The 144,179-nt window shown below is 37.7% G+C and overlaps 5 protein-coding genes and 1 long non-coding RNA gene across 11 annotated transcripts; 4 read left to right on the top strand and 2 right to left on the bottom strand.

Moving 5' to 3' along the window:
* Positions 1 to 2,530: 2,530 nt before the first annotated feature.
* sf3b4 (splicing factor 3b, subunit 4) lies at positions 2,531 to 12,066 on the top strand. The gene is made up of 6 exons (XM_030147216.1): positions 2,531 to 2,620; positions 4,147 to 4,275; positions 4,387 to 4,929; positions 9,718 to 9,888; positions 9,978 to 10,136; positions 11,827 to 12,066. Exons 1-6 carry the CDS (start codon positions 2,587 to 2,589, stop codon positions 11,997 to 11,999), a joined length of 1,209 nt encoding a protein of 402 aa, XP_030003076.1. The 5' UTR covers positions 2,531 to 2,586; the 3' UTR covers positions 12,000 to 12,066.
* Positions 12,067 to 14,926: 2,860 nt separating this feature from the next.
* LOC115428393 (synaptic vesicle glycoprotein 2A-like) lies at positions 14,927 to 55,735 on the top strand. Its single transcript, XM_030147422.1, has 13 exons — positions 14,927 to 14,992; positions 28,220 to 28,959; positions 31,056 to 31,236; positions 32,567 to 32,718; positions 37,015 to 37,148; positions 37,264 to 37,353; positions 40,900 to 41,007; positions 44,028 to 44,116; positions 44,214 to 44,378; positions 44,483 to 44,616; positions 51,302 to 51,508; positions 51,599 to 51,758; positions 54,360 to 55,735. Exons 2-13 carry the CDS (start codon positions 28,350 to 28,352, stop codon positions 54,541 to 54,543), a joined length of 2,214 nt encoding a protein of 737 aa, XP_030003282.1. The 5' UTR covers positions 14,927 to 14,992; positions 28,220 to 28,349; the 3' UTR covers positions 54,544 to 55,735.
* Positions 55,736 to 64,123: 8,388 nt separating this feature from the next.
* ctss1 (cathepsin S, ortholog 1) lies at positions 64,124 to 98,340 on the bottom strand. Of its 2 annotated transcripts, none has more exons than XM_030147923.1 (8): positions 98,257 to 98,340; positions 77,351 to 77,474; positions 77,118 to 77,240; positions 70,395 to 70,547; positions 70,081 to 70,305; positions 66,366 to 66,531; positions 65,185 to 65,290; positions 64,124 to 65,061 (listed from the first exon to the last, which is right to left on the bottom strand). In XM_030147923.1, exons 1-8 carry the CDS (start codon positions 98,319 to 98,321, stop codon positions 64,962 to 64,964), a joined length of 1,062 nt encoding a protein of 353 aa, XP_030003783.1. In that variant the 5' UTR covers positions 98,322 to 98,340; the 3' UTR covers positions 64,124 to 64,961. The 2 variants fall into 2 exon arrangements, with proteins under 2 accessions (XP_030003783.1, XP_030003784.1); XM_030147924.1 differs by lacking the exon at positions 98,257 to 98,340 and adding an exon at positions 80,534 to 80,670.
* Positions 87,095 to 100,645, top strand: LOC115428729 (leucine-rich repeat and immunoglobulin-like domain-containing nogo receptor-interacting protein 1). 5 transcript variants are annotated; one of them, XM_030147920.1, is made up of 4 exons: positions 87,095 to 87,371; positions 87,618 to 87,677; positions 96,346 to 96,423; positions 98,303 to 100,645. In XM_030147920.1, the coding sequence occupies exon 4, from the start codon at positions 98,320 to 98,322 to the stop codon at positions 100,153 to 100,155; it is 1,836 nt and encodes a 611-aa protein (XP_030003780.1). In that variant the 5' UTR covers positions 87,095 to 87,371; positions 87,618 to 87,677; positions 96,346 to 96,423; positions 98,303 to 98,319; the 3' UTR covers positions 100,156 to 100,645. The 5 variants fall into 5 exon arrangements, with proteins under 5 accessions (XP_030003780.1, XP_030003778.1, XP_030003779.1 ...); XM_030147918.1 differs by having other exon boundaries at positions 87,516 to 87,677; XM_030147919.1 differs by having other exon boundaries at positions 87,502 to 87,677.
* A 7,663-nt stretch (positions 100,646 to 108,308) lies between these two features.
* On the bottom strand, positions 108,309 to 110,229 carry LOC115428533 (uncharacterized). Its single transcript, XR_003936636.1, has 2 exons — positions 110,161 to 110,229; positions 108,309 to 109,248 (listed from the first exon to the last, which is right to left on the bottom strand). It is a non-coding gene; the product is annotated as an uncharacterized LOC115428533 (long non-coding RNA).
* Positions 110,230 to 111,320: 1,091 nt separating this feature from the next.
* On the top strand, positions 111,321 to 116,871 carry vps72a (vacuolar protein sorting 72 homolog a). The gene is made up of 6 exons (XM_030148067.1): positions 111,321 to 111,717; positions 113,654 to 113,806; positions 114,991 to 115,111; positions 115,199 to 115,375; positions 115,620 to 115,764; positions 115,993 to 116,871. Exons 1-6 carry the CDS (start codon positions 111,601 to 111,603, stop codon positions 116,381 to 116,383), a joined length of 1,104 nt encoding a protein of 367 aa, XP_030003927.1. The 5' UTR covers positions 111,321 to 111,600; the 3' UTR covers positions 116,384 to 116,871.
* Positions 116,872 to 144,179: the final 27,308 nt, after the last annotated feature.

Raw genomic sequence — 144,179 nt, 5'->3', positions numbered from 1 at the left:
AAGCACTTGAAACTAAATGTCTGTGAAAAATTTAATATAGGTTGTAATAAGAATGTTGCTTTTTTTTTTTTTTTTTTTTTTTTTTTTTACGTATTATTGTTAATTTATTTATTTACTTATTTAAAAATTCTTTTTTCTCTTTCTGTATTTTTGTAGATTGTTATAATTGTTTGTAAATGGTCTTATTATTTGCTATCTGTATGGCTTTATTACGGTGGCCCAGAGGTGCAACAGGCCAAAAAATTATCCACTAGACGAAAAAAATTATCTACTACAAGAAAAAAAAGAGAACAGCCTAAAAAAATTATCCACTAGATGAAAAAAAATTATCTACTACAAGAAAAAAAAGAGAACAGCCTGAAAAAATTATCCACGAGATGAAAAAAATTATCTACTACAAGAAAAAAAAGAAGAGAGAAAAGCCCAAAAAAAATTATCCACTATAAGAAAAAAAAAGAGAGAACAGCCTAAAAAAATTATCCACTAGATGAAAAAAAAAAATCCCCTATAAGAAAGAAAAGAGACCAGCCAAAAAAGTTATCCACTAAAAGAAAAAAAAAAGAGAACAGGCAAAAAAAATTATCTACTAGCCCAAAAAATTAGTCGATGTAAGAAAAAAAAAGAACAGGTGAAAAAAATTATCTACTATGAGAAAAAAAAAGAGAGCAGCCCAAAAAAAATATCCACTATAAGAAAAAAAAAAACATCATCCACCTTTTCAATTACGGGGGCGCTGTTTACCCAAAAGGTGCCTTGCTTTAAAATTAAGGCCACCACAAAAAATAAAAGGATAGGCTGAAAAATTTTAAGGCTTTCGGCTAATGTGGCTAATGCTAAGGAAGTACCCCACCGGAAGTGGAGGTCGTGGCTTAAAAAATAAAGTTATTTTAAAATATAGATATTTACATTAATATAGTTTGCAAAGCAGTTAAATGATTAAATACGGTTCCAGTGTCTGCTCAAGGTTAGGCATGGGCGTTAAATGGTTAAGGTTAGGGTTAGGGTATGGTTGGGGTTAGTTTTCAGTGGTAAATGGCCCTTGTGTGCACTGTGTGAAGGTTCGTTGCTAAGCTAATGCTAACGCGAAAAGTTGACGGCAACTTTGTGAACTACCAGTGCGAGTAAACAATTGTGTGATCTACCAACACCAAATGGGCGATGCCATGATAGTGGAGCTCCACAGGAAGCTCCTCTTCTCCTCCTCTCAAAATAAAATAACACAAAGTTGCCGTCAACTTTTCGCGTTAGCATTAGCTTAGCAACGAACCTTCACACAGTGCACACAAGGGCCATTTACCACTGAAAACTAACCCCAACCATACCCTAACCCTAACCTTAACCATTTAACGCCCATGCCTAACCTTGAGCAGACACTGGAACCGTATTTAATCATTTAACTGCTTTGCAAACTATATTAATGTAAATATCTATATTTTAAAATAACTTTATTTTTTAGCGCACGACCTCCACTTCCGGTGGGGTACTTCCTTAGCATTAGCCACATTAGCCGAAAGCCTTAAAATTTTTCAGCCTATCCTTTTATTTTTTGTGGTGGCCTTAATTTTAAAGCAAGGCACCTTTTGGGTAAACAGCGCCCCCGTAATTGAAAAGGTGGATGATGTTTTTTTTTTCTTATAGTGGATATTTTTTTGGGCTGCTCTCTTTTTTTTTCTCATAGTAGATAATTTTTTTCACCTGTTCTTTTTTTTTTCTTATAGTGAATAATTTTTTGGGCTAGTAGATAATTTTTTTGCCTGTTCTCTTTTTTTTTCTTTTAGTGGATAATTTTTTTGGCTGGTCTCTTTTCTTTCTTATAGGGGATTTTTTTTTTTCATCTAGTGAATAATTTTTTTTAGGCTGTTCTATTTTTTTTCTTACAGTGGATAATTTTTTTTTGGGCTGTTCTCTTTTTTTCTTGTAGTAGATAATTTTTTTCATCTAGTGGATAATTTTTTTAGGCTGTTCTCTTTTTTTCTTTTAGTAGATAATTTTTTTCATGTAGTGGATCATTTTTTTAGGCTGTTCTCTTTTTTTTTCTTATAGTGGATAATTTTTTTTGGGCTGTTCTCTTTTTTTCTTGTAGTAGATAATTTTTTTCATCTAGTGGATAATTTTTTTAGGCTGTTCTCTTTTTTTTCTTGTAGTAGATAATTTTTTTCATCTAGTGGATAATTTTTTTTAGGCTGTTCTCTTTTTTTTTTTTTTTTTTTTTTTCTTATAGTGGATAATTTTTTTTGGGATGTTCTCTTTTTTTTCTTGTAGTAGATAATTTTTTTCATCTAGTGGATAATTTTTTTAGGCTGTTCTCTTTTTTTTTTCTTATAGTGGATAATTTTTTTGGGCTGTTCTCTTTTTTTCTTGTAGTAGATAATTTTTTTCATCTAGTGGATAATTTTTTTTAGGCTGTTCTCTTTTTTTTTCTTGTAGTAGATAATTTTTTTCGTCTAGTGGATAATTTTTAGGCCTGTTGCACCTCTGGGCCACCGTACTTACTGTATTTCAAGTCTTTTTAACTTCCGTGTCCGGTAGCCACAGGAAGAGGCGGGGCCTCAGATCAGGACGCTCGTTCTCCGTTGGTCATTCAACATGGCAGCGGGACCAATTTCAGAAAGAAACCAAGGTAAACACATCAATGAAATATCTTTTAAGCTTCAGTTAGTAATGGAATTTATTTTTGTGCTTGTGGTTCGTACACCACTCTCTTTGTTTTGGTGTAATTCGGATTGTTTAGCTCGTTTTGGGTAAATAGCCGGAGTATCACATGGAAGTTGAGGTGGTCTTTACCGCTATCCTTTAGCTTTATTTCACCATTTGTGCAGATTTTTTTTCTGTACCCCTTTTCTTTATTTTTTTTTTTTTGCCATATTTTATTTGAAGAATAGTTCGAAGTTCCGGTGTAACTTCACTGAGTGCGGGAGCTCTGGTTTGGATATGAGGTTGTGGTTAGCAGCTAAAGTTAGCTTAGCAAAGAACGCTAACGTTTTGTAATTTTCGGGATCTGAGTGAAGTCTGTAAAAGCTAATGCATCATGAAGGGAAACAGTCAGTAGTGACATTTGAAATAATTTCAGTCTGGCTGTTATGTATGTGTGTGTGTGTGTGTGTGTGTGTGTGTGTGTGCCAGGTCTCCAAATAGCTAGTTAAATTATTTTCTTTGGCCTTACTTATCTCGTTATTTAATGGACAAAACGTGTGCCACAACTTTACCAGGGCTCAAAGCCATTTCTAACCTCGGCATATATGTGTCAGAAATCTGGATCATTGTAATCTGCTAAGGGTTTTAGATATTTATTTACTACCTGACATGTACTTTAACCCTTTCATGCATACTGGTCACTACAGTGGACAGTTATTCTCCAGCTGTTTTCTTTATATTCATGGATTTTGTTGTTTTAGTTCCATATCAGCCAACACAGTGGACGCTTATGCATCATCCTATACACTGTAATTCATACCATTACTGTAACTGTGCTGTTCTTGATAAACTTAATCTGCAGTAAAATGTTTGAGTGTAAGTCAATTGCTTGTTATTGTTATTAGGCTGTACTTACCAGTTTTTTGTTTTTTAACAAAAGGTTTTTTTTTTTTTTTTTTTTGCATCATGTCTCCATGAAGTGAGTAATGACTAGTATTAAAGTGCGTTAAATTGTGAGAAAACATCAGATTAGCAGCATTAAAAATGTTTTTATTTCATAGGTTTCACACAGTATATCAGTAAACACATGTTTCTTTGCTTCTAAAATTAAATGCATGGTGTCCAACTGGGTAGACATTTTTGCAACTCCATGAAAAATAGGTTCATAAAAAATGTTTCAATTGCATTGTTTTTTAATGCCTAAAGAGGAATAGAAACACTCAGGAAAAAAATCTTGATTAGGGCTTTCATAATTCATGCATGAAAGGGTTAAATTGAAGTTTATGTATACAGCATATTTCATTTGAAAATTGTATCACATATATTATTTAAAACATAGACGTTAGGATTGAGGTGTGTAAGAGCCAGGTTTTGTAGTTTAAAGGAAGCATAAGAAAGTTTTATAACTAAAAATAGGTCAGTGGTAGTTATGCTGATTCTAAGATCATTTTTCCCTTGGTAACCATACTCAAATTTTGCTAAACTGTGTATGTTGATTGTATGCTCCTCCAGATGCCACTGTATATGTCGGTGGCTTGGATGAGAAGGTGTCAGAACCTTTGCTATGGGAGCTTTTCTTGCAGGCTGGTCCTGTGGTCAACACACACATGCCCAAAGACAGGGTCACAGGCCAACATCAAGGTAAGTATCAGCTTTGATCACTTCAGGGTTTTGAAATGAGAGAATTATCCTATAGTGTAAGTTGGAGCTGCAAGTATCAAACCCTATCTTGTTTTCCCCCCACCTCCTCAGGATATGGGTTTGTGGAGTTCCTCAGTGAAGAGGATGCTGACTATGCCATAAAAATTATGAATATGATAAAGCTCTATGGCAAACCTATTAGAGTCAATAAGGCTTCAGCACACAATAAAAACCTGGATGTGGGAGCAAATATCTTCATTGGTAACCTGGACCCGGAGATTGATGAGAAACTGCTCTATGATACGTTCAGTGCCTTTGGTGTGATCCTCCAAACTCCAAAAATTATGCGTGACCCAGACACTGGCAACTCCAAGGGTTATGCTTTCATCAACTTCGCCAGCTTCGATGCATCAGATGCTGCCATTGAAGCTATGAACGGCCAGTACCTCTGCAACAGGCCCATCACAGTGTCATATGCATTCAAGAAGGATTCAAAGGGAGAGCGCCATGGATCGGCCGCAGAAAGACTCTTGGCTGCACAGAACCCTCTGTCTCAAGCAGACAGGCCTCACCAGCTGTTTGCAGATGCTCCACCTCCACCTACTGCTCCAACACCAGTCCTCACCACTCTGGGAGCTGGAATGCCTATGCCTGGTAAGATGGAAAGAACTATTTAAAGAGTCTTGTTGTCTAGGATCCCCACTAGCTGTACCCAGTGATGCAGCTTGCCATTAGGCAAGGCAGGCAGCTGCTTGGGGCCCCTAAGCCAGCAGGGGCCCCCAAAGGACCAACAGACTTGACACAAACTGTCTAAAGAATAAGTTCACTACACAGCAGCAGTGAGAAGTTGCAGTAAACCTAGCTGTCTCAAATTCTCTGAAGGGGCCCCCTGAGTCCAAATTGCCCCTCCCTCACCTGTCTGTCTCTGTCAGAGTGAGATAATGCATGCAGGTTGTGTGCTATGCATATATATATATATATATATATATATATATATATATATATATATATACATACATACATACATTGCTTGGGGCCCCAGGGAACCCTTTCTGCGCCACTGGCTGTACCCTTAATCACAGCTAGTCTTTCAGGGGTCCACCTTGAAAAACAAATGACACTCATTAATACACTTCAGTTTGATAGGCATTATAGTCCACTCAGATCAACACATTTGAATTCATTAGATTTTATGATCCTCACAAATCAACATATTTCCAATACTTTATCAGATCTTCCATCTGGTGCATAGAGACAGATGTTAACCATTACAATATGCAGGAGAGTAAGTGAATATATTAGTTGGGCCAGATCAGGTGAAAGTAAACATCAGTGCTAAAAATGAAAGTTTCCCTATCATTTCTCAAATAGGCTCAATTTTTTTTAGCATAAGAACTCTATTTTATGGAACTGTTTACAAAATGTCAGTGTCACTTGTAGAAAAAAAGATATAACTGATTATGTAAAGCTATACTTCTGACATATATGTAAATGCACTTTTAACTTTAATAATATTTTTTCTTGCTTGTATAACTGATATTTTAAGTCTGTAAATGTGTAGGAACTAATTATTCAACAGTACAAGAATATAGAGAGGTTATGTACAATCCAGCTATTTGCAAAATGTGCTCTTCTATTTGCTATATATATATCACCTCAGTTGCAATATGTACAGTTGTCCTCAAAATTATTAATTCCCCTTTCTATTTTTCGTGATGATTTGTTTTTGTGATGAAATGAATGAGTTTCATCAAGTTAGTTTGTGACTTATATGTGGTACTCAAGTGAGGGAATAACAACAAATGATACTTAAAGAAGTACTTTATTTCAGGAGTATTTTATTAGTGGATTTCCAAAAAACGCCGTGTCCTAAATTGTTCCTACCCTAGGTTTACTCAGTCCAATGTCTGTTGTTAATAGTCAGTAGAGTAGCCTTTGTTCTTGATGTTGGTTCCAGTTAGTGTCCACAGACTCTCCCATGTCTCCTGTGGTCCACTCTTCCTGAGCCAAAGCATCCAGCTGGGTCCGGTTGGATGGTCTCCTGCCCACCACTCTGGTCTTCAGCTCCCTCTACAGATTCTCTATCGTTTGTTGTTATTCCCTCACTTGTGTATCACGTATAAGTAGGTATGTCATGAAAACCGATACTCACGATACTGTTTGATACGATGATGAAAAGAAAAATGTCGATACTCATTTTTTTAAAGAATCTATACCATCGGTAGGTTACTACTCTTCTTGAATTGATGGGGGCAGTACGCGCCGACAGTACATATGCAACAGGTACAGGAACTCATGAAAGAATGGACACAGCTGCAGCTAATGCTCTGGCTCGTCTATTGGACAAAAAAGGACCATAAGTCATGTGTGGAAGTATTTCAGGTTGACGACCCTGACGTGGTTATTGACATGCATAAGCCACTGTGTAAACGTCGCCACCGCGAAATTCAAATGAAGGGGGGGGATATCACAAACCTAGTGAATCACCTTGGAGACAGGCACCCAGATCTGTTTAAAGAATTCAAGGTGAGTTCCGTTATTCAGCATTTAACATTTGACATGTTACCATCAGGGCTCCACATTGGCACTGGTCCGATAGCTTGATGCAGTTTTTACAGCCTGGTCTGTTCAGGCCACCGCCAATACGAAATGTTGACAACAAGAAACTCTACCAGCGGTCACTAACAGGTGGACCATGGTCCGGGTCTGGACCCAGAAGCCGTCCCATACGGACCCGGACCTACAGCCGGTGGTGGAGCGCTTCTATTGTGACCAGTGCAACTTACAGTAGAGTAGATGAGGAAACACACAGACCAGTTATATGTAGGTAGAGTCATCCCATGTGATACCACGCAGCCAATCCTGTCTGTGCATTCAAAGCAGTAAACTGTGACTGACAGATGACAGAGTTAGAGGCAATAGCAATATTCATTTATATGCAAACAGTTAAAGTATTTCTTGTCTAAGTTTATGGTTATTCTGATTTTTTTTTTTTTTTTTTTTACCGTGGTATCGATTTGATATCAAGAATTGTGTACTTTTAGTGTCATCTGTATCAATCCCTGAATTTTTGGTATTGTGACATCCCTACACGTAAGTCACAAACCAACTAGACAAAACTCATCTGTTTCACCACAAAAACAAAAAAATCACAAAAAATGGCAGGGGTATGAATAATTTTGAGGACGACTGTATGTTAAATAAAAGTAAATTAGCATATTTGTCGTGTTTCAGTTCCAGCAAAGTCTTTTATTCTGACTACTGAACAAAGTGACAAACTCCTGCCCAGTGTTACAACATATTTGTGTTCATAAAAACTGCTAATTTAAACATTTTTATCCAGTATTGATCACAATTGTACTTTAACATCATAGCTAAAATCCTATGTTTCATTTAGTATTAATTTCTTATGACAACAGCATGTTTTGTACATTTGCGTAAAGTGAAAAAAATTATGTTCATTTTGACTCACCGTGTCACGCAGCAGTAATTTAAAGGTGGGGTATGAGATCTTAGAAAAACAGTTTGAGCAAGCTACATTTTGAAAATACTCAATTCAAAAGTCCAAACCCCCTTCTTCAGACGTCCCCCCTGAAGCCACGCCTCCAGACTACTGGCACGCACAATGCTTTTTCCTGAGGGTTCACGAGCGCTGCACAGCAGCAGCTAGCCCAGCTCTGGCTCCAGCCCCGATCCATGCATACCTCATTCAGTCTCCTCCAATTAAATGTTAGAGCATTTAATTAATAGGTTGTAATCGAGGTGTGAAGGGGATTTTAAGCAACATAGTAAAAAAATGCTTCAGGAAAATCTCTCGCACCTTACCTTTAAGTATTTTTGCCCCAAAATTGTATTTCTATAAATTGTAATGTGTCATGTGAAAGTACTTGCTGAGACCTGTTCATATATGTATTAAACATGGAGAGAAGTTATTTAGCTTTCAACACAGAGCTTATTACCTCCACCAAGGAACGGCAGAGGTTATGCTTTCATCAGGGTTTGTTTGTCTGTTAGCAAGATAACTCAAAAAGTTCTAGATGGACTTGGATGAAATTGTCAGGAAATGTTGATACTGGCACAAGGAACAAACAATTACATTTTAGTGGTGATCGGGGGGGGGACTGATCTGCCTTGGTGGAGGTCTGCGCTCTCCGAGTGCTTTTCTAGTTTAACATGAAATGTGTCCCAGTGTCACCACTTGATCTGGCCCAGTAGGTTCTGGGAAGTGGTTTGACCAGCAATTTGTCTCACAGTATTAATGATAGTTGAGTCACTCAATAGTAGCACACATTTTTTTCTTATCCTGCTGGAGGTCATTCTGGAATAGAAGTAAGCACTCTCTGGCTTGTTTGTCATTCTTTAACCTCCTGAGACCCAGCAATGAATTTTTGTCGTCTGTAAGTGGACAAGAGTTTCACAGCTTTACTTAAAACAAAAAAAAGTCCACCGCAAAGGACATTCCATAAATAGATAATGTGTCTGAGAAAACTGTTGCATTATGCTATTTCCAAACAATTTGATTAATTAAAAACAGCCTAACTTTTACTTACTGGGTCTCAGGAGGTGAAATAAAGCCATGTTGTCTTGGAGGTGCTGAACACAGTCTGCTGTGACAGCAGTATTAGGTGAACTTGTTTTGGGGGAGGATTTACATAGGGGGAAATGAGCTGGAGTATTAAAAAGAATAAATCTACAAGAAGACGTGTGTTTCTGTCAAAACATGCCATTTTCAGCATGTAGTTGCAACTTGGAGGTTATAGGAGGGAGAGTCAAAAACTTCTCAGACAAATTTTATAATTTCAAAATTTGCAGTAAACAGCCCCAGCAATTCTACAAAGAAGGAATTAAGTGGTGGAATTGGAAACAAGTATTAATTTTCTCATGGAGCTTATGTAGAAAAATAGTGTTGTTTTGATAAATAAACTTTTTATTACGTTTGTCTGAGAATGTTTTGACTCTGTTGTATACAGAGAGGTCATCTCTGTAGAAGTTGTGGTCTGATCTCCATACCACCGTGCACTGCTCTAGGGGTCTTTTTTTTTTTTTTTCAGAAGAGAAGCTTTGTGAATGTAAATATTTTGTTTGTTCTTGCAATTGTACCTTTTCTTTGTTTTTCAGCTGCCACTTATTAATAGTATTATCTGGACTAGATAAATGTGAAGAGTTCTCTTAGAGCACTGAACACATACTGGTGTGAAGATTAGATAGAATCCTGTAGGAAATGCTCTGGCTAATGGGCCTTTTATCAGTAAGTGATGATAAGATTGGCTTAATTTAATTTTGGACAGTGTGAACAGAACTCTGGTCTCTGTTGTGGCTGACTGATTTATGAGATATTTAAAAGTAAGACAGTGGTTGTGTTAACAGAATTCTTCATGGAGTGTTTGATGTGTTTTGTGCTGAGCATGTGTCCCAGACTGAATAAAGCTTGTGTCCGTGCAGGTATGCCTCCTCCGGGTGCCTTCCCTCCTGTTCCTCCACCAGGATCATTGCCTCCAGCCATGCCCCCTTCGATGCCCATGCCTCCCACTGCAGGGACTCCAGGCCCACAGGCTGCTGCTGGGGGGCCTCCACCTGGACCACCACCATTTCCCCCTGCAAACATGCATCCAGGTACAGGCTTTTCCAGGTTTATGATGTGTTTCCTCCACAGTGGGTAAAAGTGTCATGCACCATGTGCTTAACATGTGTGTGTACCGCAGGTATGCCTCAGATGCCCATGCCCCCTCCTGCTCCTCCTGGTATGGTGCCACCACCTCCTGCTCCTCCAGGATCCACTCAGCCACGTGCCCCACCACCACCTGGCATGCCCCCTCCCCCACCAATGGGCATGCCACCCAGAGCATATGGACCTCCTATGGGTAAGTGCTGGGGTGTGTCATAGGCAACAGTGGAAAGAAATCACATTTCATTACCTCTGCCAGGAGGAATTGTGATCACTTTGCTTTGTGTGTTTGTTTGTTTGTTCGCAACTTTAGGGAAAAACTATTCCAACTATCTTTCCCAAATCTTCCCCACAGATAGGCCTAGGCCCTGGGACCAACCCGTTCAATTTTGGGCCAAGTAGGCCAAAGGTCACAAAATCTACAATTTTCCATCTGTCATCATTGAGCAATTTTCCAAAATTCATCAAAAATTCAAAACGACTCCAATTAGCCTCCAATTGGATCCACCTGTAGCTTAGAACAATCTCTTGTATCTGGCACAAAATTGTCCACAACCACTGTGGAATGTGGACTCTGTGGACATTTACATTTAACACTGAAAATCCCATTTACCACACATTTAAAATTAGAACTCAACAAATATTGGTTGGAATTTAATATAATTTGACAGACACATGAGTGGTACCAAGCTTCAGCTGTTTCTGCTGAATGGAACAACCTGGAAACTGTTGAATTTTTTACAAAGAAATAGTCGATCCACACATGCACACTGTTCGGGGTGCTTGGTGGAGGTTTGCGTTCTCTGAACACTTGTTTTTATTAAAATTATCCAAAAGTATTTAAAATTTCTGTAACTCTGCAGTCTGCAGCAGACCTATAACAATGACAGTAGTAGGGAATGATCGTGTTTGACCACATTTAGAGCGATTCGACAATAGAACAATAGAAACACCGACCACTAGACAAAATATAAACATAGGAATTTACAGTCTCACATTGTTCAACTTGTCACTTTAGGGCTGCATGCCTCAGATTTTTATAGGTTTAAGTACCAGGAATTCCATCTGTCTTTTTGTCTGTCCAGCCCAAGATTTCTGTCCAACCGATTTCTCATTCATTATTCACCCAATTCTTTTCAAATTCAACAAACATTTTCTTTACCTCTAGAGGAAGGTGCAGTGCACAGTTTAATGACTGAATTAAATTTTGGGATTTTTTTTTACACATTTTTGACCATTTGTTGAGACTACTGGTTCTTTTCAAATTTCACACATGTTCTTTACATGTGCCTTACTTTCAATTTTTGAGAATAATGTTTGTGTTGGTTTGATTGAGGTACCCAGAAACTACAGTAATTTAGTTTAATTTACGTTATAATTCTCATTAATTTTAAAATTCAACGTTAATCCCTGACTAGGGAGGGTATCAGTGAGCAGGAGGGGTGGGGGTATTAGTAAGCCCCACCTACTTTTTCACTTGCTGGATTTATATATATTTTTTTAAGTAATAAGAAGAATCAGAAAATATGTAAGCCATGCGATTGCCATGTGGTGTGTGCTGAGCAGTTATCAAGCAGTTCACTGTAGTCAGCTTTAGTGAAGGCAGTTTTCTGGCCATTTGGCCTTTGTTGATTTTATAATATTTTTTTAAGCTTTGTGGATAAAAGGTAAGAAACATGTTGACTTAAAAGTTGTATCAGTTTTTAGAATTCATTTCAGGATATTGGAGCACAGTCTGTATTTGTACTGCTGTTTACAGAATGTAGTTCATTCAGAGTTCAGACAGTTTGTGGTGTGCTTGTTCCTTTAGCCTTCATCTTTGGCCTGTGAATTAATTAGAAGGTACAGATGTTTTAACTCTTCTGGGTTGTCCTCGCGTCCCTCAGGCCCCCCGGTGCCTCCAGGTATGAGAGGACCCCCACCACCGATGCCCCCTCCTGGTTATGGTGCCGGTCCTCCTCGTCCACCTCCATTTGGCTTCCAGAGAGGACCTCCGATGCCACCCAGACCTCCCGGTGCCCCACCTCGGGTCCCTATGAGAGCACCAATGCCACCATAATCCATCTTAAAACTCAAAAATGTGCTCTGATTTGGCTTTTTGCTTCTTCTTGCTTTTTATTTTTTTTTATTTTTTTTTTATTTTTATTTTTTTTTACAAATTTAGATTGAGTCAAGTTTCTAATTGTGAAATAATTTAAATGTCTGTTTGTATTTTTAGGTCACTTTACGGATAATATGTGCTTGGAAAATAAAATTTTTAGGAAATGTCTGGGTTGTCCTTTTGTAGTTATTGAAGGAGCTACAAAGTCTAGTATGTCAGTTTCATTATGATAGAAATATCAGAACTCCACTGATTTGTTCAGAATATAATTCTACAGTCGGTTACATTGTGACAGCCCAAGACGACTGTTTAAACAGAAGATGAAATAGGTCAAGTGACACTGCAATGGAACTCATGTATATAACGATGCATATGGGTTTATTCAACAGTGGGTCTTTTTGACTTTCAAGATATCGATATGAATTATGAGCTTATTCCAGCAATCACTGGTAAGGTCTAATAATAGATTAATAGGTTAAACCACAGGTGTCAAACATGTGGCCTGGGGGCCAAATGTGGCCCGCCAAAGGGTCCAGTCTGGCCCCTGGGATCAATTTGTGAAATGCAAAAATGACACTGAAGATATGAATCATTTTAGTTCAGGTTCCACATACAGACCAATTTAATCTCCAGTGGGTCAGATCAGTCAAATACTATCATAAGGACATATAAATACTCATAACTTCAACTTTTTCTCATTGTAAATGTTAAAATTTTCCTGTTTTACTGTATTTACACTAAAACAAACTAACATTTCACAAAAACACTAATAACCTCAACAAATATAAACATTCTGAAATATCTGAAGTGTACTTTTAAGAATATTCTGCCAGTTATTAAATGCTTTGTGTATTTGCTGATCCACTGTGATCTGTACATTGTAATTTATATGTATAAATGATAAACTGACACATAATATTGTTAAAATTGCACTTAGTTTTCTTCAGAAATTTCAGTTCGTTCATGTTATTCACATTGTTTTAAAGGATAGTTGGTAGATGTGAACATTGTCATCACGTAATTTTACTTTTTATGCTCTAAGACATAGAAGAAAGTTTGAAGTTGACATTATTTATTATTATGTTTATTATTTCATTGGTGTGGCCCACTTCAGATCAAATTTGGCTTAATGTGGCTTCTGAACTAAAATGAGTTTGACAGCCCTGGGTTAAACCATTCTTTTAAACAGTTTTAGTCAGTGGTTGCAGATCTACTCATGTTTGCAGTATTCCTTAAAACAGTTATGTTTTGAATGTGTAAAAAGTTTTTAACATGAACATAAATCCTCTGAAACACATTTACAAATAACTTAAATAACAGTATGTTAAGTTGTATTTTCAGTCATCAGTCACCTGATGCATCAGCATGTGTTTTCGTGAATGAAAACATGTCCACCTTTAACCATTTCATTTTCATTTTATTTACTTACTTAGACAGGGACAATGCACAATACACATTAACCTTAAAAAGGACAGATGTCGTGTACCAGGTTCTAGCACTAGTGCTAATTTCCACCTGTAGTCCCTGTTCAGGCTGATGTTATCATTAAAAAAACAGACATTAATTAAAACTAAAACATTAAAAAACAGTAAAAAATGCATATTTATAACTCCATCTGTATAAAATATTCATTCCCATCCAACTGTTCACTCTTATTCATCCCAGTGCGGTCTGTCACACACACTCTAAACATGTTTACATTACATTATATTATATCTACAGGTTTGGTTTGACAGTAGCTGTTTTTTCACCACATGGGAGAATGTGTGATAGTTTATAAGTGTTAGTAGTTCTGTTGGTCATGTGTTCCACTGTCAAACGGCCACACATGAGAATGCTGAATTTGCAAATGTTATTTTGTGTCTCTGAATCCTGCACTCGCTGCGTGCTGTTGATCGAGTAATTTGAGATGTTTTTCTAGAACTCAAAGAAATAAACCGATGTTGATAAGCCACAGACTGGTGTATAAAAATGCACCAGAATATGATTGACTGACTTAGAGTAAACCCCAACACCAGGTTAGCTTAACCCCTGCCTCCCATCATCAAAGCCCACATGAACAATCCAGGCATGGACCTGTGTCCTGGTTTCTGGTCCATTTGAACACTGACAGTGGCTGACAGTGAATCCAAAGGCTTCACTTTCAGCACATGGCTCTGTCACTCATCCTCATTGTCTCTTCTGTTGTTCTCAAGGCAACACAAACGTCTACAATTATTATTATTATTAGTAGTAGTATTATTATTTTTACTATTATTGTCCATATCATAAATAGCCCACATTTGAATGTTATATTGATGACGTCATGACGCCAGCCAAGAAAGCTGCCGTTTCTTCATGGCACTTCTCACGATGCAGTGAAAGTGATGGAGGATGGCAAGGGGTTGGCATGGCAACAGGAGTCAGGTGTGCTCGCACGTGCGCACAATTTCAGTTTCATGTATACACTAGAGTGAATTTGTAAAACCAGATGGATGACAAATGAGATAAGATGCTGTTGCGCGCATGCGCGTGAAGATAGTTTCCATTGAGTGTAATTAAAGGCTTTCTTAATTTTTGACACATAAACCTGTCATTAGCTTAATTGCCTCTGAGTAAGTGCGAGGCAAATACATGTTATGAGCTTAAAGGTACAACAGCCTTTTGGAAAGCTCGAGGAAAAGCTTGGGTTATGCGCCAGCCCCTCCAGACGTGAATGCGCTCGTGCATGGGGGGAGGGGACCCCTGCGCATCACCAAGTGTGAGTGGATGGCGTGGGTTTCTCTCTCTCTCTCTCTCTCTCTCTCTCTCTCTCCTCCATCCCGCACAGCATCATCATCATCATCAGTCGGTTGACAGTCCCTCCGTCGTACGCATCCTCCTCCTCCTCCTCCTCCTCCTCCTCATCCTCATCCTCATCATCATCATCTCCGGCTCGGGCTCCCACTCCGGACCACATCCACGGATTTCAGGTAACGATGGATTTATTTGAACGGTTGGTCTTTTGTGATGTTTGCATTTTTGGTTTCTTGTTGCTGGTGCCGTTAAGACATGAAAAGGAGGAAGAGGCGATGGGCGTGTTCTGCAACCTTTTGCTTCAACACAGCAATTAGGATCGATTTAGTGAATCGAGACGCGCGGCCTTAGAATAGAATCCAAGTCGTGACGAGCTGCAGTCAGGCTGATTTCCAACAAATGCACAGATGTCAGGATGCAGCTCCACAGTATTTGTGTCAGATTTGTGTTTGAATCCAGTTGTATTTGCGGGTTGTGTGTAAATTGGCCTCTTAGCAACAAGGCCTTTCCCCTCTAATACCACTAAAGACACTTAGGAGTGCACTGAATGCTCCCATCTGAACACATTCAATAAGATTATGAAAATCACATTCATGTAATTACACAAGAAACACAGTAGCACCCACAGCCTGGTGCAAATAGGGTTATTTACAGTCAGATGGGGGCATTTGATCAAGCTCACTGGGCCATTTTAGATATTTCTTTTGCTGATGTGATGTTATCTTCCAGTGCCCACATTAGTCATCGTGACATTTGAGACTGACTGATAGAAATGTCCCATAATAATAAAAATAATAATAATAATTATAATGTGATGATTTTTGAAAAGTGTGCGTTTGTGTGTGTGTATGTGTGTGAAAGGGCTACTCAGTATAAGGCAGTGGAAATCTCCATCCATCCATTCATTTTCTGTCATCTAGAGGCCTTGCACATACACTGACGGTGCTGTGGTGGAGGGAAGGGAAGGAAGGATGCATGGGGCTGAAGAGGCTGTCAGCTGGACAACATGCAGGGAGCAAATGAGCAAAGGGGATCTCTATCTATCTATCTATCTATCTATCTATCTATCTATCTATCTATCTATCTATCTATCTATCTATCTATCTATCTATCTATCTATCTATCACAAAAAGAGAAGTGAATAGGATGTTAATCGCTGTGCCATAGATTATTTTCTTGATCAATTAAATAGTTTTTCATCTTCATACAATCAGAAAGTGGTAAAAAAATAGGTATCAATGTTTCCCTTAGCTCCAGATGACACTGAAGAAGCTTTTTATTTAAGAAACTGAAATCACAGTAGGGATGTAATGATATGAAAATTTCATGTCACGGTTATTGTGACCAAAATTATCACAGTTATCATTATTTCATGGTATTGTTGAAATTGTGCTCAAAATGTTCAGAAAGTACTGATACACACACTGAAATAATTAAACCAATTTGTATTAAAAAAACAACAACAACAAAAAAAAGCTAATAAAATAATAGACACTATGTCCCTTCTGTTGCAGAAACATTCAAATATTAACCCTTAGTGGTCTGAGTCTATTCTGTCTGTTTTTCAGTCCTTTTGATTTGGCCTTTATATACTATAGAAACAAATGTTTACTATACCCATGTTTGGGATCTGTTTTTTCTGCACAACTTCATCTATATCATCTGTCTATTATTTTTTTCACTTTAACCTACTATAAAAACATAAAAGGACAAAAAACAAAAAAATATATAAATTCCGATTTGAAAAATGTATATAATTTATTGCATAAATAACACACAGATGCTTAACAAACCTTTTCAAAGACTTTAAAAGTCAATACTGGTTCCAAATATTAGGTATAGAAAATTAAAATTGTAATCAATTAAAACTGTACTCAAATATTTGACATAAAAGCAGATCTTTACATAAGGTTTTTTCCCCTAAAAGTGCGATAATCAAACACAGTTATCATGATAATTAGAATTTAAATGGTAATACTAACCATCTGCAATTTTACCACAGTTTATCATCATACTGGTAATCGTTACGTCCCTAAATCACAGAATTAAAAAATACTACTACTACTACTACTACTACTACTACTAATAATAATAATAATAATACCTCCCTGTCCTGGGTCATATTCACAGTCAGGTTCATATTATTCTGTAATTTGCGATGACAGGATGTCTCTCCATGGTAATGTGTGTAGATCTCATTGAAATACTTGTGACCATTCCAGACCAATTAAGGGATGATGATGGTGATGATGATGATGATGATGATGATTATGAGTAGAAAATTAAAGCTGCTCTGTTCTAAACATTATTAAAATTCTTATCATAGCTGAAAATAATAAGAACAGTGTGAATTTGTAATATTTTTGGGCTAGCAGTGTTTGTTTTGCATATTTTGAAGTGAGTGAATGAGTTTGGCATAAAATTCTCTAACCCTCATTAATATACAGTATTTACCTTGTTTTTTGAACTTTAATACCAGAGTTATTTTCAAATAATCCCCCCAAATCAATGGACAAGTGGTAGCACTCAAAGGTGGAGACATTTCCTCAAACACTGGTTTGTCTTGTTTTCAGTCCTTTCTGCATTGTAGATTCATACTGAGGACACCCAGACTGTGAAAGACATGAAGACATTAAGGAATCATGGTGATTTCAAATACTGATATCACTGACAGTAGTAGTCAAACTAGAATATTCGCATTTGAAAAGCTAAGTGGCAGCCCACAAGTAATGTTTCTGTTGTCATTGTTTGTTTTGGTCTGAGGCTCCGCCCATCACCTGTCTGCCAATCAGAGTCAGTACCTTTGTTCATCCAGGTTGGCAGTTCCACTGAGCTGCAGCTGGAACATGTCTGATCATAAATGTCTGACATTACTAAACCTAAAAGGACTCTGAGTATTCCAAATACGTCGTGATGAAGCGAGTAACAAAACAAGGAGATGTATGTTTGAAACATGGAGACGGATGAAAGCGGAGAAGAATTTGAAGACTTGTGCCGGCTCTCCAGTGGTCTGTTGGAGCCTGGGCCTGCGGTCCCACCACCCGGCATGAGCCACTGAGAGCCGGGACCGGGCCACGGTCTGTTTACCCGGGCCACGATCTCTTCTCCTGGACCGTGGTCTCTTCTCCCGGCCAAGTCCGAAGAGACCGGGCCCGGTATAAATACTGGTGTAGGACCTGTTGCTTGCCATGGTAGCTCCTTGTAGTAGACAATCATGCTGGATTTGGGAACCCTTAGTTTTTTTTTTTTGGGGGGGGGGGGGTACCACGCTCTACAGTAGGGCTGCATGATTAACCGATTTTAAATGGAAATTGGATTTTTTAAATAGGACGATTTTAAAAAAAGGGAAATCACCAAATCAGTTTCACCTCTCTCGCACCTCTGAGCCACATGTCTCCGGGCTACTGTAGGCTCCTCCTCTGGGCTACCGTAGGCTCCTCCTCTGGGCTACCGTAGGCTCCTCCTCCTATCTGTGAGAGCAGTCTTTCATAGAAGTTTGTATAATGACCATGGACGTTCAATCTCGGATGTGACCGCAGCAAGGTTCTAATAGTTTTGGATTTTTCATTATAGTTTAGTTTTATTTAGTTTTGACTTTTTCCTCTAATTCAGTTAGTTTTAATTTGTTTTTAGAGCAGGTTTGCTAGTTTTTATTAGTTTTCATTTTTTTCTAAATGCTTAGTTTTAGTTTAGTTTTAGTATTAATTTTAGTTTTGTCGTATCTTTTCTCTTCTTCTCTGTTGTCATATTCAAATAAATCCCAGACAGGACTCTGCTGCTTTCTCCCAACTTTAGTCTCCATGTTTCCAGGTAGAGTGGGGACCAGAAGACGACTGGAAACCACAAGTGAACACAAGTGACGGACCGTCAAGTGTCATATGGTGCCGCTAGCTAAAATTGCTAGAGCGAAATAATTTGCTTTCATATCAATCCAACATTGACTAAGACGAAAACGAAGGGAATTTTATCCATAATTTTTATACGCTTTAGTTAGTTTTGTAAACACACAATACAGTCTCAGTTTTTTCTTTTTCTTTTAATCCTAGTTTATATTTATTTCAGTTTACGAAAATGTTTTTTCAATTGTAGTTTTGGTCATTTCGTTAGTTTTCGTTAACGATAATAACCTTGGACCGCAGTAGTGATACTGATGTAAGCTGTGGTCCAAACACAGATCCCCCAGTTCAAATAGAACTGCATGGGGATCACTCATATTCTGTTGTCCTGCGTGGATCCACCTACCCCCTACCGTACTGTCTTCTTCCGATCCGGGTCGTGGGGTCAGCAGCCTCAGCAGAGGAGCCCACACAGCCCCTCTGCCCGGCCACATCCACCAACTCCTGGAGAATTTCGCGGCGTTCCAAGGCCATCCCAGAGACATAATCCCTCCAGTGTGTCCAGGGTCGGTCTCCATGCATGGACCCCCCCAGTTTAAGTTTAACCACATGGGGATCCTTCATATTACATGGTCCACTCATGCACGCATGCACAACTGATGCGTGTCACTGTCTTGCATGGGTGTGACTACTGTGGGCCCATCACATGATACCATCACAGATTTGAGGTGGGGAACAGTGCGAGCTGCTCACAAAAATGACATGCTGACCTCTTGTCTTTTGTCTTTTATCCAAAAATTGAAATAAAAAATCAAGCTTTTAGAGGAAAAAAATCGGGATTTTATTTTAGGCCAAAATCGTGTAGCCCTGCTCTACAGTATTTTGAATGTGATTGCAGTACCAGTTTTGGCCACAATCCTACATATGACTCCTTTAATAATCAATTATTTTCCCCTTTTGCAGATTAAATGTTTAGTCAGAAAATGGTGAGAAAATGCTTCCTAAAACCATGACATCATGTTCAAATGTCTTATTTTATTCATGGCACAAAAATATTCTGTTTACTGTCAAAGAGGAAGAAATAAACCAAAATATATTTACACTTTAGAAGCTGGAATTAGAGAATTTAGACTTTGTTTTTAGTAGTGGGTGATTCATTCAATAGTTGACAACCTCACTTCACTTTAGGTTTTCAGCATCAAGATTATTTTCAACAACAGTTAATTTGTTGGTTATTTTCTTCACTAATCCATCAATTGTTTGGTCGAGAAAATGTCACAAAATGGTCCTGAAGAGTTCTGAAGAGTCTTGTATTCAGTTTCATCCCACAGGGAAGTGAGGAAAGCAGAATATATTTACATTTAAGAAGCCTGAATCAGAGAATTTGGAAGTCCTAAAAAATTACTAAAACCAATGATCTATCTATCAAAATAGTTGCTGATTAATTTAATAGTTAATGCACCATTTAATTGCTGTAGTTTTAGTTCAGTTCACTTTTATTTATCTAGCCTAAAATTGCAAAATACAGACTGACCTCAAAGGCAGCACAATAGGTTATATGAGACTGGATTAAACTTAATTGTCACTACATAGGTACAAAACTTTAAGTTTAGCATTAAGTCGTAATAGTTGAGGAAATGGGAATGTAACAACATTTTGGTGATTACACAGATACAGATATGTCAAATTTAAAATAGTCATGTTTATGAGATTAACTAAATAAAATAAAATAAATAATTTCTAGGCGCAGCCAGGGGCCGGAGGGGGTCTGGAGACCATAGGATTTCATCTCTGCTTTTTGCAGATGATGTTGTCCTGTTGGCCTCATCGAACCTGGACCTTCAGCGAGTCCTGGGGTGGTTTGCAGCCGAGTGTGAAGCGAGTGGGATGAGGATCAGCACCTCCAAATCTGAGGCCATGGTTGTTGAAAAAGGTGGTCTGCCCTCTCTGGGCCAGTGGTGAGGTCTTGCCCCAAGTGGAGGAGTTCAAATATCTTTGGGTCTTGTTCACGACTGAGGGAAGGATGGAGTGTGAGATTGACAGACAGATCGGTGCAGCGTCTGCAGTAATGCGGTCGTTGTGTCGGTCTGTTGTGGTGAAGAAGGAGCTGAGCTGAAAGGAGAAGCTCTCCATTTACCGGTCAGTCTACCCTCACCTACGGTCATGAGGTTTGGGTCATGACTGAAAGGACAAGATCCCGGATACAAGCGGTCCAAATGAGTTTCCTCCGTAGGGTGGCTGGGCGCACCCTTAGGGATAGGGGGAGGAGCTCAGAGTAGAGCCGCTGCTCCTCCACACTGAGAGGGGCCAGCTGAGGTGGATCGGGCATCTGTTTCAGATCCTCCTGGACGCCTCCCTGGGGAGGTGTTCTGGGTATGTCCCGCTGGGGAAGACCCAGGACACACTGAAGAGACTATGTCTGTGGTCTGGCCTGGGAACGCCTCGGGGTCCCCCTGGAAGAGCTGGAGGAGGAGTCTGAGGAGAGGGAAGTCTGGGCATCCCTGCTTAGACTGTTACCCCTGTGACCCAGCCCCGGATAAGAGGAAGATAATGGATGGATGGATGGATGTTTATGAAATAGCTGCATGTGAAAATGAACACGTTATGTAGAGTAAATGAGTATGGATGGCCTCAATGCTGCAGGTCTGTGTGCACCAGGTCCTCAGGACTCCTCAGGTGGACTCCTCAGGTGGACTCCTCAGGTGGACTCCTCAGGTGGACTCCTGGACGAGGTGTGCTGTTGTTGTGTCAGGCCTGGATAGTGATCAAAGGTCTGTAAGTGCTTCAGCCTGAGATATTATTAGGTTTGAATTCTACAGTTTAGCCTGGCCTGACCTGCCTGCTGCTGGGGGGGGGGGGGGGGTCCTTGATCTGTGCCAGGAAGTCCACTCAGCCCGCTGACAGTGAAGGGCCTGCTGCTTCATCACTGAACATGAGTCCAGGCCAAATGTAACAGAACACACAAGACACTTATCAAAAACAGAAAGGTTCACCTGCCTTTCACTGTGTCCGTCATCTGATGGGAACCTGTAGACGTGTCCACTGTGGACATGACCAAATGTCTTTAAATAAATCTCCTTTAGTGAAAAATTAAATGAACAATAACAACTCAATTTTCAATTTTTGTGCATTTATTTTTCATAAAGAAGGTTAACCGGTTAACCACTGTCCTCTACAGTTAATTCCATACACATGTGAGTCATTGTAAACAGAGTACATGAACTAATTTTAAGTTGTATTCTAGATTTTTACAATTCTTTGCACCAGTGACACAAACTAAAAGCTTGGTATGACATCATGGGATAAATGAAAAAACACAGTTGTCTGTATCATCATGTGTCTTTCATCAGGAAAAAGTGTGACAAAAAAAGTCTGATTTTCATTTCAAAGTAAAAGATTTTCCTACACTTATAGTAATACCTATAATTAGTAATACTTGTTTGGCATCATTGACATGCTGGAGATGCATGTTATGGCTAATCTTGATTTTTTATTTCAATATTATGAATGATTTACAATTTTAATGGGTTGTTTTCTGGTTGTAAGAAGTGACAACAAAATATCATTCAAAAATATAGTTTCCATACAAAACCATTTTGCAAAACCTCCATTAATCAGGATTAATCAGATTTTCTGCCCAGCCCATTCCATGTTTGATGTGTACATTATTGTAGCTTAAACTGCAGAACAACACTTTTCAGATGTCAGAATGTGACAGCTAAAATGACCTGCTACATGTGAGGACGCTGGAATTCTGTGAACTAGATTAAAAAACAAGTATTAGCAACACGTGGTGCCAGGCACAACAAACCCCACCCATCGCACATATTGTATCTTATCAGGATATTTTGGCATCGATCCAGCTGATGTCATCATGTCTGTGCGTGCGCTGATGTCAGCATGAACATAGACAGCAAAGACACATTTTAAGTGAATGGAAAAAAAAAAAGATTCTAAAAATTCAGAAAAAAATTTGAACTTTGACCTACTTTTCCCAAAATGTAATCACATCTGTTTTGGGTCACTGGCAATCTATGAACTGGATTAGGTATGAATTCAATCAATAGTTTTGCTGCTAAAGTGTTAACAAACAAATAAAAAACCAAACCAAAAACCGTACCCCTTGCCTCCCCTTCGGTGAACACATTTACAGCTCAAGAACATGTAATTGTTGAAATAATACTACGTCCTGATCGAACTGTCACTCCTAGAGTTGCTTTCGTGTGTGATGTTACTGTAAAGCCCAGAGACAGAACAATGATTCCGTGCTTTCTGAATGACAAAACCTCCTCAAATTAGAAAAGAAGACAAAAAACAAAAAAACAATACTCCTTGCCTCTGTGGGGGACAAGGTAAAATGCATTTAATCTAATTCTGCTGTAAAAGAATACTGAGAGATTTAAAAAAAAAAAAAAAAAAGTTTCTGGTTTCTGATCACACCTTGAACATGGATTGTGATGTACTTCTTTGTGTTACAGTGATTCAAGTTGTACATTTTAGGCCAAATAAAGGTAACAAATAGTTTTGGCATTCATTTATCAGATGTTCGTTGATAGTTTAAAGCAGGGGTGTCAAACTCATTTGAGTTCAGGGGCCACATACAGACTAATATGTTATAAAGTGGGTCAAACCAGTAAAATAATATAAATACTAGGATAAGAACTGATAAATAATGTCGACACCAAAGTTTTCTCTATGTTTTTGAGTGAAAAAGTCAAATTCCATAATGAAAATGTTTACCTCTACAAACTCTACTTGAACATAACATGAACAAATATGAACAACCTGAAAATTCTTAAGAAAAATGAGTGCAATTTTAACTATATTACACTTTAGTTTATCATTTATACATGTGCATCAGAACTTACAGATCACAGTGGATCTACAAACACACAAAACATGTAGTAACTTCTACAGACTTCTCTGAAGACATTTCAGGTTATTGAAAATTTTTTGTAAAAGGCTAGTCTGTAAATGTAAACATTTTTGTGTAATTTTACCTTTTTTACACTAAGACAAAGAGAGAAATTTGTGGTTTTCTTTATTTATAGGTTATTATGATAGTATTCCACTGGCCTGACCCATTTTAGGTTGAATTGACCTAAAATGATTTTAACACCAGTGATTGTTCATATCTTCAGTGTAATTTCTGCATTTCACAAATTCATCCCAGAGGCCAGATTAGACCCCTTGGTGGGCCGGTTTTGGCCCCCTGGCCACATGTTTGACACCTGTGGTTTAAAGAATACTTTGATAGAATGAGATCTATTAGAAGCAAGAAATTCCAAAACCAGCTCTTGACCCCTACAAAATTTACAAGATGTCAAACCATAAATTCTACATTTTCTCAGTTTGTTTTCTGATTTTCTCTTGACTTGTGAAAAGACAGAGTGATAAGGTTGTGCTTGTCATCTGAGTTAAACAGATCAGTGTAGGAAAATGAATCTATTATTTGTGTAATGGAATAAAGCCATGGACAGGCAGGTGTCTCCTGTCTGGATTATTTCACCTTTGGGTTCAGATGTGTCACGTATCTGGTGTACAACAGTGTCTTTCTTGGCCTGTTATTCCCATCAGAGCTTGTTTTTTAGCTATTGGTCAAAGTGAGTGTCACCCCCAGTGTTTCTAATGCTGCGTTCCAGGTCGTTTTTTGAGCCCATAAGTCACGACTTCAAACCACGACTCACGACTTTGTAACGTTCCAGGCAAGTCACACCAAACTGTCTGAGCGCAAGGAATTGTGGGAGTTAGATGTAAACAAACCAGCATGGTGGACCGTACGTTATGTTCATTTACAGTCATTTCTATCACCAAAAGTGTTTGTTCTTTGCTAATTTGAGGGAAACAGAGGAGGAAAAATGGTGCATAAGGCGAGAGAAGCTGTTCTACCTTTGATGTTCTTTGTATATTTGGATTCGTATTTGGTTTTAATTTATTCTGTCACTCATTGGACTGAAAACTAGCTAACACTAGAACAGCTGCTGATTCTGCAGAACATTTACAGATGAAGAACGTCAGAGCAATACCTTGTTTTAATAAACAATCTGCACAAACACCACATCCATGGGGGGGCGCCATTGGTATGTGAAGTCAGAACTCAGAACTGGGAGAACATGGGTCTAGTATGAGTTCACGGGTGGAAGTCACAGGTTTGACTGAACATTCCAGTGCATTTTCACTGGCAGAAGGTCAGAAAAACACCAGTTACAGGTGGACTGGGACGCAGCATAATTCTCGGTCGTACTCTGCAACACAAAGTGACATGTTATTTCACTGACCTGACCTGACTGTCTCCTTATTCATATGGATCATTGTGTGCCCAATGAGCCGCCGCCTTGTAAATGTTTAGAAAGGTTTCCGATGGACATACATTGTAGTAAATAGTCAATTGTTTACAGAACATTAATTTTCTGCAGTCTTTTTTCCTAATTCCATGCCTCATTTGAAATAGAACAGTCTTTTAAGTCTTTCAAAGATTTTTTTTTTTAAAATTACACTAGTCTACAATTAAAACGCTTCTAAAATAAAAGGAGTAACATTTTTACCATGTGTGAGTCATTGATAAAGAAAAATCAAGTCAAAAATACTGGTTGGTTGAAGTTTCCAAGATATACAGTAGGTCCGATCCTAATTCACCCCGTAGCCCCTCCCCCTTACCCCTACCCCTTGGCCCTTGCACCTGGCACTACCCCAGTGGTTTCCAACCTTTTTTGGCTCCTGACCCCATTTTAACATCACACATTTCTGGCAACCCCAGACATTCAAAATGGAGATTTATTTTTTTGCTAAAATTAATTTGTTTTTGATCATGTAATAGTTTTCTAGACTATGTTGCAAATAAACGTTAATTTTAGAGGACATTTAGTCTATATAACATTTAGTCTATATAATGTATATTATTGTGGACAGAGGCAGTAAATCCAGGTGTAGATTACTGCACAAAGGGAGAATGTGATTTTCCTTGGTCAGGATCTGTCCAGTCAGTCCAGCTGTGATTCACAAGGAGGACAATTAATACTGAACAAACAAGAACTGAAACTATGAATTATGAAAGAGCTGCAGCATCTGAAACTGACCACAATGAACATTTGACACAGAAACAGAACCACAGCGCTGCAGTTTCACACTCAGAATTTGCCAGGTCTTTTATGGATTGATTGTCTCTCTCAACTCACCATATGCTTTTTATTAGTAAGTTTTTATTTTTATTTTGATCAATTAATAGAAATTTCAGGCACCCCCATTTGAATTCCAGGTGACCCTATGTGAGGTCCTGACCCCATGGTTGAAAAACACTGTCCTAGGGTCAGGCTGACCATTTCTGGGGCTTCTAAAATATATTTTACAGGAAAAAAGTCAATGGGAATGGAAATCTTAAAAAGTGGACTGGGATGGAACTGGAGCATAAACCCACTGGCCAGTGCCCTAGTCGGCCCCGGGTCCCTTTCTCTGGGGTACCGTTTGGCAAATTACATAAGAATGCTGTGCATGCAGGAATTAAATACAGCCATTTTAGATGGAAAACTCAGACAGGATGCTTTATTTCTTCTACAGTTTCTTAGACATGTAATCCAGCCTACAGTGCCCCCTTCTGTCCACTCAGACTAGTTTATCTCCCCCAAACCAGTCGAAGCAAACACAATTCACATTTTGGTTTTTGCAGATTTTTAAAACATGGTTTCAAATTCACTTGTCATTTTATGGAAATGTGGCTTATATTAGTGCTGATCATGTCATCATAAAAACAAAAAAGTAGATGTTATAGGGACATCATGGTATATTTGTGTAAGTGTGAGTCTTGGGGAGACACTGACTTTCACTTTTGAGTCTTGAGTTGAATAAGTCTATGAGGCACGGCTCTGATCCTTTGGAGAATTTCAGTATCTCTCACATTCCATTTGAGTCACGATCATGTATCATGTACAGATGTAGTTTCTACGTCTCTGCATCAAGAAGCCTCTTTGAAAAGTCATCCCTCCTGTTGACAGCTTCATGTCTAGTCCCTTTAATTAGCTCATTGTTGAAACCATCTGTGGCCCAACACAGGCCTCATATGCAAATGCAACAGGTGCAGGCTTCAAATACACCAGTCAAGGCCAATATTGTGGTTGGATTTACTTGATAAAAAGAGAAATAAGCACAAGGGAAAAGACTTGGATGCATTGTACTAAGTCAGTGTTTTTCAACTTTGGGATCGGGACCCCACGTTGGGTCGCCTAGAATTCAAATGGGGTCGCCTGAAATTTCGAGTAATTGATAAAAACAAAAGAAAAATTTTCTAATAAAATATATAGTGAGTTGAGAGACAATCCCAATCCATAACAGACAAACCTTGGTTGTGAAACTGCAGCACTGTGGTTCTGTTTCTGTGTCAGATGTTCACTGTGGTCAGTTTCAGATGCTGCAGCTCTTTCATAATTCATAGTTTCAGTTCTTGTTTGTTCAGTATTAATTGTCCTCCTTGTAAATCACAGCTGGACTGACTGGACAGATCCTGACCAAGGAAAATCCAAGTCTCCCTTTGTGCAGTAATCTACACCTGGATTTACTGCCTCTGTCCACAATAATATACATTATATAGACTAAATGTCCTCTAAAATTAATGTTTATTTGCAACATAGTATAGAAAATTATTACAGGATCCAATGTTCTAATAGTTTTTGATTTTTCATTATAGTTTAGTTTTATTTAGTTTTGACTTTTTTTCTCTAATTCAGTTAGTTTTAATTAGTTTTAAGAGCAGGTTTTCTAGTTTTTATTAATTGTCATTTTTTCTGAATGCTTAGTTTTAGTTTAGTTTAGTTTTAACATTAGTTTTAGTTTTTTTCATATATTTTATCTTCCATCCTATTCACAGAAATAAGTGAGGTTACCCCGGACACTTTATTTTGGGGTCAGGTTAGGGCGGCTCTGACTGAGCACAGACACAAACATATGGACAGTACCATGGATACAATCCCTATAGCAGGTTGGGGGGTAATGTAGGTGGGGGTGCCATCCATACACAATGTCACTTACGTGGAAACAAAACTGAAACTTTCCATACTTTCCCTGTTGGCCTCCAGGCTTCTATACCTCTGTTATACCGCTGATCTGAGACCAAATTTTCACATGTTCTATCCTATATCAACACTGACAAAGACAAAAATGAAGGGAATTTTATCCATGATTTTTATGCATTTTAGTTAGTTTTGTAAGCACATAATACAGTTTCAGTTAGTTATCGTTTTTTTCTTTTAATTATAGTTTTTATTTATTTCAGTTAATGAAAATGTTTTTTCAATTTTAGTTTTTGTCATTTCGTTCATTTTCATTAACAATAATAACCTTGACATCCATTTTGAATGTCTGGGGTTGCCAGAAATTTGTGATGTTAAAATGGGGTCATGAGTAAAAAAAAAAAAAAAAAGGTTGGGAACCACTGGACTAAGTTAACAAAAGTATGTTGCCTCTGAAGCTGCCCTTGAAAACTTATTTTACTTTTAAAGCACATTTTAGTGTTTCTCTACTCATGTGACTGAATGCTAACTAAGGCTGCCTCATTTGAAATTCCCTGTTTTTCCTCAGACATAAGAAGATCCTGCTCCAGAGTGAACCACAGTCTCAGATCTGTGAGGTACAACCTGAAAAAGCTGAAGCTCAGGCGCCTCTCTGCTAAGCACGCCACCGACTTTCGCAGCTTCTGCCCCTCTTCAAAATGGAGGACGGCTATCAGAACCGGACTGCCTTCATAAAAGGTGCCAAAGACATTGCCAAAGAAGTTAAGCGGCAAGCGGCGAAGAAGGTGGGCCGCTCAGTGGACCGGATGAGCGACGAGTACAGCAAACGCTCCTACAGCCGCTTTGAAGAAGACGACGACGACGACTACCCGATGCAGGGGAGCCAGGACGGAGGCTACTACCGCAGCGACAGCCAGGCCGCTAACGATGACGAGGGGGGCCACAGCGACTCTACGGAGGGCCACGACGAGGACGACGAGATCTACGAGGGAGAGTACCAAGGGATCCCCAGGGCAGACTCTGGGAAAGGCAGCCTGGCCGGAGGTCCGGGCTCCATGAGGGCCGGAGCCCAGCAGTTCACAGATGTGGGCGTGTCCGAGGCCGAGAGGAGGAAGGACCAGGAGGAACTGGCCCAACAGTACGAGACCATTTTACAGGAATGTGGGCATGGGAAGTTCCAGTGGAGCCTGTACTTTGTGCTGGGGCTGGCTCTCATGGCGGACGGCGTGGAGATCTTTGTGGTTGGGTTTGTCCTCCCCAGTGCAGAGAAGGACATGTGCCTGTCTGAACCCAACAAAAGCATGTTAGGTAGGACTTCCACACTGGCCTCTGATGACCGACAGTCAGTCAGAAATGTAATAATGAAAACAGCAAATATAGCAAACAACATCACAAAAAAATACACAAACACACAAATAGAAAGGCTATCAGCCAGAGGTTACACACACACACACACACACACACACACACAAGTAAATGTCAGCACAGTGTGAGTCTACAAAACCCAAATTAGAAGCCCAGAATATCAGAAAAAAAAACAAAAAAAACACAGACATCTTTGGGATGTGTAACACAAGAAAAATTGTCTGAAAATTTAGATTTGATTTATTTATTTATTTCGAACATGCAAAGAAACAAAATAAAACAAAACAAAGCAAATTAAGACAAAACAAAATAACATTTAAATGGACAGAATCTCTCTTCAAGCACATACAAGTTTGAATTTTGCAAAAGGAGTAGGAAGAAGTCTAAACTTATTTAGTCCTACCCCTCAGTGCTTTTACATCTTTATCACTAACTTAATACAACAATCAAACTATACAATTTTCCTAGTTTTAGCATCGAATCACAACAAATCCATAATGCAGTAACTGAATTATACACAACAGTCTGTTCATGTCAGTACAGTCATACAAACAGACTCAACAATTCAACAACTGACTTCAAACCACGACTCACGACTTTGTAGCGTTCCAGGTACATCACACCAAACTGCCTGAGCGCAAAGAATTGTGGGAGTTAGATGTAAACAAACCAGCATGGTGGACCGTACGTTATGTTCATTTATAGTCATTTCTATCCCAAAGGTATTTGTTCTTTGCTTATTTGAGGGAAACAGAGGAGGAAAAACGGTGCATAAGGCAAGAGAAGCTGTTCTACCTTTGATGTTCTTTGTATATTTGGATTCATATTTGGTTTTAATTTATTCTGGCACTCATTGGACTAAAACTAGCTAACACTAGAGCAGCTGCTGATTATGCAGAACATTTACAGATAAATAACGTCAGAGCAATACTTTGTTTTAATAAACAATCTGCATAAACACCACATCCATGGGGGGGCGCCATTGCTATGTAACATCAGAACTCGGAAATGGGAGAACATGGATCCAGTACCAGGGTTCTAATAGTTTTGGATTTTTCATTCTAGTTTAGTTTTATTTAGTTTTGACTTTTTTTTTTCTCTAATTCAGTTAGTTTTAATTCATTAGGGTTAAATGATAGTGACTTTGCTGGGCTCAGACATCTCCTGTAGACTGTAGGGGAACATACGGTCATGGGCTTTAGACATTATGATCAGAGTATTAAGGTCGACAAGATCATGTAGTTTTAGGGCATTTAATTTTATAAATAGTGGATTTGTTGGAGCTCAGTACGGTGCTTGATTGACAAGTCGAGTTGCCTTTTTTTGAAGTAGGAATATGAAATTAATATTTGATTAATAATTATTACCCCATATCACCACACAATAATGTGGAAGAAAAATATGGAAGAACAAAAGAATTTTACAATATATGGAGAGATTTCTGATTGAAAAGGTTTTTGGTTTTATGCATTATAGTAATACTTTTAGCTATTTTAGAACGAAGTAAGTTCACATGCTTTTTCCAGTTTATCTGGTCATCAGTTCTAATGCCTAAAAATGTAGTTGTAAATACACTTTCAATTTCAGTTTCCTTAATTCTAATTTAAACTTTTTTGTTACTTTTTCTTTTACCAAAAATAATATATTTGGTTTTACCAAGATTCAATGATAATTTATTGATATCGAACCAACCCTTTAGTATGGCAAGCTCCTTTTCATCTGTATCTAAAACTGGATTTAAATCTTTGCCAGAGCAGTAGAGGCTGGTATCATCAGCAAATAAGATGCATTTAAGGCTTTTTAGGACCTGACAAACATCATTTATGTACATAATGAATAAACTTGGCCCTAATTCACAATATATAACAACACAATATATAATTTGTGTTATATGTAGTCATATCTAAATATATCTGAATTAACCTCAACTAAGCCAAAAGACTAAATATAATAATAAGTATCATGTGACAAGTCTCATGCAGGATTTGTAAAATTAAATGTGCACCAGTCATTTGCTCTTCTCTTCTCTTTTCTCTCAGGTCTGATTGTATACTTTGGGATGATGGTGGGGGCGTTCCTCTGGGGGGCTCTGGCAGACCGGATAGGCCGTCGACAGTCTCTGCTCATCTCTCTGTCCATCAACAGTATCTTCTCCTTCTTCTCCTCCTTCGTCCAGGGATACAGCACCTTCCTGTTCTGCCGGCTTCTTTCTGGTGTTGGGTAAATGCAAAGATAAGATAAGACGAGATAAGATGAAATAAGGCAAGATAAGATGAGATGAGATAAGATAAGATAAAATAAGATAAAATAAGACAAGATAAGATGAGATAAGATAAGATGAGATGAGATAAGATACGATAAGATGAAATAAGATAAAATGAGATGAGATAAGATGAGATGAGATAAAAAGGATAAAGGTTTAAACATGACAAATTCATGGGGCCCAGCATTCCCAGGGGCCCACAGAGCAGTGGAGGGGGTCCAGTGGATACAGGTTAGAAGGTGGGCAAATTCTGTGCCTTACAAGAGAAGCTCTCAGCCAGGCTCTCATTGGCTAGCTGTTAGCCAATCAGAATCAAGCAGATTAGCATGTTGAATATTCATGAAAACTGGTGCAAATCGAGCTGAGTCTTCCAGCAGGCTTTCATTACCACGGTAGAATTGATGGAAACTTGGTAACCAAGTCATTTTTTCCACAAAAAATGTTACAGACTCCATGGCAGAAGTTCAGACATTACCATAAAAGTAATGAAGTATGTGTGGTAGGGCACCTTTAACCTCCTGAGACCCAGGAAATATCAGCAAAGTACCAGCTTTTTTTGTTTTTTAGTAAATAAGTGTCTATATTGGAAACATCATGATACAACAGTTTTTTCAGGTACAGTTTTTTAAATTTTTATGGAATGTCCTTTGTGGTGGACAGTTTTCTTTTCTTTTTTTTGTATAAAGTTGTAAAACTCTTGTCCACAAAGGTGGACAGAAAACCCATAGGAGGAGGTTAAATATTTGGTTTATAGGATGAGTTTTCCTGCTTAATCAACATATTCACTGAAAGGAAAAAGAATGAGTAAATTGTAAAATATCATTTTGCAGGACAGCACACCTTTAAGGCGTCCTTTTCTGAGAGCATAAATCCAACTCCACATTAATTATTCCCTTCATAGTTCAACAGAAGATTAACCTCATCTTAAGTACAGATATATTTTGCTGGCATCCATTCATTTTCATTTACATCACGCACCATGCTACTTACCATTTCTACTCTGGTGACCTTTGCAGAACCAGCTTTATCTCTGGTTTAGTGAAATGGCTAATTGTGTAGCTGAAATCATTTTTGAAGATCCATTATACACTCATTACAATTTAACAGGTGATTGACCACCCTAATCACAATCGGTAGACACAGTACTGATTCCAGCCCGTTTAATAAAATGAAATGCATTCCTTGTTTTTGGAGCACAGAATATTGTCAGTTATCATGGCTACTTGACCTTGTAGGGTTTACACAGACGCTTCATGTCAAGGCTCAGCTTCTTTCTGATCTCTGCAGGATCGGTGGCTCCATTCCCATTGTGTTTTCCTACTATTCGGAATTTCTGGCCCAAGAGAAACGCGGTGAGCACCTGAGCTGGCTCTGCATGTTCTGGATGATCGGGGGAATCTACGCCTCTGCCATGGCCTGGGCTATTATTCCACACTATGGTGAGTCCACTGACCTTTGTCTTTTTCTCTGGAATTTTAAATGTTATTGATTGTTTCAGCTTCTGCATTACAATTACAGCCAAGAGAACACCCTTTATTTCAATTTCCCTAAGCAGTTTATATAACAGATACTTACTCAACATTAAATAATTGTTTATTTACAAACACAGTATATTATTAACATATTGGCCGTTTATTTTGCTATGTTTAAATGATTTTTGTTGACAGTGAAGGTTGTAAATGCAGTTATTTGTTCTCCTCTAATGGAAAATACTGGGGCTGAGACTTCAAGTGTCTGCTGAGTCAGAACTGGATGTGAAACACAAAGATCTGCTTTCTGTTGATTTCGTTTTGCTTAGCTGCCTAAAGGCAAGGCAAGGGACGTTTATTCATATAATACATTTAAAAGGCAATTCTTTGTGCTTTATTTAAAGAAAAGGAGCATCCGGAGGAAAATAAAAATCAAGTACTTAAAAAAGAATAGATCAAAATATTGTTTGTGTGTATGTGTTAGGCCTGGGATGTTAGCTGAGATAGGGTCTAGCACCTGTGACCCTCACAAGTTTTAAGTGGAATGAGGAATAAATGAGCAATTAATACATTAGAAGAAGTTGTATTGAATTTTTCAGTGGCATATATGTTTGACTGTTCCACAACTACTTCCAGAATATCTTCAGAAAAAAATAACATCTTGAAGTATTCACAGGGGGACATATTATCTGATTTTGGAAGGCTGGCCTGGCATTCTGGGTAATCAGTGATGTTGGCGCTGTGAGGTGTTCACCACTGGGGTCAGCGTGGAACACCTTCCTTTGATACATCATCATTATCATCATCATCATCATCATCATCATCATTATCATCATCATCATCATCATCATCATCATCATCATCATCATCATCATCACCATCATTTCCCTCTTCATCCACATCCTGTTTTCAAAAGAAACCTTTAAACCATTATAATTCAAATAGGTCATACTCCTGTCTTTACCCACTGATTCATGTGCACACACATACATACACACACACACACACACACATACATACATACACACACACACACACACACACACACACACACACACACACACACACATATGTTCATTACAGACAGTGTATTAATCTACTGCAGTGTTTTTCAACCTTGGGGTGGCGACCCCACGTGGGGTCGCCTGGAATTCAAATGGGATCGCCTGAAATTTCTAGTAAGTGATAAAAAAACAAACAAAAAATACGTACTAATTAAAAATATATAGTATAGTAAAGTAAGTAAGTAAATTTTATTTATAGACCACTGTTCACAGACAGTTACAAAGTGCTTTACAGTGTGAAATATAAATAAAATACAATTAAAATACCATTAAAATACAATAAAATACAATTAGAATATGATAAATGCATAAAGTGCAATCAATTTGTAGCAGTACTGGGAGAGTTGAGAGAGACAATCACAATATACTGTATAACACACATGACAAACTGTGGTTGTGAAACTGCAGCACTGTGGTTCTGTTTATCTGTCACATGTTCACTGTGGTCAGTTTCAGATGCTGCAGCTCTTTCATAATTCATAGTTTCAGTTCTTGTTTGTTCAGTATTAATTGTCCTCCTTGTAAATCACAGCTGGACTGACTGGACAGATCCTGACCAAGGAAAATCACATTCTCCCTTTGTGCAGTAATCTACACCTGGATTTACTGCCTCTGTCCACAATAATAGACATTATATAGACTAAATGTCACCTAAAATTAATGCTTATTTATGTATAATTAATCTTAGCAAAAAAAACAAAAAAAAAAGTCTCAGTTTTGAATGTCTGGGGTTCCCAGAAATTTGTGATGTTAAAATGGGGTCATGAGCCAAAAAAGGTTGGAACCACTGGACTACTGACTGAACCCTGATCTGCTGTCACATACGTAAGTGATAATCAGTCTGACAGCTCCATGTTCACACATTCAAACCCACAACCAGTCCAAATGAAATCCACCCAGGAGCCGTCCAAGTCCACTGCAAAACATAATTCCACCTCGAAAAAACAATCCACAGTCCATCCATTTCCTCTGAGTCACTGTAGATAGTTCAGCAAAAAAATGTATTATGGCGATAACTCTGCATCCCTGCATGTCCTGATCCATGAGCATAGTAATGTTCAAACAAAAGTGGTCCAACTGCACAATGTTGCCTTGAGGCAATGAATGAAAATCTACTATTTTAGTATATAAATAAAAAACAAAAAGGGATGCACATCACAGATATTATTTATACAAAGTTATTTAAATATAAACATGTTATAAAGTGAAATGTATCTTACTTTCTTGTAGCAGTGTGTTCAAACAGCAGTGTGTTCAAACAGCAGTGTGTTCCACCTCCAGATGAAAGGTCAAACCCATGGCAACTTCAAATTTCATTGGTCACAAACTTATAATCAGACTTTTCATATGAGGTTTTACTTTAATTCAATGTAAAGGGTCAGTGTGTGGGTCAAAATAGTAGTTTGTTGCCTGAGGGCAGTGCCGTGCCATAGAGGATTAACCTCCTCAGACCCAGAAATGTCGGCCAAGTACCAGCTTTTTTGATTTTTATTAAATATTGGAAACATCATGATCCAACAGTTTTTTCAGATGCAGTTTTTACAATTTTTATTGCATGTCCTTTGTGGTGGACAGTTTTTTTTCTTTTTTTTTGTATAAAGTTGTGAAGGTCTTGTCCATAAATGTGGACAGAAAGCCCATAGCTGGGTCTGAGGAGGTGAAGTGGTTCAGAAAAATGAAAAAATGAACTAGAGGAGAACAACAACAACAATAATAATTATTAATATTAAAGTATGATCTACTACTGCCAGGCTGCTTTTCCCTCAATAACTTCCTAATTCCTACTTATTACTCATAAGTAGTGAGGTCATTGCATATATGAATATTAGCTATCTTGTATGAGAAACATCTGACTTTAGAATGGGAGACATGCTCTGACTTAGAAATAATAAGAGTTATAGAGACAATATTGATATTTGTAGTTTTGCATTTTGCTCCATAAGAAATAGACAACAGTCATTAGTTTCCATTAAGGTGTAACGTCTAGTGTTAATACCAGCTTATTGTATTTCAGTCATGTACAATGAATGAATGAATGAATGAATGAATGAATGAATGAAATCTTTATTTCGAACATGTCGACAGTGAAAGCAAAACAAAAATCAACCAACAAAATATAAGCACTGGTATATAAATGATTGATAAGCAAACAAACAACAAAATAAATAAATAAATAATAAGAGTAATAGTAAATAAATAAACACATTAATAATAATAATAATAATAATAATAATAATAATAATAATAATAAAACAAATGAAATGAAATTATACATGCTCGAAAAGGAGGAGGAAGAAGTAAAAACGTATGTATTCCTATCCCCAATTTCTATTCCTTATGATCATTATGTGGTAATTATTATTTTGCATGAATATAATAATAATAATAATAATAATAATAATAATAATAATAATAATAATAATAATAATAATAATAGTATAGCAATATCACACATCCTTTTTCCTATATACACTAATATGATAATACACATTTATGACTTATTCTACCAGATATTAATACCAGATATTAATAAAAACTAAAAACTAAACAAAACAAACAAAAACACATATACATATATAATATTAATACATATAATATTCTATATTGTCCTATATAGTAATATAGTAATAATGTATTCATATATCCATATTTAAACTAGTTATTATCAGCACATATGTGGCAAAGGCCCACTATGAAAAACAACGGGATTCCCCCTGTCAAGCCCTTTCCTCTCTGTATTTTGTAAAAATCATTTGTTTGTATTTGTTTTTACATATTTGTATTTATAACTTGCGTATTCACCAGTAGTTGCAGACTACAGTCATGCAGAATAAAGGATTGATCAGTTCTTTAAGGGGACAGGAGCAGTTCTACCTGTGGGCCTCTAACAAACTACTGGAATCTCTCATCTTATTCATATGTGAATCAGCCATGTCAGTCATTTGTAAAGTAAAAAATCTTATTTCATTTCATTCCTATTCCAATAAGCCAAGGAAACCCACTTTGAAGTTTTCTCACAGACACGCTGCAGTGTAGTTGACCTCTGACCTCTGACCATGTCTCAGCAGAAACACAGTTCACTTTGTGTCACAGAAGATTCAAAATACTGAACTGATTCTTTGACATTATTCATGTATGTCCTAATGTTTGCGGTGTCAGCTGATGCTAACAGGGTGTGGGCTCCTGTCTTTGTTCTTTGCAGGATGGAGTTTCCAGATGGGCTCTGCATATCAGTTCCACAGCTGGAGAGTGTTTGTGTTAGTGTGTGCGTTTCCTTCTGTCGCTGCCATCGCTGCCCTCAACGCCATGCCAGAGAGCCCACGCTTCTACTTAGAGGTCAGCACTTTAGTTCACAGGGGGGACGCATTCTGATCGATTCTGACAACTGTTTTTTTTTTTTTCTTACAACAGAACACATGACATTTACAGTTCTTTTGTTTTTTTCATACAGAACGGCAAACATGATGAAGGCTGGATGATTCTGAAGCAGGTCCATGACACTAACATGAGGGCGAAGGGATATCCAGAGAGGGTTTTCTCAGTGAGTATAAATACATACATAGGTTTACTTTATTAATCCCCTAGGGCACAGGTGTCAAACATGCGGCCCCGGGGCCAAATCCGGCCCCTCCAAAGGGTCCAATCCAGCCCACGGGATGAATTTATGAAATGCAAAAATTACACTGAAGATATTAACGATCAGTGGTGTCAGAATCATTTTATTTCAGGTTCTACATACAGACACATACAGTCCAATTAGATTTCAAGTGGGTCAGAACCAGTAAAATATTATAATAACCTGTAAATAATGACAACCACAAATTTTGTGTTTTTTTTTTGGTGTAAAAAAGTAAAATTACATGAAAATGTTTACATTACCAAACTATACTTTTACAAAAAATGTGAATAACCTGAACAAATATGAACAAACAGAAATGTCTTAAGAAAAGTAAATGCAATTTGACCAATATTCTGCCTGTTCCTAAATGTTTTGTGTGATTGTAATGCACATGTGTAAATGATAAACTGATAAACCGAGGCAGAATATTGTTCAAATTGTAATAGACTGAGTACAGAGGCAGAACCCAAAAGCAAGACCACAAATACCGAATAAGATTTAGTGTTTTTATTAAACACTTTTACAGAAGAAAAAACTCTACACAGAGAATATTTGTCTTCTGAGAGGCCTCCGGTTCCGGGGGTAAACGTCTGGGCTGCGGGTGGGATAGACAGACGGCCGACTCGGCCGAGTCGGGAAAACCCCCACGGAATCCCCACTAGGGACAGACAGAGGGTGGTCAATAGACAAGCCAGGTCATACACGGGAAAACAATCAATCGAGCAACGGTACATAGGGGACGAGCAAACTCACGGTAGTAATCCAGGCGGAGGTCGAAGCACAGGTTAACGTTGGAGGCTGAGGTAATAAAGGGAGCAGGCAGAGACGAAGTCGGGTACGAACCAGGTCGGGAACAGGCAGGCAGGAAGAGGTCAGGCTGAATCGAAGGTCGAGGGACGAAAACAGGTCAAACACGGCAGACGAACAAACAGGATCCAAGAAACGCTGGTAAGTGAATACAACGAGTTGCAGAGCACAAACTGGCAAAGGAACAGGGGAAGACACAGGGTTTAAATACACAAGAGGGCGGGAAGACAATGAGACACAGGTGGAGATAATCAGGGAGGAGCAAGGTAATCAGGTGAAAGGTGAACACAAAAGGAAGTAAAGACAACAGACAAGACACATGAGGGAAACTTAACAAAATAAAACAGGAAATGACAAACAAAACAGAAAAGACAGACAAAGTCTAGAAGCCGACATGACACAAATGTTAAAATTGCACGCATTTTTCTAACAACAGTTTAAGTTGCTGATGTTATTCACATTTTTTAAGGAAACTTTGTAGATGTAAACCTGATCATAATAGAATTTTACTTTTTCTCACTGTTATTATTTGACTGGTTCGGCCCACTGCAGATTAAACTGGGCTGAATGTGGAACTGAACTAAAATGAGTTTGACAGCCCTGCTCTAGGGGAAATTCAGAATACAAAATGCAGTCACCGCTCCACAAACACAGCCATACCACATCAACAATCAGTTAATAAATAAATGCAGAGTATAAGTAGCTGTGAATAAGTTAGATTAAAAAGAAGTAGACTTAAAAGACAAGATGTGTTTTCCACCTATCACATAAAAACATAAAAGCATAGAAACCCACCCGAGGACAGAAGTGTTCCTGAGCGTCTACCTCCTGTACACCCCCACCCAGCTGCTCCTCCTCCCGTCTCCTCCCACTTACAGACTTACACAGTCTTATTAGACGAGGGACAAACAACTTCTTATATCTTGTGGTGGAGCAGCTCAGTGAGCACAGTCCATAAGAGGAGGAAGTTCAGGACGCTGCAGTAGATACAAACCAGACCGATCAACAAAGCTGGGAATATTTCCTGGGTGTCTGGGTTGAACATAATGCTCCAGCTCCTGCTGTTTGGATCAGCTGTGTGCTGTTTGATGTAGTGAAACCAGGAGTCATCTTTAATCTTAGACTTCTCTCAGTACTTGTTAGTAAAAACACCTCAAGTGTTGAATGGATACCAGTTACAAAAAAGTGGACATTTTGGCAATTTAATGTAAAAATGAAAATCAAAAGAACATATATAACATAACATGGAAAATACCTTAAAAACATACAGGTAATAATATTTTTGGTACATTTACAAAGGAGATGAGGAGAGAAAAAAATACAGAGGAAAAAATATTAAAATATTGGCCTTATTTATAGGAAAAAAAATACCATAAAATACCATAAAATAAATGAACCAAAAGTGTATAAACTTGGATACAAGGAATTAAAGTGTTTTGAGGACATGTGGATCCAGTTGAGTACAGCACGAATGTCTGTCCCTAGTATTATCCCTTCAATAGCACAAAGACTCCAAACATCCTCCAAACATTCAGGTTCCACACTGAGCGCAATTTGATCTGCAGTAAAACCAGTAACCAGTAAAATAATAACAGAAGAACCTAGAAATAATGACAACTGACAATTTATGTCTGTGTGTCAGTGCAAAAAACACCCATCAAATTATGAAAATACTTACTTTAATAAACTATCCAAACAAAAAAGATGTGAAAACTGAAATTTCTTAAGAAAAATCAGTGTAATTTTAACAATATTCTGCCTCAACTTCTCATTAGTCCATGTGCATTCTGGATCAGATCTACAAAGACACTAAACACTGAGGAACAGACAGAAAAGAGTTCAAACTGGACTGAATTTAATACAGACATTTCAGGTTGTTCATATTTGTTCAGACTTTTCACATTTTATTGTTAAAGGATAGTTTGTAAATGTAAATATTTTCATAATTTAATGTTATCTCTTTGCACTAAAATCTGAAGTTGTCATTTTTTATAGGCATAATGTTAGATGGTTTTTGGGGTCATTTTTGAGTGATTTTTAGGTGGTTTATGAGTAATTTTTAGGTGGTTTTTGGAGTCATTTTTGGGTGAATTTGGGTGATTTTTGAGTAGTAACTTCTCATTAGTTCATGTGCATTCTGGATCAGATCTACAAAGACACTAAACACTGAGGAACAGGAAGAAAAGAGTTCAAACTGAGCTGAATTTTCTTTAGACATTTCAGGTTGTTCATATTTGTTCAGGTTATTCACATTTTATTGTTACAGGATAGTTTGTAAATGTAAATATTTTCATAATTTAAAGTTATTTTTTGCAGTAAAACAAAGAAAAACAATTAAGTTGTCATTATTTATAGGCATAATGTAATACTATTTTTTCCACATCAAACCGTGAAGAAAATCTGCAGTCATTCTTTTTTGTGGGTTCTCCTGCTGTTATTATTTGACTGTAGATCAGATTGGTCTGGATGTGGAACCGACACTAAAATGAGTTCCACAGCCTGGACTGTGGAATTTATACACTTTGTGAATTCATCCAAGGGGCCGGATTGGAACCTTTGGTGGGACACATTTGGGCCCCGGGCCACATGTTTGACACCCCTGGTCTAACGTCTGACTGTAATTTGAGCCTCTGAATGACTTTTCTCTCACTTTCCTCCAAGGTCACCACTATCAAGACGGTGAAACAGATGGATGAGTTAGTGGACACAGGCACCGACACACCAGTCTGGCAACGGTACAGAATGAAGATCATGAGCCTCTCCCAGCAGGTGAGTGAAGCTGAGATGAGATGAAAAAAATGCTTTGGTTAAAAAAAGGTTGCACACATTTGTACAGGTTGGAAAGCTGAACATGGCCTGGGTCTGCACCACATCTGTCCACATCAAGTGTATTTTATGCATATGTGCAACTATTTCTACTGATAGATTTAGTACTGTTTGTCAGCATGTCTTCATACTGTTGCACATTTGTTAGTGCACAGCTCCTCTAAGCAAACATTTTACCAGTGCATTCAGCCTACTCTGTACATGTACACACCTACATGCTTTTCTCAATCTGCTGCTGTACTTTTTGCCTATTTAATGGCCACTGTGAAGTTTTCAGTTTAGAGCAGGGCTGTCAAACTCTTTTTCTTTCAAGGGCCACATTCAGCCCAGTTTGATCTGCAGTGGGCCGAACCAGTAAAATAATAACAGTGAAAAAAGTACAATTATATTATGATCAGGTTCACATCTACAAAGTTCCTTAAAAATCTGAATAACATGAACAACTGGAATTGTCTTAAGAAAAACAAGTGCAATTTTAACAGTATTCTGCCTCGGTTTATCAGTTTATCATTTACACATGTGCGTTACAATCACACAAAACATTTAGGAACAGGTAGAATATTGGTCAAATTACATTTACTTTTCTTAAGACATTTCTGTTTGTTCAGGTTATTCACATTTTTTGTAAAAGTATAGTTTGGTAATGTAAACATTTTCATGTAATTTTACTTTTTTACACCAAAAAACAAAGAGAAAATTTGGGGTTGTCATTATTTCTAAGTTATTAGGATAATATTTTACTGGTTCTGACCCACTTCAAATCTAATTGGACTGTATGTGTCTGTATGTGGAACCTGAAATAAAAGGATTTTGTCACCATTGATTGTTAATATCTTCAGTGTAATTTTTGCATTCCACAAATTCATCCTGCGGGCCGGATTGGACCCTTTGGCGGGCTGGATTTGGCCCCCGGGATGCATGTTTGACACCTGTGGTTTAGAGTAAAAAAAAAAAGATTCCCCACTCAAAAAACTATACTGAAATGTGATGAGATTAAAAGTATGAGTGTTTGCAGTTGAGTCTGTGGTAGACAGGAAGTGCCTCTATTTGGTGTCATGGAAGGTGAAGTTCAGCTACCTACAGAAAAACAACACACTTTATCTTTTGCTGGCCTTCTGGCTCAACGAGCAGTCCTGTTTAGGTGGAGGGAGGCTTTCCCTCCCACTCATGCACAGTGGTTAGAAGACATTCTGTCCTGCTTAAGACTGGAGAAAGTTACATACTCACTTCAGCAGTCAAATGGGAAATTCCAGAAAGTGTGGGGTCCCTCCCTAAAAACATTCCAGACCCTGTAAATGCTCGACTTTTAGGTGCAGTTTAACAATGCTGCTTACTCCGTACTTACTCCTAGCGCAGGTTTCTGTCGTGATTAGGGATGGGAATTGTCTTCAAATTTAACGATTCCGATTCCATTATCGATTTTGCTTATCGATCCGATTCCTTATCGATTCTCTTATCGATTCCGTATCGATTCTCTTATCGATTCTCATTGGGTGAGGCAATAAAAGAGTACAAACAGGTGTGTTTGCATTAACTGTCTTTTATATTTCCATCTCTGCACAGAAAATAAAACATATACAGTATGAACAAATAATAAGAACAGATGATGCTGGCCCAGTTCGGGGGTGGGGGTGGGGGTGCAGCATGCAGCAAAAGTGTAACTTCAGACTCTTTACTAATTCCTCTCTTGCCGCATTTCTACTACATGGAACCGGTGTGACTCGGCTTGTCTCCCGCTGTTGTGCACCTCATTTCCTTTCCCCTACCTTTGGAAACTTGTATTTGAGGGGGTACGACGTTTGTTGCCCGCACCGGAACCGGAACTGGGCCCGGCGTTCACTCTGCCGCTACATTTACAAGCGCCGCTAAGAAGCGTATCAAATATGTGACATTCCTGTAAATGAATCACATGCTGTGGACGAATGTTTGAGCAGATTGGAGGGATTCCACTTTTAGAAGAAATGGAAGCTTTAACAGTGTTCCCGTGGACCTGGTGTGGTCTGTTTGGACCTGGTGTGGTCTGTTTGGACCTGGTGTGGTCTGTTTGGACCTGGTGTGGTCTGATTAGACCTGGTGTGGTCCGTTTGGACCTGGTGTGGTCTGTTTGGACCTGGTGTGGTCTGTTTGGACCTGGTGTGGTCTGTTTAGACCTGGTGTGGTCTGTTTGGACCTGGTGTGGTCTGTTTAGACCTGGTGTGGTCTGTTTGGACCTGGTGTGGTCTGTTTAGACCTGGTGTGGTCCGTTTAGACCTGGTGTGGTCCGTTTAGACCTGGTGTGGTCCGTTTAGACCTGGTGGGGTCCGTTTGGACCTGGTGTGGTCTGTTTAGACCTGGTGTGGTCCGTTTGGACCTGGTGTGGTCTGTTTAGACCTGGTGTGGTCCGTTTGGACCTGGTGTGGTCTGTTTGGACCTGGTGTGGTCTGTTTAGACCTGGTGTGGTCTGTTTGGACCTGGTGTGGTCTGTTTGGACCGTTTCTGCCTCAGCACCATGTTGTCTACGTTCTGACCAAAACAATGCAGTGTACGTGTGACATCATCGCGTATGCACAATGAAGGTGGAATCAATAAGCAGAATCGATAAGCAGGCAAACGATTCCAAGGAATCGAGCTACTGGGATCCATTCTCAAAAAGAACCGGTTCTCGATTCCCATCCCTAGTCATGATAGTGATCCTTTATTATTTCTAGTGCACTGGCAATGACTGAGGAGGGATTATTTCATGCACAGTTTGTTGTCTGCTCTGTTTTTTTTTTTTTCCTATGGTGCTAGCTGTGTTTAATTTACACCCATGCTTACTTAAGATTTCTTTAATGACCATTCAGCACTGCACTTGTATTATTTTGAAAAAAACTTCAATAAAAAGATCTTGATAAAAAAAAAAAGAAAAGAAGTGTATGGTTTAAGACTTATCTCAAATACGGTCTTCATCAAAACTCTTGTTTGTTTTTAATCACATGTTGCAGATTCGGAATAATATTCTGGCCTGCTTCAGCCCTGAATACAAACGGACGACTTTCATGCTGATGGCGGTTTGGTTTTCCATGTCCTTCAGGTACTGTCTGAGTCCTCCTCCAGTGTTACAGCTGTGTGTTTCTGCATCATGACTCTTCTTCTACTTTTTCTCATTTGACTCTAATCCAACTCTGCAGCTACTACGGTCTGACTGTTTGGTTCCCGGACATGATCAAGTACATCCAGAAGCAGGAATATGAATCACGAACAATTACCTTCACCAAAGAACGAGTGGAGCATGTGACTTTCAATTTCACTCTGGAAAACCAAGTGCATCGTGAAGGACACTACTTTAATGACAAGTATGTGATTTGGGAGCGTGAGGAATTTTTTTTGTGGAAAAAAATGACAGAACAGAACATTTAAACTTCCATAGTACAATAAATATCTTTGTGTTTTTCACCAGGTTCCTCAACCTGAAGATGAAGTCCATGGTGTTTGAAGACTCTATCTTTGAGGAGTGCTACTTCGAGGACATCACCTCAACCCACACCTCTTTCAGAAACTGCACCTTCATTGCCAGTTTGTTCTATAACACAGGTAACTTTCATCCAGAGTCACTCTGTCATTTGTTCTTTACTCTGGGGAAGATACAGCAGGGGGTCAGTTTATTTTCAATTTGTTGATCATTTAGCTTAAAATGTTTGTTTAAAAAGCTAAGGATGATCCTGGAATCAATTCTTAAATGTGTTTGCATGCTTCAACAAGAGGCAATGTTAAAGAGATACTGAGATATTTTAAAAACTGACGAATATTCCAATTAATCAATATTGATATTAAATAAAAAAAATGATATAACACTGGGAAAACAGAACTTTTTGAGTGGAGAAAAGTAACAGACATACATTTGACATTTATGCATTAAAAGAAAATGTATGTTTACCATAGGGTTAGGGTTGTGATGTCATGTCAGTATGTTTTACATGCACTGACTGACTGTCCCAGCACAGGTGTGTCTTAACAGTGGGCTTTTTTTTAAAATTTAGTTTTATTTATTTTTTTCGAACATGCAAAGAAACAAAATAAAACAAACAAAATAAAACAAAATAAAACATTTAAATGGACAGAATCTATCTTCAAGCACATACAAGTCTGAATTTTGCATGGTCGAAAAGGAGTAGGAAGAAGTCTAAACTTATTTAATCCAACCCCTCAGTGCTTTTACACATTTATCATTAACTTAAAACAAGAATCAAACAATGCTATTTTCCTAATTTTAGCATCGAACCACAACAAATACATAATGCAGAAACTGAATTATACACAACAGTATGTTCATGTCAGTCCAGTCATACAAACAGACTCAACAATTCAACCCTTTTCTTCAATAATTCCAGCAGATTTATCAACATGACATCATCCATAAACAAACAGGCCTCATTGTCATTATTAAATACTGGACCTCTCAAGAATCAATTCTTTATATCTTTTTTTAAACTGAATTATGTTTGATATTTGTTTTATCTCCACACACAATTTGCTCCACAATTTTACTCCACAGATGGTGATACAGAAACTTTTTAACCTAGTGCGTACTTTATGAATAACAGTGAGCTTAAAACTCACGTAGCAAATGAAAGTTTTGCTGGCTTACTTATGTCTTGAATCATCCATGCTTGCAACAAAAAAAAATGCACTTTTAAAAATATTTATTATTATTATTATTATTAATAATAATAATAATAATAATAATAATAATAATAATAATAATAATAATAATAATAATAATATGGGAATGATTTCAAATGCACGTTTGTCGTGTACAGCATATGTCCATTTCAAAAGTCCAAAATTACACATTACCTTATGACAGGTAGTAAGACACAGCTGCTGTAATCTGTTCAGAATCTTTTTATCATTGAGTCCAATTGTTTCCAAATGTTTATGCCAAATCTGAGGGCATTTTGTCAAGACTTTATTTTAGAGATGTTTGGATGCAGCTATTCAACTTCACATCACAGCAGTCTCACAGTCTTAGATCATGATTGTCTTAATGTGTTGAATGACCTACTTTCATAGGAATCGCACAGGTTTTGTTATCATTAAAATAAATAAAAGCGCTGTCAAAATTCCCACTCAGCTGACACTGGTTTGAAATTGTCTGTTAATTAGTGTAATTACAATGTTTTACAGAGAGCATTTCACATCCCTGTGGGTTTACATTTGCATTAATGCCACTAGTACAGGTCACGGAGGCAGTGAGTTTGGCTCAGTGTGTTTGTAGTGATAGAGTGTTTCTCTTCAAATCTGTCTCCATTAACTTGCAGACTTGTTTGTGTAATGTGTTGTTTTGCTACTTGCTGAGAAATTAAATCCATTGGCTGCAGGTCTCCTTTCTGAGCTCTGATGTGTAGTGAGTCTGATTTAGAAGGAACAGGCTTTTATTTCATTATTAAACTACAGTGGGACACATGAGGCTGCTGCAGTCTAGTCTAATATTATGGAAACACTGCAGTATCACAGATGAATGGACAGGAAAATATGGACTAGTGTTTTCTTCGTAAAAGAGGAACTATTTTTCGGATTAAACACATCTTTATTTGATGCACGCATACAAAAATCTGCATGTAACATGGTAAAAATGACACAAAAGTTACGCGCTACTATTTTTTCAAATATCTTTTTATTCTCTCATTGGTACATTTTGAGAATCGAAGTAAATATGAGAGGCAGAGTGTTTCACAAAAATGATCGCTGTTGCAAAAGCACTCGCTATTTATTTGTTTTTAGCTAGGCAGGTTCTGCATGTAACGTGAGTGGACACGATGGGTTGCGCACAAAACCTGGAATGAGACTGAGATTCATGAAAAACCTCCATGTCTGGATTAGGAAAAGCACTAGGATCATCAAATTTAACAGTGTCTTGTTTGTTTTCAGATCAAAATGCACTGACATCTAGGTAGTTTTTCATGTCCAAATTTGGGTCCTGTTTTTGGCCCCAGTATTTGATTAAAAATCCATTAATTTTGGGATGGTTCAAACCAAGAGTATCATTTTTTTGCATTTATCTGAGGTCATCATTAGGTACATCCTGGGAGGAAATATGTTTAAATTTCTCTTTTATTTTTTGGTCTAAAAAGCAGGAAAAGTGCCATATACCAAAATAAACCCAGTTTCATGGACAGGCCCATACTCCTTCACTACTGCTCTGTAATAAAAGCAGTGTTCCACAATACACACCTCTGTGTGTTTAAGGATGGATGTCAAATGTCATCCTCCATAAATTCCTTCTAGAACAGAAAAAAATACTTTTATCAGAATCAGAATACTTCATTAATCTCAGGGGAAATTGTTGTGTGTTATAGTTGCTCTGTGCAAGTAATGAAAAGTGGCAGTACGGAAATTATTATTATTATTATTATTATTATTATTATTATTATTATTATTATTATTATTATTATTATTATTATACTGGTATATTATTCTTGTTAAAATGCTGGTGTTGCTTAACTTATCATTTCAGCTTTAAAATAATATGAAGGAACCATTTTAAACAATCACTGAGCTCAGCAAACACATGAATAATTTGAAACACAATGTGAATTCATTTTTTGTAGTTGCACCTTAAAGTCAGAATAAAAAACAAAGATTAAACAGCAGTTCGGGAGGATTGCAACCATAGTAACATCTGTTAGCAGTATCCCTGGGTAACAGCAGAAGAATGGTTACCATGGCAACATAAACAAGTGTTGCAGAGGTGACACACTGCTCTGTGATTGAGGAAACGCAGCTGTGTGAATGTGTCTAATCAGACACAGAGCTTCTTCTGAGTGTGAGAACATGTGTGTGTGTGTTCAGACAGAATCATGTGAAGGACATCCGGTATAACTGGATCACATGTTGTGTCTGCTTTGTTTTGGGTGTGGAGAGGATTTGGAAACTCTGATTTCTGCTTGTGCTTTAAACCAACATGAAAGATTGTTCAGTTCAGAGAAAAGAAAAGAAAACAGGTGCTTCTGTGACTGAACAGCTACCTGATGCTGAGCTGAGATGGAGAGCTTCATCTCTCCATCTTCACTTTCACAGTCACCAAGTACACCATATTTTATGTGTTAGTCATTTGAGCATTATGCATTATTTTTTGTTCTAACTCCGTTTAATTAAATTAGTCTTGGTTACTGATACATGGGCCGCTGAAAATAAAGGAACTCTGGGATGCAATCCTTTCTGAACTGAAAGATAAAAAAAGTTCCTTGAGCAGTTTCATTGTTTAACTGCTGGTTATTGAATGTGTCCACGCTTCGTACTGATGTCCACAGCAAGTTTATTCTTCACAGAAGTGTGGTGGTACACCGTGAAAACTAAGTTCAAACAGTAAATTAGACGAGGTTTTACTGAAACATTACTCTTACACAACAATAGTTTTCTATTAACATAAATTAAAAGTCATTATTACCGTGTTCGCCTGGATACCAACAGAAAATGGGACGGGGGTGTAATGTTCTCTGTTTGGACTCACCAGATCTGTCCTTTCCTCCTGCGTTGTCCTCCTCTTCCGTGTTGAGGGTCACATGACAGTACATGAACTTTGACCAGGATGAACTTACTTGATGCAAAATACTTATTTGACTTAACAAAACAACTTAAGTTACAACAAATCAGATATTTCAATAAGGATGGGCAAAATAAAATTAACCCAAAAAATCTGAAATATAATAATCAGATTCATAAATTACTGTGTTGCCATAGCAACTTGATGACCTGAAGCTCTATCCGTTACACATTGTTTGAACACATCTTACATACATGGATGAACCAACTCTTTCTTTGTGAACTTCGAACAGTAAAGTATTTAGTAGACATGCACTGTGGTCACTACAGTGAACAGTTCTTCTCCAGCTGTTCTCTTGTATATTCATAGGTTTTGTTGTTTTAGTTCCATATGAGCCAACACAGTGGACACTTATGCAGCATCCCATAATACACTGCAATTCATACCATTACTGTAACTTTGCTATTCTTGATAAACCTGATCTGCAGTAACATGTTTAAGTGTAAATCAGTTGTTATTTGTTAGACAAAAAGAGTTGTTTTTTGCATATTATATGAGGTAATAACTAGCATTAGAGTATGTTAAAATGTAAGAAAATATCAAATTAGCAGCCTTAAAAATGTTTTTATTTCATTGTTTTCATTTTACCTTCTGATATTGGGTTTCAAATACATATTTCTTTACTTAAAAAATTACATGCATGGACATTTTTGTGACTCCATGAAAAAAAAAACTCAATCGTAACTTTTTTTTTTTTTTTTTTATCCCTAAGGAGGTATAAAAACACTCCAGAAAAAAAAAATCTTGACTAAGGTTCTCATAATCCATGCATGAAAGGGTTAAACATGCCTGCCTAGTTAACTCTGCAGTACTGTGCAAAGGCTGTAGGCAGAGCCTTCAGCTTTGTTCCATTCTGACCACACGTGCCTTTCTCAGTCTTTGTATTAATATGTGTACAACTGGAATATTTAGCAAATATGGAAACAGTAGAAAAAAGAATGCACATAAGAAAATAATCTGAATATTGTAGAGGGTATAATTCTTTGAATGTGTGTTGCCTATGCTCAGTGAATCAGAAACAAAAACTGGATCTGTTTTATAAGATGGAAAAGACAGTTAGAAATTAGAAGGGAGGGAACAGTCCAAAGGAGATCACAGACAGCCATAAACTAAATACTGAGCATTCGTGTCCGTATGTGTTGAAAGAATCACATCATGTGAATTTTTGAGAGACAGTGCAGTAAACGTCTTTTGGCCTTTTTGTTCATGGCAATGAACCAAGGAACTTCCATGAACTACATTTTATATTTTTTTTCTTGTTTGTATTTCCACAGCATCTGTCTATAAAAACATAGATACAACATTTTCATCACAAGAAACCATGGCTTTTGATGTACAAATTTCATACACAAGGAACAAGTCAACCTTGTATTGTTTTATTGTGTGATTTTGAAGGTACCAAATGTATGGAAGTAAATCTGTCTCATCAGATTTTGAATTATAAAAGCCATTGAATTTCTAGCACTGAATTTTTTTTGCATTGAAATTAAGTATCTGAATTTTTTGTCTCTCAATTTAACTATGTTCAAAGATTTAGAATGAAAAAATATCAGATGCAAAAAGTTCAGACGCAAGGATAAGGATAAGCAATCAATTCTATCTCAAGTCGAACTGACAGCCAACAAATCAAGTTACGTTAGGCTGGTCATGTGACGCCGATGCAGGAAGAGGGTCAGCGTGGATGTGTGATCTGAATGTTTTGCATTTGAATTTTTTTTATTCTAAATTTATGAACATAGTTGAATTCAGAGACAAAAAATTCAGATACTTAACCCTTTCATGCATGAATTATGAGAACCTAAATGAGTGTTTTTATTCCTCTTTAGACATGAAAAAAGCAATGTGACTGAATTTTTTTTTTTTTTTTTAATGAACTTATTTTTCATGGTGTTACAGAAATGTCCAGTCAGCTGGACACCATGCATTTACTGGCAAACTGTTTGGAAACTATGACATACATTTTTTAAATGCTGCTAATCTCTTCTCACATTTGAACATACTAGAACCTCCTGAGACCCAGCAATGCATTTGTGTCCTCTGTAGGGCATAAGAGTTTTACAGCTTTATTATTAAAAAAACTAAAAAACAAAATGCTGTCCACTGCAAAGGACATTCCATAAATTAAAAAAAAAATCTATCTGAAAAAAGTGTTGCATGCTGTTTCCAATCAAGACAATTATTCAATGTAAAAAAAGCCAAAACTTTTCCTTTCCTGGGTCTCAGGAGGATAACACTAGTTATTACTCACTCAGATATCCCAAAACAAAACAAAACCAAAAAAAAGTTTAAAAAATCCCTGTTAATTTCAGTCTAATAACAATTAACAATTTACACTCAAATATCTTACAGCAGATCAGGTTTATCAAGAACAGGAAAGTTACAGTAATGGTCTGAATGTCAGTGTATGGGATGATGCATAAACATCCACTGTGTTGGCTGATATGGAACAAAAAAAAAAAAAAAAATCCATGAATATACAAGAGAACAGCTGTAGAATAACTGTCCACTGGAGTGACCACTATGCATGAAAGGGTTAATTTCAGTGCAAAAAAAAAATTCAGAGCTAGAAATTCGATGGCTTTTATAATTCAAAATCTGATGAGACAGATTTAGTTCCATACAAATGAGACAAAAAAGTAAAAACGTGTTCCTCGTTTTTCTTTCTCTTTTCAGACTTATTCAAATACAGGTTTGTCAACTGTAAACTGATCAACAGCACGTTCCTCCACAACAAGGAGGGCTGCATGCTGGACTTCAGCGATGATTTCAACAATGCCTACATGATTTACTTTGTCAACTTCCTCGGCACACTGGCGGTGTTGCCAGGCAACATTGTTTCAGCTCTATTAATGGACAAAATAGGTCGTTTAAGGATGCTGGGTGGGTAAATCTAATCAGTGCACATAATTCACTTCCAGTGTTTGAGGAGATTTGACTTCATGCTTTGTTTTCCTTCCTCTCTCCAAACAGCTGGGTCCAGCGTCATCTCCTGTGTCAGCTGTTTCTTCCTGATGTTCGGTAACAGTGAGTCAGGAATGATCGCTCTGTTGTGTCTGTTTGGGGGCATCAGCATTGCCTCTTGGAATGCCCTGGATGTCATAACGGTGGAGCTCTACCCCTCAGATAAAAGGTGAGCCACAACAGCTCTGTGGATTTATGTTCTGACTGATCCTTCCAACATGGCAAGGTTCTAAGGGGTTTGGATTTTTCATTCTAGTTTAGTTTTATTTAGTTTTGACTTTTTTTTCTCTAATTCAGTTCATTTTAATTCGTTTTTAGAGCAGGTTTGATAGTTTTTATTAGTTTTCATTTTTTCTCTAAATGCTTAGTTTTAGTTTAGTTTTAGTTTTTTTTTTTTTTTATATCTTTTCTCTTCTTCTCTGTCGTCGTATTCAAATAAATCCCAGACAGGACTCTGCTGCTTTCTCCCAACTTTAGTCTCCATATTTCCAGGTAGAGTGGGGACCAGAAGACGACTGGAAACCACAAGTGAACACAAGTGACGGACCAAAAAGTGTCGTATGGAGACAGCAGAGAAAATTGCTGGAGCGAAATAAATTGATTTCATATCAATCCGACATTGACAAAGATGAAAACGAAGGGAATTTTATCCATAATTTTTATCTGTTTTAGTTAGTTTTGTAAACACACAATACAGTTTCAGTTAGTTATGGTTTTTTTCTTGTAATTATAGTTTTTATTTATTTCAGTTAACGAAAATGTTTTTTCATCTCTAGTTTTCATCATTTCGTTAGTTTCCGTTAACGATAATAACCTTGCAACATGGAGGACCCTTGCAAGAGAAAGCCTGTTCTTAAATCTCCCACTGCAGATGATGAACATTAATATTTACAACACAGTCCATTTGGCAAAGTACACTAATCAGCTATAACATTATGAACACTGATATAAGAAATGATAAAAATATTGATTATTTACAATGATACCTTTTACTGTGTTGGATATAGTAAGCAGCAAGGGAACATTTAGTTTTTGAAGCCAATGTGTTGGAAACAGCCAAGGTTATTATCGTTAACGAAAACCAATGAAATGATGAAAACTAGAATTGAAAAAACATTTTCGTTAACTGAAATAAATAAAAACTACAATTAAAAGAAAAAAAACATAACTAACTGAAACTGTATTGTGTTTACAAAACGAACTAAAACGGATAAAAATTATGGATAAAATTCCCTTCGTTTTTGTCTTTGTCGATGTTGGATTGATACGAAAGTGATTTATTTCCCTCAAGCAATTTTCTCTGTTGTCACCATACGACACTTGACAGTCCGTCACTTGTGTTCACTTGTGGTTTCCAGTCGTCTTCTGGTCCCCACTCTACCTGGAAACATGGAGACTAAAGCAGCAGAGTCCTGTCTGGGATTGATTTGAATACAACAACAGAGAAGAAGAGAGAAGATATAAAAAAACCCTAAAATTAGTACCAAAACTAAACTAAAACTAAGCATTTAGAAAAAATGAAAACTAATAAAAACTATCAAACCTGCTCTAAAACTGAATTAAAACTAACTGAATTAGAGAAAAAAAAGTCAAAACTAAATAAAACTAAACTAGAATGAAAAATCCCAAACTATTAGAACCTTGGAAACAGTAAAGTGAGAGACATAAAGAACTGAGAGACTTTGACAAAGGCCATACTTACAGGTTACATACAGGTTAATTCTCCTGTCCGTGCCTTTGACCATGGTGTTGATGAAGCTCTGGAGTCGGTCCCTCAACAGCTTAAATGGCAGCTCTCTGCTACTAATGTGTGCTAATGCTAACACTAATAATAAGGTACTGAGTGAATGTATTAGGATGGGTAAAATGTAGAGACCAAATTTCCCTATTTATTTATTTATTTTACAAATTTACAAACTTTAATAAGCAATGTTTTATTATTATTATTATTATTATTATTATTATTATTATTATTATTATTATTATTATTAATTTCTCAAAATAAAAACTATGTGTGTGCACTTGCATAATCAACTAAAACTAAACTGAAAGTATTAGGAAGAATACATTTGAACAGTTCCTCTGGAAGAAAGTAATAGAGTAAATTTGCACTTAACCCTTTCATGCATAGTGGTCATTCCAGTGGACAGTTCTTCTCCAGCTGTTCTCTGGTATATTCATGGGTTTTGTTGTTTTAGTTCCACATCAGCCGACACAGTGGACACTTATGCACCATCTCAAACACTGCAGTTCACACCCGTACTTTAACTGGATAGACCTGATCTGCAGTAACACGTTTGAGTGTAAATCAATTGCTAATTGTTATTAGACTGTATTTAACAGTTTTCTTAAACAAAAAGTTGTGTTTTTTTGGTATATTATCTCCATGAAGTGAGTAATAACTAGTATTAGAGTATGACAAAATGTGAGAAAACATCAGATTAGCAGCATTAAAAATGTTGGGTTAGTTTTCATGCAGTATATCACTTTCTGATGTTGCGTTTTAAATACATGTTTCTTTGCTTCAAAAATTAAACACATGGTGTCCAGCTGAGTGGACATTTTTGTAACTCCGTGAAAAATAGGTTCATTAAAAAAAGAAATCAATTGCATTGGTTTTTTTTCACGCCTAAAGAGGAACAAAAACACTCAGGGGAAAAAATCTTGACTATGGTTCTCATAATTCATGTATGAAAGGATTAAGCAGAGCACATGAGTGACTGTTCAGCGCTCAGTTTAACAGTGTGTTGTTTTCTCTTCTTGTGTCCAGAACCACAGCGTTCGGCTTCTTGAACGCTCTCTGTAAGTTGGCGGCGGTCTTAGGAATCAGCATCTTCCAGTCGTTTGTGGGCATCACCAAAGCTGTACCCATCTTGTTTGCTGCTGGTGCGCTCGCCGCGGGTAGTTTCCTCGCAACAAAGTTGCCTGAAACACGAGGCCAAGTGCTGCAGTAAAAGGAAAAATGTCACCAGCAGATGGCAGCAGCAGAGTACAGCGTGGAGCGACGAGAGCTTGGACCCCCCTTCAGAGAACTAAAGCACTGCTCTGTCACACATCTACAGAGCAGACGGCCATCCCTATTGTAAGCCCAGAATCCTTTGAAATATGGTTTACATCAGTCAAAGTCTAAACAGACCCACAGAGATTTACAGAAGAGCACCAGAATGGTAACCCTTTATTTCAGCTGCACCGTCAGGTCCAACAGAAATGAGCTCATGTTTGACTATGGCAGAATGGTGTGATGTGCAGTTAGGATAAAATGTTTATTTCTGGGAGCACATTTACAACTTGGAAAAGACAGATTTGGTCAAATGTAAAGATGAGACTGTTGAAAGCCATTTGTGGGGGTATAGTCTGTCTAAACATTGAGTCCGTGTTTGTGAAGTTTTTCAGTTATGATTGCATCTGACTTCCCTGTCGTTCGGCTTTCAGTGCTGCTTTTGAATTTGCTGTAAAGTTTCTGTCACTTCCTCCCATTTTTCATTGATGTCACTTCACTTAAAACAGATCTCATATTTTCAGGGTGAATATTCTGTATTTCCCTGACCTTTGACCACTGCCTCTTGAAGTCAGATCTTCTGAGAGCTGCTACTGTCGACCAAAAAAGTCAAAGCATTTAAACATTCCAGAGAGGCTGGATTTATACAGAAACGGAGTGTTGGGTTCTCCTGGACCCTGTGTATGTCCAGCCTCTGTTTCACAGCCTCAAACACAGACAGGAGGAACTGCATTTCACAGGATTCTCTGTTGTAAATGGGAATAGTCTGATCCAGTTCCAGTGTTTTTGTGTTCATCTGTTTACTGTCTGTCCCTCCTGCTGTTAAAACCTTACACATGTGGCAGTAGTGCCACACAGAACTTCTGTAGGATGGATTTTGGTCAAGTGCTAACAATGAGAGCAGATACTGTGGTGTAATAGTTGTCCACGTTAGTGGTGTGAGTGTGTTTGCATGCATACGTGTGTTGTCATGTGTGGCAGAAGAAAGGGGTTGGATTAGTCCTTCAAAACTAACAAACTACTCAATATTTTTAGCCGCTTTGGTGAAAACGTTACATAATCAATTTTTCAGCAGTTAAGTATAATAAAAGTAACAAAACATCAAACTCTGGCCACAAAAACTATCAGCTAATATTGCACTTTTTATTTATTATATATTTATTTTATTATCTGTATTACCTGCTACAATTTTTTATTTTATTACAATTGATATGTCATGTATTATTATTATTACTATTATTATTATTATTATTATTATTATTATTATTATTATTATTATTATTATTATTATTATTATTATTTCAGTAGTTAAGTACAAATTTATCTATAAGGTGTCAAGGTTTCCTTCTAAACCATTAAAATACAGAATACAACCAGAAATCATTTGTTCCTTGTGCCAGTAACAACATTTCCTGAAAATTTCATGAAAATCCATCCATAACTTTTTGAGTTATCTTGCCAACCAACCAACCAACCAACCAACCAACCAACCAACAAATAAACAAACCCTGGCAAAAACATAACCTCCTTGGCGGTAACGAGATATAAACATATATAAACCAGCCAACCACCAGTAAACCACATAGAATATAAACCAGATAGAAACAGATGTAAATGAAAACTGTGTGGTAAATGGGATTTGCAGTGTTAAATGTAAATGTCCACAGAGTCCACATTCCACAGTGGATGTGGACAATTTAGTTCCAGATACAAGATATTGTTCTAAGCTACAGGTGGATCCAATTGGAGGCTAATTGGAGTCGTTTTGAATTTTTTATGAATTTTCAAAAATGTTCAATGATGACAGATGGAAAATTGTAGATGTTGTGACCTTGCTGTGACCTTGAACTTTGGCCTGCTGGGACCAAAATGGACTGGGTTGGTCCCAGGGCCTAGGCCTATCTGTGGGGAAGATCTGGGAAAGATGGGTGGAAGAGTTTTTCCCTAAAGTTGCTAACAAACAAACAAACAAACAAACAAACAAACAAACAAACAAACAAACAAACAAACAAAGCAAAACGATCACAGTACCTCCTGGCGGAGGTAATAAATACATGGACACATAATCAAATACATACACAAGCACACACACACACACACACACACATCCATCCATCGTCTGCCCTGGTTTTCTCTCCTGTACCTGTTCATCCCCCACCAGTTGCTCATTAATGGGCATCATGGACATGGGGGTAAGGCCACTGGTCGTGCATAATGGAACTCCACATTTCCTCCCTGACTTCAGTAGGACATACTGGGAAAGCAGTACATGATTTGTGTGGTCCAGTAAATACACTTTACAGCTACATGACAGATCTAGGATGTGTGTTTCTACATAACCACACGGCTCTTTCCAGTTTCAGATGTGTTTGGTTTGTGTCTTCCCAGTATTCCAGGTGAACACTGACAATATGGCGACACATATCTCCTATTTCAGACATAGTTCTGCTCACTAGCTTTTTGAGCTTTTAACACATCAGATGAAGTTTGCTCATGGAGAATGTAAATTCTACTGAAAATTAATTTTAAAAAGTGGATAAATAAGTTACTTTGTAGGTAAGTATGGCTTGGTGGTTCACCTTTACTTGCATTTTGTCCTGCTACATTCTACAATTTGGGTTGCTAGCCCTTAATGTCATAATTACATTCCTTGTTTTCATAAGCACAAATCAGCCATGGACCAAAAGAAGCAGCAGTAAAAAGAGTCATATTGATTCAATTGTGTGGCACAAAACAGAGATTACAATATCTATTTTATTTAAGGGCCCTTTATGGGATCCATTTAGTGCCATAAAAAAACATTCACCATAATCCCAGACTGTGCTCTGGTATAATACTACTGAGCTGTCTATATGAGGAGCACAGGATGGTTTAGATCTTTATGAATGACCTAGTGGGATTTGGATCTAAATTGGCTGAAGTCATTCCAAGATCTCCTTAGGTACTATCATTTATACATATCACTACTTGGATATGATTTCTCCAAAGGTGTACATCAAATATGTGTGCTGACAATCACTGAGTGAGCTGACGGGCACTGCTGCTGCTGCCCACTAGATCACATGCTGGATGAGTGTGGTGTTTGACCTAAACACGTCCTATTGATTGTGTATTTGGAGGATGTTCGAGGGCTTCCACATTCAGCCAAGGCTTCGGCCTCGTCTGCGTGTGCCAGTCTCACCTCTTACAGACAGTAATTTCCAGACACAAAACCACACCATTCAGATAGATATTGGAGATTAATTTAGCTAGAGGAGCTCGTTTAACCTCTTTAACACTGTGTTTGTCTGTGTGTGTGTGTGTGTGTGTGTGTGTGTGTGTGTGTGTGTGTGTGTGTGTGTGTGTGACTGAGTCTTCAATTTTGTCAACTGCATTTGGGGGGAATCAAACCTCTTATTTGCCATTGTTGTCTAAGTCTTGTGACTTAGTAAACAAACGAGTGTGTCCAGTCTCGTTCAAGTCTGAGTGTGTGTGTGTGTGTTTGTGTAGGTGTGTGTGTGTGTGTGTGTGTGTGAGCTGACTTAAAAGGGTCATATTTTTCTACTCGTTTCTGTTGCGGTATTTTCATCTCTGTGATGAATACAGCTCAGTTGGGGACCACGGATTATATTTACACTATGAGAAGAAAAAAAAAACCTGAGGCAATATATGCAGTGTAGAATTTAATGTGCTGTTCTTCATAATAGACTTGGGTGCTCTTTTGCTGATAATGACAGCCTTTCAAAATTCCCTTTTAAAGAAAGCAGATCTCAGAGATTGTTCATAACATGCGGCCTGTTCCTCTGTTCAGAAAAATGGAAAAAGATGATGACATCTTCAAACTCACCCTTGATCCTTCTGTATTCAACTGATCGTGACGCATGTTTGTATCGTATCGTCTGACTTCTTGAACGTCCTGTATGCCAGCTGTTTTTGTCTCAAAGCAAGAACTAGTGTTTTCATTGTTGTATGATGACATAGATTTGTTGCTTGCAGTGATTGTTCTTAATCAAAGTGGGGTTAAAGTGGTGAAAGTATGTGTCCTGAAAGTTAGTGGTGACTGTGCTCCTTGTTAACCTTGGACCCAGGTAACTTGTTGAAATATATATATACATATATATATGACTGAATTCCTGAAGGGGGGAGACATGTAAATGTGCAATTCATCTTGTTATAGAAGTACAAGATATGGCTGGGAAAGGGCAATAGATGTACAAAGTGTGTGTAACTGATGCACAAACAAGTACAGTTGGACAAATGAACTGAGTCCATGTGAGTCTGATAAAAAAGGGGGAAGTGTTAGCAATAAAGTGGAGCCTTTCCTCTTTATGGTTCTCAGCATTTTTGAGGAATAAGGAAGTCAGTGTTAGCCCTTTTCCACCAAATTAGTCGTGGTTCATGAAATGGTTCTGTTCAGGATTCTAGGAACCTTTCTGTTTCTAATGAGCCGCAGCCTGTGCTTGGACAGGCTTTGAGTGGAACTCTTATACTTCAGGAGGTGTCATCAAGAGAGTGTGTGGACACTGCCATATGGACCTGATGTGGGAATATATGAGCACATTCAGCTTCACATTTTTCAGTCTCTGTAATCTTTAATTTTTTATCTGTATTTGTTCTTGCATTCAAACAAAACCACCCTTCCTACTATTTCCTTATGCTTCACTTCAGCGTCCTAAACACTGGATTTAGAGTGAGTGCATATTCTTTTTCAGTTTCTCTTCTTTTACATTGTTGTTGTCATCTCCATCAAATCAAATCAAATTTATTTACATATATAGTGTCACATCATAACAAAACTTTTGTCATGACACTTTACATTTAGAGCAGGTCTAAACCAGAGTATGTCACGTCCACTACAGTTCATGGACAAATGTCCTTTTTTTTGGGTTACAGCTGCAAACCAATGTTCCAAGCAAAGTTCCAGAGAAATTTATTTTTGCTCCAAATGGTTTAAAATCAGATGTGTGAACCAGAGGTGAGCTACAGCCACACTGGTGGAAAAGGGCTTTGTTAAATTCAAAAGGGCCACAGTTTAAGAAGTCATCAAAAGAGCGCCCTCTGTCAAATTGAAGCTCCTGTCCAAAATGTAAAAGTTTACTATTTAATGTTACTATGTGTAGAATTTTCATTCTATATATGTATATATATATATGTATAAACTATCAACTGGTAAATTGTTTGAGTTTTATCTGTAATGACAACAGTGATATGGAATATGGTCAAAATAAAGTGAACACCAGCCTGAAGACTTTCCAGTCACACGACGGGATGGAGGACTTTTTAACGGCATCGTTTCTGTCTCAACTCTTGAGGAGCACACAACTGATGATCAGTCAGTCCTGAACGGAAACTAAAGGACTGACTCATGCCAGAATACAAGTCCTTCACTGTAAGTTGGACTGAAGGACTTTCTGTTTGCGTTTCCTTTAGTTTGACTAATCTGTTTATTAAATGCTAAAAATTCAACTCTAAATGTGAGTTCAATTCAAAATCAGTGTACTTTGTGTAGAAACTGTAGATGTTTGTACGTGCAAGTATGGAATTTGTGGAACAAAAGATCAAGGAAAACCTTTCCAAAAAACTCAATATGACACAAAATGTATTGTGTGTTGTCTTTGTGTTTTGTAAATGAAGACTGAAAATCTTGGTAAATTCAGTATTTATTACTTCTGGATATTGAAATTATTTTAGTGATGCTGAAAAGGTGCTGTATTTATTTTATGTGAGAGTTGTTAATTTTGCTGGAATTTGCACTTTTGTGCCATTTATCCAGTTCTATGAAAAAAATTATAAACCATATGAAAATAAAACTTATAGAAAGAAAACCTGTTATGGAGGACTATTTCTGAAACCTTAACCCAGGTGATCTGTGCGCTATTAAACTTATTGAAAAACAACCCAAATAAGGTTATTTCTTTAACCTTTAACCTTGTGCTGGGGCAATAATGGACAAATGAGTTGTGTTCAACAAGTATATGGGACTGTGTCCAAGGTTCTAATAGTTTTGGATTTTTCATTCTAGTTTAGTTTTATTTAGTTTTGACTTTTTTTTCTCTCATTCAGATAGTTTAAATTCATTTTTAGAGCAGGTTTGATAGTTTTTATTAGTTTTCATTTTTTTTCTAAATGCTTAGTTTTAGTTTAGTTTTAGTATTAATTTTAGTTTTGTCGTCTCTTTTCTCTTCTTCTCTGTCGTCATATTCAAATAAATCCCAGACAGGACTCTGCTGCTTTCTCCCAACTTTAGTCTCCATGTTTCCAGGTAGAGTGGGGACCAGAAGACGACTGGAAACCACAAGTGATGGACCGTCAAGTGTCGTACGGTGCCGCTAGCTAAAACTGCTCAAGTGAAATAAATCGATTTCATATCAATCTGACGCTGACAAAGACGAAAATGAAGGGAATTTTATCCTTCATTTTTATCAGTTTTAGTTAGTTTTGTAAACACACAATACAGTTTCAGTTAGTTATCATTTTTTTCCTTTTAATTATAGTTTTTATTTATTTTAGTAAAGGAAAATGTTTATTCAATTCTAGTTTTCATCATTTCATTAGTTTTCTTTAACAATAATAATCTTGATCACGTGTTGTACCCAAAGCACTGGAAAAAAAAAAAAAAACAGATGACGGCTTACCATTACCCCCTACTCACTAGCATCTTTTTCCACCAAAACTGTAGAAAGTTAACAAGTCGATCTGATTAAAATGCTTTGAAAGAACAATGCTGATACACACTAATGTGCAATGTAGGCTGACGTTGTCCCACACAAATATTACGGAACAGCTGGCAGTAGGTAACTGATGTTAACAGGCTAACATCAGCTGACGTGAGCTAGCTGAGCTGATGAAAAGGGATTTTTCTGGTAAAATTGGATGGGCACCATGTTCATTCTATTTTTACTATTTTTACCATCAGTATTATTTTAATTTCAAGTTTTAATTGAAGGATTTGACAATTAAGTTAACTTTACATGAATTCTTTTTTCCAGTTTAGAACTCCAGCTGTTTCAGATCTAGCTGACCTCTCCTGTTCTACCGTCTGCCTAAATTTAATAAGGACTTTTCAGTCCTTCTATCGGAGCTTGTTCTTGTATTCCATTGACTTTTATTAATCATAGGGGATTTTAACATTCATATCTGTTGTGATTTTAATCCGTTAACGTGACTCAGTGGGTCTCTGGACTGACCCATGTGAAGGGGCACACTCTGGACTTGGTGCTAACACATGGCTTAAATGTGTCTGTAAATTAAATCTGTGACCATTTCCTGCTTTATTCATGCACTCTCTCTCCTCCACCGTGGGTGAGCCAGGCACCCTGGTGCACATCCGGCACCGCCTATACCTGTCAGTGGCGTCACATTTTTTCTTGGCTTTTAATTCTACGTATCAGACTCAAAGTGAATGTGTCCTGAGTGTTGAGGGTCTGACTGGGTTTTTTAATGCCACTTGCACTGAGATCCTGGACTGGATCACTCCTACTAGAGCCAGACGAGCTAAACAAGCATCTGAATCATCAGACAGGAGGAAGGACGCCTTTGACTATAGGGCCTTTTATTCTAAATGTTATTCCTGTCTCCCTTTCTTCACGTTGTGTTCCTTCTGCTTTTAAACAGGCCATTGTACAGCCTCTAATTAAAAAACACAACGCTTATCCAAACATCCAGGAGAGGTGGTCAGGGACGGAAGGCAGCTGTGTAAACCAGGAGGCAGGCAGAGACACGTGGTCAGACAAAGGCAGGTGGGTTACCGGGGAGCAGACAGGCAGATGTGCTCAGACAGACAGGCAGGCAGATATCCAGGCGGCAGGCAGAGCAGGTCACAAACGGTCGGGATCAGGATCAAGGTTCAGACAGGTATAACGCTGGAGAGTCTCACACAAGGTACAGGAACAATCTGGCAAAGAACAGACAGCAGAGCCGTGCTGTGATCCACCCAGCCTGATGAGCCCCAGCTGTGCTCACAGGTGAGTGCAGTTAGCTGATGAGGGGGTGTGGTAGAGTTAGAGAGAGAGGAGCAGAACAGGCAGAGATGTGACAACTGATGGATTTTTGGGTCAACTAAATATGCCTGATTTTAACAGTATATATGCAGAGTCAAGTACGTCCGACTCCCGGGCTTTATCTCCATCCTTCATTTACCGGACTGACTGCTGCAGTGGAGTTTTTCTGTTTGTTCCCCTTGGTTGTTTCTGTTAATAAATCCGTTTTTTCCCTTCAGCTCCTCAGTGCATTTGAGTTCTATCCATTCACAGCCCCAGACAGGAGGAGCAGCGCCAGTGAAACGTCAGGTTCAGAGGGACCGGTATGTGATGCAGGACTGGGTAACTCATGATAGACGTTAGGCCAGGGGTTCACAACCTTTTTTGGCTCGTGACCCCATTTTAACATCACAAATTTATGGCGACCCCAGACATGCATAAACAGAGGCATTTTTATCAATAAAATTAATTTGTTTTTGATCATGTAATAGTTTACTATACTATGTTCCAAATAAACGTTAATTTTAGAGGACATTTAGTCTATATAATGTATATTATTATGGACAGAGGCAGTAAATCCAGGTGTAGATTACTGCACAAAGGGAGAACATGATTTTCCTTGGTCAGGATCTGTCCAGTCAGTCCAGCTGTGATTTACAAGGAGGACAATTAATACTGAACAAACAAGAACTGAAACTATGAATTATGAAAGAGCTGCAGCATCTGAAACTGACCACAGTGAACATTTGACACAGAAACAGAACCACAGTGCTGCAGTTTCACAACCACAGTTTGTCATGTCTGTTATGGATTGGGATTGTCTCTGTTAACTCATCATATATTTTTTATTTGTAAGTTTGGTTTTTTTTTATCAATTACTAAAAATTTCAGGCGACCCCATTCGAATTCCAGGCGACCCCACATGGGGTCCCAACCCCAAGGTTGAAAAACACTGCATTAGGCTCGGCCAGGCTCAGCTGATTATTTTATTCAAACTGAATAAAATGATTGGTCAAACTTTTATCAGAAATATATGAGAATTAAACATTTTTGAGTTTCAAAACCAGGTGGATTTCTTTTACATTTTAGTTTGACACACTCTTATTAGGAGCATTTGAAGATTACACAAGCAAAATGTAAAAATGCCACATTGTACAGTATAGCTTTAAGAGTCAAATTGTCAAACTTGTTTTAGTTTAGAAGCCACTATACAGACCAACTGTGATCTCAAGTAAAATAGTAGCATAATCACCCAGAAATAATGACTCCAAATATTCTTCTTGGTTTATTGTGGAAAAAACACAAAAAATACAATACTTCTAAATAACGAAAAAAAAAAACAATCCATTAAATTCTGAAAATATTTACATTAAACAAACTATCCTTTAACAATTTAATGTGGAAAAACCTGAACAAATATGAACAACCTGAAATTTCTAAAGAAAATGAAGTGCAATTTAGTAATATTCTGTCTGTAACTAAATGTTTTGTGCCTTTGTAAATGTGATCTGTAATCCACATGTATAAATGATAAATTGCTTTATTCAGTAAAAACCTATAAAACTTAAATTGTTTTTTTTTTTTCTATTTTTACACACTGTTATGACACCTAAAACACAGTAACACAAAACCTGATCTTGCCAGATCTTGAAAGTAGAAGTAGTCCTGAATAAAAGGACACAAGCACATGCACAGCAGCTTCTATGACACTTCCACAGCTAGAATAATAAAATCATTTCAAGCAGCCTGTCTCACTGAAATATTTTCACCAAGGTTATAGGCACGAATACTACGGTGCTTACATGGAGTATGATCAAGTATCTGAAGGTGGAGCCGAGTGTTCTCTTTTTTTGAAATTTAAGATATGGTCACCCTATTATTAGCTCAAGGTACAAACACACGGTCAAAGGTCCCAATCCACAAGAAAACGTGTGAAGTTTCCACAAGATAAGTTGTGCAAACAAGACGTAAATATATCTTTTGGGACTTGTGGGGCTTGGTGATATGGTGTGATTTAAAGAACATGGCTGCATCTAAAACCTAATCAAATCCCCAGATTTCGAAAAATGTTCCCAACTGACCATCTGTGATTGACTTTGTATGTTCAGACTCTTCTTAAGTTAGGTCTAATTGAACAAGTGAACAACTTATATTTATTTACAGTGTTTTAACACAAAATACTAACTCCAGCACATAAATTATATTTCATATGTCTCTATGAACCTTTAACTATGAACACACATAAACACTAATATCAAATCTAGTATATGACCCTTAAAGTTTGAGTGACAGAAACATGTCTAAAGGTACAAAGCTGGAAAAGTGTTGTTCCCATAGTAACAGTGAAAATGAACAAAGGTACTTCTGTCGGAGGTGACAGTGACATTCACATGCATCAGGTGACTGTAGGATGTTTTTACAGTGTAGGATAAACAGCAAAGGTGGCAATGCCACAAAGGTTATTCTTGTTCCTGGCAATTCGAATGAAACCTTCCTCTCCCCATGTTGTCCCCCAGCTGAAAAAAACAAAATACACACAGTCCAAGCCTTGGATACTTTTTCACCCATGTTGTGAATTGAAAGTTGTTGTTTTTTTTATAACTCCTGTTGAACGTTCTGACAAAATGAACAAAATGTACCTGTTTTTTACGAGCCAGAAGTCCTGTCCTTTGTAGGTGCCATAGCCCACAACAAGAACAGCATGATTTATTAAGCTTGGGTTACAGTTGGGGACGTTGTACAGACCTAAAAGACACAGGAGAGGAATTAATATTAGTGCAAAGAGCCCGCCAATAATCTTGTGGGCATAAATATCGACAACTGTCTATGCAAATGAACAAAAGCTTCATTCGGTTTACAGCAGTGTTTTTCAACCTTGGGGTCGGGACCCCACGTGGGGTCGCCTGGAATTCAAATGGGGTCGCCTGAAATTTCTAGTAATTGATAAAAATAAAAACTTACAAATAAAAAAAAATATGAGTTGACAGAGACAATCACAACACTTAAAAGACAAACTGTGAAGCTGAAACTGAAGCACTGTGGTTCTGTTTACCTTTAATTCTATCTTTAATTCATAGTTTCAGTTCTTGTTTGTTCAGTATTAAATTGTCCTCCTTGTAAATCACAGCTGGACTGACTGGACAGATCCTGACCAAGGAAAATCACATTCTCCCTTTGTGCAGTAATCTACACCTGGATTTACTGCCTCCGTCCACAATAATATACATTATATAGACTAAATGTCCTCTAAAATTAACGTTTATTTGCAGCATAGTATAGCAAACTATTACATGATCAAAAACAAATTAATTTTAGCAAAAAAAAAAAAAAAAAAAATCACTGTTTTGAATATCTGGGGTCACCAGAAATTTGTGATGTTAAAATGGGGTCACAAGCCAAAGAAGGTTGGTACCGCTGAACTAAAGTGTACCTGTAGTTAATTAATTTAAGTAATTAATCGTAGAAATTAATTTTAGCAAAAAAATAATAATAATAAAAAAAATCTCTGTTTTGAATGTCTGGGGTCACCAGAAATTTGTGATGTCAAAATGGGGTCAGGAGACAAAAAAGGTTGGAACCACTGGTTTAGAGTAAACATTCATTTGGGAATTGACACAAAAGAGGCCATAAAAAATAAAATATGACCCCTGAGTTTCTGGGGTCATATATTGGGGTCATACTGATGTGATTGTCAAACGTTTTTGAGAATCACTTTTTAGAGTTCCCATGCATAAAGACTTGAAAACCATATATTTATCTCAGAATGCCTGGTGTAAACCATAGCCTGTAACCTGTGATCCCTCTAAGCCGTCAGCCTCACCTCCTCTGTACAGATGAAAAGATGGCAGCATGGCGTTGACCGCCACAGCTACAGGACCGACTGTGGCCACCACTTCCTGCAGAGTCTTCTCAACACCACGGGGGAGGATACGGAAATTCAAGCAGTATCCAGCCTTTCCTTTGACAGAGTAGCGACATTTCCCATTCTAAAAAAGTAACATTTAACAAACTGGTAAATGATGCAGTAGAAATGCTCTCTGAGGTTTGTTCCTGAACTTGGAGGTGTCATTCCTGTCACAGTACATATGCATGCAACAAATACTGCATATATGCAGTGCAATGCTTTTATGCAAATTAAACGTTATATCGTCACAGCTAAAAACACATCTGTTTCATGGGTTGGATCAAGCAAAAGTCAACATCAACATGAAAAAGTTAATGTGCCAACATCATTTAACAAGAGGGCTCATTTTTAACTAACGATGTCTATTTTATGGAACTGTTCTCCTTTTAAAATACCACTTAACCTCCTCAGACCCAGGACATGTCAGCAAAGTACACGCTTTTTTGTTTTTTATTAAATTAGTGCCTATATTGGAAACATCATGATGCAACAGTTTTTTCAGATGCAGTTTTTAAATTTTTTTATGGAATGTCCTTTGTGGTGGACAGTTTTCTTTTTTTTTGTATGAAGTTGTAAAACTCTTGTCCACAAATTTAAAAAGAGGGTCTGAGGAGGTTAAACAGTACAGGAGAAGTTCTGAACCTTCTGTTAGGCTGCATTAAATTAATAAAAATACATGTAAAAGACTGTCTATTACTTTGAGAAATTTAGATTCTGAATGAGGAAGTTTGTGAATTCATACACTAGTCACATTTAAAAAGACTATCTGTGAACTGTTACCGAGACATGACACTTTATTTGTAATTTACCTATATCAGTATGGACCGCCACAAGTTGTAAATAACAGTGTTACTATTAAATACATTAAATGTGATGTGATGTGGCGACAGTGGTGCAGTGGTTAGCACTCGTGCCTCACAACAACACGGTCCTGGGTTCGATTCCAACCCCAGTCCATGGGGGTGGGACCTTTCTGTGTGCAGTTTACATGTTCTCCCCGTGTCTGTGTGGGTTCTCTCTGGTTCTCTGGCTCCTCCCACCATCCAAACACATGCACTGATAGGTTAATGGGTTCATCTAAATCCCCTATAGGTGTGAATGTGACAGTGATTGTGTGTCTCTGTATGTTCAGTCTGTGGTGAACTGGCTGTTGTGCTGAATTCTACTTCCTGTTGAAAACTGCTCCCCCTTCCTAAATCAGCCATGAAGAGGACAATGTGCACCAAATTCACCCTGTCACAACATTTTCTCCTTTCTGACTGTAGGCTATGAAATTATTTGTGAATTATTCAACCTCTTAACACCATCACAGCTGTGTAGCAATTAAGTAATTAATAATATTGTAAGATATTACAGTTATGTTTTTTTTAATCTGTTTAATATTAAAGAATGTACAAACTGTAAGGTATATAAAACTTTCTAAAGTTAAATCTTGGATACAGAACACACAAAATAAATAACAATAAAAGCAGATTCTGTTGAAAACTACATCACCCGTGGCTGGGGATGCAGTTTTCGGCAGGGAGCAGAATTCGACAGCAGATATTGCCGAAAACTGCATCCCCCATTACAATAAGCTTGTGAAGCTACAGGAGTGAAATGACTTTAGCAGCTCACATTTGGAGCTATTCTGGTGACAGGGTGAATTTGGTGCACTTTGTCCTATTCATGGCTGACTTAGGAAGGGGGAGCTGTTTTCGGCAGCTGCTGTGTGATGCAGTTTTCGGCTGAGAGTAGAATTCAGCACAACACTGGTCACATGTCCAGGGTGAACCCCGCCTTCACCCATAAGTAGCTGGGATAGGCTCCAAGCGACCCCCGTGACCCTAGTGAGGATAAAGCAGGTTCAGAAAATGAATGAATGAATGAAAATATTGTGATCATATCTGGCTTGTTTTCAAAAATAGGTCAACATTTTGGGTGATGCATACAACGGTAAAGAGTCGTCCACATGTTACTGTGGCAGCCTGTTCACATGTTACCACGTTCTCATGTCAATAAAACAGAGACTTTTCAATATTTTACTCCAAAATGTATTTTAAGCATAGTTGAACATAATATCTAAAAGGTTTCATCCTACTTGATGTCAGTTTCTGTTGAGAACCAGATGTTTTGAATGTTTGCGTAAAGCGTAAAAAATTGATGTCCATATCAAGTCGACATTTTACCAAGCAGTGATCTGACATTTTTCACCTAAAAATTTTATCTCCCCAAATTTTGTTACACATAATGTTAACGTGCTTATAAATACCTACTCAAATATGTATAATACATGCATATAAGTTACTCTGCTTACATGACAGACACTGTTGAAAACTAAATGTGTCCATGTGTTACCGCTGGATCGGACCCTCACACATCTGTTACAGCACAAGAGATTTAGGTAGCAAAACGACTCTCTATGTTTCAGAGTTACTTAAAATGGGCATCATAGTTACTTGACAATGTGCTTTTGTCATGATGTGTTGACAGAAATCCTTTTGGGTGATCCAAAAAAAATACTTTAATTCTTTAAAATGACATTGTTGAAATTTAATCAATAAATGATTTTAATATGTTTAACACAATTTCATAGATGTTAACACTACACTGTAAAAAAAACAAAAACAAAAAAAAAACATAAAAAAACAGTATTATTCTGGCAGCAGGAGTGCCGAAAAAATATTGTAAAATAACGGAAAATATCTATCTCATAAAAATATGGTAATTTTCCATAATTAAAATACAGTTTTTTGCACTTCTGCTTTTTTTTTTTTGACTTTTTAATGTTTAATAAAGAATATTTACATGTATTTAAACAATGAAATTATCTATCTATCTATCTATCTATCTATCTATCTATCTATCTATCTATCTATCTATATATATCTATATATATACATATATATATATATATATATATATATATATATATATATATATATATATATATATATATATATATATATATATATATATACAAATAATTTTCAGTGAGACTCAGTTGTCCAATCCACTGATAAAAACTGTATTTGGACAGTTTATCAGTGCTTATACATGTTATACATTCACAAAAATACATTTATGCAACATTTTTGTTGGGAAACCTCCTGTAATTACACAAGATATTTGTCAATTAAAAAAACAAGTCTTGTTAAACTTACAGAACAAATACTTCTTTAATGGTTAATTGTCAGTAATTTATCTGGTTTTGTTTTGTTTTGTTTTGTTTTACAGAATTAAACTTAAAATTAACAGTTTAATCTCATAAATAGAAAAGAAATATTTGTGAAATTATGATGCATTTGCAAATGTATTTTAACTGTATTTTTCAGTATTTTTCTTTTAAAAAATGGAAATTTTATGGTTATTCACAGTTACAGTTTTTCATGTTGTTTTACATTTGACATGTAAAATCACAGTCTATTTTTGTCATTTCATTGATTTTTTCCTGTATCTTAAAAATACAGGAAAAATCTGTAAAATAAACAGTGAAAATTCTGTTAAACTACAGATTTTTTTTACAGTGTAGACCGAGTTCTTATGTAACTGTTGCTTTATTTATGAAGTGGTAATGTACTGTAGTTTTGCCTTTCCCAGTGCAGTTGGACCGTACTGTCTGACAGTTGTGTGTTGAAGGTGTGTAGGTAACCTGATGTTCGTAGGGATAGAAGCTCTCTGAGTCAACGCCTCTGTTGCGGATGATGTAGTTGTAGGACTTTGTGATGTATCCGCCTCTGCAGCCATGGTTTCCATCACTTGTGCTACAGTCCACCAGATTCTGAGGACTCAAAGGAATAAGGACGCCTGTTCGTCTGCTCATCTGGCCCTCAAGAGCCCCCAGAGAGCTGAAGGCCCAGCAGGACCCACACATGCCCTTTATGAGAAGAAACACACAGGTCTGCATTCAATGCCACATTCACTCTGTAGTCTGCACTGATCAAACAGCATAAGCTGAGAACTGACTTGGTTTTGGACTGGACTGACCAGGCCTTTCTCCCTCCAGTCAACGCTCAGAGGCATTTGTATGCCGCTGGTTTCCTTAAAAGTGTCATTTCTGAACTGATCCAGCTCCTCCTTCTCCAAGCCACTCAGCTTCTCGTTAACTTCATCTGCCGTCTTAATAGAAACAAACAGACACACAATGTGAGAACACAGTGGTGTTGGATGGTTTAACATAATCCACAGCAAATACCTCCAAATCAGAAGTTATACTTTTCAATTTACCAACCCACTGACGCCAACTCAGCACTTTTGTTGCTAGATTTAGAAACTTTTTAGACTACCCTAGCAACCTTCTCCCTCAAAAAGCACCTAACAGCAAATCTAGCTACTTTAAGAATTTATTTGGAAACTTTTAGTAACTTTTGAAAGGTGACTCAAATGCTAAAAGCACATTTTCCCTTTTAATGACACCAAGCAATTTTCTCTGTCAGTCTGAAAAACACATGGTCTAACTGCAAAAATGCAGTCATGCTAATCTGGTGACTTTGTTGCTATACTTAATGTTTTTATAGACTCCCTCTGGTGACTCTGAAAAAAGTATGTTTCTTTTACTTCATCACCTTTAGATGAAAAAAACCCAAACATTATTATTACTATAAGTGTAACTAAATATGCATCAGTCAGATCTAAGTCCACTTCAGTTTCAGTTAAACACCCGGCTGTAGACACTTGCTCTAAGGCTGCTCTATCTTGAATTACTACATTCTGATTTCGTTCCTGTAGCGGCAAACTTATCTGTCACTTATGTACCTGTCAAACCCAGGTCATTTAGGTCGCTCATATCTGACATTTGTGTGATTCTTATCTGACTGGGTCTATTCATATCATTATAGAACTTGTGTGCCTCTTACTTTAAACCTTTTCTGTTCTCCCTGTGACCACGCTGACTCGTGGTTCAGAGCATCCTGCTCTATCCAGATCTAACGTCACAGTTCATTCAGGACATGGAGTGTTTGGTCTCTCGCTGATGCACATGCTCATTAGAGGTGCTCTGAGTGTTTCCTGTCTGTCATGATGGCTCCATGGTGTTTTGACCACTTGTCAGCTGACTTTCACTTTGCCCTCATTTCTGTAAGAATCATGTCTGTCATGCCATATCTAATGTGTATAAAAACTCACTGCCTGTGCTCCTCCTTACCCCCCTTTTCCTTTAACACTTTAGCTTCATGCTTTTGTTAGAGAGGGGTGAATAAGACTCCCACATCAGACCAGCTTAGACTGTTGTGTTCTCTATTGACAGATTTTTCCACCACAACTCCCCATCTTCTTTTCCTCTCTTGCTGTCTGTGATACAGAAAACTGCAAGTTCCTCTGATTCTTATCAGCCCTGAATGTTTTATTATTATTGTTATTTTATTTTTGTTCAGGGCATTTCGGTGCATTTAGAATACAATATCCTTTATTGTCATTGTGTGCACAATGAAATTAGGAATTTTATTTACTGGTCAGGGGAATGGTAAAGAAGAGATTAAAAAAAAAAACTTTGAGGAGAAAGAGAATGTCTGAAACACAACTTAGATAATGCAGTGAATCTAGTTTATAACAGTGCTTCATGTTAGTGTGAAAACATTTTGGATTAATTATGAAGCACAAAATAGACAACAAAAAGTGAATGAGTTTCTAGTTAGATACAAAAACAAAAAAATCTTCACACAGCCTAAGCCTCCAGAAACTAAAAAAAAAAAAGAGGAAACCTTCCATTGTTTATAAATTACCTGTATTTTAACTGGGGTGAGAAATTTTTACATTCAGATGTAAAGATGTAAAGTAGCTTAAAGAGATGTAAAAAGTTGTAAGGGGAATGTAAAGCAGTGGCGGCTGCTCGTCTTTCAGACAGGGGAAGCTCATTGTCGGCTTACATCAAAAAAAATTGTCAAGTTATTTAAACATATATTCATCCCTCCGTTCCTTTTTCAGAAAATGCTCAGTGTCCTTATCGTACCAGTAGGCGTCTTTTCCAGGACTGGACCAGTGTCCTCTGAATGTCCAGCAGAGCTAGCTCTGCGCTGGGCTGCTCAGACGGCCTTGGCCCAGTGCATTGTGGGTGTCAGACTTCAGCCTTTTTAAACTACAGATGCTCCTTTCACTGCGACCTAGCCGACAGTTTGATTGATTTAACTATCTACAAAACAATATTAAACTCGAACAAGAAATGATTAAATTATGGAACTGAAAAAAGAAAACAGTGAAATTATGTTACATTGAAACAAGGAAGTCCAATGAGTGTGTTTTATTTACAGTGCAAGAAATGAACGAGTCATTTCGTAGTGGTTTCTGTGATTTCTCAGCAGAATGTGTGTCGGTATTAAACTGAACTGTGTCAGTGAAGGAGCAGATCTGAAAACAGCTGTCAATCAAACGGGGTTCAGCCTTTCGACTGATCCTCCAATCAGCACGTGGGATTCTGGCGTCCAGCCTGGCCGAGCTCCGCCCACAGCTCCATTCACCCCCAGAGACGCCCGGCGTCCGGGGGCGGGACAACATCGTGGCATTTATCCAATTACCGTCCAGTTTTGAAGCAATGAAAAAAACAGTTCCACTCAGTCCCATTGAAGCCCATAGACGGACACAGTCTACGGACAAATGCACTGAGCAGAGATGGAGGAGAAAACACAGACACGGGAATGGAGGAGAAGTGAACAACATCCAGTCTGTTGGTTTGTGATAAAGCTGATTTGAACAAACTCGTCTGTGAGATGAATGTGTTCGAACACATTTGTAGTCAATGAAATGACAACACAACCGAACAGATTTAACCATTTAATTTTTGTAATTTTAGGGGAAGCCGGGCTTCCACTGCAGTCTGTGAGAAATCGCCACTGGTGTAAAGGGTGTACATAGTAATCTTTACATAAGTACAGGAGCTAATTTTAAATTTATCCACAAACTCTACCTAACTCCAATAAAAATCCACAAAATATGAAAGGATATGTCATCAGTGGGCCATTGATGCAGAAAGAGGGAAGGGACATTCATGCACATGTTCTGGGACCTTTTAAAAAGTTATTGGAGCTCAGTTCACTCTCTCACTCAGTCAGTCTTGGACTTACAATTTGATTTAAGCAGTAGTTTATATTTACTAAATGACACCTATAATTTACAGTTAGATCATAAAAAATGCAGGATACTAATTTTGATCACTTATATGGCAAAGAAATGCATACTTTTATTTTCTAAGAATGATTCCCCTCCATCTTTTAAGATTTTCCATGATCAGTTGTCTTCTTTCTTACCTTTAGAAAAACTGACTTTGGATAAATATAATGGTGGCCATCTCTTTAATGAATTTTAGTTGCCTTTACTCTCTGGTATGGAGAAAGTTTGAGTTTGTATGCCATGAATACTGCCCTATTACTGCTATTTATGTCGCAGCATGCATCACTATGCTCATGCTTATGTTGTTACCCTTATTACTGTTATTATTGTGTTGATGATGGTGATGATGATGATTTTATTTTATTTTATCTTGTTATTATTATTATTATTATTATTATTATTATTATTATTTTATTTATTTATTTATTTTAAAAAATATATTTAGACTTTTAACTACAAAAAAAATAAAAAGAGGAAACCTTCCATTGTTTATAAACTACCTGTATTTTAACTGGGGTGAGAAATTTTTACATTCAGATGTAAAGATGTAAAGTAGCTTAAAAAGATGTAAAAAGTTGTAAGGGGAATGTAAAGGGTGTACATAGTAATCTTGATATAATTATGGGACTGTGCATTTCTTACTTAAAAGGTTAAAACATTTAACATGTGTGAGTTCCTTGCACAGGGGTCATGTGTTGTGGTTTTTCATTTGTTTGGGAGTTAGGATGTGGTTAAGAAGGTGGGGGGGGCTCTGGCTGACACATCTCAGCTGTCCAGTTCAACTCTTAGCTCACTTTTATTGATCAAAAAGCTTGTGAAATCCTTGCCCTAATGCAGTGGTTCCCAACCTTTTTTAACTCCTGACCCCATTTTAACATCACAAATTTCTGGCGACCCCAGACATTCAAAATGGAGCCTTGTTTTTTTTTTTTTTGTTTTTTTTTGCTGAAATTAATTTATTTTTGATCATGTAATTGTTTGCTATACTATGATGCAAATAAACGTTAATTTTAATTGACATTTAGTCTATATAATGTATATTATTGTGGACGGAGGCAGTAAATCCAGGTGTAGATTACTGCACACAGTGAGAATTTTATTTTCCTTGGTCAGGATCTGTCCAGTCAGTCCAGCTGTGATTTACAAGGAGGACAATTAATACTGAACAAACAAGAACTGAAACTATGAATTATGAAAGAGCTGCAGCATCTGAAACTGACCACAATGAACATTTGACACAGAAACAGAACCACAGTTTGTCATGTCTTCTATGGATTGTGATTGTCTCTCTCAACTCACCATATATTTTTGATTAGTAAGTTTTTATTTTTTTATCAATTACTAGAAATTTCAGGCGACCCCATTTGAATTCCAGGCGACCCCACATGGGGTCCCGACCCCAAGGTTGAAAAACACTGCCCTGATGTGTGCTGCATATCCCCTGGTATCTCTGTGTGACCATCAGAGTTTCCTGTCATTATCAGTGTAAAAACAAAAAGAAAAAAGATATTCCTCCTCCTTTTAATCACATATTTACACCTAAAAAAATATTGTATGCTGTATATTTTCCACCTGTACGTATACATATAATTTTGTGTAATTTGATTAGCCTAAAAGCCTAAATGCAGTCCCAGTTATCAGATTAGCCCAGTCTATAGCGGATTAAATTAATCAGATTGTATAAAAGCAGATTAGAGCTTTTCTGCAGGAGTTTTCTTCAGGAGTTTAAATTAAGCAGGTTTAAGTGCAGATTAACAGTGCTGGTTATTGACTGTCATCTTGTTCCAACAGAGGTCAGAGAGTGTCAAGGCACTTTCCATTATACTGTCCTGTGAAGGTCTAAGACTGGGCTGTCAAACTCAAGTTAGTTCAGTGCCACATGCAGCTAAATTTGATCTGAAATAGGCCGGACCAGTAAAATAATAACATAATAATATATAAATAATGTCAATTCCAAACTTTTCTCCATGTTTTAAAGTGAAAAAAGTACAATTACATTGTGGAAATGTTTGCATCTACAAAATATCCTTTCAAACAATGTGAATAACATGAACAAACTGAAAAAATAAGTGAAATTTTAACAATATTAAGCCTCAGTTTATCATTTACACATGTGCATTATAACTTACAGATCACAGTGGATCTACAAACACACAAAACGTTTAATAACAGACAGAATATTAGTAAAATTGTACTTACTTCTCTTACGACATTTCAGGTTGTTCATATTTGTTCAGGTTATTCAGATATTTTTATAATATTATACTTTGTTTTAGTGTAAATACATGAAAATAGTTACATTTACAAAGAGAAAAATGTGGAGTTGTGGGTATTTATAAGTTATTATGACCCACTTTAGTCTGAATTGGTCTGAATGTGGAACCTGAACTAAAGGATTGTTAATATCTTCAGTGTAATTTTTGCATTTCTTAAATTCATCCCAGGGCCGGACTGGACCCTTTGGAGGGCCGGATTTGGCCCCTGGGCCACATGTTTGACACCTGTGGTCTAAGAAAAGGAGAGGGGAAGCACTGTGAAGAAGTTCAATCTAAATAGTGTCATGCCATGATTGTCCACCAGAGGTCTCACAGGTATGAACACAGTGCAGTTCACGACAACACTGTCTGCACTGGGTTGTGTTCAAACTGTGAGCCAGCTTGATGATGTAGGAAATCTGAAACACATAACTATTCAACAATTTCTGTAAAGATCTGTGAGGTGACTTTGTTGTGATATTGGGCTCTATAAATAAAACCGAATTGAAGTGAATAAAACTGAACTGAATTGAAAGATGGCAGTGCAACCTGGGGGACTCAGACCAGTGAGCAGTTCCCTCAGTATGCATAAACAGCTCATTCTATGGGAACAAAATTATTTGTTTGAATAGAAACCATAATTCTGAATGTTGTATTCCATTTCTACAGTCTGATGTGCCTAAATCCCCCTAAATGTTACACACTAAACTTTTAATTGGATTAAATTTGACTAGATAGATTCTTTATTCATCCCATTCACAACTGCAGATGTATCCACAAACTTAGGAGAATAAGGCATGCAGTAAATACTACCAAAACACACAGGAAAATCATGTAAAGCCCAGGAATAAAAAAAAATATTGCAGCGCAAAGCAGAATGTACGGCTGAAGTGCATAATGTTTTATATCTGATGACAGATGCTGCAGTTTTAATGACCTCCTCTTCTGTTTTTGCCGGTGTTGGTTTGTCGGTCTGTCTGTGAGCAAGGTAACTCAAAAAGTTATGGATGGATTTGGATGAAAATTTCAGGAAATGTTGATACTGGCAAAAGGAACAAATGATGAAATTTTGGTGGTGATTGGGGGTGGGGGGTGGGGGGGGGCTGATCTGCCTTGGCAGAGGTCTGCGCTCTCCGAGTGCTTTTCTAGTTTATTTATTTTTTTACACAAAAGGAAATGATCTATAAATGGTTAGTTTATGACTGATAAACCTTTAATTAAGCCTCTTATGGTGTCTTACAAACCCCTCGAGCTTCTGTTACTCAAAGACTTCCTAAAAACCTTCATTAAAATGTTTTAAAAATTAGAATCTTACCAGGAGACCAGAACCTACCATATCAGCCAGGTGGTTCAGTTCCAGGGTGAAGCTGTGTTTTCCTGCTGATGCTTCCTGGTTATGTGTCGACACCAGCTGCAGGTTCTTCTCCCAGACTTCTCTTCTGAACGTGATCTCAGTCTGAAAAAGGGGGGAATTTAAAAAAAAAACGAACTGGCTTTGACAGTTCCATAGTGTCATGTATGTGTCATGTATAAGAGCACAAAAGCAGATGAGCTCCACAGTCCTACCTGGTTTTTGTAATCCTTGCCCTGTTTGATGGTCCACTCCTCCCAGACTTTATCTAAGGCAGGTGAAGACCAGCCAGAACAGAGAAGAAAGGCTGGAAGGAAAACTGCACACAGAAGAGCCATCCTACAACAACAAAAGAAAATGTGAGTATATAACACGCAATAATCTGTGTAATATGATAAATATGATCATTTTAAGGCCAATTGCCCAACGCTCTGTGTTCATATGTGATTATTTTCTGCTTTTGTACATCTGATGTAACAGTAAACGCTCTAGGATTTTAAGTTGATTTAATGTAACAAGGGATTTAAAGACATAATGTAAACCTCATTAATGATACACTATTCAAACAAGTTTCTTAAAAAATTTTTTAGCCTTGAGTGTAAGTGAATAAATAAAGAAACTGAACACTGCAAATTGTTGAACAAGTGTTCAGAAAACGCAAACCTCCACCAAGCACTCCGAACGGTATTTCTGTTTAAATTCAACAGTTTCCAGGTTGTTCCATACAGCAGAAAAAGTTGAAGCTTGGTACTAGTCATATGTCTGTCCAATTAGATTCAATTCCCATCAATATTAGTTGAGTTCTAATTTTAAATGTGTGGTAAATGGGATTTTCAATGTTCAATGTAAATGTCCACAGAGTCCACATTCCACAGTGGATGTGGACAATTTAGGTCCAGATACAAGAGATTGTTCTAAGCTACAGGTGGATCCAATTGGAGGCTAATCGGAGTTGTTTTGAATTTTGTATGAATTTTTGAAAATTGTTCAATGATGACAAATGGAAAATTGTAGATGTTGTGACCTTGCTGTGACCTTGAACTTTGTCCTACTGGGACCAAAATGGACTGGGTTGGTCCCAGGGCCTAGGCCTATCTGTGGGGAAGATTTGGGAAAGATGGGTGGAAGAGATTTTCCCTAAAGTTGCTAACAAACAAACAAACAAATGCACAAACAAACAAACAAACACACAAACAAACACACAAAGCAAAGTGATCACAATACTAATAATAATGGCCATGGGAATAACAGCCATGTGTAAAGAAGACACACACATTACTTGAGCACTCTGTACTTTTAGAAAGATGTGAGAACTTAATGTAGTCTTTGTCACCATGCTTAAATTCAATGAACCTGTTGTAACTCTAATAATACAAGTCACCTTAACTTAGAATAATCTGTTTCTCTGTCACATGCAGCCAAAGGTCTGAAGCTGGTGTCAAACCCAGTCCAGTGTACGATGTAAATGCTGTCAAATGAGTTCATTCTCATTTGGTTTAGGCCTATTTTGCTCATTGTTCTGGCTTGAAGTCAAATGACAGGAGTGAGGATTTAAAATGCTATTATGTTCAGTTATTTGATGATGAAAATGGGGGTGGTATTAAATAAGTTTTTCTTCTTTCCACTCCTTTTCGAGTGTAGATGAACGATTTTTTTAATTTTGAATTTGCAGGTAATTATTGTTACTTTCTTTAAGATAAAATGCATTTCATATTCATGTGTCTAGGAAAATGTTAATGTAAATGTTAATGTAAATCTCATGAAATGTGAGTATGAAAAAGCTTAGTTTGTCTTTAAGCATATTTGTAGACAGCAGGTTAAAATGTATTCTCTTGATGTAAAATGCATGAGAATGCTTCCTTCTCTGATGGTAGTAATGGTGGATACCAGTGGGGATTTCTCTCAGACTGCAGTGGAAGCTCGGCTTCCCCTAAAATGACTCAAATTAAATGGTTAAATCTGTTCGGTTGTGTTGACATTTCATTGACTCCAAATGTGTTAGAACACGTTCATCTCACAGATGAGTTCGTTCAGAATCAGCTTTATCACAAATCAGTGGACTGGATGTTGTTCACTTCTCCTCCATTCCCGTGTCTGTGTTTTCTCCTCCATCTCTGCTCAGTGCATTTGTCCGTAGACGCTCAGCGTCCATGCACTTCAATGGGACTGAGTGGAACTGCTTTAAACTGACTCTAAAGTGTAACTGGACCCTAATTGGATAAATGCCACCATGTTGTCCCGCCCCCAGATGCTCGGCGTCTCTGGGGGTGAATGGAGCTGTGGGCGGAGCTCGGCCAGGCTGGACGCCAGAATCCCACGTGCTGATTGGATGATCAGTCAAAAGGCTGAATCCTGTTTGATTGACAGCTGTTTTCAGATCTGCTCCTTCACTGACACAGTTCAGTTTAATACCGTCACACATTCTGCTGGGAAAGAGAGAGAGAAACTGCTACGAAATGACTTGTTCATTTCTTGCACTGTAAATAAAACACACTCATTGTACTTCCTTGTTTCAATTTAACATAATTTCAACGTTTTCTTGTTTACTTGAAACGATAAGGTCACTGACCATTTTCTTAAAAAGGAACGGAGGATGAATTTATGTTTAAATAACTTGACTTTTTTTTTTTTTTTTGATGTAAGCCGACAATGAGCTTCCCCTGTCTGAAAGACGAGCAGCCGCCACTGATGTGTAGCTCAGGCGTCCTCACACCTCATGTTTGATCATATTAACCACTGGACAATACTAAGACTTTGCCCCATTTTATAAAAAAACAACGACTAACAAACACATTATTCAATTAAACAAGTACGTGAGCAAAATGTACTGATTAAAAAACTTGTATTGGTGATTTTATGTACACAACTTAATTTTGTTTAGGTAATTATATGCATTTACAGTGTAGTAACTATGTACAATGCAAAAATCAACCTAAATACTTTTGATCTCCAATCCAAATAGTGTCCAGTTCCTACAAAAACTGTATCAAACATCACCAAGAAAAAGTTTGTAAAGTCCAAAAATAACACAAAATGACCTCTGAGCTCTTAGAGGTAGTCCAAACTGAACTGAAAAGAAACTGTCCTGGACAGCTGAGGACGCATGTCTGACAGAAACAGATAAAGGTGAAAGAAAGAAAGAAAGAAAGAAAGAAAGAAAGAAAGAAAGAAAGAAAGAAAGAAAGAAAGAAAGAAAGAAAGAAAGAAAGAAAGAAAGAAAGAAAGCACACAAACACCAAACAGAGTTAATAAATAAAACTCCTCTCCTCCTTCAGACCTCGTACATGCATCCACACCTATGGTCAGAGTCTGGAACAACAAACCTAAGACCTGGACTCACATACAAAGCCCCCCCCCCCAATTCCTGAATATTAAAAAAATTAAACTGTCCGTTTTACCTTTTTGTTGAAATACTTGCGCCCTGGGGAACACAGCCTACTGGTCTGAACAGCCTTCAGTCCAGCAGAGGAAGCGTGGTTTCCTCACACACACTGTGGCCGTTGGACTGTTTTTGACAGTATGTGCTCGCTGCTCTGTCATGTGAGTCTAATTGACATCCAGCTGCAATCAACTACAATACCCTTCCAGTGCAATAGGTTGGACTAACACAGACATTTAGAGTCAAACAGCCTGAAGCTGATGGAGGTACGTCACATGTAACTGAGCAAAATGAGCTCCAAAATCAAAATCTGAATTGTGTACAAAAAAAAACAAAAACACTCTGACTATTTGAACAACAATCATATATACATAAACATATATTTGTACAGACTGTATCCACATGTTGTCTGGGTTCATGTCTGAACTGTGTGTCATGAGCAATGTAAAAACTGAAGCCAAATTCCTTGTATGTGTTCACATACTTGGCCAAAAAGCTGATTCTCATTCTGAAAATTCATGGAACTAAAGCACAGACACTGGATTATATATGATATGGCTCATATAAATAAAACAGAATCTATAATCAGCATTCACTTGTAATCATGCTTATATGTGTGCTCCACTTGACAATATCCTGGTGGCCCCAAGGTTCTAATAGTTTTAATCTTTCATTCTAGTTTATTTTTATTTAGTTTTGACCTTTTTTTTTTTTCTCTAATTCACTTAGTTTTAATTCATTTTAGAGCAGGTTTACTAGTTTTTATTAGTTTTCATTTTTTTCTAAATGCTTGGTTTTAGTTCAGTTTTAGTTTTGTCATATTTTTTCTCTTCTTCTCTGTCGTCATATTCAAATAAATCCCAGACAGGACTCTGCTGCTTTCTCCCAACTTTAGTCTCCATGTTTCCAGGTAGAGTGGGGACCAGAAGACGACTGGAAACCACAAGTGAACACAAGTGACGGACCCTTAAATATCATATGGTGCCAGCAGAGAAAATTGCTAGAGCGAAAAAACTCACTTTCGTATCAATCTGACATTGACAAAGACAAAAATGAGAGGAATTTGATCCATAATTTTTATCCGTTTTAGTTAGTTTTGTAAACACACAATACAGTTTCAGTTATTGTTTTTTTTCTTTTAATTATAGTTTTTATTTATTTCAGTTGATGAAAATGTTTTTACAATTCTAGTTTTGGTCATTTTGCTAGTTTTCGTTAACGATAATAACCTTGGAAGACACTAAACTGTGTGATGATGCGTGGACAGGAGGACGTTATGTAAGGTGAGACTCTGAGTTGGCTGAGCCTGTGCACTTGGCTCTCCTAACTGATCTTTTCTCTTCCTGAATCCAGGGTTGGACAAAGATTTGCTGATGATTGCAGGTTCCAAAGTACCAGATGGTGAGTTCCTGACTCAGCACCGGTTCTTCTTCTGTGGTGAACACACATGTCTATTGTGTCAGTACACAACACTGTTCTGCAGTTCAATAACCAAGAGGCAGGCATGTCTACTCTGACACCTCCGTTTATATTCCACTGTATTCAGAGTGAGGGTTGGCCAAATAAACACAGAGTGGCTTCGAAATGTAATTAAGTAGAGGAGCAGTGTAGGTGGCATGAACAACACAACAGATGAAGGAAAGCACCTCTTAATTTACACTTGTTTTATTTTTGAAGTCCATATTTAATTGTTCCAGTCAGTGGGATGACAGTCCAATTACGTCTTCAAGATAGAGCCGTGCACACAAATAAACATCCAATTTAAACATAAATAATTCAGCATTGCAGACAAGGAAGAGTGAGAAATTTTTCATTAAATCTAAAAATATTCACACTAGTAGAGCCTAATCACCAGTAACATAGATAATCAATATACTTTAGGGAAAAGGTTATGCATATGTGCCAAGGTCAGAATAGTTTTGGATTTTTCATTCTAGTTTAGTTTTATTTAGTTTTGACTTTTTTTTCTCTAATTCAGTTAGTTTAAATTCATTTTTAGAGCAGGTTTGATAGTTTTTAATAATTTTCTTTTTTTTTTTCTAAATGCTTAGTTTTAGTTTAGTTTTAATATTCATTTTAGTTTTGTCATCTCTTTTCTCTTCTTCTCTGTCGTCGTATTCAAATAAATCGCAGACAGGACTCTGCTGCTTTCTCCCAACTTTAGTCTCCATGTTTCCAGGTAGAGTGGGGACCAGAAGACGACTGGAAACCACAAGTGAACACAAGTGAAGGACTGTCAAGTGTCATATGGTGCCACTAGCTAAAATTGCTAGAGTGAAATAAATCACTTTCGTATCAATCCGACATTGACAAAGACAAAAACGATGCGAATTTTATCCATAATTTTTATCTGTTTTACTTAGTTTTGTAAACACACAATACAGTTTCTGTTAGTTATCATCTTTTCTTTTAACCCTTTTATGCATGAATTATGAGAACCTTAATCATGATTTTTCCCCCGTTTTAATTCCTCTTTAGGCATGAAAAGAAAAAACAAACAAACAAAAAAAAAGAGAAAAACAATGCAATTGACAGCTTTTTATGAACCTATTTTTCATGGAGTTGCAAAAATGTCCACTCAAATGGATATGATGCGTTTAATTCTTAAAGCCAAGAAATGTGTATTTACTGGTATACTGTGAAAACTATGAAATAAACACACTTTTAATGCTACTAACCTGATGTTTTCTCATATTTAAACATACTCTAATACTAGTTATTACTCACTTCATGGGGATAATATGTAAAAAATACCCATTTTGTTAAAGAAAAAATGATCATTATAGTCTAATAACAATTGATTTACACTCAGCCGTATTACTGCAGATCAGGTTTATCAAGAACAGCAAAGTTACATGATGCATAAGTGTCCACTGTGTTGGCTGGTGTGGAACTAAAACAGCAAAACCCGTGAATATACAAGAGAAGAGCAGTAGAATAGCTGTCCACTGTAGTGACCACTATGCATGAAAGGGTTAATTATAGTTTTTATTTATTTCAGTTAATGAAAATGTTTTTTCAATTGTAGTTTTCCTCATATTGTTAGTTTTCGTTAACCATAATAACCTTGATATGTTGAACATGCACCTGAAACATCAAACATACTGTGGGCCATAGGTGATTAGGTGCAGGATGGTGGAACAGTGTTCAGCTCTGTCGCCTCACAGGAAGAAGGTCCTGGGTTTGATGTATGTGTGAAGAACAGTCGAACTGGCCGGTCCTGTAGGTGTGAGTGGTTATTTGTCTGTATATGTCATCCCTTCTGATGAGCGGATGACATGTCCATGTCCTGTCTTCACCAGGGTTGTAAGAAAATTTCGGTTCCACAATATATCACGATATTTGACTTCATGATACTGTATCGACATTACAAAGTACTGTATTGATATTTTTAAGTATTTATTCAAATGCAGACATGGTGGAGATTCATTTTTGTTTCTTTTTTGTTTATCATGTTCTTTTATTTCTATATTCACATGGGTATTTTGCTCTGTTGTTTGTACACTATAAAAGTACTATTGTGATATTACAGGTCATACATGTAGTTTTTTTTAAATTGATAACAGTTATTTCAAGAATCCTAAACGCACTTTTTACAGTCTGAAAGAGGCAGATGTTAGTTTTTTTTATTGGGAATGCACAAAAATAATGTTCTGATGATTCAGGGACTGAACACCATCTATGTATTTTTTTCGCAATAGAATACAAACATTTAAGCAGAATCTTAAGCTGGAATGTCTGTAAAACATTATTTATTTATTTATTTATTTGTGTGTTTTTTTTGTACTGGTAAAGCCACATGTTAAAATGTTATTTATCCAAATGCTGAACTGTAAGTTTTTCCAGGAAATAATCTTTTAAAAAATAAAACAAAAAATATCGCCTTGTTCACAGTATTGTGATATATTGCAATATATCGTATCATGATCTTTGTATTGTGATTTATATCGTATCGCCAAATTCCTGCCAATACACAGCCCTGGTCTTCACCTGGTACCCTGTCTTCAGTATCTGGTGAAGGCTCCAGCGTCCCTGTAACCCTCTAGAAATGAATGTCAAACAGGTGTGTACGTCAATGTTTTACCTGCCAACAGACCAATGTACTGGTGCTGCAGCAAAAATATAAAGAATACACTTCAACAACCCACTTAAAGTAAGTTTAACTGAGTGAATGAGCCTTACTTTACTTGTCCTTGTAGGGAAATTCTGTCTGCATTTTACTAATACACACAGTTCCTAGCAATTAGCGGTTAGCACACAGTACACGTTAGGAGCAGCGAGTCGTCATCTTATTTTTGTCCCAACATTTTAAGTGTGTTGTATCATCAAAATGTACATTTGTTTAGGTTTAATACTTTTTTTCATAAATATATTTCTTGTCATTTTCATTGTTTTATAAGAACAAGCAAAAAAAAACAAAAAAAACACAACACATCAAAACAATCCCTACCACCCCCACCCCCCACCCACACAATAGCACCCACTCCCAGTGCAACAAAACATACTTGGCAGACACAACTTATAGTAATAATAATAATAATAATAATAATAATAATAATAATAATAATAATAATACATTTTATTTGTATAGCGCTTTTCATACAACTCAGACACTTTACATGCAGCAGATAAAACAGAAACCAGACCTATTAAAAACAGATTAAAAGCAGGTGCAAAAGGCAGGTATACGAATGTAAAACAGTTAAACATTAAACTTTAAGATTAAACATTAAAAGCAATCTTAAATAAATGAGTTTTTAAAAGGGATTCAAAGGTGTTTGGTTCGGAGCAGTGTTGGAACTTAATTGTCTATACAGATAAGTCCTATAAAAATTGTAAAAAGGTGTCCAGATCTTGATCTTTCCTTTATCCAGGTCCGTCAGCTTTTCCAGTGCCAGGTAAGAAGACATTTCTTTAATCCTTTGGTTCGCTGTGGGTCCTTGAATATCTATCCATTTTAAAGAAATAACTCGTTTGGCTTGTAATAAACAACAATTTAAAAGTTTCCTTCATCTTCCAATTACTTGAAACTGTTTAGGGAACATGTGCAAAATACACCATTTTGGATCCACAGGGATAAAACACATTCTGTAAATCTATAAATTAAACATACAATGAAACAAAAGGCCTATTTCTTTATTGCACTTCCGTTTAATACTTACTTAAATTGAATGTGCAATAACCTGCTAACTACATCCCAGTACTTTTAACTTTTAATTTTAATTCAAATGTGCAATAACTTGTTACCTCTCAGTACTCTTATTATTATTATTATTATTACTCTTTTTTATGATAGTCTATTTTACAAATGTGTATCTGTGCTTGTATGTGCAATAACTTTTTTTAAAATGTTTTTTAGCCGTGTTTATGTTTTGTATCTGTCTTTTTTGTCATATCTTTACCTTTTTTTCTAACTCTTTTTCTGACTCGGAAACGCACAAGAATTCCAGTGTACCTATAGTGCTATGTATCTGTGCAAATGTCAGATAAAGTCTATTCTTCCTTACTGTTAACCCTTTCATGCATGAATTATGAGAGCCTTAATGGGTCAAAACACTGTGATGTCTAATCAGAGAGTGAACTTTAATTGTTTGCCATTCCAACATTTATTTCAGTATAAAGTAACTCCTTGTTTTGGTTGATCCCTTATGGTCCAGCTAAAGCAAAAATGAATTTAAAAGTAAAAATGTGGGTCAAATTGTATCTAAAATGTCCCGTCAGAGAGATTTTGAATACCGTGTTTTGACCCTGAACAAGTTTTTTTTTTTTTCCTGAGTGTTTTTATTCCTCTTTAGGCCTGAAAAAAACAATGCAATTGAAAAAAATTTATGAATCTTTTTTTCATGGAGTTGCAAAAATATCCACTCAGCTGGACACCATGTGTTTAATTTTTGAAGCAAAGAAACATGTATTTACTGATATACTGAGTGAATGCTGCTAATCTGATGTTTGTCACATTTTAACATACTCTAATATTTGTTATTACTCACTTTATGGAGATAATATGCCAAAAAAAAAAAAAAACTTTTTTGTTTAAGAAAAACAATTAACTACAGTCTAATAACAATAACAAGCAATTGATTTCCACTCAAACATGTCAGTGCAGATCAGGTTTATCAAGAACAGCAAAGTTACAGTAATGGTCTGAATGTCAGTGTGTGGGATGGTGCACAGCTGATATGGAAGCAAAACAATAAAATCCATGAATATACAAGAGAACAGTAGAAGAACTGTCCACTGGAGTGACCAGTATGCATGAAAGGGTTAAAGTGAATGTCATAGTTCCAAATGTAGGTTTGATATTTCACAGCTCTCTAATCTTTGACTGGCACTAATGTGAAACAAACACAAAACTCCACAGATCTATTGTGTCTTCAGTTAAATTTCCAAATGACAGCCCACTAAGCACATTACTATTCCTTTATTTCTAAGTGTTAGTTCTTGAAATCATTCCCATCTGGTGTTTGCACCTAAATCCCAGTATTTGGCTGACCTGTGCGCCGTCCTCCTGTCATCCAAGTGCAGCCTATTGGACCCAGTCCATCAGAGCAGTGCATATAATCCCTCCTCAGGCTGCACTGAGCAAACCACAGCCGGGTTGTTGTTGTTGCCATGAGGACAGGGTAGCAACAGGGAGAAACAGAGCTGCAGCAGCAACACGCATCGTCCACTTTCAGAATGGGGAGCTGAGGAGCTGTCACAGTGTTTGTTTGGTCTGGATGAATATGAGCAGGTTTGAGCAGGAGCGGACAGACCAAAAACAGTTCAGTCCTCAGAGGAAAAGACTTGGAAATCACCTTCTATTGTTGTGAAAATAGACCAGCCATATGTAACAAACCTTCCAGACTGACAGAATGGTGAGTCCAAGTACTTCTAGCTTTTTTTTTTTCTTCAGAAGATGACTGTAATTGTGTAATTTCCCTCTGTAATCTGAGTCCTCGCTGTTGTTGAGCCACAGTACATGACTGCCATGTCACCTTTGAACAGTTTTCTCTTTGTAGCTTGTGCACTCTCATCACAGTTCAACAGGAGTCAGACTCTTTTATCTACAGCTGTGGGGATCTGCTGTCCTTGCCGTCACTCATACATATCATATTCCTCAGCTCCATACATGGAACTGTGTCCAGACTCACCTTCTGCTGAGCAGCGTCATCTGAGATATGGTAAGAAAACTGCTCTGTGCTTCACACTCACATTTTCTGACTTTGGAAAAATTAACTAAGCTCTACTATTTGACAGCAGTAAAACCATCAGCCATTTTTTTTATCCTGAAATTTGCTTTTCATAAGGTGGAATTCACAAATATAAATGTGTTTTTTGTACATTGCAGCTAGTCCATATTTGTGGACAGGGATTTTCAATCCACTAGTGTGGCTATTTAATTCATCACAGCTGTTATGACTGTATATATTTTATCCACAGAAAAGTGGTGTAAAGCATAGATATGGGTGTAAGAAAATATAGTTTCTGCAATATATCGCAATATTTCATTTCATGATACTGTATCGATATTAAAAAGTACTGTATGGATATTTTTAAGTATTTATTCAAATGCAGATATTGTGGAGGTTCATTTATGTTTTTTGGTGGTCTTTTTTGTTTATATTTTATTTATTATTATTTAACACTGTTTTATTAAATAATGTCCGTTCCTTTGTCAGGATTGAACTCAAATACTGTTCTAGAATCTGAACATTTGAACAGGATCTGAAACTGTAATGTCTGGAAAACAGAATTTCAGTTTGAACACAGGAACATTTTGTGATAGAACATTAGATCCTGTTGGGATCAAATAAAAATGTGTTTAGTATTTGTGCAGATTTCGGCTGTAATTCAGTTGTTCAAGGAAATAATCATCAGAAACAAATAAAAAATTGCCTTTTTAACAGTATCATGATATATCGTGATCCCAGCATTGTAATTTGTATCATATCACCAGATTCTTGCCAATACACAGCCCTAGTAAAGCATGAAAAAACACACTCTCTGCTCTCTGAAACAATTTCTTAACCCTTTCATGCATACTGGTCACTCCAGTGGACAGTTCTTCTCCAGCTGTTCTCTTGTATATTCATGGGTTTTGTTGTTTTAGTTCCATATCAGCCAACACAGTGGACGCTTATGCACCATCCCATACACTGTAATTCATACCATTACTGTAACTTTGCTGTTCTAGATAAACCTGATCTGCAGTAATATGTTTGAGTGTAAATCAATTGTTATTTGTTAGAAAAAAAAAAGTGTTGTTTTTGCATATTATCTCCATGAAAAGAGTAATAACTAGCATTATAATATGTTAAAATATGAGAAAACATCAGATTTTATTTCATTATTTTCACATCACTTTCTGATATTGGGTTTTAAACACGTTTCTTTACTTCAAAAATGAAATGCATGGACATTTTTGTAACTCCATGAAAAAAAAAACTTGATCACATTGTTTTTTTTCATGCCAATGGAGGAATAAAAACACTCAAGAAAAAACATCTTAACTAAGGTTCTCATAATTAATGCATGAAAGGGTTAATGTCATAGAGGCTATCAATATAGTCTGAACAGACCTGTGGTCCAAAAATGCAGTATAGATACTACTTTTAAGGAGGACTCTTGGGCCAGATCATGCTGTGAAGATATTCGAACAGTAACAGACAGTAATTAAAATATCAGCTATATCAAACCAAATCAAATTAAATTTTATTTATATAGTGCCAAATCATAACAAAGGTTATCTCATGACCAAAGTTATTATCGTTAACGACAACTAAAGAAATGACCAAAACTAGAATTGTAAAAACATTTTCATTAACTGAAATAAATAAAAACTAGAATTAAAAGAAAAAAATGATAACTAACTGAAACTGTATTGTGTGTTTACAAAACTAACTAAAAGAGATGAAAAATTATGGATAAAATTCCCTTTGTTTTTGTCTTTGTCAATGTCAGATTGATACGAAATTGATTTATTTTGCTCTAGCAATTTTCTCTGCTGGCACCATATGATATTTAAGGGTCCGTCACTTGTGTTCACTTGTGGTTTCCAGTCGTCTTCTGGTCCCCACTCTACCTGGAAACATGGAGACTAAAGTTGGGAGAAAGCAGCAGAGTCCTGTCTGGGATTTATTTGAATACAACGACAGAGAAGAAGAGAAAAGATATTAAAAACACTAAAATTAAACTAAAACTAAACATTTAGAAAATAACAAAAACAATAAAAACTACCAAACCTGATCTAAAAATGAATTAAAACGAACTGAATAAGAGAAAAAAAAAGTCAGAACTAAATAAAACTAAACTATGATGAAAAATCCAAAATTTTAGAACCTTGCTCATGACACTTTACATGTAGAGCTGGTCAAGAAAAGACTCTTAAAAATCTGTATGTACACATCAGATAAGCAGACAATTTGATGACTATACTAGATAGTGCTGCTTAGAAAGTGTTTTTCTGTGGCCTTAGTCACGTGCTCGTCAGTGTTGCATTCCTCAGCATGACAAATGTGCAAGTGCCATCACAGCCGAGGGTGGCATCACACCTCGACGTGTTATTTATTTATTTATCTACCTCTACAGTCTATTCTATTGCTCTGCTGGGAATGTGCTCATGAGCTGAATATCCAGGTAATTACACAGAATCACACTTGGGTTATTGTGTCTGCTTCTCATTTCCATGTAAGAAATAAAGAGATGAAATGACGAGAGCAAGAACAAATCTCCTAACATGTATTGACAGCATCACTGTAAACACGTTTCACAGATGAAATATATTGTTGCTTTTGCTGCCCTCTACTGGTACATTTAGTAAACGTTTCAATACAGTAAGAAAAAGTGATGGCAGCAAAGTGAATACAAAGTAGACTGAGTATTTTAAAATATTAACCCTTTGATGCATGAAATATGAGAACCTTAGTCAAGATGTTTTTTTTTCCTGAGCGTTTTTATTCCTCTTTAGACATGAAAAAAACAATGCGATCGAGTTTACTTTTTCTGTGGAGTTACAAAAATATCCATGCATTTAATTTTTGAAGTACAGAAACATGTGTTTAAAACCCAATATCAGAGAGGGATATGAAAACAATGAAATAAAAGCATGTTTAATGCTGCTAATCTGATGTCTTCTCACATTTTAACATATTCTAATGCTATTAATTCCTCACTTCATCGAGATAATGTGCAAAAAAAAAACCTTCTTGTCTAACAAATAACAACTGATTTACACTCAAACATGTTAGTGCAGATGAGGTTTATCAAGAACAGCAAAGTTATAGTAATGGTCTGAATGTCAGGATATGAGATGATGCGTAAGTGTCCACTGTGTTGGCTGATATGGAACTAAAACAACTAAACCCATTAATATACAAGAGAACAGCTGGAGAAGAACTGTCCACTGGAGTGACTTATGCATGAAAGGGTTAAAATGCAATATCAGAAACTGATATACTGTGTGAAAACTATGAAAAAAAAGCCTTTTTGATGCAGCTAATCTGCTGTTTCCTCAACTTTTATCATACTCTAATACTAGTTCTTACTCACTTCATGGAGATAATATAAAAAAAAATCTTTTTGTTGAAGAAAACTGTTAATTACAGTCTTATAACAATTAGCAATTGATTTACACTCAAACATGTTAGTGCAGATCAGGTTTAAAAAGAACATAAAGTTACTGTACTGGTCTGAATGCTGAGCGCTGTCACTCATCTCCCTCTTTCTGACACTCAGTGGGCGGAACCGCGGTGACTTCCACTAGCGCTGACGTCACATGCATACCCTCTATATCTCAGGTGTCAAAGATGCGGCCTGGGGGCCAAATCCGGCCCACCAAAGGGTCTAATCTGGCCTCTGGGATGAATTTGTGAAATGCAGAAATTACACTGAAGATATGAACAATCAAGGATGTTCGAATCATTTTAGGTCAATTCAGTCTCAAGTGGGTCAGACCAGTAAAATACTATCATAATAACATATAAATAATGAAAACTACAAATTTTTGTCTTTGTTTTAGTGGAAAAAAAAAAAAAAAAAGTAAAATTACACAAAAATAGTTACATTTACAGACTAGCCTTTTGCAAAAAATGTGAATAACCTGAAATTTCTTAAGAGGAGCATGTGGAATTGTACCATTATTCTGCCTCTTTCTAAATGTTTTGTGTATTTGTAGATCCACTGTGATCTGTAAGTTGTGATGCACATGTATAAATGATAAATTGAGGCATAATATTGTTAAAACTGCACTGATTTTTCTTAAGAATTTTCAGGTTCATATTTGTTCATGTTATGTTCAAGTACAGTTCGTAGATGTAAACATTTTCATTACAGAATTTGACTTTTCACTCAAAACCAGAGAAAAAAACTTTGGAGTTGACATTATTTATAAGTTCTTATCCTATTATTTATATTACTTTACCGGTCCGGCCCACTTTAGATCATATTAGGCTGAATGTGGAACTGAACTAAAATGAGTTGGACAGCCCTGCTCTATGTGGAAGTAGCTCTCACAGTATCCAGTGTATGAACCATGATCATACTGGCGGAGAAAACAGGTCTTGCTCTTTTGAAGTAAAAGTCAAAGTTTCATATATCATGTACATCTGACAGGAAACTGCACAGGCTGATAAAAACAATATCTGCCTAACTGAATGTGAATGTATCAGTCAAGCAACAAATGAAAATAAACGGCCTGTAAAAATAGACTTCCTAAAGTAAAGCCACTGGAACTATGAGTCACATGTCACATGAGTCACCTTCATGGTCTCCAGACTCTTCTGTTGCTGCTGCTTTTATGAAAGACACTCACCATGAGCTGCCATGCAAGTAATCAACAAGTGCGGACGTTGAGAAAACCTCCTTTACTTCACTGAACAGTAATAAGGATTGAAGTTATTTTTAAAAGCCAGAGACTAGGGATGGACAAAGTGGGTGGAATACTGTTATATATGAAGAGATAAGCTGTGACTTTAATTTGTCTTGGTCTTATAGAGATCACAGATTTACTTAATAGTGTTTGAAAGTGTAGTTTAGAGGTTTATGGTGCTTATATCCACTGTAAGACCAGATAAGTTGAGTTTACTTAAAAAATCTGAGGAAACTGGTTGCCTTAAAAAAAGATTCAATAATGAGTGATGAAAACTTGCGTGTGTTAAACTTAAATGCTTGACTTGAATGGAATTGCTATTTTAAGTCCAACACACAAAATGCAAAGTTCATTTAACTTAAAATTTGTTGCATTGTCAATTGCTTTGTGTAATCATAGACTCAATATCATCAGTTCATTGGACTCAATTCCAAGTAGATTTAAATTAAAACGTTTTGCAGTATAAATTGCTTTGTATAATTATTCAGCGTAACATGTATGTAGCATGGATGTATGTTGGGCAGGAGGTTAGCTCAGTTTAGATTGCCAGTACAGAAAGTGCTTCTAATTTTGCATTGCATTAAAATTTATATTGTACAAGAACAACTGTAGCTGAACAGTAAGTCGATACTTCTTCCTGTGGCTCTGACTCATGGTGCAGCTCTAGAAAAATACAAAAACAAACACAAAAAGGCCAATAAACACTGACATCCACACATTCAGTCCAAATTAACACTACCACCACAACCCCACTGAACCCCTGCACAGAAAAAGAACACATTTACAATAAATAGGCTCAATACCCACAATGCAATGCACAGATAAAAAGGTGTGGTCAGAACTAAAACTGAGTGATTTAAATCAACTCAACTGAAAGTTTTTCGAACTTTCGACTATGTCTACAAATTAGAAGAATATACTGAACATTTTATAGTAATGGAATAAAACTGAAATCATTTAAGTACATTGGAATTAAAGCATTTTAGTAAATACACAGTGTGGGCTTACAGTGAATCTACTCTGCTTAGAGGAAACTTTATGGTCTCTAAATCACAACACTTTGCATTTATGATGCTTTTTGGCCTTGGTGGTACTCATAGCTTTTACAATGTGTCACATTCATCCATTCACACCCACAGTACCACATAAAACGAGCCAGTGACTTGGAGCAGCTCATGGTTAGCAGCCTAAGCACAGTGTGACATGTGGACAGGGAGTTAGGGACTGAATGACAACCTGTGGTCCCTCCTGAGCCACAGCCTCCACAACAAAACGTTATTATTTCAACTTTGATTTGACCAGGTAAGAGCAGTTTCCTATTTCCAGTGTCAGCCTGGCAAACATGAAAATAAACCCACTGAAAACCAGAAGACACAGCAGACCTCCACCGAAGCCACAAATTATGTCCTGCATTTTCCCATTTTTGACAAATAATGCCACTGGTTAGTTTCTCATGCATTTTTCTGTGAAAAAGTTGAACTGGTCTCCTTTGGTAATCTTCCCAGTATAATCAATGTCTATACACTGTAAACCAAGGTTATTATCGTTAACAAAAACTAACGAAATGACGAAACTAGAATTGTAAAAACATTTTCGTCAAATAAATAAAAACAATAATTAATAGAAAAAAAGGAACTAACTGAAACTGTATTGTGTGTTTACAAAGCTAACTAAAATGTATAAAAATTATTGATAAAATTCCCTTCGTTTTTGTCTTTGTCAGTGTTGGATTGATACAAAATTGATTTATTTCGCTCTAGCAATTTTAGCTAGCAGCACCATATGACACTTTTTGCTCCGTCACTTATGTTCACTTGTGGTTTCCAGTCGTCTTCTGGTCCCCACTCTACCTGGAAACATGGAGACTAAAGTTGGGAGAAAGTTCTGCATGGGATTTCTTTGAATACGACAGCGATGAAGATAAAAGACATGAAAAAACTAAAACTAAACTAAAACTAAGCATTTAGAAAAAAAAAGAAAACTAATAAAAACTATCAAACCTGCTCTAAAAACGAATTAAAACCAACTGACTTACAGAAAAAAAGTCCAAACTAAATAAAACTAAGCTATAATGAAAAATCCAAAACTATTAGAACCTTGCTGTAAACCCATTTCTGCTCTATGTCACAGAGGGGACAACTGCCCTTCTCAGTATCAGCATTAGTATCCACACTAGTAATACCTCCTCTGTCGTCTCCATGTCTGTTATTACTGACTTTCTTCTTCTCAAAAAAACTTTACCCTTCTTCATGGTATTCAGCCAGTATGTTATTTAAGAGCGGTGCCCTTTGGTGGATTGGCTGAGAAATGCTCATTCCAATACACTGGACGCGTGGAAATATGAAGGCGGTGATGCTAGACAGCGTTAGAAACAGACGTACTGATTAACAAACATAAAGCAAACATAAATGAGCCTTAAGTTGTTTTCTTTGCTTGATGCAGGCCAATAATTTGACCCTTCTAAACACAGTTAAATCTTTTCCACAACCAAACATTTTCTTAAACAACCATGTCAGAAAACCTTTCTCATCTTCTAAACATGGTTGTTTTACAAATTTGTGCATTAGTTTGAGTTAAATAATCTTCATTAATCCCTGCAGTAATTAACCAATGGAATGATCTGAAGTATTGGGTTTGTTAAAAGTTGGTGGGGACTTTGTTGCCCAGGCTGTGCAGATTGTAATTGTGAAGTAAGCTACTATTTATTCGTCTATGTTGAGGTTTTATTTTCAGTCTGTCTGAGTGCAAGATAACTCAAAAAGTTACGGACAGTTACGGACTCGAAAAGTTATGGACAGATTTGAATGAAAATTTCAGGAAATGTTGATACTGGCACAAGGAGGTGGTGATGGGGGGGGGGGGGGGGGGGGGGGCTCTGATCTGCCTTGGTGGAGGTCTGTGCTTTCTGAGTGCTTTTCTAGTTTTTATTAGTTTTCATTTTTTTTCTAAATGCTTAGTTTTACTTTAGTTTTAGTGTTAATTTTAGTTTTTTTTTTTAATATCTTTTCTCTTCTTCTCTGTCGTTGTATTCAAATAAATCACAGACAGGACTCTGCTGCTTTCTCCCAACTTTAGTCTCCATGTTTCCAGGTAGAGTGGGGACCAGAAGACGACTGGAAACCACAAGTGAACACAAGTGACGGACCCTTAAATATCATATGGTGCTAGCAGAGAAAATTGCTAGAGCGAAATAAATCGCTTTCGTATCAATCTGACATTGACAAAGATGAAAACAAAGGGAAATGTATCAACAGGAAATGTTGATAATGGCACAAGGAACAAATAATTAAATTTTGGTGGTGATGGGGGGGGGGGGGGGGGGGGGGACACTGATCTGCCTTGGCAGAGGTCTGCGCTCTCTGAGTGCTTTTCTAGTTATTTTTTTGTTTAGCCTCAGCAGAACATTGTGGACGCTCAAACAGCACTGAGGATTCACAAGAGCATCCTTGAAAACTGTCCAAAGACAGGACTGAATCCTTGGAAGGATCCTGGACACTGGAACTGTCTGCGGTCCATTCTTTATACTTATTTTTTTAATAGACCTGCCCCATTTGAGGGATTCATCCTCAGTTCAGTAGTAATTTCTGCATAATTTTTCTTATGCAAAATCTTCTCTAATCATTCCATTGTCTGACTTTATTGTGCAAAAATGGGACATTATTTCTGGCTTTTGTGAACATGTTTGATAGTCTCCAGGTTCATTTACCAGTGTTTCAGGGCTTCGTGCAGTAACTCAGTGCTCATCAGTGAATGAATACAGCTCATGTGTCAACTGTCAAGATGTTAAGAAATAACAGACTGGTGTCAGTTAAAGGTGAGATGGATAAGACAACAAGAACATTATCTCCAAAGCTCTGATTTAAAAATAACATCAGCCTGCTTTTTCTGCTGTCTACTAAACCTTTCCATTCTATACTGTAAATCAAGATGAAATGTGGGTCAGTGTCATCATAAACTCCCTTTCTGTACTTTCTCTCCTGCAGTTTCTTCAGAATTTGCAAGACGGGAATCTCCATTAGCATCTCTCTGGTTATGAAAACCTACTTCTTACTATTCAAGAGGTGAGAAATGTTTTGTGTTGAGCTTGAGTTTAAAATGCATTTATATTTTGTTTAAGAAAACTGATTCACATGCTGGCACCAGTATAATGCAATTCACCTGAAGGCTCATTTATGCTCGCTTTACGTACGTAAATCAGTACATCCATTTTTAACATTGTCAAGCGTTGCTGCCTTCATATTTCCACGCATCCAATGCACTGGAATGAGCATTTCTCTCTCAATCCACCAGAAGAAGCCGCTCTTAAGTACCATACTGGTGAAATACCATGAGCAAGAGTAAAGTTTTTTGAGAAGAAGAAGAAGAAAGTCTATAATAACAAACATGGTGAAAACAGAGGAGGTATTACTAATGTGGAAAATAATGTTGATATTAAGAAGGGTAGTCGTCATAAATATGTTGGTAGTTTTTCAGTAACTCATTGTCTCTCTTTGAAAATTCCGCTATTCATGGAAATTATTCTCTTCAAATCTCAACCCTGCTTCCACAGTTCCCAGTGATACTGCTTCATATTCTCTGTGTGGGTACGGATCCACAAGCTCCCAGAAAACAGACAGAATTATGTATGGAATGTATGCAGAGGACGGACAGAACGGTCCGTCCGTATCCATCTGCGTCTTCAATATAGATCACAGGTGTCAAACATGCGTCCCGGGGGCCAAAACCGGCCCGCTAAAAGGTCTAATGCGGCCCATAGGATGAATTGGCCAAGTGCAAGTTAGGGCATCAAACTCAAAAATAGAATAGAATAGAATAGAATAGAATAGAATAGAATAGAATAGAATAGAATAGAATAGAATAGAATAGAATGCCTTTATTGTCATTATACATATGTACAATGAAATTGTAAGTGACAACTCTCTGGTGATGTGTAGTGCAAAAGTTTAAAGAAGAAAGGAAGTGTAAATATATGTACAGTATAAAAACAGACATGTCACCAACCGAGAAAAAAACAAAAAAACAGTAGAGCTAAGTATATATTGCACTTTGACCCTGGCTGAACACTATGACTTATGTTAAGTATATGTCCTTTGTGAGGTATTGTCATTGTAGTGTGTTCAGCACCCGTATTGCACTAGTAGTGCAATAGTATAATCTTATTTTTTTCATTTGTATAATTTCTATTTATACCTCAAGCAATTTTCTTTTTTAATATGTTTTTACTTACATGTGTTTCTATATATTTGAAATGTAAAATATTTTGTGAATTGTGAAATTTTCTATCCTTTTTTTTTTAATGTATACTATTATGTATATGCTGTTCAATTGTTCATTGTTCAAAAAAAAAAAAAAACAACCCTCAAAAATAATATCATAATAACCTATAAATAATGACAACACCAATTTTTTCTCTTTGATCTAGTGCAAAAAACATTCAATTATGAAAATGTTTACATTAACAAACTATCCTTTAAAATGTGAATAACTTGAACAAATATGAACAACCTGAAATGTCTAAAGAAAATGAAGTGCAATTTTAACAATATTCTGCCTGTTACTAAATGTTTTGTGCCTTTGTAGATCTGACCTATTATGCATGTGTATAAATGATGAGTCGAGGCATAATATTGATAAAATTGTACTTATGTTTCTTAACAAATTCCATTTTTTTCAGGTTATTCACATCTATTTTGTTTGGATAGTTTTTAAATGCAAATATTGGCATAACTGAATGTTTTTTTTTTCACTAAAACAATTTGGAGTTGTCATTAGTTATTGGCTATCATGCTATTATTTTACTGGTCCCGCCCACTTCAGATTAAATTGGGCTGAATGTGGCCCCCGAAAAAAAAAGATTTTGACACCCCTGGTGTAGAGCATAAATGTGCCCTTACCATGAAGAAAGATCAGTAATTCTCCTGACTCTGTCCCTCTTTTCACAGCTGCCTCTCGCACACATGCAGGCAGGCCACCAGATGTTTGAGGTGATTACTGTCCACTGGGGGGCTCTCTACCTGTTGGCAGCAGGTGTGGCATTAACAATTGAAACACAGCGGCAGTGTCCGCCATCCTGCCTCTGCAACCCGTTGCTCCTGGAGGTGAACTGCTCTGATGTCCAACTCAGCAGAGTGCCTGACACTCTTCCACAAGATGCTAAGTTACTGAGCTTAACCAAAAATAAAATCAAAATCCTTGTGCATCAGCAGTTCCAGGCTTTAACACATCTGCAGGATTTGGATTTAAGTGACAACATTCTGGCCGTCATTGAAGTTGAAGCTTTTCTTGGCTTGCACAGTCTGCTATCTCTGCATCTTGCTCACAATCACCTTAAGATTATTCCTGTAGGAGCATTTACTGGACTGCCAAAACTGCAGATGCTGGATATTAGCAGCAATGAGATCCTAGTTTTGCTAGATTTTACATTTCGTGACTTGGCAGCCCTGCAGTCTCTCAAAGCGGTGGAGAATGACTTGGTTTTCATCTCCCGTCAAGCTTTCAGTGGCCTGACCAGCTTACAACAGTTGCACCTTGATGGGTCCAATCTCACTGCTGTGCCAACGGAAGCACTCACACCACTCAGTGATTTAAGGAGCCTCTATTTTCATCGGACGGGCCTCACCATGCTGCCAAACTACTCTTTCCGTCATCTTGGGCGTCTCAAAGTATTAGTCATATCTCATTGCCCCTGGTTGGAGACTCTCTCAACAAACAGCCTTTTTGGACTAAACCTTACATCTTTATCTATTAGGCATTGCAACCTCAGTGCTGTGCCATACATCCCTTTGTATCATCTTGTGTATCTTGTATACCTTGACCTTTCTTTTAATCCTATAACGTACATTCATAGGAACCTGCTTGGGGACTTGCTCCGACTCCAGGAGTTCCATGTATTTGGAGCATCCCTGCTACAAATTGAACATGGAGCATTCAAAGGTATGTCTCATTTAAAAGTTCTGAATGTGTCACGGAACCGTCTCACCACCCTAGAGGCTGAAGTCTTTCATTCAGTAGACAACCTGAAAACTCTGGGACTGGACAACAACCCATTAGCGTGTGACTGCCGTTTGCTGTGGGTGGTGCAAAGGCAACTGCACCTAAACTTTGGTGGGAATCTGCCAATCTGCACTACCTCTGTCCAGCTGCAGGGCTGGAGCTTTCTGGACTTTTCCGGGGGTGAGCTCTCAGGGCTTCTAACTTGTCGTCAGCCTCGAGTTAGAAACCACAAACATCAAGCACTGACAGTCGAGCAGGGGAACACAGTGGTGTTTTACTGCAAAGCAGAAGGTGACCCTCAGCCATCTGTTACTTGGCTGAACCCACAGCTAAGACCTTTATCATCCATGGGTAGAATACGGACCCTCTCCAATGGCTCGCTGGAGGTTCGCTACGCACAGCCTCAAGACAGCGGCACTTATCTGTGTATGGCGTCTAATGCGGCAGGAAATGACAGCCTCCGTGTGAGCCTCCGCGTCAGAGAATTTCCATCATCATCAAAAAATAATTTTCATCTAAAAAGTTGGTTTGCCTCACCATCTGTGTCTCCAGATGAGACGGACACCCAGAAACTCCCATTTGATGTGAAAACATTATTGATAGCAGCAACCATTGGTTTTCTTTCATTTTTTTGCTCTGTAAGCTTATGCTTCATTCTTATGTTCTTCTGGAGTAAAAGCAAAGGGCAAATAAAACACACGGCCACAATCGCCTATGTTCCTCGAAGTACGATGTCGAGTAGTAACAGCGGCACAGGAAACTATATGGAGACAAGCAGGTTCACTATGAAACTGCTGTGAGCCATTTTTTGCATTTTATTGAAAAATTAGACAAAAATTTACATAGGACCTAAGGATATAACTTCTCAACCAAGGATGGAAATCATCATGTTTATCATTTTTGTCTTTCCTTTTACAAGAAAGAAGGCATAAAGCATCTGAGTAAGATATATTTAACCAGAATAGTGCATGAAAATGTAAAGTTCATCTAGGTGCTTTTTGTTTGTAAGTATTTGTTTCCACTTTAACAGAGGAACTATTTAAAAACTGTGGAAGAGGCTTATGTGGTTTGGTTTTGTGTTATTCACTCCTGAGATGGTCAGCTTTAAATATATCAATTTTGACCTTATATTAAAGTTTACATATCGCTGTACACACTTATGGCATTATAACATGGCATTTTGGTTTAAGGGTATGTGAAATGCATTTTTTCTGTACTTTGCCAACAAAGTACCTTTTAACTTTATTGTCTCATGCCTCATTAAATAAATTTGTTGGTTTTTGTACCTCACTGTGTCATTTTTGGTGTAGTTTATAAATCATTATAGATGTTTACAAGGAAAGAAACTAGTGTAACTCCACACTGAAATGTATCAGATTTTTCAAAATTTGGTATGCATTTCTCATATTATAGTAATAAAGTGATGACAGTGTATTTTTCTGATTTGTGGAAAATTAAAAAAAAAAAAAAAAAAAAAAAGAATCACACCTATTTGATGAGCAAATGCATATTGCTTATATAGGTGAAAGGCATAAAATGGCAAAGAACTCTTACAGACAATATGTGGAGACCACTTCAAAAGCGTGGACACCAGGAGTTTGTGGAAAGGAATCAGAGCTCTCACTGATTCTCTGGTCTCCTTCAACTCAGATGTCACCTTAACACAGTGGTTTCCAACCTTTTTTGGCTCATGACCCCATTTTAACACCATAAATTTCTGGCGACCCCAGACATTCAAAACTGAGACATTTTTTTGCTTAAATTAATTTGATTTTGATCATGTAATAGTTTTTTATACTATGTTGCAAATAAATGTTAATTTTAGAGGACATTTAGTCTATATAATGTATATTATTGTGGACAGAGGCAGTAAATCCAGGTGTAGATTACTGCACAAAGGGAGAACATGATTTTCCTTGGTCAGGATCTGTCCAGTCAGTCCAGCTGTGATTTACAAGGAGGACAATTAATACTGAACAAATAAGAACTGAAACTATGAATTATGAAAGAGCTGCAGCATCTGAAACTGACCACAGTGAACATTTGACACAGAAACAGAACCACAGTGCTGCAGTTTCACACTCAGTTTGTCATGTCTTATATGTATTGGGATTGTCTCTCTCAACTCACCGTATATTTTTTATTAGTAAGTTGTTGGTTGTTGGTCAATTACTAAAAATTTCAGGTGACCCCATTTGAATTCCAGGCAACCCCACATGTGGTCCCGACCCCAAGGTTGAAAAACACTGCCTTAACACATGAGCTCAACAACTTCTTTGCTCGGTTCGATGGCAGACACAGAGGGACAAAGACAACAAACCCAGCCACAGGGTAGGTACAACCTTTGACACTGACTCCACGTGAGGCACAGCGCTCACTAAGCAGAGTAAACCCATGGAACGCAGCAGGCCCAGATGGCCTTCCAGGCCAGGTTCTAAAGGACTGTGCAAGATAACTGCCTGGAGTTTTCACAGACATATTCAACCTTTCTCTCCTTAGCAACAGTACCAAAGCACCTGAAAGCTGCCACCATAGTGCCAGTGCCAAAGACCACAAACATCACCTCCCCGAGTGACTACCGGCCAGTGACCCTCACCCCGACAGTGAAGAAGTGTTTTGAGAGATTAGTCCTCTGACACATCAAAAACTCCATCCCACCCACACAAAACAGACACCAGTTTGCCTGGAGAGTGAACAGGTCCACAGAGGATGCTATCTCACCGTCTTCATCGGTCTGAGTCACCTGGAGAGACAGAACACATATGTGAGAATGTTATTTATGGACTACAGTTCAGCATTTAACACAGTCTTAACGCAACAAACCCACCACCAAACTCCACACTGCAAATTATTTGGTTCTTACCAAGATAAAAAACAAAACAAAACGTAGCTTTAGAAGTACTAGATTATTTATCTTGTTTTAAGAGTTAATTTCTTATTTTAAGTGTTCATACTGTACATCTGTAGACATGCTTATTACCTCCGCCAAGGAGGTTATGTTTTTGTCGGCGTTGGTTTGTCTGTCTGTTTGTCTGTATGTTTGTGTGCAGGATAACTCCAAAAGTTACGGACTGATTTGGATGAAAATTTCAGGAAATGTTGATACTGGCACAAGGAACAAATGATAAAATTTTGGTGGTGATCGGGGGGATGTGGGGTGTGTGTGTGTGTGTGTGTGTGTGTGTGTGGGGGGGGCACTGATGGGCCTTGGCGGAGGTCTGCGCTGTCTTTTCTAGAACAGGACTCGTAGAGCGCAGACCTCCGCCAAGGCCCATCAGTGCCCCCCCCCACACACACACACACACACCTCCCATACCCCTGATCACCACCAAAATTTAATCATTTGTTCCATGTGCCAGTATCAACATTTCCTGAAATTTTCATCCAAATCCGGGGCACTGATCTGCCTTGGCGGAGGTCTACACTCTCCGAGTGCTTCTAGTTTCTAGATTTAACAATCTTAATTCAAGAAATCTTGTCAAGTGAAATTATCTTGCTATATTTCACTTGTTTTGATCAACAGATAAACGTTATAATGTGAAAGAATTAGGAATGAGGACATATGTCATATCATGTGACATATCTGGAAGGCTGCGCCATTTTGAACTTACAAGCTATTGGTTGCTATGGGCAACAGCATAGTACAGATGTTCAAAAAAGAGCCATATAAATCAAGACTTAAGAAAAAAATAGGTACGGTGGTGGTAAAAGCAAGGGGTTCCTATCAGGAGAAGTTCAATGCCACTGCTAAGCAAAGGTATTTGGAGATCAGAGATATGAAGGTTATAAACTTCTACGAGCCACCGGAGTTCACCGGTGTCCGACTGGTGCACAGATCTTGACTCTCTGCTCCCCTGGACCTACATGCAGTTAGTTAACCATCTTGCTTTCAGCATAAGTTACTTTACAAGAATTCAAAAGCCTGAAGTCCCTTGACAGCTATGAACAGTTTTACTGTGGCTGGGTTCAAGGTTTGGGGATCTTCAAGTCCAATGACTGTGAAAACACTGTGGTGGGGTCAAAGTCAAGCTAGTGGATAGTGCCATGTTTACGTGTTGTAATCCAGGGGGTAGTAATGGTGAAATTCTATCAACATTGTTTCGTAGTCAATAGACAGCATCATTTATGTTTTTAATGTTTCCTTCCTACATTCTTGTTCCATGTATGTGTGAAGTGACTGGGGTTCAGTTCTAGTTCAGTGATGGTCTGGTTAGTGTGTTGGCTGGGTTAGTGTGTGGGAATTTTAAACACATTAAACTAGTTGGAAACCCTAAATAATGTACCTCCAGGTCTTTATGTTTGTTGTGCTAATCGTGGGAGTAACTGGAACAGTTTTTAATGCAGCAGTGTCTCCCAGGTATCTTCAATCGGACAAATTTTACAGTCAATTTACAAAAACAATAAATGCACTGCTATGGGACTGTGGTGCCTCTAAGTTCAAAATGGTGAAATGGGGCGGGGACGCTGGTCTCAATCCTAATACAATGAATGTGCACTTACCGCTACTGTTAGCATGAATGTATTCCAGCCTGTTCGTTTCTACCGCTTTGTACTAGCCACCATTCTGACAGATTCTGACAGAATATATGCAATGCACATGCATATATGAGAGCTGTATGGGAAAGGTCAACCCTGGTGCCGGCACCTTTTTGATAGTTCTGGGTGGGAGTAACCGAGTGGGAAGGGCTAGAGGGGAATTTTATTATTTTAAATTTCTGTAAATTCCATTTATGGGTATTTATGAATGGTATTAGGTATTTGTATACATTTATGAAGTGTATATTTATTGGTTATGGGTTTTATGTATATATTTATTCTATATTTAATCATGGTATCACCTGCTAAATGGAACATACCAGTAATTAGTGGAATCAGAATCTGTATTAAAGGGGGTTGTTGCCTTTTGGGTGGTCTTTTTAGTCTTTGTTTGTGTTGGTGAACATAGTGTGAAAATAAAAGAGGAGGTGCTTTCTGGACGTTGCTTCCGCTCAGTTTTTCTGTCGACAATGGTGGCCTCCTGCCTGGCCACCCGGGCAAGTTGACCGGCTTGTAGAAAAATGTGAGATTGAGGACTACTGGGCAGGATTTTGGCCAACTTTTACACCTGGCTTTGGCAAAGTGATGTCTTGGAACAGATCTGAGATAATACTCTTTCCTATACTTTGCCAATAATGATGAACATGTCTGGGGGCTCTGTAGCCAAATATGGCATTTTTCATGCCTGAAGCCAGCTCAGGGTATATATTACAATGGTCAGTCCACACAGGACACGCAGATGAAGCTGATGATTTAGGCATGACCCATTTTATTGTTGGTCAGTTGATGGCCCCATACACAGGGAAAGGACATGAGGTGTACATGGTCAGCTACTGTACTTCATCAGCCATAGCCAACGAATTGGCAGCAAACAGAACTGGAATATGTGGGACAGTAAAATGTAACAGGACAGGGATGCCAGAGGGTCTGAGACCAGCCCACTTCCCCACTTCCCTTTGAGAAGGGGAGATGACCCAGTGTTCATGCGACATAGCAAACGGCTGGCTTGTGCATGGCACGACATGAAACATCTCACCATGCTGTCATCTATTCATGGCAACACGTGTGTTGCAACAGAAATTCGTATACAGGAAAGCCTGACTAGTTTTCATGACATCAAGAAACCAGTGTGTGTTGACAGTTTCAACACCTTTATGGGTGGAGTTGATGCAGCTGAGCAGAGAATGAAAATGTACATCTACTCAGCTGCTTGGGTAAGAAGCTACTAATACTTACTGCATTTTACTTTCTACTCATGTCTAAGTTAATTTATTTTAAGGATACGATGACAACCAAAAACGCAAAGAAAACTTCCATGTAATGTTCAATGTAAAGTTCAATTTTACCAACCCTGTGACATCACAATATGAAAATCAGATGAGTAAATTTACTCCCATTGTAAACTTTGGGACATACCTAATATTTTCATCCGTTACTGTATGCCTTTATCTCTAACCACTTCCAAGCCACGGCTTTTTGAAATCTTGATACCAAAATTGAATATTTTTTGAACAACACTCCACCTAAATGGTTAACAGGACTGCATGTCAGTGCGGTGCTCTAGCTGCTCTTCAGTGGACACAAAGGCTCTCCAGCGTGTTGTGTGCAGTGTATAAAGAGTCACTGGGACTCAACTACCCACGCTGGAAGAGATCTACACTATCAGATTCATGCCATGACCTTTTTAAACTACTGCCATCAGGCAAATGCTATAGAACCATGTCCAGCCACACAACCAGGCAAAAGAACAGTTTCTATCCCAGAGCTGTGGCTTCTCTAAACCAACCTGTGATGGTTGGCCAAGTGGAGGAGGAAACACACCAGGAGGCTGGAATGAGCTTCACCGTGGTATAAGTTATTTACAGTGTTTGTCCAAGTAACAAAGCCGTTGGAGCTGTGTTAATGAAAAACACACACACACACACACACACACACACAAAATCACTGATGAAAATCAGCTGGACAGAGCATAAGGAAACTCAGATATCAACAACAGAAATTAAAGCTCAGCCCATGGCTAAGGGTAACCAGCTTCAGCACCTGCTCCACACCAGCAGGGCCACACTTCTGCCTCCAGGAGCATCTACTTCAGGCTTTATATACCCGACACCCCTCCCACACAAACAAACCATCCATAAATGTTCATTTTCCTTGCAATTACCATATACTGGAAATATACTTATATCCCTACTTAAACCTAATTTTAGTACTTTTATTTACTACTCCCCAAAAAGTCTCAGACGGTGGGCTGAACGTGTTTTTCATGTTGTACACAGTTGTTCACACAATTCTGTAGAGTCTAGGAAAATTTGTTAGCAGCTCTATTTTGATCATATATTTGGACAAACTTGACTTTTAATTGTTGCTCTGCTCAGGCAAGTTGCGGGACAACTGAAACTGATGAACCAATGAGATTGTAGCTTTGGCAATATGAACCAATGGTGCAGGGCCACAGTAGGACCCCTCCTACCCCCACAATGTAAACACGCTCACTGGGAGGAAGCAGACTGACAGCTTGTCTTCCTTACATGTGTCGAAATCACACAGTCTGAAAATGAACAACTATACATATATACATATATATATATATATATATATATATATATATATATATATATATATATATATATATTAGGCCTGTAACGGTACACAAAATTTTCGGTTCGGTACGTTTTCGGTTTTCAAAGCCACGGTTCGGTTTTTTTCGGTTCGGTACGGGAAGAAAGAAAACCCCTCAAAATGTATTTCATACATTTGAATTTTTGAACATTTTCCCCCCAATTTTTGGACACAATAGAATATAGAAAAACAGGAATAATATAATTCTGCTGCTATAAATCAAATAGAAAATAAAATAAATTATTAATATTACTAAATGTATTTTAAACATTAGTATAACACTTTTCCCTGAAAGGTAGTTTTGAACAAACAACAAAAATCTAATCACAGTTCTGTCAATTCACAGTCTGCATAAAAATATCAACCAAAAAATTCTGCATGTAGTGCAACATTAATAGGAGGGTAAACTGATATTCTGTTTTAACAAACTGAAGAGCAACATTGACAACAAACTGAACCAAATTATTTATTTTAGGACAGAGAACAAACTGTTTAGGACACTTTGTGTACTCGTGTGCGCACACGCAAGGTGCGATTTGTCTGGGGGATGGTTTGTTTGTTTGTTTGTTTGTTTTTGGTCAGAGCCGGGGGGGTGCGGTCCGGTCCTTAACTAACGTAACTAACGCTGGCGTGAAACGAAAGTGAAACTTCATTTTTATATACTTTCAACGTCCAACTCCGAGTTCTATTCCTCTGGTATACAGCGTGCGTGAGAGAGAGAGAGACAGACTAGTGTGTTTTAGAACTACCGTAGTTCCCAGGGGCCACACAGCATTCGTCTTATCTCCGTCTCTTTCCTCGTTGTTGTCTTTCACCGGGACCTGAAGTGATCCCAAACTGGACTGTACTGATGGTGGAGGGTCTTCAGTCTCTTCCTTCCAGGTTCTCATCATATTTTTTTTTTTTTACCTTATATCAGCTGCTATTTCGTATTTCGGGTCAATGTATGCGTCCTTAAATATGTCCGTGTGAAACTTGCGCGTATTTAAAGTTCCGCATCAAACAATGTCTTTCGTTCCTTTTTCTTTTTCTCAACAGACTGTGCCGTTTCGGTACAGCTGTGTACCGAACCGAACAGGTGTGTACCGAAACGGTTCGGTACGTGTACCGTTACAGGCCTAATATATATATATATATATATATATATATATATATATATATAGTACAAAATCATTGTCATCATCATCATGTTTATGTACCAGTAATATAATTGTATAACCAGGCCGTAAACTCTTTTGTAGGTGCTTAAAATGGCCAGTGCTGGGATTTTTCTACGTAATCTTCACATCTTGTTTTAATATTAAAGATTAATTTTTGTAAATAATTTATAATAGACCATAAACTGTCTAGTTTATAAGTTTTTGGTGTGTAACTTTATTATGAAGTCATGTTTCTCAACAGATAAACTACTATATCCTTCAACTGATGAGTCTTGAGTTTTTCTTCTTCTTCAACCACTTCTTCGTCATCTCATCTCCACACCATAAAACCACACGTGCATTGCTTAGCTGGAAGAATATAGAGTGCTGTATGCATGTGGCAGGTAGTATAACCCCAAAAATACCAGTTTCAGTTGCAAGATGGGCAACTTTTGTAAAAAGTTCTTTGGAGTGGGTTGACCTTAATGCAAATGGAAGCCAAGTAGCAGCAATAGCTGCACAAAAATATGATTTTAAAAATAATATGTTTCCAAGTGTGCCAGCTAATGTTGGTTACCACCTAGAGTGCTATATGCAATATGCCAACAAAAGAAACATTGAAAGAGCTCAAAAGAGGAAAGAAAGGGCAGTGCAGCAGATTAAAGGTTTGTACAACATCATAGATTTTACTTTGGACAGCACGTTAAAATTTCTGATCATACAAATGCTATACAGTGGTGGAAAGTATTCATAACCTTTAAGTGAAAATACTGCACTATAAAAGAAAGTCTTGCATTGAAAACCATATTGAAGTTAAAGTGTAAATAAGAACAGGTCAAACATGAACATAGCCAAAGTCCAGAAAAGACCAAATAGAAGATATTTCGCTGATAGTTGGACATGGGTCTGAGTGTCACACAATACGAATGGCCAACAGTGGCACAGAGCTGGAGGTCTTACCACTGCCAGCACTGTTCACAACACAGGAGGAGGCAGACACTCAGCTGTTCCTTCACTGTGCTCATGCCTCACACTATAGCTCGAATATTATCATCAACAGTCTTGACACTGGGGAGGGGGCAAACAACTGCACCATTCATGTCCAGAGAATCCATAGCCATCTTGGTGATGACGCCTCTGATGCTCTGACTGGTCTCCACTGTTTCACTGGCTGTGATACAGTGAGTACTTTCCATGGTGTTAATAAAGTGAAGGCCATGAAAACACTGCTGTCTGAAAAAGAGCACTGTCACTTTAAAGAAGTTGGGAACATCTTTTCAACCAAGAAGAGAATTATATGAAGCAACTGAAGCATTTACATGTGCCCTCTATGACCTCAAAGGCGGTGGAGATGTCAACTATGCAAATGTTCACAAGTGGCAAGTGCACAGACAGAAGCCTGCCACCAAACAGGGATGCCTTATGGAAACCCCTGCAGTGGGCAAACTACCAGGCAGCCATATACAGGAGGTGCTACAGTCAGCCAGATATGCTCCCACCAATGGTCCATGGTTGGAAGATCGAGATAGACTTCTTTGGGATTTACTGGATGACACAATCCCCAGCTCCTGTTGGCATCTTGGAGCTTGTGTACTGCTCCTGTAAAAGAAACACAATGTGCGAAAGGGTACATGCAGAATCAATGGGCTACCATGCACAGACATGTGTCCTTGTTTAGACTGGGAGAACATTTCAAGCTAAGCCTATGTGTAGGCATGTTTTGTTTTTGGGTTTTTTTGCATTTCGGCAGTTAATCTTGTTATTGTTGTTATTTTTCTGTTTCTGTGATTTAAGTGACATTCAGTTGAGGTTAAATCTTGTATAAATATTATCTTTAACACTTGGATCTCTGTCTTGCCTGGTCACTTTTGGGTCTGATCACGCGGTAACACGTGGACACATTTGGTGTTCAACAGTTAATTTTTAAAACAAGCCAAATATAATTACAATGCTTTATTTAATGTATTTAATACTAACACAATGGTACTTTTCAACTTGTGATGGACCATACTGAAACTTCATCATTCAAAATTTGAATTTCTCAAAGTAATAGACAGTCTTTTGCATGTCTTTTAGTTAATTTAATGCAGCCTAGCAGAAGTGGAATTTTAAAAAGGATAACAGTTCCATGATATAGAGATCTTTAGCTACAAAATGAGCCCACGTGATAAATAATGTGTGCAAATTTACATTTTCATGTTAATGTTCACTTTCCCTTGATCGGACCCTTATATAACTGGGGATAAAACTAACTTTACTGTAATACAGTCTTGGGTTTCGTCTGGATTACAAACATGTCCATATTTTAATTCCAGAGACCTAAAAACCAAACACCGTAATTTACGTTCTAGTGTTACAGCATGCTATCATTACATTACACGACGTATAGTAGGCTATTTAAACACGATGAAAGTGCTTTGTGCGGGTGTACAGTAGTGACTACAAAGATTTAGCAGACTGAGTATTGCTATAACATGAAATTATAAATTTAAAAAGAAATTTCATCCTTACCAGCCAGCAGTGTCGTCGCTTCTGTATTTACTTCTGTATTTCCAAGCGTTTCCGTATTTACTTCCTATTTGGACGAATGTCATTGGCAGACTTCATGTCACATGACAATGGAACTTGCTGTTGATTGGTTTGTGGTATAGCACTTCATAGCGTTTGCCAGAGTAGTTCATCAAACATAAGTTTCGTTTATATAAAAACGTGATCGAATTGAGGCTGCCAACAAACGAAAATGTATTCAGAAAAGATAATAATAATAATAATAATAATAATAATAATAATAATAATAATAATAATAATAATAATAATAATAATATACTGTAGAAAAAATCAGCCACTCAATCATTGAGGATCGATCATTTCAAAAACAAAAGCAGATAGTGTCCTTCGGCCCACCGTCTAAATGTCACTTTTTCTGGCCAACCAGTTCATATGGTGTGTGCATTGAGCATAAATAAGCATATTGTACTGTTAATTAGACTTAGTACTAATAAATGCTATCTTAATAATTATTAATAAGACAAAATAAGATAATCTTATTATTATTATTATTATTATTATTATTATTATTATTATTATTATTATTGTTATTATTGTTATTATTATTATTAATAATAATAATAATACTTCAACTACTACTACTACTACTACTACTACTAATAATAATAATAATAATAATAATAAAAATAATAATAATAATAATAATTATTATTATTATTATTATTATTATTTATTGTTATTAATATTAATAATATTAATAATAATAATAATAATAATTATTATTATTATTATTATTATTATTATTATTATACTTCTACTACTACTACTACTACTACTACTACTACTACTAATAATAATAATAATAATAATAATAATAATAATAACAATGACCAAAAATCGTATGATTTATCACAGTGTCCACTGGGACGGTCATGCCTTGTTGCCATGGTAATATTAGAGTATATGCCAAAAACTAAACCTTGACAATATTTTGCAATTTTATCGTAATTTGACGTATAAATTCGAATGAATATTTATCTAAATTATATAATACAGCGATAAAAATGGCATTATATTTGTATGTAAGTTATAATCTTTTTTTATTTGATTCTGAAAGGAGCCTTTGTGTCATAACCCGGAAATAAATGTAATTTACCGGATGTGCTTTACAGTGAATGTAGCCGCTAGCCTTATGCTTTATTCATTGTGAGCAGTTTCTCATACATTAGTGTACGTTTTCGTGCGGTTACGTGACCATTTACATCTAGTTCACTTCTTATATCTAAGTGACACAAATATGGGCGTGAAGAAAAGCTGAACGTGGAGCGATAACTAAAAGGGGTCTCAAAATACCCCTTGTGTTAGCATTAGCTGTTAGCATACCGCTACTTAGATACCTTAACGCTGTGTGTCAGTTTTGCCGAGATATTAAAAAATACTACCATGAGTCTGGTAGTTGGACGTGAGCCCCGTAAAACTGCGGGTAACCGTATGTCGAAATTACTGGATGCTGAAGAAGAGGATGAATTCTACAAGACCACCTATGGAGGTTTCGACGATGTGAGTGACTAAAGTGAAAGAGCGGTAGTTAATCTGTTCCTCGTTTCGTGGTAGAGTTATGTGAACATACTTGTTTTACGCTATTTAAGGGTATCCAATGCATAACTGTAAAAGTAATCGGGGGGTAAGAAAATATTGGTTCAGCAATGTATTGCAGTATTTCATTTCATGATTCTGTATCGACATTAAAAAGTACTGTATTGATATTAAAAAGTACTGTATCGATATTTCTGGGTATTTATTCAAATGCAGATAGGGCAGAAGTTCATTTTTGTTTTTCTTTTTATGTAAAAAAAATTTTTGGGGAATCCTGCAAGCTCCTTTAATTATATGTCCACGTGGGTATTTTGCTGTGTTGTTTGTATGCTAACAAAGTAGTAATGTGATATTCACAGGTTATGTATGTGTTTCTGGTGTAATTCAATTTTTTCCAGGAACCGATCTTTTAAAAAAAGAACCAAAAAATCAGTATTGTGATATATCGCGATATATCATATTGTGACCCTAGTATTGTGATTTGTATTGTATCACCAGATTCTTGCCAATACACTGCCCTAAAAAGTAAGTCATTGTTTTCAATTGAGCAGGAGAAATTTTGGTACGAGTTTATTATTCCGCTGCAGTGATGGTTCTTACTCTCATAAACTATATACATATACAGGTTAATTAAACCAGGGGTTCCCAAAGTGGAGGTCGCGAGATGATTTTCAGGAACCTTTTGATGTGATCCTTGAGATGGTTATGACTGATTATGGGCAGTATTGTTGCACCTGTACTTTGAAGGAAGGATAGTGATATTGTGAGTTTCAAAGTGTGTAGGAAGTGCTTTTACTTTGAAAGAGCTAAAGTTTCATTAATATGGCATAAACAACAGCATGATTGCGACAAACAGGTACGGTGTTGTTCGGCCTACAGGTTTGACAAAATAGACATTAACCCCCCCCGAACCCCTGCATATAAAATAGAACACAGTGAGTAAAATGTCAAGTACCCACAATGCAATGCAGCATGTATGCCACTGTATCCTTACGTGGCTCCTGGGCCTGACTACCTGGATTAACTAAGCAAATAGTTCAGATCCTTCCATCGGTAATTATTGCAGTGGTTAATGATGTTTCAGCTGTGACAGGTTATTTAAATCTAAGTGATGCAGTAAGTAGCCTCTTACGTCTTTAGTGTCAAAAAAATTGGACAATGCCGGGAGTCATCAGGACTCATCAAATAATTCATGTAAAATGTAAAACTACAGTCTCCTGGAAGAACATAATGTATTTTTGCCAGGAGAATGGCAAATATGAATATGCATTTGCAGATGACTGGACATTAAATAAAGGATATTTCAAAGAACAGTGTTCATTGGCATAATTTACTTTAGTCCAAACATATTTGAAAATGGTGAAAACGTCTCATAAAATGTAGTATAGACTTAAATTTGGTGACTTATCGGACTTCTGGTCTCAGTTATGTGTTTTCATTTTGTGTTTCTATCTGTGGTACAACACTAAAAGTGTGGTCTGGCTAGGTGAGAGTATCTTAGGACTCGTATCAGTGTAGTTTGTGCCTTTGTTGTAATAATAAACATACCACGATTAACTTTGCAGTCTTCAGTGTCAGAGCTTTGTCAAGTGGTGTAAAAGAAGTATAAAAACAGTGATTTGAAAGTGGTACATAAATATAATGTCAGGTATTTTCGGATTTATCAGGCAGCACACAATGTAAGTTGCTTGTACTTTCTGGCCAACCTGCCTCATACTATACTATACTTTATATAGTGTAGTAAAATTCCATTACTGAGAAAAAACATTTGAAAAATGAGTGTTATTGTTGTTACTGATTGTCATGTATTTTCTACAGAATACTGATGTAAACATGGATACCTTTTAAAAATTTTATTCCACATATATTGCTTAGATGCTGTTTCTTGTCTCCCTTACAGGAATCAGGGGATGATGAATATCACGGAGAACATTCAGACACTGAGGATGAGGTGGACAGCGATTTTGACATCGATGAGGGTGATGAGCCGGACAGCGACCAGGAGGAAGATGCACCACGGAGAAAGGGTCGAGTCGTCACTAAAGCCTATAAGGTAGAAACAAATTTTTCAACTGCTATCATAGTTTGAACTGAATTAAGTCAGCATTATTAGTTAAGATTGTGTAATATAGGGTAAACACATATGTATTCATTATTAAGTACTACTTCCAGGTTATTGCAGCTGCTTCTAGTTTACATGGAGAAAGTTTTGGTTTGTCTCATATGCATATTGGTGGAAAAATCTACTATGTATCTCCTCTTTTGGATCATAATGATGTTTGCTTAAGATTCCTCTGAAGTACATGTGTTGTACGCAACAATAATAATAATAATACATCGGTTTTATATAGCACTTTTCTACGTACTCAAAGACGCAACAACATATAAGTTGAACACAAGTGATTTCCATCTGTTCATGCCCTCATACATTTAGTTGCCATGAGTAAACCATTTGTACATGCATATTTGTACATATGGCAGTTTGACCTAAATCACTTGCAGGTGAGCTATTGCCACAGAATTGGATATTGAGAGTGTACTGTATATAAACAATTGTCCAGAATATGTCCTTTCTTTGCCAGGCTTTCTTAACATATATGTGTGTCATATCATGTTCTGATATGGGATGCCAAGCCAAGTTAGGGGGAAATCTCTGAAAACATCAGACCAAATATTCCAGTAGGCTGCGCCTTAATGAACTGACCACAGATTTGAGTCTAAACAACTATATTATAACATGGAAAAAATGGTTAACATAATAATATGTTTTGGTGATTATAACCTATAGTGCAAGTTGAAGCTGCAGTTGTGCTAATAGTTATGAGCAAATACTAGCCTATATCTGCAGTGGAAATGCAGTGTGCTAATGCCAAAACCTGGGTAAGCTGAGTTAAGTCAAAATGAGTTGAACCGATACCATCAGTGGGAAAGGAGCATTAGTGTGTACTGGGAAAGACAGTGGCAAAGACAAGCTGTTTGTTTTACAGCATGTCTCATTTGTTTTGATGAGAGAACTGGATACAGGAAAGGGAGTGTACAAAGGTAAGAGACTGTTGAACCTCAGTAAGTAGGAAGCATTTGTGTGTTCATCACCCGATGTTCTCGACCAACTGCTTCCTGAGCTGTTAAAATGTTAACTAATTAATTTACTGAGACACTAGTTAATTAGAGTCCTTTGTTCATGTTTTTCATGAATATACTCTACATTCTAAAACAAATGCCTTTGTGTAATCTAAGGAACCTATAAAGGTGGCAAAGCCCAAACCCAAAAGACCCTCTGAGGAACAGAAGAAGACTGAGAAAGTCAAAGTGGAGCTCAAAAGGAGGATTCCACAGGAATTTCAAGATTTTGGAGAGAGTAAGACTGAAAAACCTCGGCTAGAAATACCTATAACATAGTGTGTATGTACGTCTTATAAATGGTTTGAACTAAACTCTTTTCTAGCTCGGAAGTCAGTCCGACAGTCCACAAGTGAGCATACTCGAAAAACTAACCTGCGCTTGCAAGAGCGGCAGGATGCCCCTCGGAGAAGACGAGGAGCTCACCGTGACCGGCCCCTCACCCAAGAGGAGCTGCTGGCTGAGGCCAAGATCACAGCCGAGATCAACATTCGCTCTTTAGGTATGAGCGTATTTAAAGCTTACAAACTATAAACCACAAACTATACATGTTTCTATGTGGTACTGTGACTGTTTTGTATTATATATTAGTAATTATTATGAGTTTTTTAGTTTGAGCTATAGGACAGTCGAATTTTCCTGATTACTCAAGTTCTCATCTCATAAAAAGCAATTTTATGAATCTTCACACAACAACAATATACAATGCTTGAAAAATGAATCCCTGTCATTGTTACTTTTTGTAGAGAATTATGAAAGGCTGGAGGCAGATAAGAAGAAACAAGTTCACAAAAAACGGCGTTTTGAAGGACCAACAATCCGTCACCATTCAGTCCTGATGCCCATTGTCTCTCACTCAGTATTAAAAGAAGAAAACGTTGATGTTGAAGGGTACGTATGACTCCCTGCAATAATGTTGGCTTTAGAAATCCCTTTGGAAAAACATTTTGCAAAGAGATATATGACAAAGTTCGCCTGAAGTAGCTGCAGGTGCTTAATTATATTTGACCCAGTAATAAACCATGAGTGAACCATCAACCTTAAAATAACAGTATATTGATGCAAAACTTTTATTTTATCTCACCACTCTTATTTTTTTATTTTTTATTTTTTTCAAAGGTTGGACCAGGACGTCCCTCAGACTGCACAAACAAATCCGACCACGCCTTCCCAGCAGCCCGCTGGAGGCCTGTGCTCCCGCACTTACATAACATTCAGTGACGACGAAGCTTTCGAGGCGGCCTTTCCCAACAGCGCACAGTCCAGCCTTCAGCTCCCTGTCCAGGAGATCTGTCCAGTCACCCACAAGGCCGCACTGTACCGTGACCCGGTCACCGACATACCTTATGCTAACACACGAGCCTTCCGCATCATCCGAGAAGCGTACCGTAAATATGTGGCCGCTCATGGATTTCCTAACACCTCTGGAGGGGCATCGGGACTTGACTCGTCAGCACCTAAGAGTGCTCGGCAGAAAATGGTCGTAAAGCAAGCTGCTGTGTCAACATAGAGAAACTTAATCAGGGATATTGGAAAAGTATTTAGGTTTCTTTTTTAAGTTCTTAGTTCAAGTAGAGTGCCATGACAAAAACTATCTGCCACCCTCTGCTTCTTCTACGTCTACTTTAATCTCATCCCAAGTGTCCTTGGCAGTGGACATATTCCATCCAAGTGGAGGTTTGAGCAGACAATGCAAAATTTGGATGTGGATGATTCGTTGTGTGAATATGGTCACTCCTATTGACAGGAAAAAGAATTACTTGACAACTCTCACAATAACAACATTCTTTGTTATGACATGTCTGCATACAGGTCATACGTTGACGAAGTAAAACTTGAATTGGACATTCAAAACAGGTCTTCATCTACACAGGAGCAGCTTTGAACTCTTTTCTCCTCGTTTTTCTTTCTAATAAAAAGACTTCACTGTTTAGATGTTTGGGCTTATTTTCTACAATTGTACATATTTCACAACAACAAATAAATATCTGGAACTTATTTCATATTAACAATGACTGGAACAATGAACTAAAGTCATGTAAGATGTTTTGTTAGCAAACAATTGTGTTTGAGTTTCCCAAATTTTATTTACTTCAAGACCCAAAATGAGAAGTTTGATCTCCCCATGCCCTGAACATGCAGTCATAATGAACTGCCATAATGCACAGGGTGTCCAGAAAGTCTCTTTACAATTTAACAATTTTATTACCAAAGCAAATGAATAGGCAAATCTTTGGATGTTATTCCAAAATGAAAAGTAGATATTGAAGGTTTTTGCCTTATTTAGTACACCTCTACAGGTACATCTAAAAAAAATTAGAATATCATGAAAAAGTTCAATATTTTTTGTCATTTCAGAAAGTGAAACCCATATATTGAACAGACTTTTCAGAAGCCTGACATTTCTGTTTAAAATATTTTTTAATGGATTTAATGCAATATTCTAATTTTCTGAGACACTGAATTTGGGTTTTCATTATCTGTAAGACACTATCATCAAAATTTTCCCAAAATAAGGCTTGAAATATTTCACTCTGTCTAATGAGTCTATATATGGGTTTCACTTTCTGAAATGAGGGACAAAAGATATTGAACTTTTTCATGATTTTCTAATTTTTTAAGATGTACCCGTATATGGGTACTATTAGTTGCACACAGTACATCAAGACGGTACTGGATTTGTTGCCGTGTTAGCTGTAGCGTAGCCTCATCAATGACATTATTGATCTTTAGCTTCAGGTCGTTTATGTCCTGTATATTTGTTCGATAGAAATTCAGGGGAGTGATAACTGGTGAACAAGGTGTTTAGGGAACTGGGCCACCCCTTCCAATCCACGGGTGTGGAAATGTTTGATTTAGGAACCCACCCACATGCAGTCCCTAATGTGGTGGTGCACCATCTACCTGGAAAATGATGGTTGGAGGTCATGTAGTTGTGATGCCACATATTCAGTCAAAAGGTCAAGGTAAATATTTGCAGTCATTGATCTCTTGTTGAAGAAAAATGGACCGATCATTCGATTGCACATGATCCCATAATGTGATTAAAAGTTTTGATTACCGCTGAGTACATAAAACAAATCTGATTAACATATCTCATTTATTGCTTTTGTAATCCTTCATTTTCTTTTTTTTTTTTCATTGTGAAGAGCCTTTGTGGACACCCTGTACATCTCATCCTGACTCCTGGCTCAAAACACTGCAGCAAATTAGATGAAATTAAAAAAACATATTTATTGAATTCATTTCATGATTGCAGGCCTCAAAAGTTTTGGAAAACAAATAATCCAAATTCATTCATTTATCATCTGAACCCACTTTATCCTCACTAGGGTAATCCAAATTCTAAATATTCAGGTTTAAATTAGCAGTCATTAATTCATTGGTAGGTGTTTTGTCCAGATGTGAAACTATAAATCCACATTGTTACAGAATTCAAACAAAGTAAATAGAACTCACAGACAGAACCACCTGGCCTTTTTTATTCACTTCATTCTCTCTCGATCCATATTCTTGTATTCTTGGTTTTGTTACCTTTTCACTCCCTGCATTCTCTGTTCCTTTGAGATGATATTTGGATGTCACATCTCATTGTAGCACCTGAATTCATATTGTAACTAGATTGTTGAATATTTTTAACCTGCTTTGAAGCTATTATAATGGATTAGTTTTTTCTCTTCATGGTTAATAACATAAAATTGTCTGTGCACCCGTCTCGATTGTCACAGCAAACAGCACAGCCTCTAGAGCTGTAAATGAGGTTTTCTATATTTATTTGGGAGGGTAAAAACATAGAACAGTGAATACTGCACAGATCTCAGTCACTAAGGCACCATTAACCCCTCATGTTGAACAACTCTGACTCCTCTGCGTAGCATCCTGTCATTTTTGGCTGTCCAGGCTGTGTTACATAAAGCCCTGCTGGGATACTGAAGAGTGTTAAGTGACTGTTCTACAACCCCAAAATCAGGAAAAATTGGAGCAGTATATACAATTAAAACTGAAATCAGTGATTTGTGATGTATATATGACTATTACTCTGAAAATGACACCATGGAAACTCATTTATTTTACTTAAATGTTATTTCCAACTGAACATTTATTTCCGTTTCATTCTTGTGAAGTATTTCTAAAACACAGGGACAGTGACACATTTAACACTTTTACAATTTATTTTTTCAACATATAACAGTTGTTCAGAGACTGAAGACACCACATGAAGTATTTCACTTTCATTTTGTCTCATTCTCTCTGCAAACAAGCCGTAGTGTGTTCAACAGTATGAAGTCTGTGTGACCACATTTGGTGTTTAGAAATGCTCCACACATTGTGTACAGGACAAGTGTGGACTGCATCAGACCAGTTCAGGACCACCACCCTTTTTCTTCTACTTACACCTTTGGAATGTCTTAACAACGCGGTTTTGTCTTGAATGGGTGTTGCTCCAAAATCTCTCAGTGCTTTATAGCATTAATGGAGCATCAGATCTTCACCTCCACCAGGAGGAGTTGTGATCACTTTGTTTGTTTGTTAGCAACTTTAGTGGAAAACTCTTCCACCCATCTTTCCCAAATCTTCCCCACAGATAGGCCTAGGCCCTGGGACCAACCCATTACATTTTGGGCCAAGTAGGCCAAAGTTCAAGGTCACAGCAAGGTCACAACATCTACAATGTTCCTATCTGTCATCATTGAGCAATTTTTGAAAATTCATAAAAAAAAATTCAAAACGACTCCGATTAGTCCAATTTGATCCACCCGTAGCTTAGAACAATATCTTGTATCTGGAACTAAACTGTCCACATCCACTGTGGAATGTGGACTCTGTGGACATTTACATTGAACATTGAAAATCCCATTTACCACACATTTTTCATTTACACATGTTTCTATCTGGTTTATATATGTTCCTATGTGGTTACCTGGTTATGTTTTTGCCAGGGTTTGTTTGTTGGTTGGTTGGTTGGTTGTTTAGTTAGTTAGCAAGATAACTCAAAAAGTTCTGGATGGATTTTCATGAAATTTTCATGAAATGTTGATACTGGCACAAAGAACAAATGATTCAATTTTGGTGGTGACTGGGGGGGGGGGGGGGATCTGTCTGGGCGGAGGTCTGCGCTCTCCGAGTGCTTTTCTAGTTTCTCTTTGCACTGACACAGCTCCAGACCACGTCAGACCCTTGGGTCACATAAAGTTCACATAACACCTCCTTTAAACTCAGTAAAGTTTGAACCAGCAGTTGTATTTGTAACTCTATATTGTTCTGCTTCTCAAGGGTTTTCCACAATAAGCCTCATCCATGTGGTTCTGTTTGGTCTAGACCAGTGGTTCTTAACCTTGTTGGAGGTACTGAACCCCACCAGTTTCATATGCACATTCACCGAACCCTTCTTTATTAAAAAATAAAATATGATTTTTTTCAAATTCAAGACACAGGTATATGTTTTACTGGTGCACAAAATGAACCGTGCATTAACATCACTGTGCTCAAAGAACAAAACCAATACAGTGCATGAACTCACAACAAATTACATACCTTTTCACAAAGACATGACCTTTTTTAATACTACCACACTGAAATAGTTTAAATTTTTAACCTTATGTATTCCAATAATGAACTTATTGTATTTATGCTATTTATCATTTTTAACATTTTAACACACACCCATCACCTAATTTCCATCAGGCTACAATAATAAGGAATATTTACTGCAAATCAGTGTGACTGACGGCTTTAGCGTAATACAATTTCTCCATCCGCGACGGTGCGTCAGTCGTCACATGATTGTAACTGACCAGTGCGGTGACCGAAAAAGTAAACAAACGCTACACATGGCTGCCTCCGTGGTTAACAGGAAGTAGTAAAAGTCATAACAACGATGTGGAAAATAGTCAAATAATTCATTGTCAGACGAGTGGAAGAGATTATAAACACTTCCGGATTGTGTTGTAGTGCTATAAGCAACAACAATACACCGCGTATATTGGATGTCAATCAGAGAAAGAGTCTCCGAAGCCGTTTGTTTACATACCTGTCCCGACACACACACCTGACTAATGAGTCGAGTGTGTGTCTTGACCTCCACCGAACCCCTGAGACTGACTCACCGAACCCCTAGGGTTCGATCGAACCCAGGTTAAGAACCACTGGTCTAGATGACTGAAGGTTCTAGAGGCGATGTCATCTGAGGGGTCAGAGGTCACAGTGTTCAGCTGAGGCTTGAATGCTTGCCTTTTATACACTGAACTTACATCCAGATTCCTTGAGTTTTGTTTTTTTTTGTTGTTGTTCTGCACCATAGAGGCTGAAACGTCCACACCCTTCCTGTTTTCTTACACATCTGATGACAAATTAGTGATCCTTGGTCCATCTTTGCTCCCAAATGACTAGACCTTTTCTGGAAGTCACTTGTGCACAGTTATGATTATAATCTTGTTTTCCAGGCTATTTCATTACTTTGACTGACTGGTACTTAACTACTCCTGTTCTGTATTTTTCTTAAATGTATTCAGGGGTGGACTGGGGAAAAAAAGCAGGCTGGGAATTTGTACCAGACCGGCTCTTTCTCCAGGGGCCATGGATGGGGTGGTAGCTGTCAACGGAAAAAAATGTCTTGTCCCACAAAAAATTTATAGTATTTAAGTTTATGTAACATAAATCAGCCCACAACAAAATAATTACAGTGTATGTTTGACACACAAACCCTACGTGATACACATGTGTAATTCTAACAGATGTGAATAGAACACCAAGTTCCCCCAAAAGCAATAATATTTTACCAAAACACATAATGGTGTCTCTGGAAAACCCTTGCATATATCCATGTGCACAAACACAACAAATGTTTAAGATTTTTAATGTAAGTATTTACAAGATGAATATGTCATACAATAATAAATAATACACATAAAAAATAGAAAAATAAAAACAATACACATAATCCTGAGCATACCATCACCTTACAGCAGGGGTGTCAAACTCCTTTTAGTTCAGGGTCCAGATTCAGCTAAATTTGATCCGAAATGGGCCGGACCAGTAAAATAATAACATAATAATATATAAATAATGTCACCTCCAAAATTTTCTCTTTGTTTTAGAGCAAAAAAAGTTTATTTACATTATGAAAAAGTTTACATCTACAAACTATCCTTTCAAAAGATGTGAATAACATGAACAAACTGAAAAAATAAGTGTAATTTTAACAATATTCTGCCTCAGTTTATCATTTCCACATGTACATTACAACTGACAGATCACAGTGGATCTACAAACACACAAAACATTTAATAACAGGTAGAATATTGTTAAAGTTGTACTTGCTTCTCGCATTTTTGGCAAAATTATACTGTATTTTAGTGTAAATACATGAAAATATTTACATTTACAAAGAGAAACATTTGGAGTTGTCATTATTTATACGTTATTACCTCTGCCAAGGAGGTTATGTTTTTGCCGGCGTTGGTTTGTCTGTCTGTCTGTCCATTTGTTTGCAAGATAACTGGCACAAGGAACAAATGATTAAATTTTGGTGGTGACCGGGGGGGGGGGCTGATCTGCCTTGGCGGAGGTCTGCGCTCTCTGAGTGCTTCTAGTTATGATAGTATTTTACTGAATCCTGCCCACTTTACATTGAACTGGTCTGAATGTGGAACCTGAACTAAAAGGACTGTTAATATCTTAGTGTAGTTTTGCATTTCACAAATTCATCCCAAGGGCCGGACTGGACCCTTTGGTGGGCCGGATTTGGCCCCCGGACCGCATGTTTGACACCTGTGCCTTACAGAGTTACTCATTTTTGCAGAAGCTCACTTTTCTCCACAACACCATCTATTGTCATTTTCTAGCATCTTCAGAACATCAGGCTGAGTACCTGCTACAGCTGATGAAGCAGCAAAGAACATTTCAGTCCAGTTATTTTTTGCCATTTGGCAGCATCTGCCACTATATTATATTATTATTTCCCCAACTCCTCTGCGTTTCTTCTCCATTTTTCATCTGTCCATCACGTGCCCAACGGATGGATTGAGACGATGAGTCCATGGCTCTCAGCTGTGACAGACTCAGACAGCCCATCCTCCAGGTGAAAGGGTTAAAGGGGTGTGACACACCCACATGGACCAAAGTTATCAGGCCTGTCACAGGTGAAACTAGCCTATAAAACACTGGAAACCATAGTAAAGGCTGGCTGCCGGTCCAACTGCACATATACTCACAATGTTGTGGGCCTTCTAGGCATTGGCTACAGCAGTTTTTACCTCCTCCAGGAGGTATTGTGATCACTTTGCTTTGTGTGTTTGTTTGCGTGTTTGTTTGTTTGTTTGCGTGTTTGTTTGTTTGTTTGTTTGTTTGTTAGCAACTTTAGGGGAAAACTATCACAACCATCTTCACCAAATCTTCCCCACAGATAGGCCTAGGCCCTGGGACCAACCCATTACATTTTGGGCCAAGTAGGCCAAAGTTCAAGGTCACAGCAAGGTCACAACATCTACAATTTTCCATCTGTCATCATTGAGCAATTTTCCAAAATTCATCAAAAATTCAAACGACTTTGATTAGCCTCCAATTTGATCCACCTGTAGCTTAGAACAATATCTTGTATCTGGAACAAAATTGTCCACATCCACTGTGGAATGTGGACTCTGTGGACATTTACATTTAACATTGAAAATCCCATTTACCACACATTTTTCATTTTAACTCAACAAATATTTATTGGAATTGAATATAATTGGACAGACACATGACTGGTACCAAGCTTCAACTTCTTCTGCTGTATGGAACAACCTGGAAACTGTTGAATTTAAGCAGAAATAGTCGATCCACACATGCACACTGTTCGGGGTACTTGGCGGAGGATTGCGTTCTCTGAACACTTGTTTTTTTTTGTTTTTTTTTTCCTCTCACTGGCTGCACCGGCTCGGCACAGTGGCCCACCAGGAAAACTCCCGTTACTCCTGATGGCCAGTCTGCCCCTGAATGTGCTGCAGCCGTAATGTGTATATTTAAAAATGACATGAAATTGACCAGATAAAACATAAAATATGTTGTGTCTACAGTGAAGTACAAGTCAAAGTACATTTTAATATCACCGCTTCCTTTTTTAAATTAGCATTTTCCGCACTGTCCCATCTTTCCCTGACTGCAGATTGTTGTTGAGGGTTAAACCATGCTCTGTTGCTTCATTTCGTCAATTGTCTAGTCCATATTTGGTCAAGAACATGATTGATGCCGATGACTGTATCATGGCTGACGGGTAAAGCTGACCTTGAATTCCTCTGGTGTTTCAGATATAAATGTGACGAGTGTGCCTTGAAGTCAGTTTAGCCCTCAGCAGATGGTTCGTGTAGAAATGTGACAGTACCTTTGCAGGAATGCTCCCAAAAAGTCTGGTTTGTCACTGCTGCCAAATGGATCATGTTTCATTCAAGCGGATTTTCTCATGCTGTTCCTGTAATGTCCTGATGATGTTGAGCAGAGCAGTCACCCATGTCTTGGTTGTGCCATAAGTAACCAAGCTGTTATGCAAAAAAAAAAAAAAAAAAAAAATAGAGGATATGATGTATTTGTGGCTCTACTTGTCAGATAATATGTTTTGCAGATTAATGGAAAAAAGAACTGTGGAAAATGGTCCTACATCAGACTGCAGGAAAAACTTGCAAAGATATTCTTCTTTGTCAAAATCATCTTTTAAATTGTTTCAGCTTTTTGTTAGACGTGTAAATGGATCTGCTTCTCTCACTGTCACTGTCACTGTGTACAGATGTAGGTAGACATTTAGTAGCGCATCTGAGACATTTTTCACCACTCATTAAGACAGACATGAATAATGACTTCAAATTACCATAAAGGAAAGAGGGAATGGCCTTAGGAGGCGGCCTTCAAAAACACTAAGGCTGTTAAAATGAGAGCCAGGCTAAAGATTGAACCTGCTTTCCATTTTCCGCCAATAATAATATGGAGAGTGCTGCTGAAGTGAAAAGCAGAGGTGGACTGACCATCTGGAAGTTTTCCTATTTGGGCTGTCCTGTGACTGAACCAAGGTTATTATCGTTAAAGAAAACTAATGAAATGACAAAAACTAGAATTGAAAAAACATTTTCGTTAACTGAAATAAATAAAAACTATAATTAAAAGAAATAAACGATAACTAACTGTAACTGTATTGTGTGCTTACAAAACTAATTAAAATGGATCAAAAATATGGATAAAATTCCCTTCGTTTTCATCTTTGTCAATGTCGGATTGATGTGAAAGCGATTTATTTCATTCTAGCAATTTTCTGTGCTGTCACCATACGACACTTGATGGTCCGTCACTTGTGTTCACTTGTGGTTTCCAGTCGTCTTCTGGTCCCCACTCTACCTGGAAACATGGAGACTAAAGTTGGGAGAAAGCAGCAGAGTCCTGTCTGGGATTTATTTGAATACAACGACAGAGAAGAAGAGAAAAGAGACGACTAAACTAAAATTAATACTAAACCTAAACTAAAATTAAGCATTTAGAAAAAAATCGGACCAATGGCCCTGTAGCTTACCGGCCAAATTAAAAGCTTTGGGAAATGTATCCAGATACCATTTACTATCATGCAGTTCTGTGTATTTATTATATTACAGAAATAGCTCATGTTTTGGTCATATTCCAATCAGATCTGTAAAAAATTCAAATTCCATCCTGATATCATAGATACTGATTTATTGGATCAAGCCACTTCCTATCTCTTAAAATGGGAACATTTTTCAAAGTCGCACCAAATCCAGAATCAGATCCGGATCCAAATAATTTCACTAACTTTTGTTGACACCATCATAAAGAAGCTGTATACCAAGTCTGAAGTCCATCGGAATTGTAGTTTCAGAGAAGATGAAATTTTCGTAATGGATGACAGACGACGACAGATGACAACAGACGACGACGACAGACGACGACAGACGATGACAGACGACGACAGACGACGACAGACGACGACAGACGACGACAGATGCCGCCGCTGGACGCCACATGACGACAATAGTTTACGGCCTGTTGGCCGGTAAGCTAAAAATGAAAACTAATAAAAACTAGCAAACCTGCTCTAAAAACGAATTAAAACAAACTGAATTAGAGAAAAAAAAGTCAAAACTAAATAAAACTAAACTAGAATGAAAAATCCAAAACTATTAGAACCTTGGAGTGAACTCATCTTTCACTGTATTTGTCATGTAGTTGGTTGACCGACAACTGATTGTACTTGGTATTAATCGTGGCATTCTGCACTGAAAAGATGTACATGGAAAAACACAGTGGAAATCCCCTCAGACTGATGTGACCAAATAGCACAAACTGTTTAATTTTTTTGTGGTACCAGGGTGAAAATTAATATTAGTTACGGTAACTAGGGTGACTGATGGTCAATTGTCGTACAAAGAATTGCACTTAATGATATAGTTGATCTGGTAACTTTATGCTACTTTTGAATTCACCTAAATGCAGTCTACTGATATAATTTTAAACATACAGTGAATAAAAAACAAAACAACTGAACCAGTGGCGGCTGCTCGTCTTTCAGACAAGGGAAGCTCATTGTCGGCTTACATAAAAAAAAGTCAAGTTATTTAAACATAAATTCGGCCCTCCGTTCCTTTTTAAGAAAATGGTCGTATCGTACCAAGTAAACAAGAAAACGTTGAAATTATCTTAAATTGAAACAAGGAAGTGTGTTTTATTTACAGTGCAAGAAATGAACAAGTCATTTCATAGTGGTTTGTCCCTCGATTTCACAGCAGAATGTGTGACGGTATTAAACTGAACTGTGTCAGTGAAGGAGCAGATCTGAAAACAGCTGTCAATCAAACAGGATTCAGCCTTTCGACTGATCCTCCAATCAGCATGTGGGATTCTGGCGTCCAGTCCAGCAGAGCTCCGCCCACAGCTCCATTCACCCCCAGAGACGCCCGGTGTCCAGGGGTGGAACAACATCGTGGCATTTATCCAATTACTGTCCAGTTTTGAGGCAATGAAAAAACCAGTTCTACTCAGTCCCATTGAAGTGCATGGACGCTGAGCGTCTACGGACAAATGCACTGAGCAGAGATGGAGGAGAAAACAGCGCAAAGGGAATGTATGAGAAGTGAACAACATCGAGTTCGTTGATTTGTGATAAAGCTGATTCTGAACGAACTCGTCTGTGAGATGAATGTGTTCTAACACATTTGGAGTCAATGAAATGTCAACACAACCGAACAGATTTAACCATTTAATTTTCGTAATTTTAGAGGAAGCCGGGCTTCCCTTGCAGTCTATGAGAAATTGCCACTGAACTGAACATTGTGGACATGATTTAATTTCAATATACAAACCCCATAACAGAAATATTCTACCAAAGATCTAAATATACCATCTGCTATGGCCAAAAAGGTCAGAATTCAAAAGTAAACAATATATCACTTAACTGTACAAAACTTATTATTGAAATATTGGACTGAGGGGTAAAATCCAAATAAACTTTAGTTCTACATTAAATTCATGGGAGAACAATGACCCACAACAAGATGTTGTTGAAAGAGCATCCATGAACATACACTGCCTGGTCCTAAAAATGATTAAATACACCATTTACCACTGCTGTTATTTGGACACACGTTCAGTTTGGATGTGACCAACTGAAACAACCCCTGATCATAACACTGCCCTCACAGGTTTGTGCTGTAGACACAAGGCATGATGGGTAATCACTTCATCCACCTCTCATCTCACCACCTCTTCAATCAATCAATCAATCAGTCAATCAAATCTTATTTATATAGTGCCAAATCATAACAGAAGTTATCTCATGACACTTTCCATCAGCAGCAGCCTCATGGACAGGAAGGCACCGGTGGGGGGATGGGTGTGTGTGTGTGTGTGTGTGTGTGTGTGTGTGTGTCGGGGGGGGGGGGGGGGGCGCACCATAAACCATTGGGTCCATGCTGCCAACCATGGGTGTGCTGGCAGAACAGCGCTGTCTGTCCAGGGTTAGGGGTATTGTCAGAGTCACCCCCCACCCTTTCAACAAACTGTTTTCCCTCCTGCCCTCAGGGAAACGCTTCAGGAGCCTGAGGTGCAAAACTGACAGATTTTTAAATAGTTTTTATCCAGCGGTCATAAGACTGCTCAACAAAAGGTGAGGGGGTGAAGTGCAATAAAGAATGTGCAATAATAGGTGCAATAGTGACCCCTCCATCGTGCAATATATATCTAGATATTTTTTGTTACCTGTACTAACGTATTTATTTATTTATTTTAGTGCAGTTTTTTAATATTTCATCATATATATGGGTTGTTTTTAGTTGGTGTTTTTAAAAATTTTTTCTGTGTTTTATTTCGTGCTGTGCATTTTGCAGTTTCATTCTGTAACAGCATCTGGGATGTTTTTACTGAATGACAATTCATAAATCTGAATCTGAATCTGATATAGAGCTGGTCGAAACTGTAAGATCCTTGCTACATAAAATGGTGGACTCAAATGCACGACTCCGAAAACTGAAGATTTTAACAAAAGTATTTTTTAAAAAATCGGACCAATGGCCCTGTAGTTTACCGGCTAAATGAAAAGCTTTGGGAAATGTATCCAGATGCCATTTATTCTCACCCAGTTCTGTGTATTTATTCTATTACAGAAATAGTCCATGTTTTGGTCATATTCCATCAGATCTGTAAAAAATTCAAATTCCAACTTGATATCATTGATACTGATTTACTGGATCAATTCACTTCCTATCTGTTATAATGGGAACATTTTTCAAAGTCGCACCAAATCCAGAATCAGATTTGGATTGAAATAATTTCAATCCCTTGTGTTGACATCATCATACAGAAGCTGTAGACCAAGTCTGAAGTCAATCAGAACTGGAGTTTGGGAGAAGAAGACGATTGAAATGTTTCCCCATAAGAGCCCATGTTTAATTTTCCGTAAGTTCCCGGATCCAGAAGAAGATCCTGATCAACATGTGGACATTATGTTTGGGTCATCTCCCCATCAGGGCTGGACTGGAGACATTTACACTGGATATCATTTATATTTACTGAGTTATTGCTCTCCGGGTCGGTGGGGAGTCTTTGCCCCAAGTGGAGGAGTTTAAGTATCTCGGGGTCTTGTTCACGAGTGAGGGAAGGATGGAGCGTGAGATTGACAGACGGATCGGTGCAGCGTCTGCAGTGATGCAGTCACTGTACCGGTCAGTTGTGGTAAAGAAGGAGCTGAGCCGAGAGGCGAAGCTCTCGATTTACCGGTCAATCTACGTTCCTCCCCTCACCTATGGTCATGAGCTTTGGGTCATGACCGAAAGGACAAGATCCCGGATACAAGCGGTCGAAATGAGTTTCCTCCATCGGGTGGCTGGGCGCACCCTTAGGGATAGGGTGAGGAGCTCAGTCACCAGGGAGGAGCTCGGAGTAGAGCCGCTGCTCCTCCGCGTCGAGAGGGGCCAGCTGAGGTGGCTCGGGCATCTGTTTCGGATGCCTCCTGGACGCCTCCCTGGGGAGGTGTTCTGGGCATGTCCCACCGGGAGGAGACCTCGGGGAAGACCCAGGACACGCTGGAGAGACTATGTCTCTGGGCTGGCCTGGGAACGCCTCGGGATCCCCCCGGAAGAGCTGGAGGAGGTGTCTGGGGAGAGGGAAGTCTGGGCATCCCTGCTTAGACTGTTACCCCCGCGACCCGGCCCCGGATAAGCGGAAGAGAATGGATGGATGGATGGATGGAGTTATTGCATCCATCCACTTCCTATCTCCTATAATGGGGACACTTTCAAAGTGGCACCAAATCCAGAATCAGATCCGGATCCAAATAATTTCACTAACTTTTGTGGACATCATCATAAAGAAGCTGTATACCAAGTTTGAAGTCAATCGGAATTGTAGTTTCAGAGAAGAAGACAACTGAAATTTTTGTAACGGACAACAGATGACGACGTCGCTGGACGCCGCATGACGACAATAGCCTACGGCCTGTAAGCTAAAAAGTGGTTTGAACAAAAAGCGCTCCAAAGGAGGATAAATAATACTGGTCAAAAGAATGTCTATGATAAACAAAGTCCTTACAGAAAAACTGTGACAAAACTGGCAAACCTGAAAAAACCTGGTTTGGACGCTTGACGTGAACACGCAGACAGAATCAGACGAACTGGAACAAGACGAAGGGAGACAGGACTATTTCTACATGAGGTGTCACCTGTGCCCCCCAATAGGGGGTGGGGCTAACAATCACACTGGCGGGAAAACACACAAAGGGAGGAAGTCAGGGTCTGAAACAAGAGGGAAGAGATGTGTACAAATTAAAAAGGAAAGACAGGACCAAATGTGAACGACTCCAACTGAACATAAAACGATTAATCAAACAAGGACAAGACACTGAAAACCAAAGACGAGACATGAAACTCTAAACATTAGCATGACTAACACACCTGACGAGACATGACAGAAAGCAGACTCTCTCTTGCCCACCTCAATGGAACAGGGTCAATCTGGACCCATCAGACCACATGACCGTTTTCCATCGAAACACAGTCCAATTTTTATGTTCTCCATCAAACTGATGGTTGTTTAAGAAATGAGAAGCTACTCACTACATCAGTTACTTATCCAATGGAAGGCTCATATCTGTTTGACTGGTTCAGGTAGGGACTTTTTTTTTGGCCAGGCTGTGTATTTAAAGGAACATCACATTAATCTCTTGCTGCCATGCATCAAATGTTCCGTGAATACCTCCAAGTATGTAAATGAAATGCTGCAGTTATCCTAATATGCAAACTAGACTGTTCATCTTTCAGTTTCGTCGAGTCATTTACCATGATCTATCTGGAAAACTTTCAGAGAAAACTTTTTTTCTGCTCAGTTCATACAGAGGGGTGTGAACAGCTGTAATGGATCACACAGGTCTAAGCTGCACTTCTGCCAACACAGAGTTCCCCCGTTTACTTCACAGTTTTCAGTGGACCTACCCAGGCAACACATGGACACACACAATTCAATGACGAATACACTGTACACACACCAAGGTTATTATCGTTAATGAAAAACTAACGAAATGACGAAAACTAGAATTGAAAAAATATTTTCATTAACTGAAATAAATATGAGATTTCAATCAATTTATCTGATTTAAACAGACCGATCACCTGTGGAAAATTAGATCTAAAATTTAGTCTGTGTGTGCGTGTAGTGTGAGTGCCGCTCCGTTTATCCCTAATTTCGTGCAAGTGAATATTTTTCTACGATCATGTCTGCGTCGAAGCGCGGGAGCAACGCCAAACACAAGGGTAATATCACATCATTTTTTGGCTTCATTCCTCAAAATTTCCCCCTCAAAATGCAGGAAATAGTGTTTCAGAGAATTATAAATTTCAAAATTTTCCGGGGAAGATGCCCCCTGGACCCCCAACAAAACTCACACCATGTACACAGTGTGCGCCATGGTGTGCCCCTACGCTGTGAAAAACTCCTAGTGACAACCCTGTGAATGGAATAAAACAAACGGAGAGAAGAGGAAATGTGACTTGCTGTTCTTCTTTCCAGAATGCATCTGAGGACAGGGGGCGGTGCTTCGCTTTAGTACCCCAGAGGAAACTGGGCTAGAAGAATAGTTCCTACCTCATGGTTCCTACTGTAAACCCCTATTATCCACACCGCCAGTGCCATGACAATTTAAAGCACAGTTACCGGACAAGGTTAAGCATTCCACTTCACTGTAAAATGTAAACATTAAATAAATGAAAGTAATAAAATAAAAATGTGGACTTTAAAAAAAACACAAAATGGGGTCACATTATTTTAGATGTGCCCCATGTGCTTACAAAACTAACTAAAACAGATAAAAATTATGGATAAAATTCCCTTAGTTTTTGTCTTTGTCAATGTTGAATTGATATGAAATTGATGTATTTCGCTTTGGGAATTTTAACTGCTGGTATCATATGATATTTAAGGGTCCGTCACTTGTGTTCACTTGTGGTTTCCAGTCGTCTTCTGGTCCCCACTCTACCTGGAAACATGGAGACTAAAGTTGGGAGAAAGCAGCAGAGTCCTGTCTGGGATTTATTTGAATATGACGACAGAGAGGAAGAGAAAAGATATAAAGAAACTAAACCTAATACTAAAACTAAACAAAAACTAAGCATTTAGAAAAAAAAAAGAAAACTAATAAAAACTAGTAAACCTGCTCTAAAAACGAATTAAAACTAACTGAATTAGAGAAAAAAAAGGGTCAAAACTAAATAAAACTAAACTATAATGAAAAATCCAAAAGTATTAGAACCTTCACACACACACACACACACACACATACACACACACACACACACACAAGTCATATTTGTGTTTTATTTTTATTTCTATTTCACCAAGCTCTTTTATCCAGGTGAGTGGAGATGATTATGACCATTATGTAAAATAATCAAAATGTATTCAAGTATTTGCAATATGGTGATTATGTAATAAGTGTGACTGTGCTGCTTTGGCACGTAAACAGCAAGAAAAAGCAGACAAAGAGTCCACAACAGGATGAAAAGGCCTATGGAAAGAAAAAAGGGTTCTGTGGGTGTAGCAAAGACACACTTTCTCAGATAATCTCAGCACAGTTTCATGGCAAAACCCTGACAATATGCACATTGTCATCTGCACAGTGATATTTTTACAGAGTGATGCTACAAGGCAAACTGCAGCCACTCACTGCACTAGTGTGTCTAAAGTTATCAGCAAATATTTCAAAGAAGATGATGGTCTGGATTTGCTTTCGTGTCACTTCGCATTCACACCAACAGCATGTACTCAAATAGGAAAAGTGAATTTCTTTTATCACAGTTTTTCAATTCCATCAACTTCAACCACTCACACACAATGTTCCACTTTCTTTGGCAAAGAAAAATATGAATGCATTATTCAAAAATAACAAGTTATCCCTCAAAGCAACGATGATGAATTCAGTGTCAGGCTGAACTAATGTGTCCTGAGGATAGATGGATGTAATGCATTCACATATTTAGACAGTAGTTTTTTCAGGAAAATTACAGTTTAAAACATCTCATGTCATCTGCAACAAGAAATACTGAAACCTTTGTCTCCCACATATTCCACAGCGCATATGGTACCAATTGAACAGTTTTCAGAATAGGAAGAGAGGGAACTGCATTATCACTCGTTCTAGTGTGGTAGTTGCCATGGAGACGAGTGTAGGTGGTGTACTGTGCTGTACTCTGTGCTGTACTCCTTCCCCTCTACTGTTGCCCACCCTCTCTGTTCTGCAATCTGCAACATCCGTGGAACTTTCATTCCTTCATGTTTACTCAAAAAAATAAATAAAAAAAAACTAAAATAGCACTGAGCAGTGAACAAACCCAGATCAACTCTATACGCTGTAATTAAACCAGAAAAGCAGACGCAAAGTTCAATTTGAGCCATTGTGAGTATCAGTGGAGAACATGTAATGATTGCTCCTGCTAAAATGTTGTCGAGTAGCGTCCAAAACTGCAGTGATTTCATGTTTCATGTTGTGTTGAAGCCTTGTTATATTGATGCTGACAGCCTTTTTTGTTCTGAGACCTGTTTCTCACTGACCAGCTCATTTGTTGTATGTGCTTTGTCAGTCTCGTTCTTTTTGCAAACCACCTATTCTTTTATCAGTTTCCATGGAGATATGTGTGTTTCTGTAAGTGTATGTGTGTGTGCGTGCTTCTGAGTGACTGAGTGAGGGTTGAGAGTGAAAGAGTGTGGATGTGTCATTTCCAGTTTCTATATTTTCAAAGCTGCTTGTGCACAGGATGTATCCCAACTTAGTGTTTGACATCCTACCACTCTCAGTTTGATCCAGTCTTGGTCTTCTTCCTAAATATGACGTTCATATTTGCAGTTGTTTATATCTCCGGTCTTGGTGAAACGATTACTGAAAACTCTGTGGAACAAGATCTATCACTGTGGAAGAATGCATTTATTTAAGGACATCTCATTTCAGACATGATGGTTACAACAACAGTGAATCTGCTTTCAAAATTAGAATGATTCATTCAGAGGATTACTCCTTTCGTCACTACTCATGCCTCAACCATTTAGAACCAAAATTGACCTCATTTTGGTGTGTGATTGAGGCATAAAGCCATCTCTTAAACAGGTTTCACTTTCTTTAGCAAGCATTTACGTAACACTTGCATTATTTAATGCCCACAAAACGAACTATGACACATTCAGTATTTAACACACAGTAATCCACATTTATGTAACATGTTTACATCGCAGGTATTTAAAATATCAAATCCTCTGAACCTGAAAAATTGCAAATGCCTCCACATGTTTTTCCATCACACACACGCATGCACGCTTGCACACATACACACACACACATATATAAATATATAAATATATTAAAAAAAAAAAAAAAAAATATATATATATATATATATATATATATATATATATGTATGTAAAATCTTCTTCTGGCCCATCTGGGTGGTGTCTCTTTCAGACTCGGGTCCTCTACCAGAGGTCTGGGAGTCTGAGGGTTCTGTGCAGGATCTTAGTTGTTCCTAGAATTGCACTCTTTTGGACTCAGATCTCTGATGTTGTTCCTGGTATCTGCTGGAGCCATCCTCTCAGCTTGGGGGTCACTGCCCCTAGTGCTCCCCCATCACTACTGGTACCACTGGTGCCTTCACACAGCACATTTTCTCTCTCCTCTTTCAGCCCTTGGTATTTCTCTAGCTTGTGGTGTTCTTTCTTTCTGATGTTGCTATCACTTGGGATTGCTCCATCTATCACTACCACTGTCTTCTGATGTTTATCCACCTCCACTATGTCAGGCTGATTGGTCATCACCGTCTTGTTGGTCTGGATCTGGAAGTCCCACAGGATCTTGGCTCGTTTGTTCTCTGTTACCTTCAGGGGTGTCTCTGGACCCTGGGACCTCCAGTCCATACTCAGTACAGATGTTCCTGTGCACTATGTCCTCTACCTGGTTATGCCGTTCCATGTATGCCTTGCCTGCCAGCATCTTACACCTGCTGTGATGGACTGGACTGTCTCAGGGGCTTCTGTACACAGCCTACACCTAGGGTCTTGGTACACCTTGGCCTCTACTGCTCTGGTGTTCATGGCCTGTTCTGGTCCATCAGTAATGCCTCTGTGCTGTCTTTCAGTCCAGCTTTTTCCAGCCACTGGTATGTTTTCTCGATATCAGCCACTTCCTCCATTTGCTGGTGGTCCATGCCATGCAGGGGCTTGTCCTTCCATGGTAGCCCCTCAGGCTCCTCCTCCTTACTGGGCTTTTGTTGCCTGAGGCATTCACTTATCAGTTGGTTGTCGGGGCCCATTTTCTTGACATATTCCTGGAGGTTTGCTGTTTCCTCCTGGACAGTAGTTCTGACACTTACTAGTCCTCAGCCCCCCTCCTTTCACTTTGTGTACAGCCTCAGGACGCTGGACTTGGGGTGAAATCCGCCATGCATGGTAAGGAGCTTTCTTGTCTTGATACCAGGGGCTTGTATCTCTTACAGTGGCCAGGATATTATGCCATCAGGGTATCTGATCACTGGTAGGACATAGGTGTTAATGGCCTGGATCTTATTTTTGCCATTCAGCTGACTTTTCAGGACCTGTTTTACCCTCTGTAGGTATTTGGCTGGGGCTGACCCCCAAGCTGCCTCCTCATGATTACCATTTGCCTACGAGATCCCCAGGTATTTATAACTGTTGGACCGTCTGAAGCCCCTCAGACAGTCCAACACATCACAGCAGGTGTAAGAAGCTGGCAGGCAAGGCATACATGGAACGGCATAACCAGGTAGTGGGCATAGTGTACAGGAACATCTGTACTGAGTATGGACTGGAGGTCCCAGGGTCAAGATGGGAGACACCCCAAAGGCGATCGGGAACAAACAAGCCAAGATCCTGTGGGACTTCCACATTCAGACCGACAAAATGGTGATGGTCAATCAGGTGGATAAACATCACAAGTCAGTGGTAGTGATAGATGTAGCAATCCCAAGTGATAGCAACATCAGGAAGAAAGAACACGAGAAGCTCGAAAAATTCCAAGGGCTTAAAGAGGAGGTAGAGAAAATGTGGGGTGTGAAGGTAACAGTGGTACCAGTAGTGATCGGGGCACTAGGGGCAGTGACCCCCAAGCTGAGAGGATGGCTCCAGCAGATACCAGGAACAACATCAGAGATCTGTGTCCAAATGAGTGCAGCCCTAGGAACAGCTAAGATTCTGCCCAGAACCCCAAGGCTTCAGAAGAAAACACCAGAGTTAAAGACTGGAGCCAAATGATTCACCCACTATTTCAAATGTTGGTTTAATGCCAAAAAGTCATTGTGTAACTGTATGAAGTTTCACTGATGGAGTGTGTCAATTTATCGAGTTTGTTATTGGTCGCTGTAATAATCCTTCTCTAATCCTAATCTCAACTCCCCTTTAGCAGCCGTTTAAAGTGAAGAATAATTATAGAATAGTTACAGTATTGCTCTGAACTGCTCTAAAATGTCACGTATTTGTCTACAGATTAAGCTTGTCTCCCAGTAAACTCATGGACTCCAGTACTGATCAGATTCAGGCTCAGTTCTGCTCACTGAAGAAGATGTTGTGTCTACAGAAGCTAGGACCTCACATTCCAATAGATCCACGTCTAAAACAACAGTCAGTCATGACACTTTGCGTAGCACATCCCAGCAACAAGACATGAACTGACGGTTGGCAAGTCATGTAAACAGGTGAGGTCCAATCAAAAGACGGAGTCAGATGACATTGCGAAGTGCAACCCATTGTTCAGGATGGAGTCACCCAAGAAGATAATTGTCAACCACACCCGGTATTTGGGCTTCTTTGACTGGAGTTCCTGCTGGAGCTCTTGTTCAAAGAGACCAGCGCTGGCTTTTATATTTCACATGTGATCAGAATAAATTCTTAAACTGAGACCAAGTGCATCCTGAACTTGTCTTTGGAGCTTCCAATCAATGAACACAAAAAGTCCGAACAAAAGAATGATCAAATAGCTTTAGAACATGTGAGGTTTTGTTTGTGCCTTTTTGCTTATGAGATGTCATTTCACCAGTGGCAGGAACTAATACTTTTCTTTTGTGTTAATTTCATAAATTTCTATGAATAACTTTGTGCTCATTCAGAGCAGGCCACACAGTGGTGGAGTGGTTAGCACTGTTGCAAAAAGGTCCTGGGTTCAAACTGGGTTCTCTGGCTTCCTCCCACATCCAAAGACATGCACAAACATGTTAACTGATGTGAGGGTGAATGGTTGTTCATTTGTATGTCAGACCTGTAATGAACTGATGACACGTACAAGGCGTACCCTGCCTTCATCCAATACCAGGGCACAGTTTCAGTAAATGTATTTTATTATTATTAGGGAAAAAAAAGGAGTAAAAAAATATCTGATTACGGGATGTTAAATATTAATGTTATCTATTTCATTTCCTTCTTTATGACAGTAAGCTAAGTATCTTTAGACTGCTGAATATGCACTGGGGATATTTGAGGATGTTACCTTGGGTTTGGTAGAAACATAGCTGCAGAGGATTCTGCACAAAGACAGCAACTTTGAAGAATAGCAGCTTAATGCAACTAAATTAGACACCATGTCTGAAATGTATTTCTGACATGTTTTTATATTTTTTTCATGTAAACTCAGCATGAATTGTTTTTTGACACACATGTCCATCTCCTTAAAGCAGCGTATGACTTTCATCACAATTTTTTTTTCTGATTTGTGAAACCCGAGTGATAGCCTGTTACCACTGATCCATTAGTCTTTCTGGGTTTGTGCACCTGAATCACTTCCCTCATGGTGAACAACGTCGAAGATGACTCCATCATAAACACAGTCTGCTTGTTAACATAACAAACCAAATGTTACTCGGGCCATTTCGGAAATTTTACCACAAAGAGCATTGTGGGAATGGCGAGCAAGCGAAAGCAGTTTCTCACAGATTCGGAAAATGAGCCAGATCACTACAATGTAAAATTATACATTCCACCAGGGTTGTTTTAAAGAATGAGTCTAGTCGGTGGATAGAGGTAAAGGTGACATTTGGGTTCAGCACTCACAAAGACACAGCAAAATTGCTGTTGTGTGGAATTCCCATTCCCACAATGCACTTTGCGACCAAATTTACAAAAAGGCCCAAGTGCCGTTTCGGTTTGTTAAGCGGACTGTGTTTATGATGGAGTCATTTCAAAGTTGTTCACCGTGAGGGAAGCGATTTAGGCACATAAGCACCAAAAGACTAATGGATTCATGATATCACATGGGGTTTACAAATTTGAATAAGAATTTGTGATTAAAGTCATACGCTGCTTTAACTATCACCATATAGTTCAGTTTGTTCCAAACTTTGTTAAAGGGTTTTTATTGTTTAAATAATTTACGTTGCATTACTGTACATCTGTGGTTATCAGACTTTTTCAGCTTGAGACCCACCATGAATTCATGTAAAAAACAAGTACACAGCGTACACAAATATGACTGACTCTTCCCCTGACCAAACACTATCTTTGTCATTTTATTCTTGTGTCTTTTATGTACTTTTTGTATTTTACATCTTTCTCATTCTGTGACATGTTTTATTTCATTTTTGTCATTACATCTTGACGCCTGTAGTGTGCATTCATATGGCTTTGTTGAGATCAACATTTATAAACTACTGCTTTCTATTTGAATTAGGAAAGTAAAAAACACATGCCATATAACTGTTATGTATTTTACTCTGACAAGTGACACCTCACTAACAGTTGAATCATTATGGATCCTTAACCTCAGCTTGGGTAAAGTCAGCCTGCAGCTGTTTCATCACAAATTCAGGACTTAACTCCAGTTTATTCCTGCTTGCCCGAGGTAAAACTTGAACCAATGTCTTCATCTTGACTGAATGAAATATTAGTTCCTTTAACTTCAAAGACATTGTGCTCTGACTCTGACAGAAAGGAGTTACCATAAATATAGATTATAGCAGGTTTTGAGAGCAAAGTCTTATTTTACTATTGAGAAGTGTAAGCCCTAGGACTCTATGGGTAATGGCCAAAAAGGCTGATTCTGATAATTTTGAGGATATATGTCAAGTCCTTCTCTCTCTCCAGTTTAAAGACTGATTTTATCACTGGGTGAAAGGTGAAGAAAGTGTCAGATTTTATGATGCTTTTTTCTGGCAATTTTCTTGTTTTCTTTGTTTTTTCTTTATTTTGATTAATTTAAATCATTTAAACACATTTTGATTTAAATGATTATTTATGGTCAGGACTCTTCAGCAAATAACAGACCATTTTAAAAACATTAATGTAGGACATTCAAAGTAGCTATTGCCTATAGGGAGAAAATATTCAACATCAAAACGATGTAAAAAAAAAAAAAAACGAAAAACGAATAGCTTCACAAAATTTTTTTCAATCGCATTGTTTTTTCTAATGCACTGTAAAAAATGACTGCAGAATTAACACCAAAAAGTTGTAAAATTGCAACATAAAAAAACTGTAAGTGACAATACAAAGAAAAGTTATTTATTTGAAAAGATTTTTGTGTTAACAATTGAATCACATATAGCTGTAGTTTTTACAAGAAGAGTATGTGAACAAAACCAGATTTGTATGTAGAAATGATGGATTTCTATTGTTTTTAGAAAATAAAACTGTACATTGAAAAACAATGTGGTGCTGTTTAAATTGCAAAGACCATAATGTTGAAATAATGACATATTTGCTTATATATATATATATATATATATATATATATATATATATATATATATATATATATATATATATATATAAGTTATAAAAAAGTAAACATTTAATAATGTACCATTTTAAATTTGTAAAAGAATGGGTTGGTAGAGTTGGTAGAGCAATTTGTCTAATAACCAAAGGGTTGGTGGTTCCAATCCTGGCTCTGCCTGTCCATATGTCAAAGTGTCCATGGAAGACATTGAACCCTAAACTGGTCACAGTTGGACCTGGTGGATTTGGAAAGAGCTGTGGACACCATGAAGGAGGAGAAAATGAGCTAAAGAAGTGCAGAACATTTACCATTTAAATCCACTGTTCAATCTACCTGTTTAAAATGTTCAATCTACATGTTTAAAATGTTCAATCTACCTGTTTAAAATGTTCAATCTACCTGTTTAAAATGTTCAATCTACCTGTTTAAAATGTTCAATCTACATGTTTAAAATGTTCAGTCTACCTGTTTAAAATGTTCAATCTACATGTTTAAAATGTTCAATCTACCTGTTTAAAATGTTCAATCTACCTGTTTAAAATGTTCAATCTACATGTTTAAAATGTTCAATCTACCTGTTTAAAATGTTCAATCTACATGTTTAAAATGTTCAGTCTACCTGTTTAAAATGTTCAATCTACCTGTTTAAAATGTTCAATCTACATGTTTAAAATGTTCAATCTACCTGTTTAAAATGTTCAATCTACATGTTTAAAATGTTCAGTCTACCTGTTTAAAATGTTCAATCTACCTGTTTAAAATGTTAAATCTACATGTTTAAAATGTTCAATCTACATGTTTAAAATGTTCAATCTACCTGTTTAAAATGTTCAATCTACCTGTTTAAAATGTTCAATCTACATGTTTAAAATGTTCAATCTACCTGTTTAAAATGTTAAATCTACATGTTTAAAATGTTAAATCTACATGTTTAAAATGTTAAATCTACATGTTTAAAATGTTCAATCTACATGTTTAAAATGTTCAATCTACCTGTTTAAAATGTTCAATCTACATGTTTAAAATGTTCAATCTACATGTTTAAAATGTTCAATCTACATGTTTAAAATGTTCAATGTACTTGTTTAAAATGTTCAATCTACTTGTTTAAAATGTTCAATCTACATGTTTAAAATGTTCAATCTACCTGTTTAAAATGTTCAGTCTACCTGTTTAAAATGTTCAATCTACATGTTTAAAATGTTCAATCTACATGTTTAAAATGTTCAATCTACATGTTTAAAATGTTCAATCTACATGCTACTCCATAAATATGTTTACAGATGTGTTTTTTACAGTATTGTTCTGGAAACCACAGCTGCCATTTTTGTTCTGTAAAAACAACAGGATTTTTTTTACAGTGTGGCTAAAGAGGAATAAAAACCTTTTGATTCAGGTTCTCATAATTCATGTATGAAAGGGTAGAAGTGGACCAACCTTTAACCTACTGTGACCCAGTGGAGCCCACTCTGACATGCTGGGTTTTTTTTTTGTTTTTTTTTTTTTTGTTGTTGCTGGTACTCTTCTCCAGCCTCTTTACTCCTCCTCCTCCTCCTCTCCTCCTCCTCCTCCTCCTCTCCTCCGGGCGCACACACAGGGCGGGCGTCGGGCCGTTCCTTTGGGGTGTTCTCCCCAGTCCAGAGCCGGTGCAGAGCCGGTGCAGAGCCGGTGCAGAGCCGGTGCAGCCCAGTGGAGGCTTTGGAGGCGGTGGTTCAGTCCTGTCTATCTTCCGCACTATCTCCGCCCTCAGGGACAGACTTCTCCGTTTCCCGAGCACCGTCTTTATTTGGTTTTGTTTTATTTTCCACGCGCTGTGGTTGAATGAGAATCAGGAGGAGCGAACAGACGGACGGACGGAGCCCGGGTCAGTTCAGAAGCGGATTGTCTGCCTGTGCTGTTTTCTCTTTTCTTCGTGGCCGTCGTGCTTCTTCAGGGTGAGCACAGCCGCTCTTCAGCTTCAGAGCCCTGAGGCAGAAGCAGAGGACGGCTGTGAAGCCCCTGTTCTGAGGCTGCCTTCAGCTCAGGACCCTTCTGCGTCCGCCTCTGGGATGCTGATTTGGATGCGTTCGGGGCTCGGGTGCGCACACTGTGCAGTGGGTCTGCGTGGTGCCTAGTGCTGCCAAAGCCCACTGGCATCACCTTCATCTCATTCATCTGCATTGATGAAGGTGCAGCGGGCTGGCTGGGAACCTGAACGCATCATTATTGTGTCGTTAGTGTCAGAGTGAATGGTATCACTTCAATATAATCAGTGACAGAGGATGGACTGATTGTCGCCGTGGTTGGTTTAGATCAGAGTTGGTGTTCCTCAGGAGAATAAGAGAAGCGACGCAGAGGCTGTTGGAGTCACATGTGCCCAAAGCAAACAATTAAGATGACAAAAGCCATCTGCACAGGAGAGCGTGTTTATTACCGTGGAAGCTACACTGGGATCACATCTGCGTTCCTGGACTGCGATAGAGTTACTGGTGGACAGGGAGAAGAAAGAGAAGAAGAGAGGGAGGAGAAGAAGCAGAGAGGAGCTGAGCTGCACTGCACAGCTGAAACTGACACAAGACACAGGCTTCAGTGATGACTGACAGCTGCACCTGAAAACAGCCTCCACACCTGAGAACAGGCATGGACACACACCCACACACACACACACACACACACACACACACACACACACACACACACACACACACACACACACACACACACACAGCCTGGGTCAGTGGTTCCCAACCTGTTTTGGCTCATGATCCCATTTTAACCCTTTCATGCATACTGGTCACTCCAGTGGTCAGTTGTTGTCCAGCTGTTCTCTGGTATATTCATGTTTCTGTTGTTTCAGCTCCAGATCAGCCAACACAGAGGATACGTACACACCATCCCATACACTGACATTCACACCATCACTACGTAACTTTGCTGTTCTTGATAAACCTGATTACACCTGTGTATTGGCAAGAATCTGGTGATACGATACAAATCACAATACGATATATCATGATGCTGTTAAAAAGGCAATTTTTTTGTTTCTTTTTTTTTTAGGATTATTTCCTTGAAGAATTGAATTACAGCAGAAATCTGCACAAATACTAAACACTTTTTTTTTTTTTTTTATCCCAACAGGATCTAATGTTATATCACAAAATTTAACAGTGTTCAAACTGAAATTCTGTTTTACAGACATTCCAGTTTCAGATCCTGTTCAAATGTTTAGATTCTATTAGTTCACAACTAACATCAGAACAGGATTTGCGTTCAATCCCAACAAAGGAACGAACATTATTGAATAAAAGAGTGTTAAATAATAATAAATAAAATATTAACAAAACAGAAATACAAAAAAATGAACCTCCACAATATCTGCATTTGAATAAATACCTAAAAATATCGATACAGTACTTTTTAATATCAATACAGAATTGTGAAATGAAATTTTATTTTTTTATTATTTTTTATTTATTTATTTTTTAAATAGGGACAGTGCATATTAATCAACATCTACAACAATTGCAGCTGTAAATATGCCAGATTGTAGCAGCAGCAAATATTGTGATATATTGCAGAACCGATATTTTCTTACAGCCTTAACCTGATCTGCACTAACATGTTTTAGTGTAAATCAATTGCTAATTGTTAAGACTGTAATTAACCCTTTCATGCATGAATTATGAGAACCTTAATCAAGAGGGTTTTTTTCCCTGAGTGTTTCTATTCCTCTTTAGGCATGAAAAAAATGTAAAATTTTTATGAACCTAATTTTCATGAAGTTCCAAAAATGTCCACTCAGCTGGACACCATGTGTTTAATATCAGATGCAAAGAAACATGTATTTACTGATATACTGCGTCAAAATTAGGAAATAAAAACATGTTTAATGCTGCTAATCTGATGTTTTCTCACATTTTAACATACCTGCATGGAGATAATATGCAAAAAAAAAAAAAAAACGACTTTACAATCTGATAAAATTTACCCGTTTTTTACACTCAGACATGTAAGTGCAGATCAGGTTTGTCTAGAACAGCACATTTACTGTAATGGTATGAATTACAGTGTATGGGATGATGCATAAGCGTCCAATGTGTTGGCTGATATGGAACTAAAACAACAACATCCATAAGAGAACACCTTTGAACAGCTGTCCACCGGAGTGACCACTATGCATGAAAGGGTTAACTACTTTCCTAATCAAAAAGTTGGGCTTTTTTACATATTACCTCCATGGAGTGAGTAATAACTAATATTAGAGTATGATAAAAAAGTGAGCTGCTTGAAAAATGTTTTTATTTCATAGTTTTCAAACAGTATATTACTTTTTGATGATTGGTTTTAATCTTTGCTTGAAATAGCAAACGCATGGTGTCCAGGTGAGTGGACATTTTTGTAACTTCATTAAAAATAGCTTCATAAAAAAATTAAATTACATTGTTTTTTTTATGCCTATATAGGAATAAAAACACTCAGGAAAAAAATCTTGACTAAGGTTCTCAAAATTCATGCATGAAAGGGTTAACATCACAAATATGTGTCAACCCCAGACATTCAAAACAAAACAAACAAAAAACAAAAATAAATAAATATATATATATAT

Source organism: Sphaeramia orbicularis, chromosome 11 (assembly GCF_902148855.1).
Source record: "Sphaeramia orbicularis chromosome 11, fSphaOr1.1, whole genome shotgun sequence".
Classification (NCBI taxonomy): domain Eukaryota; kingdom Metazoa; phylum Chordata; class Actinopteri; order Kurtiformes; family Apogonidae; genus Sphaeramia; species Sphaeramia orbicularis.
Note: the sequence above shows the minus strand (reverse complement) of the source record. Positions and strands in the feature narration are given on the sequence as shown.

Excerpts from the sequence above, each read along its gene's own strand:
- LOC115428729 (XM_030147922.1), top strand. The coding sequence starts at position 98,320 with ATGCAGGCAGGCCACCAGATGTTTGAGGTGATTACTGTCCACTGGGGG.
- sf3b4 (XM_030147216.1), top strand. The coding sequence starts at position 2,587 with ATGGCAGCGGGACCAATTTCAGAAAGAAACCAAG. Across the intron at positions 4,930-9,717 it reads AGCTGGAATGCCTATGCCTG|GTATGCCTCCTCCGGGTGCC; the intron begins GTAAGATGGAAA and ends GTGTCCGTGCAG. Across the intron at positions 9,889-9,977 it reads CCCTGCAAACATGCATCCAG|GTATGCCTCAGATGCCCATG; the intron begins GTACAGGCTTTT and ends TGTGTACCGCAG.
- LOC115428393 (XM_030147422.1), top strand. The coding sequence starts at position 28,350 with ATGGAGGACGGCTATCAGAACCGGACTGCCTTCATAAAAGGTGCCAAA. Across the intron at positions 37,149-37,263 it reads GCCCACGCTTCTACTTAGAG|AACGGCAAACATGATGAAGG; the intron begins GTCAGCACTTTA and ends TTTTTCATACAG. Across the intron at positions 44,117-44,213 it reads TGGTTTTCCATGTCCTTCAG|CTACTACGGTCTGACTGTTT; the intron begins GTACTGTCTGAG and ends CCAACTCTGCAG.
- ctss1 (XM_030147923.1), bottom strand. The coding sequence starts at position 98,321 with ATGTGTGCGAGAGGCAGCTGTGAAAAGAGGGACAGAGTCAGGAGAATT. Across the intron at positions 77,475-98,256 it reads ATTACTGATCTTTCTTCATG|GATGGCTCTTCTGTGTGCAG; the intron begins GTAAGGGCACAT and ends TTGTTGTTGTAG. Across the intron at positions 70,306-70,394 it reads TCAGTCCAGTCCAAAACCAA|GGCATGTGTGGGTCCTGCTG; the intron begins GTCAGTTCTCAG and ends CTTCTCATAAAG.
- vps72a (XM_030148067.1), top strand. The coding sequence starts at position 111,601 with ATGAGTCTGGTAGTTGGACGTGAGCCCCGTAAAACTGCGGGTAACCGT. Across the intron at positions 115,376-115,619 it reads GATCAACATTCGCTCTTTAG|AGAATTATGAAAGGCTGGAG; the intron begins GTATGAGCGTAT and ends TACTTTTTGTAG. Across the intron at positions 115,765-115,992 it reads GAAAACGTTGATGTTGAAGG|GTTGGACCAGGACGTCCCTC; the intron begins GTACGTATGACT and ends TTTTTTTCAAAG.